This window comes from Phaseolus vulgaris, chromosome 1 (assembly GCF_000499845.2).
Source record: "Phaseolus vulgaris cultivar G19833 chromosome 1, P. vulgaris v2.0, whole genome shotgun sequence".
NCBI lineage: Eukaryota > Viridiplantae > Streptophyta > Magnoliopsida > Fabales > Fabaceae > Phaseolus > Phaseolus vulgaris.
In genome coordinates, this window is record NC_023759.2 from 8927962 (window position 1) to 9072140 (window position 144179).

The window sequence follows — 144179 nt, forward strand, 5'->3', positions numbered from 1 at the left end:
CAAAAGGAATAGAGAGACTTTATTTTGAAATCTTGGAGAAACTCCTGTGTTCTTGGATATTTTTTTGTGTTTGTTGGAGAGACTTTTTTTTGCCATTAACAACATTGTTTTAACTGACACTTGTAATTAACGGTGTAAAAAGTATTTATCGAATAAAGGTCTATAAACAGGATATTTGTGTATTATTCTCAAAATTTGTGATATTAATGGATATGACTAAGTACATTTTTCTATGTCTTTTGTTAATTAACTTCATTTTGAGGTTGTTCATGCATTTTAGGTTATCTATAGTTCCTTTACTTTAGAATTACTTGTTTAAAAATGTGAGTTTATTTTCATCAAGTATACTTTTTTTTATTCTATTCATTAGTGCAGAAAAGGTTAAAAACGACAACTATTTTAACCGTAAAACGACGACTACCTAGGTGTTGTTGATCAGTGCACAGTCTTATGTTCCAGAGCAAAGAAGGCGACTACTTAGGCTCGCCTTCTTATATTCAAACAAAGAAGGAGACTATGGTAAAAGTTGCTGGTTTAGACTCTCCTAAAAGATCTAAAACGCAACTATGGTAAAAAACTGTCGTTTTAGACCCTCCTAAAAGCTCTAAAATGACGGCTTTTTACCATAGCCGCCGTTTTAGATGGGAATTTTTGTTTAGTTCATCCAGTTTAATGCTAATCCCATCTAAATTAACCAGTACCTATACAATTAAAACCCATCCCAGCCCAGATACACTTATTCAGAGAATCAAATTATATACATTGGTAAAAATGTATTACAAACATCTAATTCCTACACTATTGATTAGCTATTCTAGGGTTTTGATAAATCACTAATTTATACTAAGAAAAATCATGAAAAATTTCAGAATTTTCTGATTAGTGTAAGTATGGGAACTAAAACCTTAAAATACCTAAAAAATGACTAAATAATACTAAGAATTTAAAAGGTAATAGTAAATGGTGGATTTTTGGAATTTTTGGTGGACACAATATTCCCCTTCAGTTATTGGTCACGGGTTTCGTCTCCTCATTTCGAGCAACTTTCATTGTTTATGCGTCTCCATCCGACTTTTCTGTCAAAATTTATGACCATTTCATGTTTTTTCATATTACTTATTGACAATTCCAAATCTATCACTTTTTTCTTCAATCTGAAGACTCCTCCATCAAATATTTTACTAAATGAAGTTTCCACACAAAAAAAAATTGGATCAAATATCACTTTCTACCTATTTTTAATGAATTTTACAATGATTAAAAAATATAAAAAAAACACCACCAACCTTGTACGTGAAGGCGATGGTGAAGAGCAACAACGACGAAAACCAATAGAGGCACAAGGAAACCCTAAACAATGAAACAAAATAAGGATGCAGGAACGAATAAATAAGAGAAACAAAAAAAGAAACAAATAAGCAATGAAGAATGCAAAATGAGTGTGAGTGAATGAGAGAAACTTGCAAAGACCTCGAAGATGAAAAAGAAGTAGAGAGAGCATGAAGGCACAGAAGGAAGACAAGCACAAAGAAGAAGAAATACGAAAGTGGCGCGCTTTGAGTTAAGGTAAAAAATAAGTATAAGATGGCGACTATAGCCACCGTCTTAGACCAAAGTGCTTCGTCTAAGACGGCAGATTTACCACATAACCACTGTCTTAGACTCTTTTCATTACAAAAATACTACCACGTTTTAAGGATAGCGGTTGGCAGTATAAACGTTGTGAATTGCTTGTCGTTTAAGGGACTTTTTGCATTAGTGATTTTATATACAAAAAAATATGTGTTCCCAATGAATGTGATATTCTAACGAAATTGACATCAACGTTAATAGTTTACGACATGTTAAACCAATAAAAAAACAAATATAAGAGAATTAAGTCAAATCTATGAAAAAAAATAATAAATAACAAGATTTCAAAAAGTCAAATTTATTCCTTAAAAAAACTGTCGAATATAAGAGTTAAAAAATTTCACCAAAGAAAACCATACTTGGTATTAATAGCCAAATTAGCTTTTAAAATCTAAAATTTCACTTATAGATTTGCATTTACTCCATCTACTTCTAATCTTTCAAGAGATCTCAAAGTTGGTATAAAAAGCTTGAACCATAATAATGAATTCCATACTTTCAATTGGACAAATTCAATAGCGACCATAATCATGTAAAACTTAGCAAAAATTACATTAGCAATAGTGTTAAAAATAGTAAAAATACTAGTAAACTCATCATTTGAGCCTATTACAAAATAGAACAAAGATGAACAAAAGGGAACATAGATGAACAAAAGAGTAAACTGAAGACAAAGGATATGAGAATGAATATCTCTTCTTTCTTATTATTCAAATCAAAACAAATGGTCTGAATATATACAAGTAGTAAACTCATTATAGGGTTTAACTAAAGAAGGAAAGAATCAATAATTAAATACTAGAATCATAACACACAAAGATAAAATAAAGGTTATTCCCCTCTATAAAGAGAAATATCTGATAATTAGAAAAGACACCCAATTATTCTTCTCTACAAAGAGAAACAACTGATAATTAGAAAAGACTCTCAATTAATATTGGGATCCTTCTGTAACTCTGGTATCCGTATCCTTTAATACCCCGCCACAAGCTGGAGAGCAAATATTGATGAGACCCAGCTTGGAACAAATATTCTTAAAAGATTGAGGACTTAAAGCTTTGGTATAAATATCAACCAGTTGCTCTGTGGTGGAAATGGGAAGCAAATGGATGAGACCCTTCTTTAATTTTTCCCTGACCACGTGACAATCTATTTCTATATGTTTTGTATGCTCGTGAAATACTGGATTTGCTGCAATGTATCTTGCCGAGTCATTGTCACGGTATAAAAGAGATGGTTGCTCAAAAGGAACTTTGAAATCTTGAAGAAAATAAGTTAGCCATTGAATTTCACATGTAACAGTGGCCATTGCCCTGTATTCAGCTTCACAAGAACTCTTTGATATTGTTCCTTGCTTCTTTGATTTCCAAGATATGAGAGAATTCCCAAGATACACACTAAAACCAGTCATTGATTGTCTTGAATCACTGCAGGTGCCCCAATCACTATCACAAAAGGCTTTGAGATGAACAAAAGTAGTGGAAGAGAAAAATAGACCAAGACTTGAAGCCCCTTTGATATATCTAAGAATTCTAATCGCTGCATTATAGTGAACAATTGTAGGCTTAGCAAGAAACTGAGAAAGTTGTTGCACAAAAAATGTTATGTCAGGTCGGGTATTAGTGAGATACATAAACCTTCCAATCAATCTTCTGTAGGCTTGAATATCTGTGAAAGGAATACTTCCAGTAGAAGAGAATTTCTCATGATTATCAATAGGAGTGGGTGCAGGGTTGCAGGCTAAAAGACCTGCATCGGTTAATAATTCCAATGCATATTTCCTTTTATTTACCATTATTCCTGTCTTACTTCTTGCTACTTCTAGACCAAGAAAGTATCTTAAATTCCCAAGGCTTGTTTGATTCAAAAATCTCTTCTTTATCATTTCCTGCCAATATTATATCATCCACGTATACTAATAATGTTGTAAAAGATCCTTCAGAAGAATTAATGAACAAGGAATGATCATTCATAGATTGAGTATATCCCATAGAAAACAAAAATGATGATAGTTTGGCAAACCATTCCCTGTTGGCTTGCTTAAGGCCATACAAAGCCTTTTTTAGTTTACAAACTTTTCCTGGTGGAATAGAAGTCAATCCAGGAGGAGCAACCATGTATACATCTTCTTTCAAATCTCCATGTAAAAAGGCATTGTTTATGTCTAATTGTTTCAATTCCCAATTATAAATAGAAGCTAAAGAAAGAAGCAACCTTATGGTGGTCATCTTTGCTACCGGAGAGAAAGTATCGAGGTAGTCAATGCCTTCTGTTTGTGTATATCCCTTTGCCACTAACCTTGCTTTATACCTTTCAATTGTTCCATCAGCCTTATATTTTATTTTGAATACCCATTTGCAACCTATGACAGCTTTGTTCTGAGGCAGAAGAGCAGTCTCCCAAGTTTGATTTGACTCTAAAGCAGATATCTCACATTGTATAGCTTTTCTCCAACAGTCATGTTTCACAGCTTCAGAATAAGTGTTTGGCTCAACATGTGAAAAAAGAGACATAACAAAAGATTTGTAAGAAGGTGATAAATTGCTATAAGACAAAACAGAATTCAAAGGATATTTAACGCTTGAAGATGTACTGGAAACATTAAGATTACAATGATAATCCTTTAAATACTCAGGTGATTTTTTTATTCTTGTGCTCATTCGGACAGATGGATCTGATTCAGAACTTTGTTCTATATCATGATTTTCATTGAGGTTTTGGTCTATATGGGAATAATCTTCTTCTAAAACCTCAATTTGTGACTCACAATTATTATCACTGCTATTTTCAACATTATCACAAGGTGTATTATCACAATGTTCAAGAATGGCTTGTGATGGCTGACTTAAGACAGATTGATCTTCAGCAAACAAAATTTGATCATTAACGCCAGGACTGTTAGTTTCATTGCTAGTATCTTGAACCCTTTGGTATGGAAAAACATATTCATAAAAGACAACATCCCTATACACCAAAATTTCTCTTGATTGAATATTCAACAAAGTATATCCTTTTGTCCCCTGTTGAAAACCAATAAAAACACATTTTGATGCTCTTGGATCAAATTCTATTTGTTGATAAGGTGCTAGCATAACATAAAGAATCAAACACCTTTAATCCATTAAAATTTGCATCAGTTTTGAAAAGCATTTCACGAGGAGAAGAATAGTTTAAAACAGGTGTGGGAAGCATGTTTAAAATATGCGCAACATGTATCACAGAATATGACCAATAAATTTTGGGTAAATGAGATTGTATCATAAGAGCTCTTGCTACATCTAATAAATGACCATGTTTCCTTTCAACTATACTATTTTGTTGTGGAGTATGGACACATGATGTTTGATGTATTATTCCTTTACTGACAAAAAAATTAGTCATGAAAAATTCAGTTCCATTATCACTTCTTATTATTTTTATTGTTGTCTCAAACTGTGTTTGAACAAAAATAACAAAATTTTCCAAAACCTTAACAACTTCAGATTTTTGTTTCAAAAGAAAAATCCATGTGTACCTCGAATAGTCATCAACTATGGTCAAGAAATATTTATGACCATGGATTGATGGTATTGAGTATGGTCCCCAAATATCTACATGAATCAAATCAAAACATTTTTTTGATTTAGATGTACTAATAGGAAAAGAAAGTCTTTTTTGCTTTGCAAAATGACAAACATCACAAACAAAAGATTTGTTATATTTAACAAAAGGAAATTTATTCTTGATAACATCAATACATTTATTTGAAATATGACCTAATCGAAAATGCCAAAGGGTTTCTAGATCACTAGCACTGACATTAACAGTATTGATGGCGTGTGTACATTCAAGGGGTTTAATTTGAAATTTCTGGTAAGATGGGATCCTGAGTATATAAAGTCTATCTTGCGTCTTAGCGATTCCAATCATCTTCATAGTTATCTTGTCCTGAATGTGACAACCATTATAGTCAAAGGTAAGAATACAAGATAGTTTATCAATCAATTTTGCTACGGAAAGAAGATTAAAATTGAAGCAAGGAATGTACATAACATTGTCTATGACATGATTTTGATTGAGAAAAACACTTCCAGAATAATTGGCAATGACTTGATTTCCATTTGGTAAATTGTCATAAATAGGATCAATTTGATGATACGAAGTGAAATAAGTTAAGAATGAACAAATGTGATCAGTAGCACCACTATCAATAATCCAAGAGCTAAAAGAAGAAATAAAATTATTACCTGTTGGATTGGAGGGATTGGAGGGAATAATAGAGACTTGATTAGAAGCATTGCCACTGGATTTGGTCTATTGTAAAAGAGTTAACAATGTTTGATACTGGTCAGGAGTAAAACTAATTTGTTGAGACTCCACTTCTGACTTTGAACCTTCATGATTCTGCTCATTATTATTGAAATTTGTATTCTGAAAAACTGCATTAGTAGTATGACTCTGATCATGATTCTGATTTTTAAACTTGAAATGAGGTGGAAAGCCATGCTTTTTATAGCATGTATCAATGGTATGCCCTGTCCTTCCACAATGACTACAAATTTTGGAAGTATATCCTCTTCAATTGCTTCCTCTTCCGTATCCAGCACCTCTGCCATAGGTTGTAGCATTGTTTTTATAACCTCCTTTCCTATTAGCAATCATTGCCTTGGATTGATCACCAAATATTTGCCTCTCTTGTTGTGTAACAAGAGAACAAACTTTATTCAAGGATGGCAAAGGTTCCATCAATAGAATTCGAGTTCTCACAGTCGAATAATTATCATTTAGCCCCCTTAGAAATTTAATAATCTGGTCTTATGTTTTATATTTAGAAACATTCACAAGAGTATTGCATTTAGAGGCACATGAAGAAGCGGATAGCGGGCAGAAAAGATCAAGTTCATCCCAAAGAATTTTTAACTGAGTGAAATAGTTTGTAACAGTCAACTCACCTTGTTTAAAAGAACAAATCACCTCCTGGATATCAGAAATATGAATCATGTCTCCTTGTGAGAATCTTTTCTTAAAATGATTCCATATGTCAAAGGCATTGTCCATACAGATGATGCTCTGAGCGATGGATTGAGAAACAGCCTTGAGAATCCACGAAACAACCAACATATTGGCTCTCTGCCATGTTGGAAACAATGATTTGGTACTGTTGGGAGCTTCTATAGTTCCGTCAATGAAACCTATTTTGTTCTTTGAAATTAGGCTCATTTGAAACGAACGAGACCAATGATGATAATTTGGTCCCTCAAGAATAATAGGGACAATAAGAAAGGAAGGATTATTTGATGAAGTAACATGGTAAGGTGAACTAAAATCTTGTGAGGGATCATCAACTTCACCCATGAATAAATGTAGCAAGCATAGCTCTGATACCATATTACAAAATAGAACAGAGATGAACAAAAGAGTAAACTGAAGACAAAGGATATGAAAATGAATATCTCTTCTTTCTTTTCTTATTATTCAAATCAAAACAAAATGGTTTGAATATATACAAGTAGTACACTCATTATAGGGTTTAACTAAAGAAGGAAATAATCAATAATTAAATACTAGAATCATAACACACAAAGATAAAATAAAGGTTATTCCCCTCTATAAAGAGAAACAACTGATCATTATAAAAGACTCCCAATTAATATTAGGATCTTTCTATAACTCTGGTATCCGTATCCTTTAATAGAGCCTCTAAAAGTACCAACACTAATAGAAAGACCTTGACAACCCCTAGAAAAGTAACAAACTAGCTCTAGAAAGGATTTCAATTTTATTAATTTTTTCTATTTTATATAACTAGCTTCCTTGGTTGTCTCGTAAATTTGAGTTTTTATTTTGTAATTAGATTTGTTCGAGTGTTTCCCAGCTATCATATAAAGTGTATTAAGTTACAATTTCTTAAGTATTGGAAACCAATGGGAATATACCTAAATCCAATAACGATTCAAACAACAATATTGCAATTAAAATTAAAGAAAAAGTAAAAACATTATAAAACATCTACAACGTCTTCATCTTGGGTAATCGTCATCCAAACATTTTCACTTGTGGCTTCAAGTTTTATTCATGACCAACATGTTTTCTTGATTACCAAAATAACCTTGAATCACCTTCCTTCTAGTTCTTGATTACCAAATGAACCTTGAAACAGACGACAATATTAACAAACTAATTTATTCATTTATTTCAATATAGTTTCTAACACTACAAAATACATTTACAGATCTCTAGATGTTATAGATTTCATCATATTTCATAAAATAATGGACTATATTTTTTCTACAAATTAAACATTAATTTTTTTCAGGTGTAAATCATTCTTGAATCACTTCCAACTGCAAAGGTCGTCTTGTGGAACTGAGTCCCTTAGCTGTAGAGGAAGTTGTTGAGTGAAATGGATTAGGAGGCACAGCAAACTGGTTTTCCTCTTCAGTTTGTAGCATGTGTATCACAGATTTTATGGATGGACGGTTCACTGGCTCCCACTGAATGCACCAAAGCCCAATAATTGCTAGTTTCTTTGCAATCTTAACATCACCTTCATCCTCAACATGGATATGTACATCTCCATCAACCAGGTTATGGATCCTATCCGGGTATAGAACATGGAAATTTTGTGGAGAAGACATGTCCACATTCTTTCTCCCACCAACCATTTCTAACAACAACATTCCATAACTGTAAATATCGGATTTGTAAGACACGTTCCAAAAGTTTCTGGAGAAGACTTCAGGTGCAATGTATCCCAAAGTTCCTCTAGCAGTTGTCATGGACACCAAACTGGGATTCTTTGAACACAATTTTGCTAAGCCAAAATCCGAGATTTTTGGAGTGAAGTTGTCATCAAGTAACACGTTGTGAGGATTTATGTCAAAGTGAATAATGGGACGATTACAACCTTGATGAAGATACTCAATCCCTTTAGCTATACCAAGAGCAACGTGTTGAAGCTTCTCCCATCCAAGGAAATGGTCCTTGTCTTCTGGTGGAAATATGAAGCTTTGTAAGGAACCGTTTGGAAAGAAATTGTAGACAAGAGCACGATGGAGTCCATCTGCACAGAAGCCAAGCAAACGCACCACGTTGATGTGATGGAATTTGCCCATAATTCCCACTTCATTGATGAACTCATTCCCCTCTCCCTCTGTACTGTAGAGGATCTTCACAGCCACCGAAATCTCACTCGAAAGTTTTCCTCTGAACACAGCCCCATGAGCTCCTTCCCCTAGCTTTTCCTTGAAGCCATTGGTAATTCTTTTCAGGTCAGCGTAGGTGAATCTTGCAGGCTTTTCTGCCCTGTAGTCCTCTAAAAACTTGTCCACTCTTTCTTGGTCTTCTTGCTTTTTCCTAAAATAGAGGATGCTCTTGAAGACAGCAATGACCAGCAGCCCCAAAAGGATCGAACCTAGAATAGCGGTTGGAGACTTCATTAAAAAAAGAAATATTTATGTACTTGTTTCAGTCTTTACACTTAAACATTACTTGTTTCAATTCATACGCTTATACTTTTTAATGCCATTCAATTGTTGACATCCTAAATTGTAGGAATAAGGAGTTGAATTATATTAATAAGCGAATGTGATGTTACCTGTAGAAGCAAAAGTAAAAGATTTAGGAACGTGAATTCTCTTCCGTTTGCATTCAAAACAATCGATGTCTCCTGTGGTGTTGTTGGTCTTCCATGTACATCTCTTGCCTTTTCTTTTGCACTCAGCACAATTTGGTTTGGACCATCTCAAATACAAGATACCCCGGTTGAAGGATACGATTGGCCCAGTGAGGTCGAACATCTTGGTACAGGATGTTAGATCCAATTGAGAACACTTTGAAAAGAATAAGAAATGTAAATCGTGTTGGGTATGAAGTCAAGACCAATTGGGTTGGGCTGACAAGACACCATGTACACAGTTGAAGCGCAGGTGAACATTGTTTCGTGACTTCAAGTGGGAGATTGTTAGGTATGAAGTCAGAACCAATTGGGTTGGGCTGAGTAGACACCATGTTTTAGTGAGTGGGCTTAATCGTTGTGTCCCTTTATTATCTCTATTTATCTCTATTTAAAGAGATCATTGTACTTGTAATTGGTGTGAAACAAGATATAATGAAAACCTAATAGTTGCCCGGGTGGATGTAGGTTGCAGTTGGCGACCGAACCACGTTAAATCATGTGTTATTTATTTGCTACAGTTGATTTGTGATTGTGTGTATTGCTTCCGCGTGCATTTTTCCCATCAGTGGATTCAAGAGCCTTGGTTCGATTACACACTAGAGATCCGATCAGCAGAAATTAATCAACGAGACGTGAAAATTGCGGCTGCAGTAGCGTCCCAAACTTAGGGTTTCGCAGAGGCGGCAACAACGTTCCAAAGTTAGGGTTTTGCAGAGGCGGCAACAACATCCCAAAGCTAGAGTTTCGCACGGGCGGCAACGACATCCCAAAGTTAGGGTTGCATGTGCGTTCTGCACGTGTGCTGGTCTGAGACGACATGGATTGCAGTGCGACGGCGGTGACCAGACGGTGGTTGTGCGGAGCGTGAACAGCGACGGTGCGTGTTCTGGCAGCTGCGGTCCAGTGTGGCGGAGCGCCGGTGCATTGGGGACTGCGACCAGGTCTATTGGTGACTGATTTTGGGTGATGCAATTATTGTGGTCTTAATTTAAAAAAAAAAGATTGCCAAAATCTGAAATTAGTTGTACCGAGTATCTCGTCTAGTCATTTGAGATGGTAGAAGAAGGGAAGTTCCGAATTGAAAATTCGATGGTACAAATTTCAGTTGGTGGAAAATGCAAATTGAGGATTTACGAGTTCAGTTACTGAGCACATCAATAAAACGAATTCGATCTTAGTCAGACTTATGTCATTGGGCATTAAGTTCGATGATGAAGTTCAAGCTTTACTACAGCTATTATCTTTGCCTGACAGTTGGTTCGGAATGGTTACAGTAGTTACCAGTTCAGCGGGATCCGATGGATTCACTTTTGAGAAGATTCGTGATCTCATTCTTGACGAGGATGTCCGAAGAAGGAGTTCTGGGGAATTATCTAGTGAATCGCTATATGTCATCAAAGGTAATAAAAATATCAGAGATAGTGGGAGCAAGAACAAAAGAAGGAGTTAGTCAAAGATTCGGGATTGCTCAAGTGTAACATGTTGGAACTGCAAGGAGGTGGGGCATTTCAGGAATCAATGCCGAAATGATAAATAAGTCAACATTGCAGAAGACTTCGCAGACGAGGAATTTTTAGTTTGTTGCGCGGATAACAGTGTGGATTCCTGGGTCATGGATTCTGAAGCATTGCATAATCTAGTTATTAGAGACTTTGGAAAGGTAAGACTAACGGACAACAGAACTCTTGATGTTACGGGCATGAGTGACATAGTGTTGAAGACTTCAGTTGATTTCTGGACTTTGAAGGATGTCAGAGTTGTTCTAAGCTTGACGAAAATTTTGATTTCTGTTAGACAATTGAGTGGACAGGGACAGGAAGTGATGTTCGGAAATTAGCAGTGGAAGGTCGTCAAGGGAAATCTTGTCATGGCCTGTGGAAGAAAGAGAGGTTCGTTGTATATGGTTGGATTACCGTGTCTGAGGGAGTGACCATCTCAGTTCAGAAGATAAACAAAGTCTAGTTCACAGAATCTCGTGGACAGAAGAGGGTTGTCTTTACAAGAGAGAAACCCAGAGCCACATGTCAGATTCAGGATGAACGAGCATGGAAAGGTTCAGGTAGACCAGTCAGAGGTACTTGTGGCAGTGGGAGCACGAGTTGTGCTTCAGCTAAGGTTCCTAGATGTAAGTGGGAGTCGGTAGGAACAGAGAACGGGTCAGTGACTGACGTGTTGAAACTCAAGGGAGTTTTAACGAAGTATTCAAAATGATTAAGAAGGTTGGTGGTAACTAGATGTGGAACATTGAGTTCCGTCGACTACAGAAGTACATGTACACAACACAGTTGAAGCGTGTGAACATTGTTCCGTGACTTCAAGTGGGAGATTGTTGGGTATGAAGTCAAGACCAATTGGGTTGGGCTGACAAGACACCATGTACACAGTTGAAGCGCAGGTGAACATTGTTCCGTGACTTCAAGAGGGAGATTGTTAGGTATGAAGCCAGGACCAATTGGGTTGGGCTGAGTAGACACCGTGTTTTAGTGAGTGGGCTTAATCATTGTGTTCCTTTATTATCTCTATTTAAAGAGATCATTGTAATTGGTGTGCAACATGATATAATGAAAACCTAATAGTTACCCGTGTGGATGTAGGTTGCAGTTGGCGACCGAACCACGAATCATGTGTTGTTTATTTTCTGCAGTTGATTTGTGATTGTGTGTATTGCTTCCGCGTACATTTTTCCCATCAAATCGGACAGGAGACCATGTCTCATGAATTTGAGCCATCCTCGTAGTAGTATGTGAGGATTGAATGATCAGCTGAAGTGCAGTTGAAGAAGCTCAAGTTATTGTGTGGTCCACCATATGGTGATTCGAATTGGTAAGTTCGAATAAAATTGATGGTTTGGTTAAACTTGTTGGAAAAGCAGTTTTCGGGGTCCGTTAAGCTAAATTCCTGAATTCGGTAGTCTATGTCACTGACTAGGAGTTTCATCGTAGGAAGCGCAAGCATGGTCTCGTTTTTTTCAGAGCAAGAAAGACAAATACGGGGATAACCGCATGGGTCGTCCATCTCCTTGATGAGTTGGAAGGGAAATCTGATAGGGGGTTGGTTCGGCCCACAAGACAATTCCTCATCGCACTCGTTATGAGCGCTGCCAGTTCTGATAAGAAGAAGCATGAATAGCGTCATCAATGCACAATCACGTTGGAGGAGCAACACTCTTGCCATTTTGTTTTCTTACGAGAAAACAGCTGTTAATCGAGCTCAGTGCCTCTTTTAGTTTATGCTAACACTTCTAATTTCTATTTGTTTTTTACTTTTGCAATCAGTTGCAGAAACCACAGAAAAGATAAAAAAAAAAAAGACTTATGATTTCTCATTAGTCAAAGTCTTGCTGATAAAAAATAAAAATAAAAATTAGTCAAAGTCTGCGTTTTAAAATAGTTCTTTAATGGAAAAATGAAGTCCCATAATTTGGTCCGTACTTGTCACAGTTTATCGATAAGAATTAGCATACATTTACTTTTATGAATGTCAAGGTAGATGCATATTAAGTGCCAAGAATTCACTCCCCCAAACAACAATAATGCAGTGAGAGTCACACTCGTATACGAGACCACCTTATCAAATTCTTCGAAATTCACTGCCACAAAAGTCCTATATCTTCCACGCGTAATAATGCAGAAAAGTCAAGCCAAAGACTAATGAGCACTGCAGTGTATGTGACAACAACAAAAGTTTGTTCCAAGAATCACATAAAGACTACTAACTACTCTCTCTTTACTTTCGATTTAAAAAAAAAACTAATGAACTTAAATATAAGCAAATTTCAACATCCTAAACCATACTTATCTTTAAACATAAGCGCATCTTCCAATAAATATATTTGGGATGATTTAGTAAAAGTATCTCTATTGGTTGAAAATGAAACTATTAAATAAACTTAACTACTTAGAACTGACATTAATGTGAAAAAAAAACTTTGTGGTCCATTCATAAAAAGTAGTTGTTAAAATTTCGAATTTAAAGCAAAAAAATAGTCAAGAAACTCGATACATCGAAAAGGAGTGGGTAAAGAGCTATGAGTTTGAGGAAAATCATAAAAGAATAGAAGAAAATGTTTTTCTTTGACAAAATTACTTAATGGACATGTATTTTTTTCTTGTAAGATAAGTGGAACATTAATAACATTATTTTATGTGCCACGTGTAATTAGTAGTGTAAAATATATTTATTGAATAAAGGTCTTGATATTTTTGAAATTTGTGACACCCATGGTTATAATGAAGTACATTTTGGTGTGTCTCTCTTTATCAACTTTCCTTTTAGTTTAGTTCAAGTTTTTTTTGTTAATTCCTTTGAATTTAATTCTTGCAAACGTATTATCTTGGCAGAATTCTTAACGCGTTAGCTACAACATTGCATTGATCGATATACACAACGTTTAGTATCCATCGTTTACGACTAACACTATTAGGGTATCTAATCTTATTCGTTCCCTAAGCATTTGTTCCCTAAGCATTCGTCTCTCAATGTCAATGTCGGTCTAATATAGTACTTTCGTCGTTGGTGTTTAATTAATCTTTCTTAAACTTTTTTTTTATATATAAAATAACATGTCTTCATTATGAATGTTATATTCCCACTTTGACATATCAACACTCACCAATCGTTTAGAGCATGTTAAACCAAGAAAAGAGTCATTACAAATATATTTATCTTCTTCACAATATATATATATATATATATATATATATATCTTCTTTATACAAAGTTGAGAAGAAAATAGTCATTACAAATATTTTTGGGGTTTAGGGTTTAGGGTTTAGGTCAAGGTCAACTATATTCACTGAAAAAGATTCAAAACAATTTGTAAGGCCAAATCTTGAGAAATAGATTTAGAAGTAACTCGTTGGACAACAACAAATGTAAGACTTGTTGCATTAGATGCAGATTTGAGATGAGAGAATCCTTCAAAAAGACCAAAATTTTTAAGAGGCAAGGAGTCTTTTTTTTTAGCAAATCATTTGATTCGTGGACATTCTCCAAAGACGTCATATCAACTAAAATATCATCCTGAGATCGTGAACCAACCCTTATATCAACAACCACAACAACTTAAACATTATCAACAATAATTAATTCTTTAGTAGATTTCTTAAACTTTTGACCAACAAGAGATCCAGCCTCCACTTGACCAACAACAACTTCAAACTAGGGTATCAAGATCAATAACAGCTCCTTCAACTTCCACCACCCCTGCCTTACGAACAAGTACCTCATATATTTATCCCTCTACTACATAATTTTGTTTCTCTGTGACCACTTCCTTGTGAAGGGCTTCATTAGTTTCTTTTTTCTAGACAGTCACAAGTCTATACTCTAGAACAAGTTTGGATAAAACAGCAGACAGTTTAATTGTGTTATTGAGGTTATCAGGATTCGTCTACATTTAGAAATATCATACCCTATCACTTTACACGAAGAGAAAAATGGAGGCAATTTCTCAAATTCAATATCTGCAAAAAGGCAAAACTAAGTCTTTTCACCAAAATTTGATTAGACAAAGTATATAGCATATCAATATCAACTAACACTCTAGCAAAAAACCTCTAAATGTATTCATTGTGCAGTCATCGAGGGAAATAGGAGTACTAATTCCTCTTGCTTTAGAGAAAATTGTTTTTGGTTGCCAATATTCCATAGAAAGACTGTGGATTTTGATTAAACATTGAGCTTTGGTGAGTTTCATGCAAGATGGCACAAAGTCTGGTTCAAACAAAGACTGTCAAGATACCCAAATTGAGATTCCAAGACCTCGTTGCTAAGACTCTTCTAATGTCTTCAAGGGAAGAAAAAACAAATTCCTAAAACACTTTTCTCAAAGGAATAACTTTCCAAGATTCTAAAGACTCTCAAGCAAGATCCAACTTCTAGTTGATGTTCATATGAGTATGAGGTTTGTCACCTTTAGATAGTACTATTCTTCCATGAAGGTGATTTTTACTGCCTTTAAGACCTACGAGATACATATCTTCATCAATCTAAACAAATATCAAATTTCCTTTGATACAAGAAGAAAACAACTGTAAAAGAGAGATATCACTAGCTTGTGAAAAAATCTTCTTTTGTGCTTGAGTCGTACAAGATGACTTAGTTTGTGAAGATCAACCTTGATCATTCAGACACCCCCAATAAATTTGAAAACTTAGAAGAATTTGTCCCAATCTCACAACACTAGAGAAACCCTAACCACTTAAAAGAGAAACTTTACCATAGGAGGACAAAACCCTAACCTAACCACCGAATACTTATGTTCAAGGATATAGTTTTGTCATCACAGTATTTTTTTTTTATCTCTAGTTTCATCTTTTTAATTGATAATTTTATCCTTAGATAATTTTAATCTTTAGTAGTGAAAAGAGGATTTTTTTTTTGTAATGGTCTGACTTTAAAATAACATAAATATACATTTCTCTTAATTTTTAAATCATTCTTTTAGAAATATGTTTTTTTTTTAATTTTATTATCTATTATAAAATTAATAAAGATAATATTCTATTTTGTGTACACAGACTCTCACTGTTTTATCCTTTGAATAACATTTTTTAAAACTAAAATAACTACTTATATAACACATTACCTACGAAATAAGAAACAATTGTTTACTAAATTATAAAAATTATTTTTAATTGGACAATTTTACCCTTTATTAATAAAAAATAATTTAGTTATTTAATAAAATAAAAAATTAAGTAAAAAATTTATTAAAATAACTAAAGAACTTCTCTATTAAAAAATAATGGCTATATAACTTTTTAATCCTATTTTTATCCTTTGACTAGCCATCTTTAAAGCTAAAATAACTATGTTTATAAATAACTACCTATAAAATCAGAAAAAAAAATTACCTATTAAAAGTTATTTATTTATTTAATAAAATAAATAATTGAATAAATTTTATTTATTTTAACAAAATTAAGTAGCTTCTTTTTTAAAAGTAACGGCTATATAATTTACAATACTATTTTTTCAAAATTATATATTTTAATTTATATTATTTTTAATTAAATATTCATAAAAAATATATATAAAAATTATAAAATTATCTATTTGAATATAATAAAGATGTGAATACACATGTGAGAAATATGTGTTTTCGTTAGTTTGAATAAAGAAAATATCAATAGCGAGAACTTATGTGTTTCTACTACTTTTTAAGTAAAAAAGTTATTTACTTATTTTTTTAGTAGAAATATATTATTTAATTATTATTTTATGAATTAAATAAAATATTTTTTTTATTAAAAGATAAATTTATCTAATTAAAAATGACGTTAAAGATAGTTATCAAAATATCTATTCTTCTTATGAAATATGTATTCTTTTTATTTAATGATATACATTATTTTTAGTAGAAATAAATTATTCAATTACGTGGTTTATTAAATAAAATATATATATATATATATATATATTATTTATTAAATAATAATTTTTTTAATTAAAACATAACATAAAAAATAATTATAAAAAATGTATTGGCTCTATATAATAATGATAATAATAATATAATAATAAAAATATAATAATAATAATTAATAATAAGTATAAGTAAATTTAAAAGTTTAAAGATTTTATTGTTATTATATTAATAAAAAAAGTTGACAAGTGATTCTTTTATTTCAAGGAAGGTGTGATTTTTCTTTCTTTCTTTTTTACATCATGATGACATTTGCGATATTAATTCACAGGATTGTTTTTAACAATCACTGGACCAAACCAAAATCTTGAACATTACGGTGCATATCAATCAGCATTAATTATGTTGGGACACTATTGTATGCCATACCTCATAGTTAGATATGTTGTTGGCACCATATTATTTATTGCTCTTATGACATACAAGTGGAGAAGAAGACATTCCTCACAATCCGAAAATATTGAAAGTTATTTAGAGCAAAATAGTTTGATGCCTATTCGATACATATATAAGGAAATTAAGAAGATGACCACAGGTTTCAATGAAAAATTGGGTGAAGGAGGTTATGGCTCTGTATTTAAAGGAAAGTTGCGCAGTGGACCTTCTGTTGCTATAAAAGTGTTACGAAAATCAAAAGGTAATGGACAAGACTTTATCAATGAAGTTGCAACAATTGGAACAATACATCATCAAAATGTAGTGCACTTAATTGGATATTGTGCTGAGGGCTCAAAACGTGCTCTTGTTTATGAGTTCATGCCTAATGGATCTCTTGACAAATTTATATTTTCCAGAGAAGAAAATCTGCATTTAACCTATGACACAATATATAATATAGCAATTGGAGTAGCACGTGGGATTTCGTATCTACACCATGGTTGTGAGATGCAGATTTTGCATTTTGACATCAAACCCCACAACATCTTGCTTGATGAAAAATTCATCCCAAAAGTCTCTGACTTCGGATTGGCAAAACTCTATCCAATAGACAAAAGTGTTGTGACTATGACACCAGCAAGAGGGACAATCGGATACATGGCTCCAGAATTGTTTTATACAAATATAGGAAGAATATCAGATAAGTTTGATGTTTATAGTTTTGGAATGTTTCTGATAGAAATAGCATGCAAGAGGAAAAACTTAAACCCTCATGCAGAGCGTTCAAGCCAACTTTACTTTCCCTTTTGGATTTACGATCAACTTGACAAAGAGAAAGATATAGAAATGGAAGATGTCACAGAGGATGAGAAGAAAATTGCAAAAAAAATGATGATAGTTTCACTTTGGTGCATACAATTAAAACCAAATGATCGTCCTTCTATGAATAAAGTAGTCGAAATGCTTGAAGGAGATATTGAGAACCTTAAAATACCTCCAAAGCCTTCTCTGTATCCACGTGAAACTTTGGAAAGAATATGCTCTGATCAAACAACCGTATGTCCGAGTTCATTAGTTCTTCAAGCTATTCCATGAAGATTGCCACTAATGATCCACTAAATGAAAGTATTTAATAATGCATATTAGTTGTTTATTTGCATCAAACTTAGTAACTTGAACATTGTTCATCTATAATATTTACATTGTATAAGTTATTTCCTATTGTTTTATACTTCAAAGTTTAAAATGATGGTTTACCAAATTTAAAAATTTGTTTTAAGATTTTCGATATGTTAATTATACTAAAGTAGTTGTAGCATCCTAAGTTTTTTTTTAATTGTTATTTAAAACTTAATCAAATATACAAGTGAATTTAGTTAAAATAATAAATTAAATAGATATATTTTCTGATAAGTGTATGTACTAAATTCTTCAATAATTGAGATTGTATTGTAAGCTAGATAATAGTAAAGGATTGAATGTGAAAGTAATTAATCAAATTATCAAAAAAGAATTCATCAAATCAATTATAATTTGTTATTTAAATTAGTTTTATTTTAATTTGTTTCTAAACACTTATTTTAAGAAAAGTTTTGATGAGTGTGAAATAAAATAAATATTTCTAATATTCCAAATAACATTAGTAAGCCATTAAATTATATTTTGGCGAGTTTTTTTAACTAAAATTTCTCCAATAAGTAAAACCATGTGTACAATTGTACCAACTTCCATCATAGGACGAAAATTCTCTGCCTAATCTCGTATTGGTGGAACACTTTATAATTAAGTTGTGTCACACATCATTTACTTTTTTTAGAATAATAATCTTAATACTTTTATACACTACAAAAATTTATGTTTAATAGTTTTTTTTATTAGCATTTTAAACCCGTTAAACTTATTATTCACAATCCTAAAAACTGTCAGCTAAATATTAGTGATAAATAATTTACTAAAATCATTATTAACAAAAAAATTACTAGTGCCAGTTTGAAAATCTCTTAATATCAAACATTATACTTACAATTTCATTAACATTATAATATTATTTACGATTTTCTAAGTCCTGATATGAAGCTGCATTTGACAATATGAGGATAACAAATGAATACGAATCTTCGTTTCACCTTTCATTTCACGAAAATCCTACAAGACAAGTGAATTCAAGGTTTCGTTTAACACAATAATTTAACGTTCTTGAACTTGGGGCCCAAAGAACGATTGCAGTTGCTCCTTTAGTCGGTCGATCGATACTCTTTTCCTCCTTCTAGAAATAGACAATCCACTTCCCTCTCACTGCTTTATCTCTCTTCCTTGCGGTCTTCGATCTCGAATGATACCTGCAAAAGACACTCTGACGCTCAAGTGAGTACAATGTTCGGTACTCGGTGTTTTAGCACACTATGATGACATAACTGGTTTAGGGAATTTGTGCCTATTTATATAATTATCATGGGCCCTTCCTTATTAGGCCATATTAGAGAGTTGGTTCATGTTTAGAAATGTATTTCCTATCTCTTGATTGTTGATTATCTCTGCTAATCCTGTTTAAGCGTAACCTTAATTTTGGTCTCGGTCGGTACCCCGACCGGATCCCAAGATATGGTCTCAGTCGTACAGACCCAACATCTCGATCATATGGAGCCTACCGGTACACTAACAAATTTTACATAGTAAATTGGATTTAGAGTTTTGTTAACATGTTTTGTAGAATGGAGGAAATAACTCTTGCATGATCGATTCTTAATATGATGAGATGATTTATGTTAAAGAAATGAAGTATTTAAGAAAGGCATGTAAGAATAATCGTCAGAAAGTCTATTTCATCAAAATGTTCGAAAGTAGTTGCACCAAAATTCAAATAAATTAAAAGGATATAAAATTATATAGGGTCTTAACAACTTGGGAAAGTCTACTTGTCATAAGAATCTTAAGTAGATAGATTGACAAGACTACAAACTTAGATTCTTGGCATAAAAATAAAAAGATTTTTTAACCCTTTGTTATTGTTCTTGGCATGACAAATTTAATGGAAGATATAAGTTATTAGATTCTTTTCTTCTACTCCATTAAAAACTCTCAAGGAGTAAATTATTGAACTATATGTTTTACAATTTACTTGGAAGATTTATCCTTTCATTATCTCTAACAAACTTATCCTAAAATATTTAATTCAATTGGAACCAAATGGTGGAATTTGAGTTCAAAATGAAAAGAATTGAATCATAACAATTTTCTCTGTAAATAATAACATTACAGTGCGATAAATACTTGCACTCTTCAAAATAAATGAAAAGCAAGCCCAATGAATGAATGATGCGTTGCATTAAGTCTTCTTTTTATATGTATATTGTTCAAATTATAATCTTCTTTGTCAAGTAAGGGTCCCTAGCCTCATTGTTTTGTTTTAATTGGTATTGTTTGACTTGAATAAGGTGTTCTCAATTTTACCTTATATCTGACATTATTTTAAGAAGTGAGAATCTAAATTATTAGTAGTTGGAGATTTGACCTTAAGAATTTAAATGAATGGTATTTAAACTACATTAATTGGTCTCATACATTGAAACTCATTTATCCTATAAAGATAATTAAAATTTATGCACGTGAATCAAATAGTAAATCTAATTATATATATGTATAACTTCACCATCCGTGTCATACAAATTACAACCTGATATTTATTCTCGTTATCTTTTTCATGTTTCTTATTTGTTCTTCTTAATGAAAATGATAGAAAAATCTATAAATACATATTCATGTTGTCCTCGTATGTTGGACAATTTTTTGTAACATCCACAAATCTTTAATCTCCACAACAAATTTCCTTTGTAGCAAAATATGAAAAGGACAAGTTCCTGCGTCAAAGTTGTCTTTAGAACAAATATGCTCAGCGCATGAGGGTTGTGTTGAGCAAATTTTCCCTTGTTGAATTCCTTTCTCCATACTTGCACTTGAGAAGTGGGGGTTGTGTTCAACAAATCTAAGGTGGTGGTAATGCAATATTTAGCAATTCGCTTACCGATTTGCAATTCACTTAGCAGTTTGAAATTCGTTCAGAAAATTGACCTTTATTACTTGAGTATGAATAACCCTTATTTGTTTTCTTACAAGATTTATCATGTAGTAATGCATCTACTCCATTAGTAATGCATAAATCAAACTATTGTAAGTCAATAGATTGATTATGATAGTTTGCTTTCTAGGTAACCATAATTAAAGAATTAACTTGATTTGGTATTAGGGAGTAATGAACTTGAATCACATTGTGTTTATAGATAACTTAGTACATAAATGTTACAAGGTTTATTCAATCTCAAAACTTTTATCAATCTAAGAACATCTCTTTTTCACACCAATTTTTAACCTCACAAAATTTATCTTCAGTTTAATTTACCATCATTTGTACAATTTTACATGATTATGTTTACACTTTATAACGAAAGACACATTTGTTGTGATTATAGTCCCTGAGGATACGACAATCCCTTTATCAGTTGTACTACAGTTGACTCAATCCACTTGTCGAGAAATAACTCATTAATACCTACCTTTTCAAATTTCACGGAAGACACTATGAAATATTGAGGAGGACACTATGAAATTACAATCAAGTTGGAGTGCAATAATTTAAAAATATTTTACCTCTCAAGTTGAAGGATCATACCCATTTTCATAAGGAAGTTATTAATGGGAAAGACATTTTTTATCTAGGGACTAGCATAAATTTAATATCCATATCCATGCTCTCAAAGATAGGAAAGGTAAAAGTAAACCTCAGACAAAATAGTTAAAATTTCGCCTAGATGGAGACGATGTTGGTTAAGGTTTGCATATTTATTTTTCGTGCAGATTTTGTTATTATGATGTAGAAGAAGATTTAGAGGTACCAATTATTTTGAAAAAAATCTTCTACGATAACTGTAAGACCCTTAATTGATGTTTAATAGGGTATAATAGAACACTATTAATATCTTTATAATTAAGTAGGGTTACACCTCACCGACTTTTTTTTCAAAAGTAATAATCTTAATGCTTTTATACAGTAAATTTTCTTATGTTTTTTATGGTTTTTGTTTTATTAGTTATTTAAAGCCATTAAACGTATCATTCATCGTCCTCAAAACTATTGGTAAAATATTAGTGATAAACAATTTACTAACAACCTTTTAGACCATCCTTATTAATACTAAATATTGCTAGTTATTTTTTAAAATCTGTTAACACCAAACAGTAGACAATGCTATTTTGTTAACACCATAACATTATCTGCAATTTTCTAATTCTCGTTAAGTTGTGATATTACCGACATTTTTAATCCCATTAATGCCATAAAGTTAGAATCCATAAGTAGTGTTTCATTTGTCCCCCATATTCAATCATGCTCACAACTCATTCATTCTTGCACCCATGCATAACCATTCTCATTCATGCTCGAGTCGCCTCTCCATAGTCAATCACATTCATCCCTTATTAACACACTCATCTCTCTAATTAATTTTCACCTTTTTAACTATATATAATTGTGTACATAAGTGACTCACCTCTTTTATTGAAAACATACTCGATGTACTGATTCACTGTCTATCATTTTTGTTCTAATAACTAATATTATTGATAATAAAAAATGCATAAGTTAGTATAAAGTCATGTAAAAAAAATACGAGATAGAGAAATTTAATTAGAATAATTTCTCTTTCAGAAAATGAAGATGAATTTTGAGAAAAGATAATTGTATAGATGCCATTGAAAAAAAGACCCGTGAATATTGTTAATATATTTAATTTTCTATTTTAAATTATTGGGCTTTGTTTGTTTGGTCCAACTTTCCTTTTCTGTTTCAGCTAGGTCTTAATCTTTTTCTTATATATACACTATGTATTTTACTCTCTAATATACCAGTGAATAAAATTTTCTTTTATATTTATTTTTCTCTACAATTAGGGTTCATCAAAACTTCTCTTTCTTCATTACGATTACGTGCGATAACGTACGCTACATTAAAGCATCACATCAGACAAGGGATATTCATCTTCACTTACTGTAATATGGTATCAGAGCTCTTCGAATGAAGAGTTCTGCTGCGCTTCTCTCTGATTTTTATTTCCTCTTTGCTGTTCTTGGTTTTTTTTTTTCTGTTCTCTTTCAAAATCTTGATTGGTTTTAAAAATCTTTTAGGCAATGTTTAATGAAAATCCTAGTCTTCATAGTCTTAATAGTAGTCACACTATTACATGCAATTTTTGTGGTAAATATGGTCATACTGAGGTTGTTTGTTTTCGCAAAGTGGGTTTTCCTTCTGGTAATGTTAAAACCTCAAAGTTTTCTTTTACTAGAAAAGTCTGCACTTTTTGTAATCGTCTTGGTCACACTGTTGACACCTGTTATAAAAAGCATGGGTTCCCTCCTGGCTACAAATTCTCCAATTGGACATCCCAAGCCAATAATATGATTACTACTGACACTTTTTCTGAGCTTTTTCCTAAAGAACAGGATGTAAAGGGAATTCAACTTACATCACAACAGTGCCAATTCCTTACCAACATTTTGCGTCAGCAAAACCTTGAGGATCCTGCCCCTCACACTCAAATTAATCAAGTCGGCACCATCTCTACGGATGAAATCCCCAATACTGAGCATTCTTCAATAGGTAAGTTTCTCTCTTCACTATCTTCTATAAAAGAATCTTGGATTATTGATTCTGGTACCACTGATCATGTTTGTCACAATTTGAACGTTTTTACTACTTATACTAAAATTAAACCTGTCTTAATTAGTCTTCCAAATGGCCAAACTGTTTATGCCACATATTCTGGTTTAGTACGTTTTTCTGATAAGTTTTATTTGTCTGATGTGTTATACGTGCCTCATTTTCAATTAAACTTAATATCTGTTTCTAAACTCACACACCAACTTAAATGCACTTTAACTTTCACTTCAACCCACTGCATTATACAAGACAATCTCACTCAAGAGAGGATTGGTACAGTTAAAGCCACCGCTGGCTTGTACCTTGTCACTACCTTGCCTGCTTCTAGTCATTCTAAACCGCATTGTTTTGCTCCTTTTATTAATTGTAATATCACAGACAAAACAGTATGACATTATAGACTAGGACACCCTTCACATGAAAGATTACATGTTTTAAGCAAACAATACTCTTTTATTACTGTTGATACTCATCATGTATGTGACACTTGTAGTCGTGCAAAACAGAGAAAACTTCCTTTCACTTTAAGTAATACTGTTACCTCTGCTATTTTTTATCTTGTACACTTTGATATTTGGGACCATGTTCCATAATTTCTATGCAAGGTTTTCGTTATTTCTTGACTATTGTTGATGATTACTCGCGTTATACTTGGGTTATTTTGCTGCATAACAAATCTGAAGTGCGTCAGCACATCATTAACTTCACTGTTTTCGTTCAAAATCATTTCAAAACTAATATCAAAACGATTCGTACTGACAATGGTGTTGAGTTTGCTATGTCAAATTTTTATGCTTCAAAGGGAATTATACATCAAAAATCTTGTGTTGAAACACCACAACAAAATGGCATTGTAGAACGTAAACATCAACACATACTAAATGTAACCCGGGCTTTACTTTTTCAAGCAAATCTTCCTCCTATTTTTTGGGAATTTGCTGTAAATCATGCTGTTTTCTTAATAAATGCTATTCCTACTCCATTACTTAATAACATCACTCCTCATGAAAAGTTGTTTGGAAAACCATATGACATTTCCTTTCTAAAAGTGTTTGGTTGTCTCTGTTATGCTAGTACCATTACTGCACATAGGAAAAAATTAGATGATAGATCTATCAAAGGTATTTTTCTTGGCTTCCCGCAAAATACAAAAGGTTATATTATCTTAAATTTAAAGTTTCATAGCATAGAGATATCAAGACATGTAATCTTCCATGAAAACCACTTTCCCTATAAATTGGACAGTGGCTTGCCTAAGGACCCTAACACTTTATCTCTCCCTATTTCTAATGCATATAATTCTGCTTTTGATTTTTTTTCTGATACTGCACCTCCTGTCGAGCCATGTGCCTCTACTCCTGCACCCAATACTGTTCCTCCACTAGCCTCATTATCCTATGATCTTCCAACAAATAGTGTCTCTGCTCCTGCATCCAACATTGCACCTCCATCAGAATTATCACCGCCTGCATCTCCAGGAAGCATCTCACCCCAATTTCCAAGAAGATCAACTTGTCCTCCCCGACAACCTGCCTATCTTGCAGATTTCCACACTGCAACCAACACTGTAAGTAGTAGATATCCTATTCATAATTACTTGTCTTACAATTCCTTATCTTCCAATTTTAGAAATGTTATTTCCTCTATCAATTCTCATCCTGAACCTCAGACATATAACGAAGCCTCCAAACATGCTTCTTGGCAATCTGCCATGCAAGATGAGCTTCAAGCTCTTGCTGCTAACAATACTTGGCAACTTACCCCTCTCCCTCCAGGAAAGAAAACTATTGGTTGTAAATGGGTATATAAAATCAAATACCATTCTGATGGCACTGTTGAGCGCCACAAAGCTAGAGTTGTTGCCAAAGGGTTTACCCAACTTGAAGGACTTGATTTCTTAGACACTTTTGCACCTGTTGCTAAACTCGCTACCCTCCGCCTTCTGCTTGCTATTGCCACTACCAAAAATTGGATTTTAAAACAACTTGATGTCAATAATGCATTTCTTCATGGTGATCTCCATGAAGAGGTATACATGACCCCCCCCACCTGGCCTTTCTTTTCCTTCTCCCCAGCATGTTTGCAAGCTTCAACGGTCTTTGTATGGCCTTCGTCAAGCTGGTCGCCAATGGTACGCCAAACTTTCTACTTTTCTTTTATCAAATAATTACTCTATTTCTGTTGCTGATCACTCTCTTTTTCTTAAATATAATAATGATAAACTCACTGTTATTCTTGTTTATGTTGATGACTTGCTCTTAACTGGTGATGACACGGAGGAAATCAATACAATTACTGCATCCCTTCACCATCACTTCAAGATAAAAAATTTAGGTAATCTCACCTCCTTTTTGGGACTGGAAATTGCTCGCAACAGTACTGGTCTTCATTTAAGTCAACGCAAGTATACTCTTGATCTCCTTCAAGAAACTGGCATGCTTGACTCTGCACCTGTGGCCACTCCTATGACTCACACCTCCCGTTTCTCTCCCTACGAAGGCTCACCTCTCGATGTTGATGTCACTTCTCAGTACAGAAGACTCCTTGGACGTCTAATTTACTTAACCAACATGCGACCAGACATCGCCTTCGCTGTCCACAATTTAAGCCAATTCATATCTGCACCCACAACTCATCATCAGCAAGCTGTCTCACGTCTTTTGCGTTACCTCAAGGGCACCCCTGGTGAAGGATTATATTTTTCTCACACTAGTTCACTTTACCTTTGTGGTTTTAGTGACTCTGACTGGGCAACATGTCCTACCACACGCAAATCTGTCACTGGATATTCCATCTACTTAGGAGACTCCCTAATATCATGGAAATCAAAGAAGCAGCCAACTATCTCCCGCAGCTCCTCTGAAGCCGAGTATAGAGCCCTTGCCACCACCACATGTGAGTTACAATGGTTGTCTTACCTCGTTCAGGATTTACATCTTCCTCTCTCCCAGCCTGCAACCCTGTATTGTGACAACAAATCTGCCATTCAAATAGCTTCCAATCAAGTTTTTCATGAACGAACCAAGCACATCGAAATTGATTGCCACCTAGTTCGTGAAAAACTTAACTCTGGTCTCCTCAAACTACTACCCATTACTTCTGCAATGCAAGTTGCTGACATATTCACCAAGCCCCTTGCTTCCGCACAATTCTCTACTCTCAAATCCAAGCTGGGCCTGACAAATATCTACTCCCCAGCTTGAGGGGGGTGTTAATATATTTAATTTTCTATTTTAAATTATTGGGCTTTGTTTGTTTGGCCCAACTTTCCTTTTCTGTTTCAGCTAGGTCTTAATCTTTTTCTTATATATACATCATGTATTTTACTCTCTAATATACAAGTGAATAAAAGTTTCTTTTATATTTATTTTTCTCTACAATTAGGGTTCATCAAAACTTCTCTTTCTTCATTACGATTACGTGCGATAACGTACGCTACATTAAAGCATCACATCAGACAAGGAATATTCATCTTCATTTACTGTAATAAATATCACGAATCAAAGGTGGAAAGAAATTAATACAATGTTATTGAAAATTTGCACTTAGTAATGCCAAAAGCAATTTTGTCCAGTATTGTAGAAAAGACTACTACTATAAAGGAGATTTGGGAGTCTATCATAAAATTGTACAAGGTTAAGTCACTCCACGTAAGAATGTTCTTGAAGAAAAAAATGTATACTCTTTAGAGTGAATCAAAGTCAATGATAAACCACATCAACAACCTTAATATGTTATTTGTCCAACTTTAAGTAGTAAATTTGAACATACTTGAAAATGAGTGTGGAAAGCTTCTACTTTAAAGTTTACTTGAGTTGAATGTTCAACTAATCATCAATATAGCAAAAATAAAAATATTAATGGACACTTAAACTTTGAGGATGTTATCGAAGCTATTCATGATGCAAAATTCAGTCACAAAAAGGTAACATAAAAAGGTTGAAAAGTTTGAAACAAGTCGAGGCTTTGATGATGAGAGGTAGATCAAAAAAATGTAGCTCTAGTAGAAGACAAATTCATGATAGATCAATATCTATAAGTAAGAAGCATCTTAAATATTGTCATTATGACAAGAGAGAGCATGCAAAGAAAGATTATTGACATAGAAAGATTGGAGGAAAGAACTTTGAAGGATCAACCTCACAAGATTCTGTAGCAAGTACTTTATAAGACAAACATATTTTGGCGAGAGTAACAATAATTAGCTCTAGTGGTGGAAAACAATGTTATGTGGATAATGGATTTAAGTGCAACTTGGCACATTACCCTGCACCAAAATTGGTTTTACACTTATGCACCTATTGTTGGAGTCGAAGATTGAGCCAAATTATATTTCATGAATCCAACCCTCATGATGATCCAAAATTGTATGCTTATAACTATCAACATAAATGAATCATAAGAAATGATCCAAGGATAATGTTTTAAATGTTTTTAAATTGTTTAAAACTTAGGTATTAAGACAATTTCAATTAATTGAAATTATGTTTTTTTTTATCAGCAAAAAGGATTAAATAACAGGAACCACTTAAGGGGTGGTTCAACCCTTATACATACCTAAAAAACATGAGACAATTTCTCTGGTCTCTCAAACCAACAAATAGAGAGACAAACAAATCTACCACTAAAAACCCGTACAGCCCGTTCACTTTCAAGACTAACCCGTACCAATTCAAAACTAACCCGTACAAATTCAAATCTAACCTGTACAAACTCAATACAATCTCTTTGCAACCACAACAAGGGGCAAAAAGAACAACAGAAGCTTAGAACAACAAACAATCCAACCGAAGGAGTAACTCTTATAAAAGCTCACTTTATTGAAAACATACAAGCCTTAGGATCAATGCACCACTCAGAGTAAGTAAAACTAGCAGAAACAGTTTTAGAAGTTACTCAAGACCAAGCCTTTAATTGTGCCAAAGTGAACACTTCCGAAGGATCGATCACCCCTCATTGAAATTATGTTTTAATATGTTAAAATTACTTACAATCTAAAAAAGTTCTATAGAGATATTTAATTTGTTAAAAATAGTTGTTTGACATATTCAAAACTCTTGGTTTTAAGGATATTATTATTTTATATGTTTAACAAATTTAAATCTTTTAAAATTTTAGGATATCGTTATCTATTTTGTCTTAATAGATTGAAAACTCAAATTAAAAACCAACAAATTGATTGGAATTTTTAATCCATTAAACTTTACAAATCAATTTTTGAAAAATGTTTTTTTTTTTTAAACATCTTTTGAAAAACTTTGAAGATAGAGAACTTAGGTTTTTAAGAGAGGGTTTTACTCTGAGCAAAAGTTTTTATTCTTGGAGCATTCTTATGGTATTCTTGGACTATTTCCTGGATTTTTGGAACTTAGTTGGTCCTACTTGTATTCATGTGTAGTTCTTCATTGATTCTTTTTCTTAAGTGTAGGTGAATTGAAATTAGATAGTATTTCTAATTTTTATAATAGCAACAGGGTGTTGTTTCACTACAAGAAAAAAAAATGATTTTAATAGGGGTTTATTTTTACATCACCAAGGGTTAAAACCTTCATTAAGTCATTTACCTAAGATTGTAGTTTCACAACCATCCCTGGGGAAGGTTTTCCCAGACTTTTTTTAAACCCCAGGAAAAGTCTTTCAAAACTTCTGTTAAATACCATGGGTTTCAGAATCTCTGTAAAATACCATGAGTTTTAGGACCTCCATAAAATCCCACAGGTTTTGAAACATTCGTAAAATACCATGTGTTTTAGAACCCCCGTAAAATAGCATGGATTTTATTACATCCATAAAATACCATGGGTTTCAAAACTCCCGTAAAATATCATGGGTTTTAAAACCCACGTAAAAAACCACAGGTTTTGAAACTAAGAACATTTGATCTTTTACTCATTTTATCGTTTAAGCATCCATGTGCTTGTTCAACCACAACTATAAGAAATGGATATAACAAATAAATTACAAACTTTCACTTTATATATATATATATATATATATATATATATATATATATATTATTGGTACTATTTACGATAAAAGTTACTAATAGAATTTTTGTATCCACATATCCAAACAATAAAAGAGTTCAAAAGTTAAAACCCTTTTTTCTTGTAGTTCTTGTTGGGTATAACACTCTTGTAGGGTTCAAGAGTTCTTTCTTTGGTATTCTTTGTGTTGTAAAGATTTTTTCCATAGTGGAATCTCAAATAGTATGATTAAAAAACTAGATGTAACTCTAATAAAAGAGTGAAAGTAGTATAAAAGTTCTTTTGTGATCCTTTTTCTCTCTCTATTTACGTTTTTGCATTTAGTTCTTGAATTGATTCTTATGTTTTAGAAAAAATTAACAAATTGATATTCTGATTAGATCTAATTTAACCGATTGAATTTTAAATTTTTTACTAGTGAACTAAAATTTTAATTTGTTATTTTGTTATTCGCAAATAATTTGATTTTTTAAGAACTCCATTCTAAACTATATTTTCAAGAAATTGTTTTTAAGTTCAATCCACCCCCTCTCTTGAACTCGACCTATCATTCTAACAATTTCAAAGCTAGATTATTTAAATTTATTAAAGTTTCAGTCCTTGTTTTATGAAAATGGTTGAGAATAAATTTCCTTATGCTGAGGGTGCCTCTATTAACAAGTCATCCAAGTTTGGAGTTGTTAATTATCAATTTCAGAAAGTTAGAATGAAGATCTTTATACAATCAATTGATCAGGGTATTTGGGATGCAATTGCTAATGGTTATTTTGTGCCTAAGCATGTCATAGATGATGAACTTGTTGAAAATCCATGGGTTGACTGGTTTGAAATGGAAAATAAAGAAATCTCAATATGAGTGCACTCCAAAGAATATTATAACCTCTACGTTGAATATGAATTAAGTTTTTAGGGTATCACAATCTTCTTCGGCTAAGGAAATGTGGGAGATTTTGGAAGTAACTCATAAAGGAACTTCAAATATAAAGAGAGCCGAAAAACATGCTCTGATACACAAGTATGAACTCTTCAGAATGCAATAGGGAGAGAGAATTACATATGTGTAGAAATGGTTTACATATGTTGTAAATCATCTCATTTGTTTAGGGAAGATCTTTGATAGAGAATAGTTGAATATCAAGGTATAGTTGAATATCAAGGTTCTGAAGTGCTTAGATAGAATATGGCAACCCAAGGTCACGACTATTTCAGAATTAAGAGATTTGACCACCCAAACAATAGCTTCCTATTTGTAAAAATGAGAAAGCATGAGATTGAAATGAACAAACTGAATGAGCAGAAAAGTGAAGTTAAGAAGACCAAAGGAATTACTCGAAAATCTTGTCTTCACAAAAGTGAGGAAGAATCCAATGAATGTAGTGATACAAAAACACTTAACATGTTGACTAGAAAGTTCAGTAAATTCCCAAAAAAGAAAGGCAAGAATAAGGTGCAGTGAACAAAAAGGTATAAATTTAGAAAATCCTATTGAATTTGGTTCATCTAACTACACCTGTTTTGGTTGTGGCAATACAATGTCCAAATGTTTCAATCAAAGAAAAAGGTTATGAAAGGAAACATGAAAAAGGAGGAAAGTCCAAAAGAGCATACATAGCTTGGTAAGACAATGATGAGTCATCATCCAACTCCACATTTAGATAAGAAGAAGAAGTTAACATATGCTTGATGGTTGGATATGAATCTAGAACTAGTAATGTAAGATTGAACTCTTCTTAAAATAATGAAAAATATAGTCAATTGTTAGATTCATTTAAGGAAACTAATGAGGAAGCAAATAGATTGGCTCTTTCAATGAATAGATTAAAAGGCCTAAACAACTATTTCAAAAACAAGGTCAACACTTTGGAAGAAAAGTTAAAGAATACCAAGTATGATTTTAAAAATTTAGAGATCATGTACAAAAAAATCTTCTTGTAAATGTGTTGAATCTAGTAAATCAGTGAAGAACTGTGAAAATTGTGAAGTTTAAAAAAAAGAAAGTTCATTATCTTATAAAAAAATTTATGTTTTTTTTTTATAGGAAAAGAAAATTTGGAAGCTCTAATAGGTTCTCAAAAAAAAATTTGATAAAGCTAGTTTAAGGTATAAACCTGAATTTCAAAATAAGACAAAATAATAGAAAAACATTTTTAAATTTAGTAAAACTCAATCCTCACCTTTTGTCACCTGTTAGGTTATTTGAGAGGTCATACCACTAGAAACTGCAACATAAGAAAAATTGAAATGGCTTAATTAGGTGGGTACCTAAAAGTACAATTAATAGTTCTAGACCTAAGTTAATAAGAGGACCAAAACCTGTTCCTTCAATCTATTTTGCAGGCTTCATTGACAACCAAAAACCATCTATGGTATCTTGATAGTGACTACTCAAAGCACATGTCTTGAGACACTTCAAAATTGATTGATTTGCAACTGAAACATGAGGGATATGTCACTTGTGGTGACAATAATGATAGAAGTATTCTTGGCAGAGGTGATATTGGTGATCATAATTGAATACTTATCAAATATGTGTTGTATGTAAAAGAACATAAGCACAAGCATTAGCCAACTTTGTGGAAAGGTTACCAAGTCATCTTTAAGCCACATTCGTGCCTAATTTTCGAAGTAGGTTCAAGAAAAGTCTTTCTAGTAGGTAAAAATTCATAATGTTTACAAGTTGGATATTACATACACTACATCTAAAATTTAATGTTTACTTCTGAAGCCCAGCTGTCCATACAACTAGGTTGGTACAACATCTTATAAAGAATGTTATATCCTTTAAAGGGAAGAATATGTGTGAGGCACAAATATAACAAATGAAGGCTTTCCCAAATTTTATGTATAAGGGTAGGATGAGGTATGGATGAGCATTAGTTTATTTGTATGGTAGAAAGGATATAGGACAAAAAAGATTGCCTCAATGTGACTTTCTTCTACTTGTCCTTTTGGTTGAAAAAGAAATGTTCCCCTCTTCTAAGGCATTTCAAGCATCATATTATTTACATTTGTTCTCCTTTTTATCTTTTCCTTTTCATTCCTTTTTAGCGACCAATGTTGTTTGAATAATTTGAAAGAATGCATTACTATATTTTTTATATTCTTGTTTTTCTATTTCAGACAATGATGGAACCTACCAAAGGCAAATCCTTTCATTTTTGGAAGAAGGAAATAAAGGATTTCAAGTGACACATGCGTATGAATGCTTCAAAAGAAAAGGTTGACTGGTTCTTAAAATATTATACCACGAAAAAGCATGACACCCATTTGCCATTATTATCCTTTTTATTTATTTTTTGTTTTTAGTCCTTATTTGCTATTTTTGGAACATCACAAATTTGATGATTTTGCCAAGAGAACAAATGAATCAATTTCTTTCTGTTTTATTTATTTATTTATTTTTACTTTAAATAAGTTTTATTTATACGAATGAAATTTACTATTAACAACAACTAATAAACTATTTTAACCAAATGTGTTTAGCATTTAACTGATCTATCAAACTGTTGAACAAGCTCTATAGATATTCAGATTGTCTACTATAACTGCAGTTTCACAAAACACTGTTAGAATGTTCATATCACAAATAAAACGTTTAATTTATTTTTATTATCATCAAAACTCATAATTCACATACGATCAACTGATCATCAAACTATCTAGTAGGGTATAGACCGTCCAACTTCTCAACATTGTATATGTCGTAAGACTTTACCCTTTTTAATGAGTTAAAATTGTGATATATTGATCACTCAAACTTTGTGTTTGTAAAAGTCAAAAGTGGCTCATAAAAAAAATACTTATTTAAGCTAAAATTGACTTGTTGAAAGTATACTTGAGCAGGGTCAGACAGAAGTAGTTAGGAGCCAAAAGTGGATTGTGAGAATACTTAGGTTAATCCATCAATGAATTTTTTAAAGAATAGTTGAGCATACTTTGCAACAATAGTCTGCCTAGTAGAACTTGACTGGTTGATCAAGAATTGAATGTAGTTTTTTGAGGTAGATAAACTAGTATAAAACACTTTTCTCCTTTGTCTCTCTGTATATTGCATGTTATCTGAATAACTAACCTAAGGAGGGTGAAATGTTTAAACTAAGGTTACAAAACTTAAAAGTTTTCATCTGTTGGAAAACTAAACTTATCATCTGACTGTGAAACATCACACTATACTTACGAAAAACAAAGAAATTTTAAAGACACAATTCAATTCTCCCTTGTATTTTTATTGTTTTAAAAAAAATATTGAAATATTGCTTTCAAAACTAGAGTAATCTATCACTTGATACTTTACCCATAGAAGTTGTGAGCAGTAGCTCACAATTGACATGTACTCGACCTCTTTTTATCCATATAATATAGTTTGTGTGGTAGAAACCTTCTAATATGAAACTTACATTTTTCTTATACCACAAGCACAAATTATTTGATCCTAAATGATCCATTTTACATCCTTTAAGTAAGACTTTTTTAGATATTATTGGAATATTGCACATAGATAAATGTTATGCATAATAGCACATTCCAAAAAAGGTTTTGATTTTGTAAAGTCATTTAAAAACATTTAGGATCTCTGTTTTGAATATTTCTCAAAAAATAGCTCTAATGTCAATTGTTATAAAAGGATAAATGACTTGTTTTAACTCAAGATGGGGTGAATTGAGTTTCAAATCTTTTTCATTGGTTCAATTTTTAATTAAGTTCTTGTTCATTGTTCCACTACTGTGCTCCACTTTCCTTCCACCGTTGTCGCTGTTGTCGTCGTTGTCCTTCACCGCTGCCATCACCTTGAGGTTGGTGTTCTTTTTATTTTTTTATTTAATATTTTTTTAGTCTATATGTGGCTTATAGATGGCGGTTCTACCTCAATAGAATAAACTATGTGTTGATAGACAACAATTCGAAATCGCTGTCTAATTGCTAAAAGAACTACTGTCTTTGACCTTTTATGTGCTAGTGTATGTCTTTGTTAATTAACTTCATTTTGAGTTTGTTCATGTTTTTTAGGTTATCTATAGTTCCTCTACTTTAGAATTACTTGTTTAAAAATGTGAATTTATTTTCATCAAGTATACTTTTCTTTATTCTATAAACAAAAATGCATTCACAATGAATGTGATATTCTAACGAAATTGACATCAACATTAATAGTTTACGAGATGTTAAACCAATAAAAAAACAAATATAAGATAATTAGGTCAAATTTATGAAATTTTTTTATAAATAACTATATTTCAAAAAGTCGAATCTATTTGTTAAAAAAGCTGTCGAATATAAGAGAATAATTTCACCAATGAAAACCATACTTGGTATTAATAGCCAAATTAGCTTTTAAAATCTAAAATTTCACTTATAGACTGCATTTACTCCATCTACTTCTAGGGACCTCAAAGTTGGTATAAAAAGCTTGAACCACAACACTAAGTGACATTCCAACCATAATGAATTACATATTTTTTTTATATATAAAAGCTTTCATGTTAGACATCATTATGCCACTTGACATCTCAGTTAGGTTAACATCTCAAGTAACAACAATCATATGCCATTACATGAAAAAAATATTTTTTAAAAAAAGGAAAAAGAAAGAAAATATAAAAAAAATATGGGGGAACTAGACCAAAACCCATATGTTAACAAAAATGATACATAGGTAGACTATACCTATTCATAAAGAATTCTAAGAACAAACTAGATGGAAGCCTATTATACAAATGAAATTATTCTCTATGAATAAATCCTAAATTAGCCAACTTATCAGCATACGCATTCCCTTCACGAAAAATATGAGTAATCCTAAACCTGATTTTTCCACAATAATTAAGACAAGTATTCCATTGAATACGAAGCATCCACAGGACATTAGTTCTAGCAGTAAACACAACACAAACCAATGTAGAATCACATTCAAGCCATACATTAGTAAGCTCCATCTTTTGAGCTTCCTCCGTAGCATGTATAACTCCATAAAACTTAGCAACCATAACAGTCTGAACTTCAAGAAACCATAGAAAGCACCAATAAACTCCCCCATACTCCCATGGAAAATTCCTTCACAAGTAGCAAGACCAGGATATCCCCTAGCAACCCCATCAATGTTAATTTTAACCTAGCCTAGTGAAGGGAACTCCCATCTAACAAGAAAAGGACGAAGAATTTTACTAGTACGAGTATGTATATCCCATGGGCTGTTTCATGGATCAAGAAGTGTTTCCTAATAAGAAAGTGTTTGTTATTCTAGGCCAAAGGAAGACTTTTGCTCAGGCTTTGGGAAATACATGTGACATTCCTTTTTCCCAGTTACCAACTCCTTGTATTATGGGAGACATGGTTGTTGTCCGGGTTGATGAGGAAGATTACTTGGCAGGTCTTGAGGATTGCAAGACCCATCTACATGGTTGGATTATTCTATCTAAGGGGGATAAACCTCTCACACACCTTGATTTAACTAAAAAGTTGCAACTTGTGTGGAAGATTATTAGACTGTGGAAAGCAATGTTTCTTGGGAAGGGTTTTTATGAGTTTGAGTTCCCTTTTTTATAAGACATGCAGTGGGCTCTCGAGATAGGATTGCTAGGGGATTGTTGGCCTGAAAAAAAAAAAAAACTTTGTTCCATCTACTATGAAGAGTACTAAAACCCAGACCTGAGTTAGAATCTACCATTTGACTTTGGAATATTGGAGACCAAGGGCGATATTTTCCATCACCAGAGGCATTAGAATTCCTTTGTCTTTGGATGATCATACCATGAGAAAGAATAGGTGTTTGTTTGCTAGAGTGTTTATGGATATTGATCTGTTGTCCCCTTTTCCCGATCAGCTCTTGCTTGAACGTTCAAACTTTGCTTTTGTAGCAGAAGTGGAGTATGAATGGCTCCCTCCATTTTGCTCTTACTGTAAGATGATCGGGCATGAGCTTGCTCTCAGTGCCACGTGATTCATGATCAGGGTCATGTTCTTGGACCACAACATAAACCTTCTCAGAAGACAACTCCTGATGAACAGGAATAGAGGAAGTTCGCGGTTCCTAAACAACATAAAGAGTATCGGAACAAAGATTCGCAGTCGAAGCTCATGGATGGCCCTATTGGTAATTTGACAACTGATGCTCCTGGCGAGGCTAATGCGGGGTCACTCTTGGGTCACCTTTCTTATGATAAAACAAATGGAGGGGATGATGATTTTGTAGATATGCCTCCTCTCGAGGATGTCTCGGATCATGATAGGTCCTCACCCAGGCACAGGTTGTTCACTCCCACTTCTGATACAGTTAAAGTTTCAGAACCGGGGATGGTAAGAAATTCACCGGTTGTTATGCAAGTCAAGGGCTTAGAGTCACAACTTGTAGTAGATTCAGTTATGACTCCTATTGATGGTCATCATGTGGAGGTCTCTGCTACTATGGTTGTACCATCTCCGTCGCGTCATACCTTTCCTCAGAAGCCTAAATCACTTGGGAATGCTAAAGCACCAGTTACAACTTATATTGATGGTCATCATGTGCAAATCTCTACTATTATGGTTGTACCATCTCTGTCGCGTCATACCTCTCCTCGGAAGGCTAAATCACTTGGGGATGCTAAAGCACTACTCTCAGATAACGATATGTTGGTCTTGCAAAATCACTTGTCCTCTCTTGATGGTTTGGAAACTACAGATGCAGGAGGTGATCCTCATACTGGTACGCCAATTATTTCGACTGTCGTTATTGAATTTAATTTTGAACATATAACTGTTGAAAATCAGGTAGTCTCCAAATTTTGGGCAAATCCTAATGAGATGGAGGAGCATGCCAGCGATACTAGGGAGGAAATTGTTTACACTAAAAGAAAACTAGGGAGACCACCTAAGGAGACTAGTAAATAAAAAAAAAAAAACTACTAAGGCAATTCTCTCTAAAACGTCGCAATAGAGGTCTCTTCATTTCTCTGGAATGTTATAGGACTGAGAAACCACAAAACTGTGGAGATGTTGATTAGCTTACTTAAACTACATAAACCCCTTTTTGTTTTTCTTGCTGAACCTATGATGCCATACACTGATGCTTTCGATGTCCTTTTCAAATCTGTTAATATGCATTTGGTGACTACGTCTCCTATTATTAATAAAGTTTTTAAGCTTTGGTGTTTGTCGGTTCCAAATCTTGTCCAAAATTTCTTGGTCAATGTTCAATTTATTTTTGTAACTTGCCTTTTGTATGATAAATGCTTTAACTTTGCAGGTGTTTATGGTGCCAACACATACTTAGTTAGATGGTTTTTTTAGAGGGATTTTAGTTTCTTCATAGGGCTTTGGTGTATTCTGAGAGATTTTAATGTTGTGCTCTCGGCGGATGACTGCAAAGGGGGGTGGCTCCTAATCAGATTTCTCGTAATGAATTCCTTGATTGGATTAATACTAATGATCTTTCTTGTAGACCTTTTACTAGACCTTGTTATACTTGGTGTAATGGAAGGAGAGGTTTGCATAGATGTTATAGAAGACTGGATAGGGCTTTATGTAATGGAGTGTGTCTGGATGAATGTGATTCTTGTACTTATTAGGTTCTTGTTAAAAATTGTTTTGACCATTCCCATGTTCTTGCTAGTCTTGCTAGTAATTGTTTAAGGAAGGTTAGCAATTTTTGTTTCTTTTCTATGTGACTTCAGGACACTTCATGTAAGATTATTCATGATTCTTAGGCTAATAAAGTTGTTGGTTGTCATATGTTTATTTTGCAACATAAGTTAAAAAGGTTGAAAATTGAGCTCCGAAACTGGAATAAAAATTCTTTTGGTAATGTTCAAAATGCAGTTCTTCTTAAGCAGGGTCTCTTCCTTGGTATTCAACAAACCTTAGAGTCTGCTAGTTTGTCTGATATTAATGGGTTTCTCTGTCAAGAAAAGATTGCTAAGGAGGAACTTGATCATGCTTTTCATTGTCAATATTTTTTTTGGAAAGAAAGGGCAAGATGCTTTGGTTTAAAGATGGGGATAGAAATACTGCTTTTTTCCATGTTGTGGTCAAGAGGAGAAATAATTCTAGTGGGATTCATCGTCTACAAATTGATAATGAGGTTATTGAGGAACCTAAACTCACTGAGGATCATATTTTGGACTTTTATACAAATCTTTATGCTGAGTCTATTTCTAATGTTCAAGATACAAGAAATATGGAAGATTTTATTGGTACTTATATTCCTGGACTAGTTTCCTCTTAGGAGAATATGATGTTGATTAAATGTCCTGATTTTTTGGAAATAAAAAAATGCTCTTTTTAATCTTAATGGTAATAGTGCTCCTGGTCCTGATGGTTTTGGTGGTGTTTTCTATCATTCTTGCTGGGAAATTATTGGGATAGGTGTTTGCAATGTTGTTCAACAGTTTTTTAAACAAAATTGGGTTCTCCCTGTAATGAACAAAAATGTGGTATCTCTTATTCCTAAGATTCAGGGTGTTGAATCCATTAAAGATTACAGGTCAATTGTTGTTGCTAATTTCAAATTTAAGATTATTTCCAAGATACTGGCGGATAGGCTTGCACTTGTGGCTGCTAGAGTCATTTCTCCTAATCAATATGGGTTTGTGCAGGGTAGACATATTCAGGATTGTATTGGTATTGCTTCTGAAGTTATTAACATGTTTTCTAAAAAGGTAAGAGGAGGTAATGTGCCATACAAAGTTGATATTCATAAAGCCTTTACCACTATGAGTTGGAAGTTCTTATTATTAGTTTTGACACGCTTTGGTTTTCACCCATCGTTTGTCAGTTGGATTAGTACAAATGACAGTTTGTTGGGTTTTTTTCCTTATAGTAAAGGTGTTAGACAAGGTGTTTCTTTGTCTCCTTTACTTTTTTGTCTTGCAGAAGAAGTTCTCAGTAGAGGTATCTCTAAGTTTATGAATGATAAGAAGATTCTACATATGACTAGTTCGTAAGGTTATCTCACTCTCTCTCATATTTTATATGTTGATGACATATTTGTTTTCTGTAGGGCGAATAATAAGTCTCTTAGAAATTTGAGTATTTTTCTTAAAATATATGGTGATTTTTTAGGTCAATAATATATGTTAATTCTAAGAGTAGTTTTTTCACCATGGATAATTATGCAAGATTTTGTCACCAAAATTCAACGTATTCTTTCTTGTAGTCGTGGTTGTTTTCATTTCAATTATTTAGGAGTGTCTATCTTTGTTGGTGCTCCAAAGTGTCGATTTCTTCAACCTTTGGCTGATAAAGTCAAATTGAATCTAACATCTTGGAAAGGTAAATCTCTTAGCATGATGGGTCAGATTCAGTTGGTCAATACAGTGATTACTAGATTTCTATCTTATAGCTTTAATATGTATAAATGACCTGTTTCACTTCTTAAGCAAGTTGAGCAGTGGTGTTGAAATTTTATTTAGACTGGTAATATTCTGAAAAAAGGCATAGCTAGTGTTAATTGAGTGACGATTTGTTCACCTCTTGAGAATGGAGGTTTGAAGATTATTAACCTTCATCATGAAAATAATGTGTATCTTCTTAAGTTTGCTTCGAACTTTGCTTATAACAACATGCCTTGGTCTTTTCTCCTAAAAGTCAGGGTTCTTAAATACGAGTTTAGAATGGTTTATAGATCCTCATCTTCTTGACCTAGAATTAAGCAGTTTTACTATACTATACTTGATAATACTTCTTGGACTATTGGTACAGGTACTTTTATTAATTTCTGGAATATGATAAATGGTGTTCTACTACTTCTTTAGCAAATATTGCAGGATTATTTGATGGTGCTAGCATTCCGAATATACAATCTACTTTGAAATGGACAAATTCAATAGCGATCCTAATCATGCAAAACTTAACAAAAATTACATTAGAAATAGTGTTAAAAATAGTAAAAATACCAGTAAGTTGAACCTCTATAAGTACCACCTAGAAAAACCTCAACAATCCTTAAAGAAGTAACAAACTAGCTCTAGAAAGGATTTCAATTTTATTATGCTTTTCTATTTTATATAACTAGCTTCCTTGGTTGTCTAATAAATTTGAATTTTTATTTTGTAATTAGATTTGTTCCATCTACTAGAATTGTTTCCAAGCTATCATATAAATTATATTAAGTTACAATTTCTTAAGTATTGAACAACATGGGAATGATAACCAAATCCAATAAGGATTCAAACAACAATATTGCAATTAAAATTAAAGAGAAAATAAAAATATTATAAGATGTCTGCAACATCTTTATCTTGGGTCATCATCATCAAAACATTTTCACTTGTGGCTTCAAGTTTTCTTCATGACCAACAAGTTTTCTTGATTACCAAATGAACCTTGAATCAGACAAAAATACTTAACAAACTAATTTATTCATTTATTTCATTATTGTTTATAACACTACAAAATACGTTTATAGACTAGATGTTATAGATTTCGTCATCATATTTCATAAAATAATGGACCATAATTTTTCTAAAAGTTAAACATTAATTTTTTCTGGTGTAAATCATTCTTGAATCACTTCCAACTGCAAAGGTCGTCTAGTAGAACTGAGTCCCTTAACTGTAGTGGAAGTTGTTGATTGAAATGGATTAGGAGGCACAACAAACTGGTTTTCCTCTTGAGTTTGTAGCATGTGTATCACAGATTTTATGGATGGACGGTTCACTGGCTCCCACTGAATGCACCAAAGCCCAATAATTACTAGTTTCTTTGCAATCTTAACATCACCTTCATCCTCAACATGGATATGTACATCTCCATCAACCAGGTTATGGATCCAATCCGGGTATAGAACATGGAAATTTTGTGGAGAAGACAAGTCCACATTCTTTCTCCCACCAACCATTTCTAACAACAGCATTCCATAACTGTAAATATCAGACTTGTAAGACACGTTCCCAAAGTTTCTGGAGAAGACTTCAGGTGCAATGTATCCCAAAGTTCCTCTAGCAGCTGTCATGGACACCAAACTGCGATTCTTGGAACACAATTTGACTAAGCCAAAATCCGAGATTTTTGGAGTGAAGTTGTGATCAAGTAACACGTTGTGAGGATTTATGTCAAAGTGAATAATGGGACGATTGCAACCTTGATGAAGATACTCAATCCCTTTAGCTATACCAAGAGCAACGTGTTGAAGCTTCTCCCATCCAAGGAAATGGTCCTTGTCTTCTGGTGGAAATATGAAGCTTTGTAAGGAACCGTTTGGAAAGAAATTGTAGACAAGAGCACGATGGAGTCCATCTGCACAGAAGCCAAGCAAACGCACCACGTTGATGTGATGGATTTTGCCCATAATTCCAACTTCATTGATGAACTCATTCCCCTCTCCCTCTGTACTGTAGAGGATCTTCACGGCCACCGGAATCTCACTCGAAAGTTTTCCTCTGAACACATCCCCATGAGCTCCTTCCCCTAGCTTTTCCTTGAAGCCATTGGTGATTCTTTTCAGGTCAGCATAGGTGAATCTTGCTGGCTTTTCTGCCCTGTAGTCCTCTAAAAACTTGTCCACTCTTTCTTGGTCTTCTTGCTTTTTCCTAAAATAGAGGATGCTCTTGAAGACAGCAATGACCACCAGCCCCAAAAGGATCGAACCTAGAATAGCGGTTGGAGACTTCATTAAAAAAAGAAATATTTATGTACTTGTTTCAGTCTTTACACTTAAACATTACTTGTTTCAATTCATACGCTTATACTTTTTAATGCCATTCAATTGTTGACATCCTAAATTGTAGGAATAAGGAGTTGAACTATATTAAAAGCGAATGTGTAAGAGTCTCTGATGTTACCTGTAGAAGCAAAAATAAAAGATTTAGGAACGTGAATTCTCTTCGGTTTGCATTCAAAACAATCGATGTCTCCTGTGGTGTTGTTGGTCTTCCATGTACATCTCTTGCCTTTTCTTTTGCACTCAGCACAATTTGCTTTGGACCATCTCAAATTCAAGATACCCCGGTTGAAGGATACGATTGGCGCAGTGAGGTCGAACATCTTGGTACAGGATGTTAGATCAAATTGGAGGACACTTTGAAAAGAATCAGAAATGTAAATCGGACAGGAGACCATGTTTTGTGAATTTGGGCCATCCTCGTAGTGGTTTCTGAGGTGTGGATGCTCAGCTGAAGTGCAGTTGAAGAAGCTCAAGTTATATATTGTGGTCCATCATATGATTCAAATTGGTAAGTTCGAATAAAATTGATGGTTTGGTTAAACTTGTTGGAAAAGCAGTTCTCGGGGTCCGTTAAGCCAAAGTACTGAAGTCGGTAGTCTATGTAAGTGACTAGGAGTTTCATAGTAGGAAGCACAAGCATGGTCTCATATTTTTCAGTGCAAGAAAGACAAATACGGGGATAATCGCATGGGTCGTCCATCTCCTTGATGAGTTGGAAGGGAAATCTGATAGGGGGTTGCTTCGGCCCACAAGATAATTCCTCATCGCACTCGTTATGAGCGGTGCTGCCAGTTCTGATAAGAAGAAGCATGAATAGCGTCATCAATGCACAATCACGTTAGAGGAGCAACACTCTTGCCATTTTGTTTTCTTACGGGAAAACATCGAGCTCAGTGCCTCTTTTAGTTTATGCTAACACTTCTAATTTGTATTTGTTTTTTACTTTTGCAATCAGTTGCAGAAACAACATAGAAAAGATAAAAAAAGACTTATGATTTCTCATTAGTAAAAGTCTAATGAAGTCCCTTAATTTGGTCCGTGTCACAATTTGTCGATAACTATTAGCATACATTTAATTCTATGAATGTCAAGGTAGGTGCATATTAAGTGCCAAGAATTGCCTCCCCCAAACAACAATCATGCAGTGAGACTCATTCTCGTATACAATACCACCTTCTCAAATTCTTCGAAATTCACTGCCACAAAAGTCCTATATCTTCAATGCGTAATAATGCAGAAAAATCAAGCCAAAGACTAATGAGCAGTGCATGTGACAACAACAAAAGTTTCTTCCAAGAAACACATAAAGACTACTAACTACTCTCTCTTTACTTTCAATTTAAAAAAGAAAAACTAATGAACTTAAATATAAGCAAATTTCAACATCCTAAACCATACTTATCTTTAAACATAAGCGCATCTCCCAATAAATATAATTGGGATGATTTAATAAAAGTATCTATTGATTGAAAATGAAACTATTAAATAAACTTAACTACTTAGAAGTGACATTAATGAAAAGAAAAAAAAAACTTTGTGGTCATTCATAAAAAGTAGTTGTTAAAATTTGGAATTTTTAAAGAAAAAAAAAATAGTCAAGAAACTCGATATGTAGTCACAAACAGAAAATAACCTGCAATATATCTTCGTCTAATAAGCTCGCGTTTAAAAATATGATATGTAGTTGTTAGCATTACAAAGTGTAACTTAAAGACTTGTAAATACTTTTACTTTGTTTTACCAAGAATTTTCTCTCGAAAAATGTTTAATATCTTGAAGAGTATGTTTAAGCTACTTTTTGTCAAACTCCTCCTTATGTTAGAGATAAAAGATTAAAGATATTTAGATACGATATTTTTATACTACTTTTCAATGTGTATTATGAATGCTTAGACTTTGTATCAACTTTATTTGTTCAAATAAAAACTTATTAGACGAAGTGTAAAACCAAAACGCTTGTGTTTTTGGGTCAAACTAAGTATGCATAGTTGCATATATTCAATAAAATAAAAAGGATAACCAATTGTGTATGTGAATAATTAATATATATTAATAAACTACAAATAAAATAAAAAATTAAAAGATATGTAGTATCAAATATTTATTCTAATTATTACACTTTTTATTATTTACTGAGTGACTTTTTCATTTGTTATGTAGTTGAAATCAAAGAAAAAAATATTCAACATGAAATAACTAGTATTTTATTACATAATTTATAACACATAACTAATTTTTTATTAAACAATAAATATTGTAAATAAAATAGATATAACCCTAGTTGAAATTGAGAAATAAAAAATTCTAAAAATAAACAAAATTTAAATCTAATTAATCAACTAGCTTAAATAAAATGACTTGTCTAAATAAAATAAATAAAAACATATCTAATTTTTAAAAATAAATACAAATGATAAATTTTGTAATAAAAAAATTAATGGCTTTTTAAAAGGTTTAAAATTATAATTATATAAAATATACTTTTAAATATATAAATTTATTTATATAATAAAACTTGTTTATTTATTTATTTTATAATTGACAATTTGATGGATTTACTACAAGCAGTCATGAATTAGAACCACTTAGACTCTAGTAAAAACTTGTACGTTGTTGAAAAAAAAATTAGATCTCAAATTTGGTTTTTTTACTGTTCTAATTACTTTGACAACTCCTCTTTTCATTGTGTGAGATTACGACGTTGTGATAGAAGTTGATTACATGTTTAAATGTCTTTTTTACTCTTCAACAAATTTACGTACTTCATAGATGTAAGTAATTTCTATAAGGGACAAAACATATGATGAACTAGTGAATCAAAATTTTCAAATAATTTTTTTTTATATATTCTATTTTTTTAAATTATAATTTCTTGTTTTATTTTAATAAAAATATTTGTTTAACAACCGACTCTACGACAGTCGTGATGTGATATTTTTTTAAAAAATTGTAAAATTAAAAATTATTCTTATGATATGTTTTTAAACATTTATTTTGATAAAAAAAATTATTTTACATGATTATTTTGAACTAATAGAAAAATATTTAGTAGAATATTCACATTATAATGTCACAATTTTTAATACTAACGTACATATATAATAAAATATATCATACTTAAATTTTAAAAAAAAAACTAAAAAATATAATTAAAATTTTGATATTATTAATTGTTAAATAATTGATGTTTTAGATATTAAAGTCTTTTTATTCAATTTAAACGAGACAAATGTTTGGTAGAAAGAAAATTTTAATTTAAAAAAAATTAAAATTAAAAAAAATCTCATAATTGCTATATTTAAGTAACATTTTCAAGAACTAACCGTTTTGAATTTTTATGTTATCATTAAGAAAATCATTAATATCGAGGATACGAAATTTTTTTCTCAAAATAAAATAAAAATTTAAATAATAAAAGACATATGTTATTATCAATAATATATTTTATCAATTCAATTATTTATTTATAAAATTTATAATTTAAGAGATTCATAATTTTCAAGTATAAAAAAATTCGCATACCTAATCTCTATAAAATAATTCGAAAATTTAAAACATTGAACATGAAAGTTATAAACTTGCAAAATAGTTTTATTGTTTATATAGTAAAACTTAATAGTATTTTTTATTGATCATTTACATCCTTACATCATTTTGCAGGGTTTACATTCTCTATCAGCACCACCACCACAAATCTTTCTTGGCTAAATATAAGTTATATATAGTCAATTCTACTCCAAGCAAATTTAACCAGTCATATTTTAGGGTGTCCTTTATTTCAACAGTCTCATTAGGAAGGTGTGTGTAAAGTGCCCTCAATAGAGGAGACAAAGGTACAATTATATAATTTCAATGTTAATGTAGTTAGTTAGAGTAAGTGGTGACTTGTGTACGATTAAGTGGTGACCCCTGCTACCAACATTCTGCACAGTTAATTAATTTTAGAAATTGAGGTTTGTGTTGTTATTGTGTAGGATGGTGCAGTGCATGAGGTATGTGTAAAGTAACCCTAATGGAGGACAGAAAGGTCAAGTTCTCTAATATGATTATTAATATAGTTAGAGATAGTAATATTAAGTGGTGATATGTGTAGGAATAAGTGGTGACCTACTACCAAGTTTATGTACAATTAAATAATTCTATAAATTGTAAGTTTGTGTTGTTCTTGTGTGAGGTGGTTGAGGTGTGTGTAAAGTGACCTCAATGGAAGACACCAATGTACAATTATCTAATCTCAGTGTTAATTAGTCAGAGTAAGTGGTGACCTATGTACGAATAAGTGGTGATCCGATACCAACTTTCTGCAGAACAAAGTAATTTTATAAATTTTGAGCTTTGTATTGTTCTTGGGTGGGGCGGTGCAGTGCATGAGATGCGTGTAAAGTCACCCCAATGGAGAACACGATGGTCATTGTCACTGTTAATGTTGTGATGTAGTTAGTCACAACCACATTAAATGGTGACCTATGTAGGAATAAGTGGTGACCTATTACCAAGTTTTTGTACAATAAAAATAATTTTAGAAATTTTAAACTTTGTTTTGTTCTTGGGTAGTCTATGAGGTCAAGTTCTTTAATCTCACCGTCAATGTAGTTAATCACAATAAGTGGTGACCTATGTAGGAATAAATGGTGACCTACTACCATTTTGTACAAAATGATGCAATTTTGAGCTTTCTTTTGTTCTTGGGTGGGTGATGCATGAAGTGTGTGTAACGCGACTTCAGTGGAGTATACCAAGGCCAAGTTTTGTAATCTCAGTGTCAATGTATTTAGTGACAGACACACTAAGTGGTGACCTAGGTAGGAATAAATGGTGACCTACTACCAAGTTTTTGTATAATGAAGTAATTTTATAAAATTTGAGTTTTTTGTGTTGTTCTTTGGTGGGGTGGTGCATGAGGTGTTTGTACAATGACCTTAGTGGAGGACACTGAGGAAAAGTTCTCCAATCTCAGTATAAGCATAGTCAGTCACAATAAGTGGATGTAGGAATAGGTGGTGACTTGCTATCAACTTTTTGCACACTAAACAAATTTCTGACATTTTGAGCTTATTGTTGTTCTTCGGTGGGGCAGTGTATGAGGTATGTGTGAAGTGACACCAGTGGAGGACACCAAGGTGAATTTCTCTAATGTCATTGTTATCTGTGTACAATTATCGCAGTGGACTAGTTGAACTTGTAGTTGTGTACAATATTTATAATTTATGATTTAGGCTGGACAATTTTATTATACTGGGTCTGTGTTACCAATGTTACATTCTTCAAAATGTTTAAAGTAATTGATTTCATTTTCATGTGATAAATAAATTTCACGTGTGATAAACAAACTCAGTTCACCTTATTCATCTTCCTTCGTGGTCCTTATGCAAAAACTTAAACCAAGTCACTATTTCCTAAACAATTCTTCTAAATGACCAACGCATTAACATCAACCATACTCCAAGTCCAATTGTCCATTACTTCAACAAATAAAATTCTCCATACTAAATTTAATCACAATATGCATTTAAGCATACAAAAAATCATTTTGAATAAAATTATAACAAGGATGTCAATAAAGTCCAATTAAAAAATATGTTTGCGATAAATATTTTTTTTTTCAAAATAAATAATATTATTATAATTACAATTAATATTGTAATTACTATTAATATTATTATTAATAATATTAAAAATATTATTATTGGTATTATTATTTAAATTATTATTAATATTTATTGTTATTATTATTATTAGTTTTAAATAATGATATTAATAAAAATAATACTATTATTAATAATAAAAAAAAACAAAACCGGAATAAAATACAAAACCGGAGAAAAAATAAACCTGTGAAAGTCAAAATATAAAAAAAAATTGAAAAAAAAATCATAATATCACAATTAGAAATAATATATTGAGAACTTACACCAGTTTACAATTTCATTTTTCTGTATAAAATTTTAGTATTTATATAAAATCATCAATCGTTGTATATTGTATATTGGAGCAGATTATAAATATATCATTTTCCTATCACAGTAGATGCACATATTATTAAAATATTAATATTTTTGCAGTTGTATACGGTGGCGTTGGTTTTCAAAATATGGGGACCCCCTTTATTTACTGTGTGTATGTGAAATCTGCCTTTAAAGGCCAGCTTGGATTGTGTTGGCAGTAGAAGTTTAAACAGAAAAGAGTTTGGGCGTAACCATGTGGAAAAAGAGAGCTTTGATAATCTTGTTGTTTCTGCTCCACCTAATTCATGGAGAAGATGCTTGCCCCCCCTCTTCCTGTGGCAAAATCAACAACATATCTTATCCATTCCGATTGAAAGGAGACCCAAAAGGGTGCGGTCTCACCAGCTATGAGCTATCTTGTGAAAACAATATAGCTCTCTTCTCTTTCTACTCGGGAGCATTTCATGTGCAGGCCATTAACTACCATAATTTCACAATCCGACTGATGGATCCTGGACTTCAACAATCAAATTGCTCTTCTCTTTCTCGCTATTTCTTCTCTCCATCCAATTTCACTCATTCTTACCAGTCGGATCTCTCGCATAATCCTCCCAAGGATGGTTCTTCTTACCAACTAATTACTTCGTCTGACTGGTATTATCGTACCGAGCCGCTTGTTTATGAGCATATAGTGTTTTTGAATTGTAGCCATCCAGTGACTGGGAACCTTAAGTATGTGGATACCCGTGGATGCCTGAATTGGGAGTGGAAAGGCTACATATACGCTGTGGCTGGTGACCTAATTGCAGAGGACTTTGAAGTTGGTTGTGAAGTGAAGCTGGTTGCTCCCACATCTTGGAGGGGTTTGGACACAAATACATATTCCTATGACATGATGCACACAGCCCTACTCTATGGATTTGACCTTTCATGGATTCCTCTCGTCTGTGATGATCGTTGTGCAGATACTGACTGCTATTTCAGTTCTTCCAGCCAGACCCTTGAATGCTACAAAGAAGGTAGGTCAGTTCCGGCTCTGTTTAATGTTTCTTTTTACAAGTAAAACTAAACACAATTGTTCGGTTAAATTTGAGTTTGTTTAATTTTTTTTTTATATATTTACGAGCTAAACACTCTATCTCTATCTGTACATTTTTTTATTATATTATCTTATAAATTTTTATAAACACATGCATATTATTTTGTATTTTATGTGAGATTTTTATTATATCAAAATAAAATAATAAAATATATTATATATATTATATTGAATTTACATTGTAATAAAAAAATAATTATAAGAAATCAAATATTTTTAATATTTATAATTTAATTAAATGTAAAATGTAATAGTTTTTTTTAAATTAGTTTTTTTTCCACTGTATTTTATATTTATTTTTGTAAATTTGTATTGTAATTTAAACATATTATTAAAGATAACATAGAAAAAATTGTATATACAAAATAATAAAATATTATTATAAAGTATAGATAAATATTTCTATATATTTTTAAAAATAAAATCATACTAAATCAGTAGTTGGGTTTCAATCCACCTATTTCCTTAAAAAATTTCAAAACCATCTGAAACCGTTTAATTTAGTTTTTTTCTTTACATAGTAAGTAAATAATGTAAATATTATTGATTAATTTCTGTACATCTTTGATATTCATACTCTGTTCCTTTTTTGGGTGAATAGGGAGACCGTGGATTGGCGGCAGTATTTTCTTGGTAAGAATTCCATCTCTTTGGATTGCCTGCGTTTGAATTGTACTTAATATCAAAAACCAATTTTGATTCTACATAATTATCATATTACCTATTATACCTTTTATCATAATTTTCATGTTTAAATACAGTTTTAATCTCTTAACTTAAATTTGAATTTCTTTTATATTGGTTTTCTAAATTAAATAATGCATAATGCAACAAATAAGTAAAACACCAAATTGTTCCCCAGATTTTACATTACTTTTTATTTTGACACTTTACACAAAATGAGAAAAGAATATTTTACTTTTAATTGTGTCATACTATTTATTAACTCAAAGTTTTTTTTGTTTTTTTTTACAGAGATTAGTCTAGCTATCGTGCAAGGTGAGTTCCTCTATTTCTATATACATATTTTTAAGTAAAAAGGGAAAACATAGTTTAATTTATTTCTATCACACGGTTTTATTCCTCTTTATATATGTTATAAGTAATAAGTATGATGGAACAAGTTTCTTTATAAATATATTTATTTGAATAAAAATATAAAAACATTAAATAAATTATTTAAAAGTTAAAACTAATTTATATTTAAACTACTTTTTAGACATTCTTTAATATAACCATTTTAATTTTTAATTTCCAAATTATAAACAATTTGGTTTAATTTTTAAATTTTTATTTTTCTTTAATAAAAATACTTATAGAAAACTGTCCAAATATAACTAATATTATTTATAAAACTACTTTTGCCAAAACAGTTCTATAATAATTTCACATTACTATTAATTTTTTATTATGATCTATCACTTTGATTCATAACACTTCCAAATAAGATACTTTTAATGATAACAATTTGTGTACAGGTGCTAGGAGAGTAATTTTTTTCATTTTTATTGACTTATTTATATGTTAACTTAACAACTTCCTTTATTAATACTAAGAAAACTAATATCCACATTTTTATTTTATTGAAATAATATAATTTCGTAAACAAGATATTAAAAAAATATTAAAATATTAACATTATAAAATTTAAATTTATATAATTTCATAAAAACAATATTAAAATAATATATATTAGAGGATAACCTTAGTGTATTGTTTTTAAATAAAACTCATGTTAGAGAATATAACATAAAAAAAAAACATTGGGAGACTAGACCAAATTCATGTAAAGAAAAATAAAAAATAAAGAACTCTTAAAATTAACCTAAGCACTTATATTGAGAGTTTAAACCAAAAATAAAAAAGTAAATAAGACAAGACAATCAAAAGAACATTCTCTAATGTGTAGCTCCCATAAAGATAGTAAAGACGAATGATTGAATCCCAAAAATCTAATCAAATTGACTATCCTTTGCATTCAGCGATGGTAATAAAATTCTATGATATTGGTGCACATCCTTACCATTACTTTTTGTTGGGTTGACCTGTTTTGGATGTCTTCTTATTGGCTTTCACTCTAGCTTAGAAGGACATTTCGATCTCTTGAAAGTTTGAACTGGTTTATTCAATTTCTTCACTTTATGATTCCATCCATCTTTTTAGCCCAAAACTTAGAAACCAAATTGGCTTCTTCTAAGAAAATGTCAGTCGAGGTAAATTCAACTATATTCACTACTAAGATGGTCGAACGTGACTCTTGAGTCTCTTGTTAATCACCTGAAAGAGATTCAAAACAATTTTTTAAGGCCAAATCTTGAGAAATAGATTTAGATGTAACTCGTTTTCCAACAACAAATTTAGAACTTTGTTGCATTAGTTGCAGATTTGAGATTTGAGATGAGAGAATCCTTAAAAAGACCTAAACTTTCATAAGGCAAGGAGTCTTCTTTTTGTAGCAAATCATTTGGTTCATGGACATTCTCCAAAGAGGGCATATCAACAAAAATATCATTATGATATTGTGAACCAACCCTTATATCAATAACTGCAACAACATAAACATTATCATCAACAAATAATTCTTCTGCAAATTTCTTAAACTTTTGACCAATAAGAGATACAATCTCCACTTGTCCAACAACAACTTCAACTAAGGGTATCAAAATCAATAGCAACTCCCTCAACTTCCACCACCCCTGCCTTACGAACAAGTACATCATATATTTATATCTCTATCGCAGAATTCTATTTCTCTATGACACCAACCACTTCCTTGTGAGTGACATCATTAGTTTCTTTGGTTTGGATAGTCACAAATTTATACTCTAAAACAAGTTTGGATAAAATAGTTGACAGTTTGATTGTGTTATTGAGGTTATCAGAATGTCGTCTACATTTAGAAATATCAAACCCTATCCTTTTACATGAAGAGAAAAATGTAGGTAACTTCTCAAATTGAATATTTGCAATAAAAACAAAATCAGGTCTTTCCACCAAAATTTGATTAGGCAAAGCATATAGCATATCATTATCAACCAACACTCTAACAAAAATACCTCTAAATTTATTCATGGTGCAATCATAAAGGGAAAGAGGAGTACTAATCCCTTTTTCTATAGAGAAAATTATTTTTGGTTGACAATATTCCATACGAAGACTGTGGATCCTAACTCATCATTGAACTTTTGTGAGCTTCATGCAAATTGACACAAAGTATGGTTCAAGCAAAGACTATCAAGATATCCAGATTGAGAACCAAAAACCTCACTCCTAGGACTCATCTAATGTCTTCAAGGGAAGAAAAAACAAATTCATAAAATCTTTAAGACCCGTTTGTGTTTAACAAATTCATGAGTAAGAGATTTTTCAGCTTTGGATAATACTATTCTTCCATGAATGTGACTTTTACAATCTTTAAGACCTACGAGATACACATCTTCATCAATTTGAATAGATATCAAATCTCCGTTGATGCAGGAAAAAGACAACTATGAAAGAAGGATATCACCAACATTATTCAAGGATTGTGCAAAAGTCTTCTTTTATGCTTGAGTCGTATAAGATGACTTGTCTTGTGAATAGCAACCTTGATCCTTGAGACACCCCAAAAAATGTGAAAACTAGAAGAATTTGTCACAATCCCACAACACTAGAGGGAAAAGCAATCCTAGCCGCTTAGAAGAAGAGCATCACCATAGAAAGGACAAAACCCTAACCTAACCGCCAACCATCGAACACTCATCTTCAAGGATATAGTTTCATCAACAATAATTTTTTTTTTTTATCTTTAATGTCATCTTTTTAATTGATAATTTTATTCTTTGATAATTTTTATTTTTTAGTAAAAGAGGGATTTTTTTAATGGTCTAACTTTCCCACTTAAAAAAACATAATATACATTTTCTTTTAACTTTTAAATCATTATTTTTAAAATATATTTCTTTAAAATTGTTTTATCAACATTGATAAAGATAATTCTTATATGGTGTACACAAATTCTCACCGTTTTATCCTTTGAATAACCGTTTTTTAAAACTAAAATAACTACTTATATAAAACATTACCTACAAAATAAGAAAAATTGTCTACAAAATTATAAATATTATTCATATATTTTTTTAATTGGAAAATTTAACCTTTTAATAAATAAAAAATATTTTATTTATTTATTTAATAAAATAAATAAATATTTATTTATTTATTTATTTTAAAATAACTAAATAACTTCTCTATTAAAAAATAATAATGGTTATATAATTTTTTAATCCTGTTTTTATCTTTTGAGTAGCCATTTTTTAAAGCTAAAATAACTACGTATATAAATAAAGTACCTATAAAATCAGGAAAACATTATAACAGTTATTTATATTTATTTTTAATTGGAAAAATTTACTTTTTAATAAATAAAAAATAATTTATTTCTTTATTTAATAAAATAAAAAGTTGAATAACTTTTCTTTATTTAAAAGAAAACTAAATAACTTCTTTTTTTAAAAAATAACAGCTATATAATTTTATAATACTATTTTTTAAAAATTACATATGTTAATTTATATTATTTTTTAATTAATTATTTATAAAAATAAAAATAAAGTATAAAGTATAAAGTATAAAAATAATAAAACTATAAAATTATATATTTTAATATAAGAAAAATGTGAATACACATGTGAGAAATATGTGTTTTCGTTAGTTTGAATAAAGAAAATATCAATATATGACAGCGGGAATTTATGTGTTTCTACTACTTTTTAAGTAAAAGAGTTATTTACTTATTTTTTAGTAGAAATATATTATTTATTTAATTAAATAAATAAATAAATTATTTTTAATTTATTAAAAGATAAAATTATCTAATTAAAAATGACGTTAAAGATAATTATCAAAATATCTATTCTTCTTATGAAATATGCATTTTTTTTATATAATCATGATATATATATATATATATATATATATATATATTAGTAAAAATAAATTATTCAATTACTTGTTTTATTAAATAAAATATATATTTTATTTATTAGATACTATTTTTTTTAATTAAAACACAACATAAAAAATGCATTGGCACTATATAATACTATAAATGATAATAATAATAATAATAGTAAGTGTAAATAAATTTAAAAGTTTAAAGACTTTATTGTTATTATATTAATAAAAAAAAGTTGACAAGTGATTTTTTATTTTAAGGAAGTGTGATATTTTTGCTTTCTTTATTACAACATGATGACATTTGAGATATTAATTCACAGGATTGTTTCTAACAATAACTGGACCAAACCCAAATCTTGAAGGTTATACTATATATGGATCAGCATTAGTTACGTTCGGACACTATGTTATACCATACTTCATACTCATTAGATATGTTGCTGGCACGATATTGTTTATTACTCTTTTGTTATACAAGTGGAGAAGAAGACATTCGTCAGAATACGAAAATATTGAAAGTTTTTTAGAGAAAAATAGTTTGATGCCTATTCGATACACATACAAGGAAATTAAGAAGATGACCAGAGGTTTCAATGAAAAATTGGGTGAAGGAGGTTATGGCACTGTATTTAAAGGAAAGTTGCGTAGTGGACCTTCTGTTGCTATAAAAGTGTTACGAAAATCAAAAGGTAATGGACAAGACTTTATCAATGAAGTTGCAACAATTGGAACAATACATCATCAAAATGTAGTGCAATTAATTGGATATTGTGTTGAGGGTTCAAAACGTGCACTTGTTTATGAGTTCATGCCTAATGGATCTCTTGACAAATTTATATTTTTCAGAGAAGAAAATTTGCATTTAACCTATGACACAATATATAATATAGCAATTGGAGTAGCACGTGGAATTTCATATCTACACTATGGTTGTGAGATGCAAATTTTGCATTTTGACATCAAACCCCACAACATCCTGCTTGATGAAAAATTCACCCCAAAAGTCTCTGACTTTGGATTGGCAAAACTATATCCAATAGACAAGAGTGTTGTGATTATGACAGCAGCAAGAGGGACAATTGGATACATGGCTCCAGAATTGTTTTATACAAATATTGGAAGAATATCAGATAAGTCAGATGTGTATAGTTTTGGAATGCTTTTGATGGAGATAGCAAGCAAGAGAAAAAACTTAAATCCCCATGCAGAGCGTTCAAGCCAACTTTACTTTCCCTTTTGGATTTATGATCAACTTGACAAAGAGAAAGATATAGAAATGGAAGATGTCATAGAGAAAGAGAAGAAAATTGCAAAAAAAATGATGATAGTTTCACTCTGGTGCATACAATTAAAACCAAATGATCGTCCTTCCATTAATAAGGTAATCGAAATGCTTGAAGGAGACATTGAGAACCTTAAGATACCTCCAAAGCCTTCTCTGTATCCACATGAAACATTGGAAAAAATTTGCTCTGGCCAAACAACATTGTCTGAGTTTATTAGTTCTTCAAGCAATTCCATGAAAATTGCCACTAATGCTCCCCTAGATGAAAGTATTTGATAATGTATATTAGTTGTTTATTTGCATCCAACTTATTGACTCGAACATTGTTCATGTATAATATTTACATTCTCTGAGTTATTTCCTATATAATGTTGTATACTTAAAAGTTTAAAATAATGGTTTACCAAATTTAAACATTTGTTAAAAAGTTTCAGTTATGTTCATTATACTAAAGTAGATGTAGCATCCTAAGTTTCTTTTAACTGTTATTTAAAACATGATCAAATATAATAACAAGTGAATTTAGTTAAAATAATAAATTAAATAGGTATATTTTCTAGTAAGTGCATGTACTAAATTCTACAATAATTGAGATTGTGTGGTAAGCTAGATAATAGTAAAGGATTGTATGTGAAAGTAATCAAAGAATTCATCAAATCAATTATAATTTGTTACTTTAATTTGTTTTGTTTTAATTTGTTTCTAAACACGTATTTTAAGAAAAGTTTTGATGAGTATGAAATAAAATAGTCTTTCTAATATCCCAAATGACCTTAAGCCCTTAACTTATATTTTGGCGAGTTTTTTTAACTAAAATTTCTCCGATAAATAATACCATGTGTATAGTGTTACCAACTTTCATCATATGACAAAAATTCATTGTCTAATCTCGTAATGGTGGAACACTATTAGTAACTTTATAATTAAGTTGTGTCACGCATCATTGACTTTTTTTTAAGCAATAATCTTAATACTTTTATACATTAAAAAAAAATATGTTTAATGTTTTTCTTTGTTTTATTAGCATTTTAAACCCGTTAAACTTATTATTCACAATCCTAAAAGTTGTCGACAAAACATTAGTGATAAACAATTTACTACAATCATTATTAACACAAAATTACTTGTGCAGTTATAAAATCTCTTAATATCAAACATTATACATGCAATTTCATTAACGTTATAATATATTATTTATCATTTTCTAAGTCCTGAGGCTGCATTTGGTAATATCAAGATAACAAACGAATATGAATCTTCTTTCCACCTTTCATTTCACAAAAATCCTAAAAGATAAGTTAACCTAATGTTTCTTCTAATGCCATAATCTAACAAATTAACATAAGCAAATTGGATTCAGAGTTTTGTTAACACGTTGAAGAACTTCAATATAAGACGAATTGGGTTGGTAGAAATAATTGAAATAATTCTCGAATGACATACATGCTTCTAATATGACAAAATGATTTATATTTAAAAAATGAAGTGTTCTCGAATGAGTTTGGGGACCTAGAGAACGATTGCTCCTATTCTTATTCTTGGTCGACCTAGTACTCTTGAGACTCCTCAATACGTTCGCGCTTCCTGATGTGCTCCCTTCCTCTCGGTCGTCCTGCTCCACAGGCGGGGATGGTACCTGTAGAAGGCACTCCAACGCTCAAGTCAGTTAGGGTGTCAGTATTCGGTTGTCAGAGTATTGTAGATAATGACGTACCTTTTGTTGGGTATGAAGCCAAGACCAATTGGGTTGGGCCAAGTAGACACAATGTTTTAGTGAGTGGGCTTAATCATTGTGTCCCTTTATTATCTCTATTTAAAGAGATCATTGTACTTGTAATTGGGGTGCAACAGGATATAATGAAAACCTAATAGTTGCCCGTGTGGATGTGATGGAGATCAAGCTCAAGAGGACATGGAGGCCAATCAACAAGATCAAGAAGAGGTGGAGGCACAAATGGAGGACGCCCATGGAGGTCAAAGTCCACCTCAAAGGATTACAAGAAGCATGTTCAAAGCTTTGGGAGCTAGAGGACATTTATTTTCTCTTTTTGTAATTTCTTTAGTTGAAGGTGCTTAGAGGGAAACATTAGAAACCTCTTTTGTTTTAGCATCTTTTAGGCTTTAGTTAGGAGCTTTAGGAGGGGGGTGTATTAGTAGATAGGTGTAGGTGTAGTTTTTGGGAGGTGTCATAGTAGAAAAAGGTCACACCTCCCATGTGACTTGTTTTTGGTGGGAATTTCAAATGAGTTTATTTGAAATTTCCCACCTATTTTTTCAGCACCTTAGGCTATAAATAGAGGTGCTTCCTTTGTAAAATTCAGATTTGAATTTATCTAAAGAAACTATACTCAAAATTGGAGTGAGCATTGGAGAGCTTTTGAGCCTTCTTCTCTAGTCTTATCTTGAAGGATCATGGTTTCCTCAAGTGGCGGCTTGCACACTCATCTAGGAGCATCCATACTTCTAGTGGCGTGATCATCCAACCATTCTTCCATCTTCATGAGCATTTCTTCTCTCCTTCCTTTCTTCTTTGTTAATTCTTTGTTCTAGCTTGTTTTCTTGATGTTTGGTTCGGCTATTCTAGTTTTCCAGCACCTATGTTCTGTTCTTTGCCTTTTAATTTCATTTTGTTCGGTTGAAATGTGTTCTTATGCAATTCTGTTCGGTACTTCTTAGTTTTACCTCCTTTTCTTGGTTCAATTTGACAATATGTGGAACATCCAAATGAGTTTGGGATTTGGTACTAGTTTTTGGTGAGTTCTTGTCTTAGAACAATGATCCAACTCTAAGAAAAGTGCCTCTATAATGTCCAACTCAAGGTGATTCCTAAGAATGTCAAGAATCATTCTCCATATGGCTAGTGGAATCACATCAGGATGTAGGTTGCAGTTGGCGACCGAACCACGTTAAATCATGTGTTGTTTATTTTCTGCAGTTGATTTGTGATTATGTGTGTTGTTTCCGCGTGCTTTTTTCCCATCAAGTGGTATCAAGAGCCTTGTTCGTTTACACACTAGAGATCCGATCAACAAAAAGTAATCGACGAGATGTGAAAATTGCAGCTGCAGTAGCGTCCCAAAGTTAGGGTTTCGCAGAGGTGGCAACAGTGTCCCAAAGTTAGGGTTTTGCAGGGGCTGCAGCAGTGTCCTAAGGCTTAGGGTTTCCCAGATCTGCTTCACAACAGCGGTGACCAACGACAGTGGTGGTGCGGAGCGCCAGTGCAGTGGAGACTGCGACCAGGTTTGTTGGTGAGTGATTTTGGGTGGTGCAATTTTTCTGATCTTGATTTTAAAAAAAAAAAGATTGCCAAGATCTGAAATTAGTTGTACCGAGTATCTCGACTAGTCATTTGAGATGGCAGAAGACAGGAAGTTCCGAATTAAAAATTCGATGGTACAAATTTCAGTTGGTAGAAAATGCAAATTGAGGATTTGCAAGTTCAGTTACTGAGCACATCAATATGATCTTAGCCAGACTTATGTCAGTGGGCATTAAGTTCGATGATGAAGTTCAAGCTTTACTATTGCTATTGTCTTTGCCTGACAATTGGTCCGGAACGGGTACAACAGTTACCAGTTTAGCGGGATTCGATGGATTCACTTTTGAGAAGATTCGTGATCTCATTCTTGGCGAGGATGTTCGAAGAAGGAGTTCTGGGGAATTATCTAGTGAATCGCTATATGTCATAAGAGGTAAGAGAAATATCAGAGATAGTGGGAGTAAGAACAAAAGAAGGAGTCAGTCAAATACTCGGGATTGCTCAAGTGTAACATGTTGGAACTGCAAGGAGGTGGGGAATTTCAGGAATCAATGCCCTAATGATAAATAAGTCAACATTGCAGAAGACTTCGCGGACGAGGACTTTTTAGTCTGTTGCGTGGATAGCAGTGTGGATTCCTGGGTCATGGATTCTGAAGCATTGCAGAATCTAGTTATTGGAGACTTTGGAAAGGTAAGACTAGTGGACAACAGAACTCTTGATGTTACGGGCATGAGTGACATAGTGTTGAAGACACCAGTTGGTTTTTGGACTTTGAAGGATGTCAGAGTTGTTCCAAGCTTGAGGAAAAGTTTGATTTCTATTAAGTAGTTGGACGAACAGGGACATGAAGTGAAGTTCGGAAATCAGCAGTGGAAGGTCGTCAAGGGAAATCTTGTCATGGTCTGCGAAAGAAAGAGAGGTTCGTTGTATATAGTCAGATTACCGTGTCTGAGGGAGTGACCATCCCAGTTCAGAAGATAAACAAAGTCCGGTTCACAAAATATCGTGGGAAGAAGAGGGTTGTCTTTACAAGAGAGAAACCCAGAGCCACAGATTCAGGATGAACGAGCATGGAAAGGTTCAGGTAGACCAATAAGAGGTACTTGTGGCAGTGGGAGCACGGTTCCTGCTTCAGCTAAGGTTCCTAGACGACAGTGGGTTAGGAGAACCAATATTCTAGCGGTTGAAACTTCTCCAGAAAATTTCATGTTGAATATGGAGAGTGTTAGTTCTCAGGTTGTTCCAGGATCTGGCAGTTCCTGTAAGTGGGAGTCAGTAGGAACGGGAATATGGAGAGTGTTTGTTCTCGGGTTGTTCCAGGATTCGGCAGTTCCTGTAAGTAGGAGTCGGTAGGAACAAAGAACGGGTATATGGAGAGTGTTTGTTCTCAGGTTGTTTCAGGATCCAGCAGTTCCTGTAAGTGGGAGTCGGTAGGAACAAAGAACGAGTCAGTGAATGACGTGTTAAAACTCAGGGGAGTTTTAACGAAGTCTTCAAAATGATTAAGAAGGCTGGTGGCAACTAGTGGTGGAACATTGAGTTTCGTCGACAGATTACAGAAGTACATGTACACAGTTGAAGCGCAGGTGAACATTGTTCCGTGACTTCAAGTGGGAGATTGTTGGGTATGAAGTTAAGACCAATTGGGTTGGGCTGACAAGACACCATGTACACAGTTGAAGCGCAGGTGAACATTGTTCCGTGACTTCAAGTGGGAGATTGTTGGGTATGAAGCCAGGACCAATTGGGTTGGGCTGAGTAGACACCATGTTTTAGTGAGTGGGCTTAATCATTGTGTCCCTTTATTATCTCTATTTAAAGAGATCATTGTACTTGTAATTGGGGTGCAACAGGATATAATGAAAACCTAATTGTTGCCCGTGTGGATGTAGGTTGCAGTTGGCGACCGAACCACGTTAAATCATGTGTTGTTTATTTTCTGCAGTTGATTTGTGATTATGTGTGTTGTTTCCGCATGCGTTTTTCCCATCACCTTTCTCTTGAAATGCGTGCTATTTATATTACCTTAATGGACCTTCACTGCTGGGTCGGGTTAAGGGAGTTGGTTTGCGTAATTCAAATGCAAAAGGTGTTTATAGGGAGTGGTCATCCACCGAACCCCCCTTCTTTTTCATGTACAGTTGTCTTTTTTCGGACCTTCATGTGTCCCTTCCTTTTGATGTGTTCACAGCCGGTAATGGAAGAGGCCCAAGCACAAGCCCACATGCAAGCCCACCAAAGGGTAGATTTGGGCCAACCCTAGAGTTATGGCCGAGAAGATCCAAGAAGACGTTCTTTTACATGTTCAAATGCCATAAACTCTAGTGTAGAGTAGACTTTAATTTCTTGTCAAAATTAGATTAGGAATTTTATTTGTAATTTTTCCTTAGATGAAATTTGGCACCTAAAAACCAACCATGGTTAAATTAGGATTTCTAAAACACCTAATTTTAACCAAGGCCGGTTATGTTTAACCAAGACACATTTTCCACATTTTCCATATTTAACATGTGCTAAACGTTTTCCATCACATGTTAAATATGCTTCATGTGCTCCATGTGCTAAGTGTAAAATATGCGCCAATTTCAATTTCTTTTGCATTTGAATTTCCCTCCAATTCTCTTGTTCAAATCCAGCCCTTACTTACTATATAATGAAGAGCTTGGGTCATGTAAATTCAAGATTAATATACTTAGTGAATTGCTGCCAAATTGTGCCAATTTCACTTCTTGCCCAAAACATCCTAGGTTAGGTTTTTAATCTTCACAAATTTCCCCTTTCCAAGTAGAGTTGGCCTCACCACTCTCAATCCCTACCTCTGATGCACCTTCAAGGTCACCACCACTCTTAGGAGGACCTTGCTTCATCTTCAATCCATGATGCTTTCGCCATTCACCAACAAAATCCGAAAACTATGAAGGCACATCTCCATCAACCGGTGTCTTTCGGGCACTTAATGTGGCTCCGACTCAGTTGCACCCTAATACGTGGGCGTCCATGCAGGCTTTTCGCATGTTGTGCCGGACGTTTGGGGTACGTCCTTTTCCTTCATGTTTTTTGCATTTCTATGCCTCCCATCCTGCCGAATTGGTCAGTTAGCATTCTTTGGTCAATCAGGTTGGCAGCGTGTTGTTCAAAGCCTTCACGACCTCTTATAAGAACTTTAAAGAAAAGTTCTTCAAGGTGTACGTGAAGCCGGCGGGCACGCGTTACTTTTTTGATGAAGTCGGACAAACAAGGTTTTCGTTGTCCTGGACGAGGAAACCCACAAAGATCAAGGATTGGCCGAGGCCGGTCAACCCAAGTGAGTATGAGTGGGAAGTTTTTGCGTTGTTCCACAATCTCGCCAAGAAGCTCCCCGCTCGACCGCTTATGTCTTTTACACGGTGACCGATCGCGCGGTGGCCTTCGAGGATATGTGGTCTTAACGCTTCGGTCGTTTATTGCTTTTTTTTTTGCTAACATTTTTTCTTTTTCTTATTTCAGAAATTGCCAAGAGGGAAATTTCGCAGGCAATCGGCATATTGAGCTCCTTTAGGAACAAGCTGAACGAGAAGAGGGGGGCAGCCGGTGCCAGGGCCCCTACAACTAATACTGCCCGTGCGGGCCTCTCGAAGAGCTCGAAGAAACGAGCTAGAGAGGGAGGGAATATTGCCCGCACCGTTAGGGCTCTGGGGCAGATGTCGATCCCTCCTCCGAGCCGAACGGTGACTCATGTTGAGTTGCCGCCAACCGATGACTTCAACCGCCCTATCCCGATCGTTGTTGTCGTGCCCGTTGCAGTCGTCGAAAAGTCGTCTCTGGCCTTGCTAGGGGGTGACATGTGCTTCACCCGAGCGATGAATTTTAACTTGCCCCCCGACCTCAAGGAGCTAATCGGGTCGGTCCCGGATGATGATGTTCTCAACGGTGGTGTCGAGATAATCTATCGCGGGTTGATCTTGACCCGCCGAGGCGCCGAGGCTCGAAGGCAACGTATTGAAGATTTGTCGCGCCTCGAGCATGATCTTCAGGAGGCATCCAATAATCTTCAACAAGTTGTTGATGCGAACACAACCTATGAGAAAAAGTTGCAGAGTTGGAGCTCGGTGCGGCTCGGCTGGTCGAGGTGGAGAAGGCTGACGCCGACAAAGCGGCGGAGATCGCACTGCTCTGAAAGGCGTTACAGACGGTCGAGCATAAGGGGCGTTTCTGGAGGAGGAGGCCGCTTCAGAGCGTCGGGGGAAGGAGGCGGCCGAGGCTGAAGATTTGAAGACCATGAAGGACACCATGGTCTTAATAAATTAGAGTTTTGACCTGACCGTTCGTCGGGCCGAGGTGCTGTACGGGGGGCCTCCACCTTCTGGTCAATTTGACCAAGATATGGAGGTCATCGATGGCCTTTTGGTACTTGCGAACGACGTCCAGAATGCTCAGAGCGCCGACGAGCCCGTCCCGATCGAGGATATTGAAGACTAGGGCTTAGGCTTTAGGTTTTTAAGCTTGTTCGTTTTGTTCCCTTGGGATTGCGGTGTGGCCTCCACCTTTATTTAATTTTATTTGCACGTCTTTTCTTTTGGTCGGTGTAAATGTGAGTTAAGACGATTAACATTAATGAACCTGGTTGGCGTGTGTTAATAACGAATTGAATCAGGACGGCGGTCGACCTCTGAAGTATAACTAAATTGTGAACTTTTGTTTTGCGCAAGTTAAATTATTCGTTTGGGGTAGGCCGATATGCCTTTACTGGTATCGGAGGGTATGTCGATGAAGGCTACGTCCTGGCCGAGCCATGGATGAAGTGTTGGGAGGGTATACCGCGCTAGGTTTTACCCTGACAGACACTTGTGTTTGGGTTTTGCCGGTTAAGGCTTCGTCCTGGTCGAACCATGTATAGGGTGTTGGGAGGGTATGTCGTGTGAGGCTTCGTCCTGGCCAACACCCACGTTTGGGTCTCAAGAGGGTATGTCGGTTAAGGCTTCATCCTGGTCGAGTTGTGTGTATGATTTGTAGTGTGCGCATTGCTTGAAGAAAACACCTCGTTAAAACCTCTCTGACCGATGGTGGTGCCGGGCGAGGAAAGAGTGCGTAAATTTTATTCATGTTTAGCTAAAGTAAAATTTGAGGTGCGTGGCATTCCACGTGCTCGATACAATTTTGCCTAATAGCCATTCTAGGTGGCATGCTCCTCCTTCTCCTACCTCTCGTATTCGAAACGGTCCTTCCCAGTTTGACGAGAATTTGTTGTCCGTCTTCCTGGCATTGCTTCACATTCTCCAGACAAGATCACCTTTGTGGAAGCTTCTTGGTCGAACCTTCGTGTTGTATCTTCTCGCCGCCTGAAGCTTGCACGCTGTTTCGTGGATTTTGCTCTTGTCGCGAAGCTCGTTAAGGAGGTTGAGTCTGACCACTAGACTTTCCTTGTTGAGGGACAAGTCAAATAGTTGTCGTCTGATGGACGGTTCACCCACTTCCACCGGTATCATCGCCTCCGTGGCGTATGTGAGGCTATATGGGGTTTCTTGTGTGGTGGTTTGTGGGGTGCACCAGTATGCCCATAGGACTTCTATTAGCTCTTCTGTCCATCTTCCTTTTGTAGTTCTGAGCCTCTTTTTTAATTGGTTGAGAAGGACCTTGTTGGCCGCTTCTGCTTGACCATTCATTTGTGGTTGCTCGACCGAGCTTGTGACGGATTTGATGTCGAGGTCGTCGTAGAAGGTTTGGAGGCCTTGGTCAATAAACTGTCGGCCATTGTAGGACACAATTGTGTTTGACACTCCGAACTAGCACACTATATTCTTCCCTACGAAATTTTTGACGTTCTTGGCGGATATGGTGACTAGGGGCTCGGCCTCTATCCACTTTGTGAAGTAAGTCACAACAACTAGCAGGTGTTTCGTTTGGCCTTTGCCGGGCGAGAATGGGCCAATGATGTTCATTCCCCATATGGCAAACAATCAGGGCGATGTCATGCTATGTAGTTCATCTGGTTTCAGGTGCTGGAGCGGGCCGAACTCTTGATAATTCTGGCACCTCTTGACATGTTCTGTGCAATCTCCATGAACGGTCAAGTTCGAGCCCCGGAATGGCTGCCGAACGCTCCATCGTGAATCTCTTGCAATAAGTACTGGGATTGCTCTTTGATGAGGCATTTTAGGAGTGGGGTCGAGTATCCCCTTCGATACAAATCTTGGTCGACCATGGTGTATCGGGCGCATTGCCGCCTGATATTCTTTTTTTCGCTCGGTTGACATGTTCCATGTTCTAGGTACTGGATGATTGGGCTCATCCAGGTACTGGCCTCGGTGACTGCCAGGCATTCGGCGTCACCTACGCTTGGTTGTTGTAGGCGTATTTGGACGACTGAGCGATGATGGCTCTGCTTTTTAGACGAGGCGAGACAGGAGAGTGTGTCTGCTTGTTCGTTGTCCTGTCGTGGTATATGCTCGATGATGACTTTGTCAAACTTGGCAATAGAGTTGTTGACCGTGTGGTAATAGCGCTGGAGGAGGGGTTTTTTTACCTCGAATTCGCCCTTTATCTAACTGACAACCAGCTGCGAGTCGCTCTTGCATACAACTTCACGTACTCCTAGGTCGTGTGCGAGGTTGAGATCGGGCAATATGGCTTCGTACTCGGCCTGGTTATTTGTTGCCTTGAAAGCGAACTGGAGCGCTTGTTCAATCAGGAGGTCCCCTGGACCCTCCAGGACGACCCCCGCACCGCAAACAGTTTTATTGGACGAACCGTCTACAAAGAGTACCCACCCGGTCGGTGTGTCGGGTTGTGGTGTTAGCTCTGCTGAGAAGTCTGCGAAACATTGAGATTTTGTGGCACCTCTTGGCTCATACCGAATGTCGAATTCCGGTAGCTCGACCGGTCATCCTATCATTCGTCCTACAAGGTCGGGTTTAGACAGTATTTTATATATAGGATAGTTGGTTCTTACAATAATGGCGTGATTTTGCAAGTATGGCCGCATCCTCCTGGCGGTCAATACCAGTGCTAGGGCGACTTTTTCGATCATCTAGTACCTTGTTTCGGTTGTGCGGAGCGTGCGGCTGACAAAGTACACTGGGTGTTCTTCATTGTTGATTTCTTGGACCAAGGCGGAGCTGACTGCCTCCTCTGAGACAACCAAGTATACTACGATCGACAGATCGAGTCTTGGCTTCTGAATGACGGCCGGTTATGACAAGAATTCTTTCAGTTGGCAGAAGATGCCTTCGCATGTCTTGTTCCAGTTAAACTTTGACATTTTTCGAAGCATTTGTGCCATTGGTCTTATTCGTTCAGCTAAACAAGGAACGAATCTTGATAAGGCTGTCAGACGACCGAGCAGTTGTTGAACTTCTTTTAGGTTCTTTGGGCTTCTCATCTCAGTTATGGCCTTGCACTTGTCGGGGTTGACCTCGATTCCTCTGTGTGTCAACATGAAACCGAGGAACTTGCCGCCTTCGACGTCGAACGCGCATTTTTCGGGGTTGAGGCGCATGCTGACCCTCCTTAAGGCGTCAAAGACTTCTGGCAAATCTTTGACGTGCTAACCGCACGAGTCAGATTTCACCACAATGTCGTCCACGTAGACTTCGACGCTTTTGCCTATCATTTTCTTGAAAATCTTGTCCATCAACCTCTGGTAGGTAGCTTCTGCATTTTTTAGGCCGAACGACATTACCTCATAGAAGTAGTTTGCACCGTTGGTTGTAAAGGTTGTTTTCTCCTTGTCCTTATGGTGCATGCTTATCTGGTTCTAGCCAGAATAATCATTCAAGAACCTCAATATTTTGTGCTCGGTCGTCCCGTCAACAAGTCGGTCGATGTTAGGCAAATGGTATGAGTCTTTGGGGCACGCCTTATTTAGATCTTTATAGTCGACGCACATTCGCCATTTGTCGTTTGACTTCGTGACCATCACTACGTTGGCCAACCAAGTTGAGTATCGGGCTTCGCGGATGAACCTAGCTTTGAGGAGCTTTTCAGCCTCGGCCACCAAGTTCACCTGATGGACAGCGCGCATGTGTTTTTTCCGTGCACTATTCGAATTTCCACCTCCGACAAACCCGCTGGCGATGGTGTTAATGACCTCGCGGCCTCTTCTGCGGTCGTCTTTGGGAGGATCATCCCTCCTCCCTCGTCGTTCTCAGCGACGGTCGTCTTCCCTCAGTCTCGGAGGAGTGCAGTCTCTTTTCCTTGAAGTTTCTTCCCTACAAGGGGAATGTCTGGTTGTGTGACTGCCTCGCACGAAGCGGCGTAGGTGCCCTGCTTGGATCAGCTCTTCTATTTTTTCCTTCAGCGCTTGGCATTCCTCGGTTGAATGACCGGTGTTCTTGTGATACCGACATTTCTTGCTACGGTCGGCGAAATCATGGCTAAAAGCCCTTCTCGGTGGCGGCATCAGCTCCGCACTAAGGGCTTCTTGTAATATTCTTCCTCTGTCGACATTGACGGTTGTGTACCGTGAGGGGTCTCCCTTGTCGTTCCTTCTTGTCTCTCTTCTCGTTGCTTGTTTCGGTTTGAGCCTGGTTCCTGAACTCACGTAGCGCTTCCAACTGCATGAACTTGGCCGCTCGGCGCCTAAGCTCGTCCAAGCTTGCCGCAGGTTGCATACACAAACTGTCCGCAAAGGGTCCCGGCCGAAGGGCGGTCAGCATGTGGTGCATTACCACCTCAGGGCTGAGGTTTCGAATGCTCATAGCAGTTTTTCCAAACCGATCGATGAACGTTCTCAGAGAGGTCAGATGGTGGGGGCGGCTTGTTGGAAACTGAATGTCGAACTTGGCCATCAGTGTTTCGAAACAATCCACTGAATTTGGGGGGAACTTGGTAAACCAGCTTAAGGCTTTTCCCTTCAGCGAGGTTGGGAAAACTCGGCACAAGGCTGCATCGTTAGTTGTGTACAGACTCGTGTGAGTGGTGTACGCATCCATGTGCTCGTCAGGGTCAATCGTCCCATCATACTGGTTCTTGTTGAATCCCTTCCACTTGTCTGACAAGGGGGTGTCCATGACAAAATCGGTGAAGGGATGACGCCGGTCAGGGTCAGTGGTGCCTGTTGTGTTCACCGTTTTGTTGGGGTGGGATTCGCCATCCATTCCTACGGTGAGGTTGTTGTTCTTCGGCTCCCTCTCGGCCTGGGGCCAGCAGTTGTGGCGAAGGACCTACCAACCTGGTTGGTCGGGACAAGAGATGGTCCTCCATCCACTAATTTCTTCATCTCTCCGTTCTCCTCTCGGAGGTTCCTGATTTCCCATTCGTTCTTCTTGGTAGCCTCCTCATGGGCATTCTTCATCTCCGCCAGCTCCCTCTGGAGCGCCAACATCATTGCCGCTTGGTCTGCTTCAGACATTCTCTCGCTTGCCATACTGCGGGTCGATACCATCTGTTGTTGTTTCTTCACATTGCTCTCTCGGCCCCACGGTGGGCGCCAATTGTTCTCGAACGGGTTTGGGGACCTAGAGAACGATTGCTCCTATTCCTATGCTCGGTCGGCCTGGTACTCTCGAGACTCCCCAATACGTTCGCGCTTCCTAATGTGCTCCCTTCCTCTCGATCGTCCTCCTCCACAAGCGGGGATGGTACCTGGAGAAGGCACTCCAACACTCAAGTCAGTTAGGGTGTCGGTATTCGCTTGTCAGAGTACTGTAGATAATGACGTACCTTTCTCTTGAAATGCATGCTATTTTTATATTACCTTAATGGGCCTTCACTGTTGGGCCGGGTTAAGGGAGTTGGTTTGCGTTTAGGGTTGTGTTAAGCTACTCTTAACCATGGATTAGCTTTGCTAACCTGGTCAACCTTTGACTCAAACGTTATGGGTCGGTCGGCCACGCGTAGTGACGTGGCCGTCTATTTATTATCTTGGCGGCGACGTAGGTCGATTGCTGGCCGACTCAATGAGTCGTCTGGTCGTGCCAATACATGAAGTATTTAAGAAAGGTATGTAAGAATAATAGTTGAGTAATGTATATTTCATCTAAAATATTTGACAATAGTTGCACCAAAACTCAAATCAATTAAAGGGAAATAAAATCATTTAGGGTCTTAACAAACCCTTTGGACAAAACTACTTATCATAAGACTAATAAGAATCTTAGCACAAAGATTAACAAAACTACAAACTTATGTTTCTTTCTTATGATATTCATTTACTCAAATAAGAACAAAAAGATTGTTTTAGCATTTAGTATTGTTCATGGCATGACAAATTTAATGTAAGAGATATAAACTTGATTATATTCTTTTCTTCTACTCCATTAGAAACCCTTTAGGTATAAATTATTGAACTATGCTTTACAATTTACATGAAAGATTTACCCTTTCATTATCTCTAACAAACTAATCCCAAAAATTATAATTCAATTGGAACGAAATTTGAAATTAGAGTTCAAAATGAAAAGAATGCAATCATAATAATTTTCTTTGTAAATAAGAACATTACAATGCGATAAATACTTGCACTCTTCAAAATAAATGAAAAACAAGCCTAAATGAAACGTTGTATTGCGTCTTCTTTTTATATTTGTTGTTCAATATAATATTCTTTGTCAAGTAAGGGTTCTTTAATCTCATTGTTTTGTTTTGATTGATATTGTTTGACCTGAATACGGTGTTCTTGATTTGACCTTATATATGACATGATTTTAAGAAGTGAAAATTTAAATTATTTGTAGTTGGAGGTTTGGCCTTGAGAATTTAAAAAAATGGTATTTAAACTAGATTAATTGGTCTCATATATGAGTGAATCAAATAGTTAGTCTATATATATATATATATATATACATATATATGTACGTACGTATGTATATATATGTATATATATATATATATAACTTCACCATTTGTGTCATACAAATTACTGCTTAATATTTATAACCGCTATCTTTTTCATGTTTCTTATTTGTTCTTCTTAATGAAAATGAAAGAAAACTCTTTATATACATATCCCCATTGTCTTGGTATGTTGGACAACTTTTTGTAACATCCACAAATCTTTAATCTCCTAAACAAATTTCCTTTGCAGCAAAATAATGAAAAAGAATAAGTTCCCTAAGCCTTTTAATCTACTTAGCACAAGTCAAAATGGCTAAGTCATTTTTAGCCTTGCACCAAAATTGTCTCTAGAGAAAATATACTCAACACATGAGGGTTGTGTTGAGCAATTTTTTTCTTGTTGAATGTCTTTCTCCATACTTGCACTTGGGAGAAAATCTTCTCATCACGTGAGGTTGTGTTCAACAAATTTAAGGTGGTGGCAATGTAATTTTTAGCAATTCGCTCAGCAGTTTGAAATTCGTTCAACGAATTGACCCTTATTAATTGAGTATGAATAACCATTATTTGTCTTCTTTGTAAGATTTATCATGTAGTAATGCATAAATCAAACTATTGTAAGTCAAGGGATCAATTATAATAGTTTGCTTTCTAGGTAACCATGATTACGGAATTAACTTGGTTTGGTCTTAGGGAGTAGTGAACTTGAATCACATTGTGTTTATAAATAAATAAGTACATAAAGGTTACAACGTTTATTCAATCTAAGAACATCTCATTTTTACACCAAGTTTTAATCTCACAAACTTTATCTTTAGTTTAACTCACTATCATTTGTACAATTTTAGATGATTATTTTCACAATTTATAATGAAAGACACATCTGTTGTAATTATAGTTCTTGAGGATACGACAATCCATTTATCAGTTATACTACACTCGATCCACTAACTGAGAAATAACCCATCAATGCCTAACTTTTCAAAACTCATGAAAGAGTTGTTGAAAAAGGAGACAATTAATTATGAAAGTATAAAATTAGAAACAAGTTGGAGTGCAATAATTTAAAAATATTTTACCTCACAAGTTGAAGGATCATGTCCAATTAATGAGGAGGAAACTACGAAATTAGAAAAAAGTTGGAGTGCAATAATTTAAAAATATTTTACCTCCCAAGTTGAAGGATCATACCCATCATCATAAGGAAGTTATCAATGGGAAAGACATTATTGATCTATGGGCTAGCATTAATTTAATGTCCTTATCCATACTCTCAGGTAAAAGTAAAATCCAAGCAAACAACCTTTCAATTGACAGACAAAACAGTTAAAATTTCCCCAAGATAGTGGTGACCATGTTGGTTAAGGTACAGATTTTGTTATTATGATGTAGAAGAAGACTTAGAGGTACCCATTATTTTTTAGAAGATCCTTTATGACAACTACAAGAGCCTTAATTGATGTTTAATAGTGCACTCAGTTAAGGGTACATGATGAAGAGATTACTTTATTGGTCTTCAAAGCTAAGGAAAACCCAAAATAAAAGACGTGTTCCACATTAAGGTACTTAATAAGACTTCTTTTCATGCGTCAAGCTAATGATGTAAAAGACGAATTGGCTAGGAGGCAATCCAATGGTAAGTTTTTTCTCTTTTTCTTTTATTTGTCATGTTTTTCTTCTTTCATTTATCCCTTTTATTAAAAAAATTCTTAAAATTTAAAATTAAAAAAATTGTATCTTTGATTATACTCTTCGGATTGCTTATCCAGTAAGCTTCGAGATCATGGTCCCCCTTAGGGAGGACAATGGGATAGGAAGGATAGGGGTAATACTTACCCACTACCCATCCCATCTAAATTATTTTGCCTCATTACTCACCCCGCTACTCGTCGGTATTCACGAAAAATTATTCGCTATTTTTTTTTATGCATGTGTGTATTCATTGATACCCATGTATTTTTAAAAATATTTAAATAAAAATATTTAAAAAATTAAAATATAAAGTTGTATAAAAATAATTTTAAATTATAATTCAAATGTTTTGAAACAAATTGTAAACAAATCCCATAAGAAGAATATTATTGTAAATAAATTTGGTCTTTCTAAAAAGTAAATTTAAATAAATTGCACCATAAAATATGTTTTGAAAAAAATAATCTTTTTAAAGACAACTTCAATTTCCTTATTCTAAATAAAAGAGTAAATATATGAAATTAAATTTTAAATAATTATATGCACAAGACTATGTATGTGAGACATCTAAGGAAGAGAAGTCGAAGACTCGAGACAAGGATTAAAGCTTGGTTAAGGGCCAAATTTCTTTTTCCTTTTTTATCTTTTATTTCCCTTTATTTATGTGCTTTATTTTCTTCATTTTTCTTTATTTGATTTCCTTGTACTTTTGCTACTGATGATTTCCTTTCTGGTTGCTTACTGTCGCAATTTATATTCATTGAAGAATATTATGGCACCATAATATAAGTAAGTAGTGACGTTTTTAACTAACGTAATTTTAATTTTGAATAAATAAAATTTAACCACAATTTTTTTATAATCTGTTTTATACAATTATAAAATTTAACCACCAGTTTTTTCATAATAAAATAAAATAATGTATAAAGTTATAATCATCCATTAATTTCATTGAAAATTAAAACATACATAATAATGTTCAAAAGTTTATATATAATTGAAAATTAAAACACATAAAAAGTTCAAAAATCCCTAATCAAGCTTAAAATTACAACACATAATTGTTCAAAAGTTCATACATCCCTAATCAAGTTTAAAATTAAAACACACATCCTTAATCAGTTTTGTTTCCAGCACTTGATCCTATTACTTGATTAGGTGATGGAGCACCACTTCAAAAATCTGATGCCTGAAATAAATAATTTTAAGTTAATGAATTTGTATGTTTATAATTATAAAATAAAAGACACCAATAAATATTTAAATACCTCATTGGTGGATACATGAACCAAATTAGTTGCCATTGCAAGCAAGGCTGGGACAAGCTCCATATGATAGCCCTTTAACTCGACCCGGATACTCCTTACCAAATATTGATAGAATATATGACCTTAAACGAGAGGGGGAGGGGGGGGTGAATTGTTTAAGAGAGGTTTTTGAAATCTTTTTAAAGTTTAACAAAATTCTTTGTATGAATCTAGAACAGAAATCAAGTTAGCCAAGAACAAAAGCAATAAAACAGCAAAGCAACAGAAAAACAATCAGTTGTTTCTGCGAAACAATTGGTTGTTTATACCAGTAAAACTTAAAACATAATTTAAATGAGTTTAAGGGTAGAGAAAGATACACCAACAATTTATACTAGTTCACTCTTAAACCAAGAGCTACATCCAGTCCCCAGAAAACCACTGGGTAATCCATTAAGTAATCAAACCAGATTACAACACACAATCCACCAAAGCAGTGACCTTGAACCCTTCAAGAAACACACTCACTTTGACGAATCACACACCAAGAGTATTGATCTTGACCACCTCAAGAACACACAACACTCCTTGGCAACACAACACCAGGAATACAGAAGGTTGAGAAGAGATTACACTTGTTTAAAGAACAATCTGAAATCAATACAAATGCAATCCTATTCCACTCTCTTAGAAAACCCAAAGCTTTGATGTGAATGTTCAAATCTTGAATCAACTCTTTCACAACTGAAAAACTCAAATATGTTTCTCTTACTTGTTTGAAAACATAAACAAACTATTTATATTTTCCAAAGATTGGTCAAAGCATTTAATGAAGGGGCGTATTCAGTTGAAAATCTTTTAAAGCACATTCAACCACCAAAACAAAATTTTTTTAGGATTTTCAAAAAAACAATCGGTTGAAACCACGAAACAACCGATTGTTTGGTTTGGCAGTTAAGTCAACCAAACTTAAACAGTTTTCAACCTTTTCAAAAACTCCTAAGAGTAAAACAACTGGTTGATTCGACAAAACAACAGGTTGTTTTTCACTTAGTTGGAAAAACACTTTATTTCAAAAAGGATTTAAAACACATTTGCTTTAGGTTCAACAAAGGAGTGGATTACAAATAAAACTACCCAGATCCCTCCCAAAACACAGCAGCAACACAGCCTTGCATCAAACACATAGGATTTGGATTCTTCAAAGCACAATTTGAATTCTTCAAAGCACTTGATCACTCTTGATCAACAATCTCCCCCTATTTGATGAAGACAAATCCCTGGTTGCTTGTGTTGGTCTTTGTTTGAATCTGAAGCAGCACATGCAAAGCAAAACTTATGCAAACCAAAACATCTTTAACAGCAGGTTAGAATAGCACATTAACTAGTTTTCTGCATAAACTTTGAGCAGAAAAAACCAGCCAAAAACCAAGTTTAAAACACCAGCAGTAGCAGCAGAATTTAAACAACATTCAAACATATCAGAGTTTGGCAACACAAAACCAAATATTCTCCACCTATTTGTCTTCACAAATAGACTTTAGGAAGAGATAAGACAAAATAGTTCAGAATAAGGAAATACAAAGATAGAAAACAAGAAAGCCTTAACAGACAAGCTTAACAATCGGTCGTTTCGACAGATCAACCGATTGTTTTTCTTCAGTGTTCCTTTCCATACTACAGCTAAAAAATTTGATTATGAACAGCTTTAATCTATTCATCAAGCGTTTGAAACCGTGTATCCATGCTTTGGAATCTATTATCAAAGTTCTGAAAGTTTGAAACACATAGATCATGAAGATTCCTTTGATTTTCTGCAAAGCCATCTAGCCTATTCACCATGTAGCTCTCAAAGGAAGTCATTGAAGGAGTCCCATCTCCTTGATGTCTAGCACTTGTCCCAGCACCAAAATCAATTGCAGGTTGTTCTGCATCTGGAAGCTCCATATCAGCACCTTCAACATCCTCTTGATCTTCTTCACCATGTTCAACATGAAGACCACTTGAGGAACCACCTTGTCCATCTTCCTTACTTACCCATTTTCCATTGATCTTGGTAAAATCCATCTTGCTTAATGACCCATTGTTCACTTCAAATGTTGACTTCACTAACTCAGATGTTTCACCCTCAAGATTCACTTCAAAATAGTGTAAGAATTTAGAAATCAAGATAGCATAAGGGTGATGATAATTACTTAACCTCATAGACTTTTGCATATGCTCCTTGATGATATTAATCCAATTAATCTTGACTTTGTTCATAATGCAGTAGATGCAGACAAGATCTTCCTCAGTTAGAACAGAATGGTTGTTTCCACTTGGTGTTAGAATCCAAGTGACAAAGAGAGCCAACAACCTTTCATCTAATTTCAACCCTCCAACCGAACAAGTCCTTACTTGTGCATGTGGATTCTTCAAACAACTTTTGTAATATTGAATCTTGTTGAAGTCTTCACCACACCAATGTTCCCTTTGTTGATTCTCAACCCCACATACTTTAGGCCAGCCACAACAGCTCACACCTCATGAGTGATCTCCATATCCACACCCTTGACATGAGAAACAAGATTGTTACCTTCAAATTTCAAGTTGGTGTAGAAAACCCGAATGAGATCCGGATAAATGTTTCCTTTCATCTCCAAGAACCTCTTCAACAACTGTTCTTTGATAAGCCTCCTCACATTGTCCAGCTTTTGTCTTTTCAACCAATCAAAGGAGACAACTTTTGGGTTGTTTATCATTTTTCTACTTTTTTCAAAGCGATACTTCTCAATCAATTCATTATCTCCTGAAAACCAGCCCTCAAGACGTCCTCTTGATCTCACAGCCCTGGTTTTAATCCTCTTTTATGTAGGAGGAGTGGAATCCATGAAAACAGAATGAGAAAAAGGCACACACACAAGGAGAGAAAGAGATGTTGCAAGAGATGAGCCAATGGGTTGTTTTTGTGAAGGAAAACAGTTACAAAGGGTTTTATAGCAAAACAGAATCCCTCTTTGAACCTTTGGTTGAAGTGGGTTTCGGTCTTCAAGGAAGAAATCTGGTCCAGCTTTTGCACAGAAAAAGACGTCAGCTTAGAGCAGAAAAACACATGGTCAACACATGTGACTTTGACTAGACATAAAGGCACTTGAATTTCCAAGATATGGAATATATTCCTTTATGACAAGATGTAACTTCCTTCTTAACCAAATCAAGCTTTCATGACTACTTTATTGACTTAAAGACTCATTAAGATTTGAATCTGCAAAAGATAAAATGCATAAAGAAATTAAATCTATTTATGCAGTGTTGACAGAGAGGAAACAATCGGTTGTTTCGAGGAAACAATCGGTTGTTTTTCTGCAGCAATAACAGAGTTTGTATTTTAAACAGAAACTGAGAAGAGTTTAAAACATATGCAATTTCTCTTATGTAGATGAAGGATTTGATATGAATTTATAATTGAAAAGCAGAGATAGGGAAGGTCTTATCCTTTTGTTATGAAGTTCCTTCAATGAGTCATTGTTTGTGATCAAGAATGCTTCTTTTGCCTTTCCAGATATCTTGGACTGGTACATACCCTTAATTCAATTCCAGTCATACTTCTTTTCTTCCAAGGACTTGATCAGATAACTCAGGACTTCATGTTTCTCTTAGTATCCCTGTATCATAATGAATTCAAGCAACAAGATTTGGTCCCCTTACAAATGTGGGTCCTTTTGATTTATCTTTATCATTTGAAACCTCACAAACTTTGGGAATCCATTGTAAAATACCTTTAGGAACAGAATATTTCCTGATTTTACAAAATCTAACTGAGTGGCCTCTTTTCATGCAATAAAAGCATGTAACAACCGGTTGTTTTGATCTTTCAATCGGTTGTTTCCAAAAACACATTTTTGGGATGCTAAGACAGTTTTGAAGTTGGACTTACCTTTTGAAAGTTTATCCACAATTTTTACAAGGTAGTGGACTTTACTCTCAAGAGTTTTACAATTTTAACAAACTTTAGAGTTACACAAATGAGAAGAGTTTTTGCAATGCATTTCAGATTTTCAAAATCATTTTTTGACTTTTCCAATTCTTTTTCAAGTGTCTTGACTCTATTTTCAAGCCAGTTATTCAACCCTTTCAATCGGTTGTTTGAGAGAGCCAATCGGTTAGCTTCTTCATGAATTTCTTTAAAAGCTTGAAGTAGTTGGCTATAATTTTCAGCACTTAAGGAAGCACAAGACCTTACACTGCTTAAGCTGCTTGAATCATCATCTCCTTCTGCCATTAAACAAAGATTGGCTTTTTTATCTTCACTTGATGAGGAGACTTTGTTTTTATCCCAAGCAATATCTGCTCTTTTTGATTTCCCTCTCTTTTCCTTATTGCTTGACTTCTTTTCATTGCCTTCTTTATTTGGGCAATCAGCTTTTATATGCCCTTGTTCACCACAACCAAAGCAAGTATAATTGTTAGAATTGAAATCACTAGTTTTCTTGTTTCCATACCTTTCTTTGTTGGATTCTTTGTTGCGATTTCTCTTCAAGAATTTGCTGAACTTTTTGGACAGTAAGCTTAGGTTTTCTTCCTCACTTGAATCTTGCTTCTTCTTGTGCTTGGCAGCTTTCAAGGCAATGTTTCTTACATCTTTGTCCTCACTTTCTTGAACATTGAGTCTATTCATCTCCAACTCATATTCTCTAAGCTTACCAAACAAGGAAGTCGTAGTCAAGGATGTTAAGTCCTTTGATTCAGAGATTGTCGTTACCTTAGGTTGCCAAGATCTATCAAGACACTTGAGAATCTTGATGTTTAGTTCCTCTTTATCAAAGGTTTTTCTAAGGCTCATTAGATGGTTGATGATGTGAGTGAATCTCTTTTGTACTTCAGCAATTGATTCTCCCTTGAGCATTCTAAACATCTCATACTCTTGTATTAGAGTATGTTTCCTAGCTCTCTTCACATCATTTGTTCCTTCATGGGTGACTTCTGAGTATCCCACATTTCCTTAACCGATGCACATTGTGAAATCCTGAAAAATTCATCCGAATTCAAAGCAAAGGTTATGATATTTTTGGCAATGCAATCAAACTTGGCCTTTTTATTTTCAGCATCAGTCCATTGGGACCAAGGTTTTTCAATAGAAGATCCATCCTTTTCAAATTTAAGAATAAAATGACCATTTTCAATTGCATCCCAAATTCCTTTATCAAGAGATTCAACAAAGATTTTCATTCTAACTTTCCAAAATTGATAATTCAAACCACAGAACAGAGGTGGCATGTTAATTGAGGCACCCTCCCCAAAAGGTAGTTTTTCAGCCATAGAAAAAAGATTTCAGGATCAAACTTGAATATTTTTCAAGTACCAAGCTCTTGATGCCAATTTTTAGAATATATGGCCTTAAATGAGAGGGGGTGAATTGTTTAAGAGAGGTTTTTGAAATCTTTTTAAATTTTAACAAAATTCTTTGTATGAATCCAGAACAGAAATCAGGTTAGCCAAGAACAAAAGCAATAAAACAGCAAAGCAACAGAAAACCAATCAGTTGTTTCTGCGAAACAATCGGTTGTTTATACCAGTAAAACTTAAAACATAATTTAAATGAGTTTAAGGGTAAGAGAAAGATACACCAACAGTTTATACTGATTCACTCTTAAACCAAGAGCTACATCCAGTCCCCAGAAAACCACTGGGTAATCTACTAAGTAATCAAACCAGATTATAACACACAATCCACCAAAGCAATGACCTTGAACCCTTCAAGAAACACACTCACTTTGGCAAATCACACACCATAAGTATTGATCTTGACCACCTCAAGAGTACACAACACTCCTTGGCAACACAACACCAGAAATACAGAAGGTTGAGAAGAGATTACACTTGTTTACAAAACAATCTGAAATCAATACAAATGTAATCCTATTACAGTCACTTGAGTCTTGATCAATCTTTTGTGCTGCGATTTTTAAAACAATGCTTTTCACCTGATTTTCTTCATTCTCTTGGTCATTCGATCGATTCATCTCAAGCTCATGCTCCTTGAGCTTTCCAAACAAGGATGGAGTGATCAATGTAGTTAGATCCTTTGATTAAAAAATGGTAGTGACCTTTGACTGCTAAGATCTGTCCAAGCATTTTAGGATCTGGATGTTCAAAGACTTTGCCAATACCATTGAGATGATTTACTATGTGAGTAAATCTTTTCCGCACATTAGAGATGATTTCCCCTTTCAGCATCCTAAACAACTCATACTCTTGGATCAAGGCATGCTTCCTTTCCCTCTTTACGTTTGTTGTACCTTCATGAGTCACCTCAAGGATGTCTCACATCTCCTTTGCTAATCCACACTGAGAAACCCTGAAAAATTCATGTGACTTCAAAGTATAGGTTATGATGTTTTTGGAAATACAATCATATTGAGCCTTTTTTTTCTTCACTCTCAGTTCATTGGGACCAAGATTTTTCAATAAAAACATCATTTTTTTCAAGCTTAGGAATAAAAGAACCATTGGTGATAGCACCCCATATTCACCTATCAATTGACTCAACAAAAATTTTCACTCTTACCTTCCATAATTGATAGTTTAACCCACAAAACAAAGGTGGTCTGTTTATAGAAGCACCCTTCGAAAAGGGTAGTTTTTCAGCCATTTTTCAAAAAGATTTAGGATTGAAACTTGAGTAACTTTCAAGAACTCGACTTCTGATGTCAATTGTTAGAATGTATGGCCTAAATAAGAGGAGGTGAATTGTTTTCACAAGATTTTCGCAAAGATTGGAAATAGAGTGAAAATATCTGTAAAATCAACCAATTGATTTATCTGTTCAACTAGATTATTAACAAATTAACAGTTCTTTAAGAAATATCAACCAATTGTTTTATCAAAAGTACTGATTGTTTAATGCAGCATAATAGAACAAATTATATAGTAGTTTATCAGAGAATAGAAGAGAGATTTATACTAGTTCACTCTTAACCAAGAGTTACATCCAATCCTCAGCTAACCACTGAGAATTCACTATGAAATCCAAACCAAATTACAAAACCACACCAAAAATGTTGATCTTGAATTCCTAAAGAACACACAACACTCTTACCCAAAACCATAATTTCCATAACCACTTTCAAAAATTATTTTACACACAATTACAGATTCAAAGAAAGAAATAGAATACACCTGGGCTTTTCAAAAGCAGTAGAAATTGAATAGAAAACCCAGATTCCTACTTCACATACAAGCAATGATCCAAGACTCTAAGAATGAGTAAAAGCTCTTTGATCTTTTCTTGAAAACATTTTTATCAAAACTCCTTATTTTCCAAATGATAAAAAACCAACCTTTATATAGACTTTAAAAAGAGGTTAAAACTGTTAGATCATTAATTGAAACAGTTTAAAAGCATTTAAAAACAGTTTGAAAAACAGTTTGAAAAACTATAACAAAATTCTGTTAAAAACACTTTATTGATTTTCAAAACAAACTATTTGATTTCTTTTTCTGGTAAAGACAACACATAAAACAGTCAGTTCAATTATCGAAATAACCGACTATTTTGGATTTACAGAAAAGACAAAAGGAAACAAATCATTTTTAAATCCTTTTAAAAAACACTAAGTGCAATTCAATCGGTTGTCATGATAAATCATCCGGTTGAAAAACTTTTGTAGTCACCATACTTTGAACAAAAAGCTTTTTCAACTGATTTAAATCATGAAACAACTAACTTAAGGTAACACAGATTTTAGAAAACAAAACTTTCAAAAGAAATTTAGAATCAAATGAACTTGGATCATAACTAGATGTGAATTAATAATTCAAAATCTACTAAACAACACACACAACAACAAATCCTTCAAGTCTTTAAAGCAGATTTGGAAACATCAAAACACCTTGTTCAACAATTATGAATAGAGATGTCACTTAGCCCAAGTGCAATTAAGTTAAATAAGGGCATAAGGATGAAAGGAAGGGGGAAAAAAGAAACCCTAGTAAGTAGTTGATAAGTGTCTAATTTTAGTAATATTTCATATTAAAATATAGGCACTTATGAGGATTTATTGTTAATTTACATATAAAATAACCTAATTTATGAATTTATACATTTTTACATGTTTTATGAGCTTTATTTGAATGAGAGCATTTTATTCCCAAATTTGGTGTTAATATTTATATATGATATTTTTAATGAATCCCGATAATATTTATATATGATATTTTTTTCTTATTTGATATTGGTATTGTCATTTTATGCTTAAAGCTTGAATTTTCATTCATGAATTTATACCTTTTTACATGTTTTATGAGCTTTATTTGAATGAGAACACTTTATTCCCAAATTTGGTGTTAATATTTATATATGATATTTTTAATGAATCCCAATAATATTTATATATGATATTTTTTTTCTTATTTGATATTGGTATTGTCATTTTATGCTTAAAGCTTGAATTTTCATTCATGAATTTATGAATTTATACCTTTTTACATGTTTTATGAGCTTTATTTGAATGAGAACACTTTATTCCCAAATTTGGTGTTAATATTTATATATGATATTTTTAATGAATCCCGATAATATTTATATATGATATTTTTTTCTAATTTGATATTGGTATTGTCATTTTATGCTTAAAGCTTGAATTTTCATTCATGAACCTGATTATTTTTTTTTGTAAAAAGCTTGAATTTTTATTCATGAACTTGATGGTTGGATCATGTGCTTAGTGCTTGAATTTTTATTCATGAACTTCATTCTTGTATTTTGTGCTTAAAACTTGAGTTTTTATTCATGAACTTGATTCTTGAATTTAACTTAAAAGTACTTCTAAGAATCTGACCTAAATGAGAATAGTTGATATGTTTTGATACTAGACATAGAATATATCAATTGCTATATAACATTTTTTCTCAATGATGAGAATGTTTTCTAAATACTTAAGTCATCATTATTTAGGAGATAATCTTAATAATTTCATAATTGAGACATCAATATGAATAACTCTTATATGTTGCATCATCAATTAATTCAAAATATTGGATGTTTCTATTTATCCATGATTCAAAAGAGTGAGAAAGATTAACTTCAATCCTGATTTTATCAATTGAGTTCTTCTAAGTATTTACTATGTTTTTGTTTAATTTTCACACGAATTTATTTTTATAATGTCAATATCTTTTCAATTAAACTTTTACACATATCTTGATATTATATCTTGATATTTAGTGAACGTTATCAAAATAGGTAAGTTCTACACCACAAAGAAAAGAAAGCCTATATAGCAAAACCATCATCAATCAGGTAATTTATTTTTTCTACACAGGTTAAAAAATCTTCTCCTAGAATTATATTAATCTTTGCTAAATAATCTTTGGGAAATATTTTTTTTTTCTTACAGTGGAATGAGACGAATACTTGACAAAATACTCTACCTCTAGTTTAAGAATTTCCTTTATTTCATTATTGTTTCTAACACTACAAAATACCTTTATAGACTAGATGTTATTGATTTCGTCATATTTCATAAAATAATATACTATAATTTTCTAGAAGTTAAACATTATTTTTTTTTGCCTGTAAATCATTCCTGAATTACTTCCAACTGCAAAGGTCGTCTTGTGGAACTGAGTCCCTTAGCTGTAGTGGAAGTTGTTGAGTGAAATGGATTAGGAGGCACAACAAACTGGTTTTCCTCTTCAGTTTCTAGTATGTGAATCACAGATTTTATGGATGGACGGTTCACTGGCTCCCACTGAATGCACCAAAGCCCAATAATTGCTAGTTTCTTTGCAATCTTAACATCACCTTCATCCTCAACATGGATATGTACATCTCCATCAACCAGGTTATGGATCCAATCCGGGTATAGAACTTGGAAGTTTTGTGGAGAAGACATGTCCACATTCTTTCTCCCACCAACCATTTCTAACAACAGCATTCCATTCCATAACTGTAAATATCAGACTTGTAAGACACGTTCCCAAAGTTTCTGGAGAAGACTTCAGGTGCAATGTATCCCAAAGTTCCTCTAGCAGCTGTCATGGACACCAAACTGGGATTCTTGGAACACAATTTGGCTAAGCCAAAATCAGAGATTTTTGGAGTGAAGTTGTGATCAAGTAACACGTTGTGAGGATTTATGTCAAAGTGAATAATGGGCTGATTGCAACCTTGATGAAGATACTCAATCCCTTTAGCTATACCAAGAGCAACGTGTTGAAGCTTCTCCCATCCGAGGAAATGGTCCTTGTCTTCTGGTGGAAATATGAAGCTTTGTAAGGAACCGTTTGGAAAGAAATTGTAGGCAAGTGCACGATGGGGTCCATCTGCACAGAAGCCAAGCAAACGCACGACGTTGATGTGATGGATTTTGCCCATAATTCCCACTTCATTGATGAACTCATTCCCCTCTCCCTCTGAATTGTTGAGGATCTTCACAGCCACCGGAATTTCTCTCGAAAGTTTTCCTCTGAACACAGCCCCATGAGCTCCTTCTCCTAGCTTTTCTTTGAAGCCATTGGTGATTCTTTTCAGGTCAGCGTAGGTGAATCTTGCAGGCTTTTCTGCCCTGTAGTCCTCTAAAAACTTGTCCACTCTTGCTTGGTCTTCTTGCTTTTTCCTAAAATAGAGGATGCTCATAAAGACAGCAATGACCACCATCCCCAAAAGGATCGAACCTAGAATAGCAGTTGGAGACTTCATTAAAAAAAGAAAGATTTATGTACTTGTTTCAGTCTTTACACTGAAACATTACTTGTTTCAATTCATACGCTTATACTTTATAAGGCCATACAATTGTTGACATCCTAAACTGTTGGAATAAGGAATTGAACTATATTAAAAAGCGAATGTGTAAGAGTCTCTGATGTTACCTGTAGAAGCAAAAATAAAAGATTTAGGAACGTGAATTCTCTTCGGTTTGCATTTAAAACAATCGATGTCTCCTGTAGAGTTGTTGGTCTTCCATGTACATCTCTTGCCTTTTCTTTTGCACTCAGCACAATTTGGTTTGGACCATCTCAAAATCAAGTTATAACAGCAATAGCGTCATCAGTGCAGAATCATGTTGGAGGAGCAACACACTTGCCATTTTGATTTCTTACGGGAAACAGCTGTTAACCGAGCTTCCTCTTTTAGTTTATGCTAACACTTCTAATCTGTATTTGTTTTTTACATTTGCAATCAGTTGCAGAAACCACAGAAAAGATAAAAAAGAAGACCTGCGATTTCTCATTAGTCAAAGTCTTGCTGATAAAAAATAAATAAAAAAATTAGTCAAAGTCTGCGTTTTAAAATAGTTCTTTTAATGGAAAAGTGAAGTCCCTTAATTTGGTCCGTACGTGTCACATTTAATTCTATGAATGTCAAGGTAGGTGCATATTAAGTGCCAAGAATTGACTCCGCCAAACAACAATAATGCAGTGAGAGTCACTCTCGTATACAAGACCACCTTTTCAAATTCTTGGAAATTCACTGCCACAAAAGTCCTATATCTTCAATGCGTAATAATGCAGAAAAGTCAAGCCAAAGACTAATGAGCAGTGCATGTGACAACAACAAAAAGACTACTACTAAGTACTCTCTCTTTACTTTCAATTTAAAAAAAAAAAAAAACTAATGAACTTAAATATAAGCAAATTTCAACATCGTAAACCATACTTATCTTTAAACATAAGCGCATCTTCCAATAAATATATTTGGGATGTTTTAGTAAAAGTATCTCTATGGTTGAAAATGAAACTATTAAATAAACTTAACTTAGAAGTGACATTAATGTGAAAAAAAAAACTTTGTGGTTCATTCATAAAAAAATTAGTTGTTAAAATTTCGAATTTAAAGAAAAAAAATAGTCAAGAAACTCGATACATCGAAAAGGAATGGGTAAAGAGTTATGAGTCTGAGGAAAATCATAAAAGAATAGAAGAAAATGTTTTTCTTTCACAAAATTACTCAATGGACATGTATTTTTTGCTTGTAAGATAAGTGGGACATTAACAACATTATTCTAGGTGTGTAATTAGTAGTGTAAAACATATTTGTTGAATAAAGGTCTTTAAATAGGATATTTTTTAAATTTGTGACACTTATCGTTATATTTTGGTAACTTTCATTTTAGTTTCTTGAAGTTTTTTTTTCCAATTTCTTAGAGTTTCATTCTTGCAAACATACTCTCCTGTGAATACTTAACGCGTTAGCTACAACATTGTACGAGTTGATACGCACAACGTTTAGTATCCATCGTCTACTACTAGGACTATTGGGACATCTAATCTCATTCGTTCCCCTAACTTTCGTCTCTCTCAATGTTAATGTCGGTCTAGCAAAGTGTTTTCGTCATTGATGTTTAATTTTGTACCTTTATTTTCATCAAATACTTCTAATCTGTCTAAACTTTTTTATTTATTTTATTTTATATAAAATAACATGTCTTCACTATGAATGTTATATTCTCACTAAGTTCCCACATCAACACTCACCAATCGTTGAGAGCATGTTAAACCAAGAAAAGAAAAAAGAAAGCAAATATAAGGAGACTATATAGGTTAAAGTCATGAAACAAATCACTAAATAATATTCTAGAAAGTAAAATCTATTTCATAAAAATATGAATACATAAAGAATTTCATCAAAGAAAATCAGATTTGATATTAACAACCAAATTAACTAAAGTATCAACATATTTATTTTCTTCCTGAAAATATGAGAAATTTTAAAATCCAAAAAATTACTTATGAACTGACATTTATTTGATCTACTTCTAATTGTCTAAGGGACCTTAACATTGGTATAAAAAGCTTGAACCACATATGAGTGAAATTCCAACAATAATGAATTACATCCTTTCAAATGGGTAAGTTCAATAGCGATCATTAGCAAAAACTACATTAACAACATTGTTAAAAATATTAAAAGTGTAATATCCAAAAATTTATAATATTTTTAAATACAGTAATATAACTGTTCTAGCCAACTTAAGGTCGGTCGGAATCTGGATGAGCTCCTTGTGGTCTCCCTGCAAATGCCTTCTGGAAACGAGAGGGGACTATTCCTGCGATGACACTCTGACGCTCAAGTCAGTAAAAGCATAAATATAATGAGTATAATATGAAATAGGAGTTGAGAGTACTCCCTGTGTTGTTTATTATATGTTTAGATGATGTCCCTTTCTGTAGAGCATAATCAGGTATATATAGACTGAATTGTAACCTCTCCACCTTTAGTCATGACTATGTCTTAGTTGAGTCATGAAGGATGATTAAGTCTAATTATCGAGATCTTTTGGCCTGTGATCTCTCATAATGATAGATACACAGGTGGGGAAACGACGACCCATAAATGATCAAACATCGGGCCAAATCCATGATCCAACAATAACGTTTAACAATAAGGTCTTTGTAAGATCGTCTAATAATAATAATGAGACTATCTAATGAGGAATCTAATAATTTGTTAGACGCTTAGCCTGTACAAATCATTATTTGAATAAAAAAATATTTTATTTGATTTTATTATTTTTAAAACATAAAATCATATAGTTTTAAATCAAGAGATCATCTAATCTCCTGAGATTGAGAACTCTAAAAAAAAATAAAAGAATAACATTCTCACAGATATCACAATAAAAACTCACTCACTACAATGATTAAACACTTAATATATATATATATATATATATATATATATATATATATATCCATTTTATTTGGCTTGTTTTACCCTCTTCTACTATTTCAAATTCTTTAAATAAGTGTTGTACTTATTCTATACTTTTCGAAACTATTAATTTTTATTTTCTATGATATTTCCAAAACTTTCATCTTCTTAGCACTAGATACTCAGATTCATCACGGTAAAACATGATTTGAAAAACATATATGAAATATTTAAATTCTTTAAATTTAGATGTTTAAAATCAATAAGAGATACTCACAATATATTAGAAAGACGTTACAAAACTTAATTTGACAAATTTACTAAAGAAAAAACATAATTCATAACCGCACCAAAAATATGGGCTAACAGAGTATGTTTGAACTGCAATTATTTCAATAATATTTGCAATCTATCCCAGTAAGTTAAAATTGGTTCAAAACAATTTTTTTGGAAAATATACTAGAAAAACCTTTTGCTTCCTAAAAATATTCATTGTTACTATTTTCCTATTTAAATCACTTAAAGTTATATACATTCATATTATACAAAGAACATATTAGACGCTTTAAAACGGTCTAATGCTCTTTAATTATCTAGTAGGTTACCTAGAATCTCAACAAAATATATACATATATAATAATTATAAAGAGGATTTATCTTATCAAATAAGAGATAAGTATAATAAGAGTAAAAATTTGTGATGATAAATACTGTAGATAAAACAAAATTGACTAAGACTTAAGTTTATACATCAATTATCTTCTTATATCTTACCAAGTCATCTTAACATTTGTCATGACACCTCATCTATTCCAAAACTAAAGAGTTCACAAAAGAAAAATGTAAATACCAATAATTTTTTTATTACAAACATATCTTTCCAGTTAGTACTATTCTATTTTCTTATAATGATTACTTTATTGTAACTATAAAATTGTGTATTATTGGTTGCACTTCCTTATAAATAATATAAGTTTTACACACGAAAATATGTAAGAATATTTGAGTGTGACCAACTCAACATCGGTTAATGTACAACTTAAAGAATAACTATCTCGCGTTAAAAGGAGTAAAGGAAAAAATAAAGAAATTCACACATAAACCTATAAATCTTATGAAGACGGATATTAATGAAAGTCGTATATTTGCCATAAGTCTAGACGTGTGAGATGGACTTTTGGTTACATTCTAAAAATGAACTTGTAATATAAATTGTCTTCTTCGTTGTGGAAAAAATAATACATAAAGGTAAACTCGAAAACTAAAAAATAGACATCATAATATTAACTAAATTTTTGTACCCGAACACAAATATTGCGTTCTTCATGAAAAAAAGTATCTTGAGATGGAAGGAAGTAGTTTCTCTTCCCAACGAGTTTGTCGCATGATGAGAAATTTATTTGTAAAAATGATCTTAGGATCAAATTAATTAGAATCTAGAAAATTATTATAAGCATATAAGTAAGTATGATAATTAAATAAATATTTCTTATAAATTTAATTTTTATTTATAAGTATTTTAACTTAAATTGTGGTATTCGAAAGATATAAGTTACAGATAGTATTACTCCTAACATTATGGTTTTTTTTAATTTAGAAAACTTTTTATATTTATATATGTTGATTTAATATGCTTATGTGGGCCGCAGCTCCATTTCAAAATTTAAAGTATACACATATTTTAAATTTTATAGTTTAAATGAAGTGAACAAAATTATTAAGTGTCCATTGATTTTTAATTTATATATGCGTACATGCCTACATATATACCCACTTAATTTTTAGAAAAAAAAAATACCCTAACAATTTATGTTTTAAGAAAGTTGTAATTATAACTCATTTAAATACACGTCTGCTAAAATAAAATAAGTATAAATTATTACAATTAATATTTATATATTTTAATCTTCTTGTCACATCATTTCTTTTTTTTTTTCACTTTTTTTTTTTATAATTGTGTTTGGTACGTAAGACTAATAAGTTAACTAGTAGCTTCTTTGACTAGTTTATAAACTACTTTGACCAACACAAAAGTATTTGGTAAGATATATAAAAGTTGTAATTATAACCCATTTAAATACACGTCTGCTAAAATAAAATAAGTATAAATTATTACAATCAATATTTATATTCTTGTCATATCATTTATTTCTTTTCACTTTTTTTTTTATAATTGTGTTTGGTAAGACTGGTTGCTTCTTTGACTAGTTTATAAACTAACTTTGACCAACACAAAAGTATTTGGTAAGATATATACATATATTTTACTTTGTGAGATTATAACTTATTACTTATAAATTACTTCAAGTATTTTGTATCTTTTTAGCTTATTTAATTTTTTTTCATTATTCTATTTTATATTTTGATATATTTTTATTATCATCTTTATATTTTTTTTTATCTATTTTTACTTTTTTTTTTAATTTTACGAGGACAAAGTTTTTACTTCTCCATCTTCAATCACACTTTCAGTATCTCTTCATGCTCCATCAATTTTAATGATGTACTCCAAATTTTTAAGTGTCTGAAAGACTTGAATAGAACAAGTTTAGGATAGATAAATGCATTGTTAAATTATTTATATAAGAGATGTATTTGATGAAACTCGTTAAACGCAACTTCAAGAGGACATATATATTGTTTAAAAAAATTTCAAAACATATTTTTGTAAAACTATCCTTTTTAAGTTAGGTGCACATAAATAACGTACAATATAAATAGATAAGATATTAGAGAGATTTGCACACAATATTATATACTAGTTGATTTGAAATACTTAAATTACGATAAGGGTTTTGACTCACTAAAAGGGAATAATGTCCTAATATAAATTATAAATTGAGTACTTTTTTCTAGGTTGCTATGAATACAAACAATGTTCTTCCTCACAAAACAAAAGGTTAATGATTCCTTCAAAATTGGAGAGCATTAAGTGTTTTTCAAAGTACCATCGTTGTCAACCTTTCTTCTTCGTATATATATCTTCTTTATAAAGAGCTGAGAAGAAAAGAGTCATTACAAATATTTTTTGGAGTTGTTATGAGAATTTGCATCCTTAGTTTTCTTAGTCTTATGTTTGACAATGTTCAGCACGTAGACGCATTGAATGCTTTCCATGAAACGTTTAAAACATGTGTCTTCTTTACGCAAATTCTCTTACACACGATATGACTTATCTAGCTTAGGCAGATTGTGTTACGTATATGACCTGAGATAACTTGCTGACTTCATAGGACTTTCATTTCATCTTTTCAGAAAGTTGTTTGCGTGGAGTAGCTTTACACATGTTTTTTAAGAGATTTTGATTTTAACACTTTAAAACAAGATATATTTGAGAGAAATGAAGAAACAAACATTACTTGTACACAAAGAATAAGCTTTATAAGTCTTCAATATGTACTATGAATGCTTAGGCTTTCATATCAACTTTATTTGTTCAAATAAAAACTTATAAGACGAAGTAATAGAGGACCACATTAGCTAAAGCCACTTTTTCTTTCAACTAAGAGTAAATGATCATTTTGAAAGAATACAAAAAGTAATATCTACCTTAGTCTTGTATAAATTTGTAAATAATAGAATAGTATTTTTCTAGCTTTGTATTTCTAAGCCAATTATAGAATAGGAATATCCTTCTCTCCAAACAAGACTAGTCACCTCCAATCAATCCTTGCCATGTGTCAACGCAAGAGTTTAGAGTTCCTTATGTTTAGGATTGTAACATGGCAAACTAGGAATTGAGAGTATTGATAAGTGCCTAATTTCAGTAATATTTCATATTAAAATATAGGCACTTATGAGGATTTATTGTTAATTTATATATAAAATCATCCCTAATTTATGAATTTATACCTTTTTATATTTTTTATGATCTTTATTTGAATAAGAGTATTTTATTGCCGAATTTGGTGTTAATTGCAGATTTTTAAGGAAGATTGAAGATTTGGATTTAAGATGAATGATTTGAGCTAAAAAGATAAAGATAGAAGGTCCCAGAATGGAAAAAGATGCAAAGAAAGATTGGGCTTTTTTTTATGTTTTATCATTTAGCCCATTAGCGCGACATAGGAAGCAACCTAACCCTATAAAACTAGGATAAATAGAGGGCTAGAAGCTCAACTGTAGTGTGCCAAATTGAGAGTAAAACACCATAGAGTGAATTGTAACCCAATTGGGAGAATGGAAGGTGCTAGAAGTATGCGTGGCTAATTCTACCCTTTGGGATTGAGAGTAATATGCTCAATCTCTTATGTATTGAGGTGATATCTTATATATTAATATTCAGTTCTTGATTGATTATTGGTATTGTTGTTTTACTTTTAACTTTCCGTGACAAATTGAGAATCTTAAATTTGACCGAGAGGTATTTTTAGGGTTTGGACCTAAACATCAATACTTAACATATTTGAGTGCTAGGGATAAACTTGAAATGTTAATTGCCATTAACGTCTGAGTGTGATTCTAAGTTGTTTTTATAAATATGTGAGGGATCGATATTTAGGAAACATTCTTAAGGATTTTATATGCGAGAGATCGATATAAATGAATTTTCTACGGGCATCAATTTCAATAAAAGAACTCAATATTAACATGCTAATCAAAATACATGAGAGTGGGAGAGATGAAACTTAATCCCTATTTTTCCAATTGAAGCAACTAACTCTTTGTTTGTTTTCTTATTGATCAGTGCCAACACAATCACTTCTAAACTCTTTTTATTCTTATTCTTATGTTGTTATATTTAGCGAATATTGTATTCGATAATTCACTGTTCCTTGTGGGATCGATATCCGTCCTTAGGGACAATTATTACTTTTGACAAACGCGGTACACTTGCCGTAAAAAGTCATCAAGTATTTTGAGAACTCAATAGTCTTTTTAGGAGTCTCCTTAGGCTATAAATAAGAGACTCCTCTCTTATAATTTTCAAACTTGATTGATATATGAAATTGTGTTTATGAAATTCTTAGTGCATTCTATCTAAGTCTCTATCTATGATGTTTCTTGCATTATTAAAAACTCAAGGAAGTTGGTCTAACCTCTTCCTTGACCCTTGCACCTTCTAAACTCACACCCAAACCCATAAACCTCCATAGTCATTCGATGTTTCTTCTACAAATCTACAAGTCTTTCGCCGCTTTCCATCAATTACATCCAATACACAAGAAGAATTGTATCATGAAGTGTACAATGAAAGTGTTTGTGTGTTCAATCAGATGAAGTAAGAATAATTGCATCTTTTCAACGAGACAAAAGACATAAAAAAAATGTTTATGTATGTCGAAAACTGATACTAGTAAACTATTATGCTTTATACTATGTTGTTTAAGTACAAAATAAAAAACTCATTTAAAGAATTCGTTGAGTAGGTATCAAATATTTATTGTAATATTTTTTTATTGAGTTACTTCTTTATTTGCTATGTAGTTCAAATTAAAGAAAAAAAATCAACAATGAAATAACTAATATTTTATTACATAATTTATTACACATAACTAAGATTTTAATACACAGAATAAAAGTTGTAAAAAAAATAGACGTAACCCTTAAAATTGAGAAATAAAAAATTCTAAAACAAATAAAATTTAAATGTAATTAATCAACTAGCTTAAATAAAATGACTTGACTAAATAAAGAAAACATATCTAATTTTAAAATAATAAAAATGATAAATTTTTTGATAAAAATATTAAAGACTTTTTAAAATTTTAAAATTATAATTATATAAAATATACTTTTACTGTAAATATATAAATTTTCTTTTACTGGTTTATACACTGTTCGTGTGTTCGTGAAATCTGTCTTTAAATGTCAGCTTGGATTGTGTTGGCAGTAGAAGTTTAAACAGAAAAGAGTTTGGGAGTAACCATGTGGAGAGAGAGAGCTTTGATAATCTTGGTGTTTCTGCTCCACCTAATTCATGGAGAAGATGCTTGCCCCCCCTCTTCCTGTGGGAAAATCAGCAACATATCTTATCCATTCCGATTGAAAGGAGACGCAAAAGGGTGCGGTCTCACCGGCTATGAGCTATCTTGTAAAAACAATATAGCGCTCTTCTCTTTGTACTCGGGAACATTTCATGTGCAGGCCTTCAACTACAATAATTTCACAATCCGAGTGGTGGATCCTGGACTTCAACAAACAAACTGCTCTTCTCTTCCTCGCTATTTCTTCTCTCCATCCAATTTCACTCCTTCTTACCAACCAATTCCTCCGTATCTCCATTATTATAGTCCCAAGAATACTTCTTCTTACCAAACAATTCCTTCGGTTTACCGGTATTATTATACCGAGCCGCTTGTTTATGAGCATATAGTGTTTTTGAATTGTAGCCATGGAGTGACTGAGATCCCTAAGTATGTGGATACTGGTGGATGCGTGACTTGGGAGTCGACCGGCTACATATACACTGTGGCTGGTGACCTAATTGCAGAGGACATTGAAGTTGGTTGTGATGTGAAGCTGGTTGCTCCCACATCTTGGTGGGGTTTGGACACAAATACATATTCATATGCCATGATGCATACTGCGCTAGTCTATGGATTTGAGCTTTCATGGATTCCTCTCGTCTGTCATGATCGTTGTGCAGATACTGACTGCTATTTCAGTTCTTCTAGCCAGACCCTTGAATGCTACAAAGAAGGTAAGGCAGTTCAGACTCTGTTTTTAATGTTTCTTTTTACAAGTAAAACTAAACCCAATTGTTCGGTTAAATTTGAGTTTGTTTATTTTTTATTTTTTATATTTACGAGCTAAACACTCTATCTGTACATTTTTTTATTATAAATTTTTATAAACACGTGTATATTATTTTGTATATTATGTGAGTTTTTTATTATATCAAAATAAAATAATAAAATATATTATATATATTATATTGAATTTACATTATAAAAAAATTAATTATAAGGAATCAAATATTTTAAATATTTATAATTTAATTAAATGTAAAATGTGAATAGTTATTTTTTTATAATTAGTTCTTTTCCCTGTATTTTATATTTATTTTGTAAATTTGTATTGTAATTTAAACATATCATTAAAGATAACATAGAAAAAATTGTATAATAATAAAATATTATTAAATATTATTATAAAGTATAGATAAATATATCTATATATTTAAAAAAATCAAACCTTATTAAATCATTTTATAAAAATAGTTGGCTTTCAATTCACCTATTTCCATAAAATGCTTCAAAGCCGTCTGAAACCGTTTAATTTAGTTTGTTTTTCTTATAGTAAATAAATAAAGTAAAAATTATTAAACAATTTCTGTAATAATAACAATAGTAATGATATAATCTTTAATAATCAATAAAGGATTCTCTTGTACTTAACTTTTTTTTATATATTTTATTATAATTTTTCTTTGATGTTTTGGAGGCTGCTCTTTATTATGAATTATCATAATAACTAAATTTTTAATTCTCTAAGTTTTGAATTTACGTTTATGTAATTGATTTTGGTATTCCCCTGATATAATAACGTTTTGATAACTATTTCTTCGTTATTCTGATTAAGGTTAAGTGTTTTGCATAGTTATTGTAAACTTGTTTTTAGCAAGATTTAAAGATTTACTAAATTCTTTTTCAGATGTCAATGCTTATTGTATTTATTGCTATAGTCATAGTGATTTCATTCTTTTGATTCAAAACTTCACACTTTAAAACAATAATCTTTGTCCACTCTATAATTTGCAAATCTTTCTAATTAATTTTTTTTATGTTAAGAGAAATTGATATTTTTTCTTTCATTAATCACTGACTAAAGGTAATTTGTATTTATCTCCATTATCTTCTTTAATAAATACCTATATTTATTCAATTAACTCCCCATATAAATAAGAGATATTTATCCATTATCACTAAAACCGTCTTTTACCTATTCAAAAAACTATATTTTAACATCTTAGATTTCAGTTCCGTATTATCGATAAAACATCACTTCATTAATTAAATATTTTTTAAGAAAAGTTAATTTATGATATGCATGAACTCATGTATAACATTTTTTGGTTTCAAAAAGAAATAAAAGCATTTAGATAGATTATGAACATAACCTTTGTGAAATTATGTAAATAGTCTTGCTTGTTGCGTTGTGCTTCTCTGATATTGATACTCTGTTCTTTTTGTATGAATAGCTTGGTGGCTGCACTATGTTTCAGGTCAGAATTCTACCTCTTTGGATTACCTATGTTTGAATTGGTACGTAATACCAAAAACTAATTTTGATTCTACATAATTATCATGTTACCTATTACACATTTTTTCATGCTTAAATATAGTTTTAATCTTTTAATTTAAATTTGAAATTTTTATATTGTTCTTTCAAATTAAAATTGTTTTCCCTTCCATTTTAAAATGATTTTTTTTCCTATTCTCGGTTTAAGCATTCAAATACTAATTGTAATTGAGAACAAAAGATAACGACTTATATATATATATAGAGAACCCTTGTGATAGGTTAATACTGCATCAGGTTTGCAGTTTTAGCTATAGACCATTCTCAAATCTATATTGGATAAGTATAACTTCAACACTAGAATCTTTTTACATTCCTAATCTAGTAATTGTATGTCACATCCTTAATCTAGTAATTGTATGTGATGTGGTGCTTAGGCCTACTCTATTTCTATTCATATCCTTGATAGAGTTGTAAGTATTGTTGCTCAAAGCTATGTCGAGCCTCCACTGCAATAGAGAAGTAATTCACTTTTTTTTTTTTTTTTTTTGCATATCCATGCTCATGTACACACACCTTTCCAACCTTTGGTTACCAATCATGACATAGAGTTATTCTCAGATATTATAACATGAAAAAAAAAAAACACTCATCATCCTCAAAGATCCTCAAAGAGGTGACTTTAACTACACTAAAAGTTTTACCAATTTTTCTAAGGATAATCATTACAATTATGCAAAACAACAAACATATATTCCAAACAAGAACCATCACAGATATTCAACAATTCAACTACTTCTTCCTTCGTATTCCAGTAGGTTTTTTTTTTTTTACATTTTTTACAACTTGGAACTAAACAACATTTGAGATAAAAAAACATAACCATTTTCCCTTTTCAGTTCCTTCACTCTGCATCGACAACAAATATAGCCAGTAACAAGGTCACTCTGCACTTTCAAGCCCTTCCCTACATTTTTGTTACAACTTATAGCGACAAACTCTACAATATTTTCACACCCCTCTACCACTTCATTTTATTCACTAGTCACAAGTTTTTTTATATATAACACCCAATCCGAATAGGAGAAATTAGTTGTAGGCACGTTATGGGTCAGCCATACCCACACATTCAGTTGTGTCATACAAAATATTTCATGTATACTTTCCCTTCCTTAAAGATAATCTTGTTTCAATGGTTCCAAATTGTCCACACAATAACTATCCATACTTCCTTCCATATTATTTTTATCTATCATTTAAATTCACATAGTTTAAAGTTTGGAAATGTTCCATTATGTCCCAGTTGTGTACAAATTAGATCCTAACCAATTTATCACACATAACCTAGACAATATAAGATTTATTACAGTGTAGTAGAATATGATTAAGTTACTCATTTTCCATTTTACAACCACAACTAGAAATATCACCAATTTGTAACTTGCCTAAAACTCTAGTTACTAAGTAATTTAACCCAGAAAAATAAACATGTCCAATATATAAAGATGACAGAGATGATAAATCAATAGTGGAGGTTGTCACAACTAGATTCTTTAACTCATCCAATATATAAAGTCCCCTTATCTACAACTTTCCTATTCAGCCTTCCAGATTGAGGATCTTACACATAACAATTAGTAGAAGAAAAGGGAAACAAGTTAAAGGTACAGTTGATTCCATAAGGGAGGTTGAATGGAGCCTAAACTGAAATCTCAAACCTAAAAAACAAAGCAAATGCAAAATCTAACAAGTAATAAATAAACAGAGAGAAATGCACACAAAATTTATATTGGTTCACCCAATAATAAGGGTTATGTCCAGACCGTTTGAGTAGGCTAGTCAAGAGCCTTTTAATATCACAAGTATTATACGTCTCTTCAGGTTATACAAATATTGTCCACCTCTTAAGGTACACCAGTATTCTTATAGTTTTACAGGTCACCAGTCCCAATCTCTCCCTTAGATCAAGACCTTTCAATATAATTAGAAAACACTTTCATTTTAAGAGAAAAATAAAAAGTCATAGGGTATACTTCATAGTTTGAAGAATTTACAATGGTTAAGTTCACAACCCAATTCTCACAAATCACTCTACAATAGCTTATATGAATGTGTATGCACAAATCTAAAGCACAACTTTAAAATCATTTATGTACTTTTTGAATGTTCATCATCTTCAAGGTCTTTATATAACTTTTTGAATATGATCGTTGAGACATTAAGGTTCTTCACTCTTCATAATAGCTATTAGACGCTCGATTTTTAGAAATAATTACTCTTGATTGATCTTTGCATGTTTTGAGCATGTGAGGCATTTCAAATTGTGTCTTTTTGTTCTTCCTAATCGAAAAAAATGCACGCGGAAGCAACACACATAATCAAAAATCAACTGCAGAAAATAAACAACACAGGATTTAACGTTGTTCGGTCGCCAACTGCAACCTACATCCACACGGACAACTATTAGGTTTTCATTTCTGTCCTATTGCACACCAATTACAAGTACAATGATCTCTTTAAATAGAAATTATAAAGGGGACACAATGATTAAGTCCATTCACTAAACATGGTGTCTAATCGGCCCAACCCAATTGGTCCTGACTTCATACCCAACAATCTCCCACTTGAAGCCACATAACAATGTTCACCTGCATTTCAACTGTGTACATGTACTTCTGTAATCTGTCGACGAAACTCAATGTTCCACCACTAGTTGCCACCAGCCTTCTTAATCATTTTGAAGACTTCGTTAAAACTCCCCTGAGTTTCAACACGTCAGTCATGATTGAAACTGTCACTGACCCGTTCTCTGTTCCTACCGGCTCCCACTTGCAAGAACTGACGGATCCTGGAACAACCTGAGAACAAACACTTTCCATATTCAACAAGAAATTTTCTGGAAAAGTTTCAACAGCTAGAATACTGGTTCTCCTAACCCACTACCGTCTAAGAACCTCAGCTGAAGCAGGACTCGTGCTCCCACTGCCATAAGTACCTCTAACTGGTCTACCTGAACCTTTCCATGCTCGTTCATCCTGAATCTGACTTGTGGCTCTAGGTTTCTCTCTTGTAAAGACAACCCTCTTCTGCCCACGAGATTCTGTGAACCGGACTTTGTTTATCTTCTGAACTGGGACGGTCACTCCCTCAGACGGTAATCCGACCATATACAGTGAACCTCCCTTTCTTCCGCAGGCCATGACAAGATTTCCCTTGACGACCTTCCACTGCTGATTTCCGAACTTCACATAATGTTCCTGTTCGTCCAACTACCTAACAAAAATCAAACTTTAAGTCAAGCTTGGAACAACTCTGACATCCTTCAAAGTCCAAAAACTGACTGACGTCTTCAACACTATGTCACCCATGCCCGTAACATCAATAGTTTTGTTGTCTGCTAGTCTTACCTTTCCAAAGTCTCCAATAACTAGATTATGCAATGCTTCAGAACTCATGACCCAGGAATTCACACTGCTATCCGCGCAACAGACTAAAAGGTCCTCGTCCGCGAAGTCTTCTGCAATGTTGACTTATTTATCATTTGGGCATTGATTCCTGAAATGCCCCACCTCCTTGCAGATCCAACATGTTACACTTGAGCAATTCCGAGTCTTTCACTAACTCCTTCTTTTGTTCTTGCTTCCACTATCCCTAATATTTTTCTTACCTCTAATGACATATAGTGATTCACTACATAATTCCCCATAACTCCTTCTTCGAACATCCTTACCAAGAATGAGATCACGAATCTTCTCAAAAGTGAATCCATCGGATCCTGCTGAAGTGGTAACTGTTGTAACCGTTCCAGACCAACTGTTAGGCAAAGACAATAGCAGTAGTAAAGCTTGAACTTCATCATTGAACTTAATGCCCACTGACATAAGTCTGGCTAAGATCAAATTCATTTTATTAATGTGCTCAGCAACTGAACTGTCTTAAATTCGTGTCGCAACGAAAAGCAGCCACACCCTGCACCTAGCACCGCACCGTCACTACTGCACTAGCAGATTAAAGCACGCGCCACTCTGCGTCTTCCGTTACTGTTATCACACTGCACCTCTATGTCGTCTCGCTCACCGCAAGAACCTGCACGTGTTAGCCGCGAAACACGATCCGTCGTCGCACTGCCTGGACATGACCCTACTACGAGCAACCCACACCGCTACACGTCGCACCGCCTACTGTGTGCACCTACCGCGAGTCGGAGGTCTGGGCTGTCGCGAATCTTGGGCCACTGTGAAACCCTAACTTTGGGACGCCGCTGCAACCCCTACGAAACCCTAGCTTTGTGACACTGCTGCCGCCTCTATGAAACCCTAACTCTGGGATGCTATTGCAACCCCTGTGAAACCCTAGCTTTAAGACGTTGTTGTCGCCTCTGCGAAACCCTAGCTTTGGGACGCTATTGCAGCCCCTACGAAACCCTAGCGTTGGGACGTTGATGTCGCTTTGCGAAACCTTAGCTTTGGGACGCTGTTGCTGCCTCTGCGAAACCCTAGCTTTGGGACGCTACTGCAACCTCAATTTTCATGTCTTGTCATCGATTAATTCTGCTGATTAGATCTCTAGTGTCTAAACGAACCAAGCTCTGATGCCACTTTATGGGAAAAGACGCACGCGGAAGCAACACACATAATCACGAATCAACTGCAGAAAATAAACAACACAGGATTTAACGTGGTTCGGTCGCCAACTACAACCTACATCCACACGGGCAACTATTAGGTTTTCATTTCTATCCTGTTGCACACCAATTAAGTACAATGATCTCTTTAAATATAAATTATAAAGGGGACACAATGATTAAACCCACTCACTAAACATGGTGTCTAGTCAGCTCAACCCAATTGGTCCTGGCTTCATACCCAACACTTCCAATATGAATGCTAAGGCTTTAATACTCTTTATTGAGATATCCTCTTGAATCTTCCACGTTGTTCTTCTCCTTGAATGCACTAGACGCTTGAAATGAAAACTTCTTCTCTAGTGCAATCTGCGCTTTCTTGAGTCATTGTAAACATTTCAAAATTCTTCTTTAACTATATTCAATCTAAACATTGAAGCTTGAATCATTTCTTCACTTGAATATTCTTTTCTTTGTATTGTTCATCATCTTCCACGTATTAGACTCTAAATATGGAAATATTGGCTTTGATGAGATTGATGAGTCTTTAACATATATTTGTTCTTCAAATACTTTCTTTATATGTATGAACTTTGTCCCTTGAGATTTGAACCTCCATTGACTTGATTCTTTCCTATTATGCATTATTCATCTTCTTCTTCATGGTACACACTCAAATAGGAAAGTTTTTATATGAGCCTAGATGTCTGCCCAACCTGGCGACCTGGCAACCCTACTAGTAGTGCTAAATGAGTTATAGACTTTAGTTCCATGAAATAAAAAAATATAAAAATTCATAAAAGGTGGGAGAGAAGAGAAGTTGTAGGGATATCGTGTGCGGAAGCGTAATAATTTCAACCAAAGATTATGAGAAATTAAAGTAACAAAGAAAATGAGAATGATACCAGAAATTTTTAGGTGGCAAACCCCTTTAAATAGAGGTAAAAAACCACCGGCGAGAGAGCCAAAACTTCCACTATAATGGTACTGGGAGTACAATGAATTCCTCCCAGACTAATAGATAAATAGCCCTAAAACAAATCCTCTCTATATGGGTTAAACACTTACACCTAAGAGCAGAAATAGAGAGTATAGGAGAAGAGAGAGGAAGCAAGTGTGTGTTGTTGTTTGTTGTGTGTTACATTGCTTGAAGGAAGCCACTATATATAGTGGTTCTAGGAGACAACAATAATAAATACAATTAATGGTAATTAACCTCCCTTTTGATGACAATTAATTGTAGTAAGAAACCTCCATTTGATGACAATTAATTGTGGCAAGTAACCTCCAAATTATATCAAGAAAATGGAAAAGTGAGTCATAACCCACAAATCTCCACCTTGACTTGCCTTTGACCGGAACAATCTCTCGCCAAGAAGCCTTGATTAAGTATGGATAATACCAGCTAAGTTCAGGCAATGATCGAACTTAGCCGATGGAAGTGGCTTGGTCAACATGTCTGCAGGATTTTCGGCTGTATGAATTTTTTCAACAATTATATCTCCTGTATCAACAATGTCTCGGATAAAATGGTGTTTAATTTCAATGTGCTTGGTCCTTGAGTGATACTTACTGTTCCTGGTTAAGTGGACAACACTCTTGACTATCACAAAATATAACAAGAACATCTTGTTGAGGACCAAGTTCACTTACCAAGCCTCGAAGCCATATAGCCTCTTTCATACCTTCTGTAGCAGCAATATATTCTGCTTCAGTGGTGGACAAAGCCGCAATGGCTTGAAGTGAAGAATACCAGCTAATAGTAGACCCACATAGGGTAAAAATGTAGGCTGAAAGTGAACTTCTCCGATCTAAATCACCATCATAGTCAGCATCAACATAGCCAACTGCTCCTCCGGTATCGGCTCTATGTTGATCAAATACCAAACCAAGATCTGGAGAACCTTTCAGATAACGATGTATCCATTTAATGGCTTCCCAGTGTGCCTTGCCTGGATTATGCATGAACTTGCTAACAATGCTAACAACATAAGCTAAATCAGGTCTAGTACATACCATAGCATACATGAGACTTCCAATTGCATTTGAATACGGGACATGTGACATGCGATTTTTGTCCTCGTCTAATTTTGGACACTGATATGATGACAACTTGAAGTGGGAGGCAATTGGAGTATTAACAGCTTTGCAATCTCGCATTCCAAATTTGTCAAGCATCTTAAGAACATACTTCTTTTGTGATAGAAAAAGTTTTCCAGCTTGACGAACTATGTTGATCTCAATTCCTAAAATTTTCTTGGTAGGACCTAAGTCCTTCATATCAAATTCACTACTAAGCTGAGCCTTTAACTTGTTAACTAAAGATTTATCTCTTGCGACAATCAACATGTCATCAACATATAACAACAAGTATATAAATGACCCATCAGATGTCTTTTGAAAATAAACACAATTATCATAGCTACTTCTTAGCACGAGGTTCTAATTTTCCCTCGTTTACATGAGAATAAGCAGGGCAACCAAATATTTTAAGATTAGAATAATCAACAGAGTTACCTGACCAAACTTCTTCTGGAATGTTGCAATCAATTGATTTGTTAGGAGAGCGGTTTATCAGATAACATGTCGTTGAAGCCGCTTCAACCCAAAAACATTTGCTCAAACCAGAATGGGAGAACATGCAACGAACTCTCTCCAGGATAGTTCTATTCATTCTTTCTGCAACCCCGTTCTGTTGTGGAGTCCCTGGATGGTGAGGTGTCTGGAAATGCCTTCTTTCTTGCAGAAGTCATTGAATTCATTCGAACAGAACTCAAGGCCATTGTTTGTCCTTAGCCTCTTTATCTTCTTGCCAATCTGATTCTCAATCAATAATTTCCACTCTTTAAAAGTGGAAAATGTTTCATTCTTATGTTTAAGGAAATACACTCATAGTTTTCGTGAGAAATCATCAATAATTGTCATCATATAACGACATTTACCTCTGGAGGGAACTTTTGACGGACCCCAAAGATCCGAATGAATATAATCCAAAGTACCTTTGGTTTTGTGTATGGCTTTAGAAAAACTAACCTTTTTCTGCTTACCAAAAATGCAATGTTCACAGAAATCAACCTTTCCAGTACAGTGGTTACCAAGGTGACCCTTCTTCTTGAGGATTAGAATTCCCTTCTCACTCATGTGGCCTAATCTCATATGCCACAACTTGGTGTTATCTTTGTTGGGTGAGGCAACAGCTGCAGAACCTGTAACGGTTGAATCCTGCAGCACATACAAACTATCACATCGAATTGCCTTTAGTAACACAAGAGCTCATTTAGACACTTTTAAAACTCCACCTTCAGCTGAGTATCAGCACCCATGAGATTCAAGGGTGCCTAAGGAAATGAGATTGCGTTTCAACTTAGGGACATATCTGACACCTGTTAAAGTTCTAACAATTCCATCATGTGTCTTGATTTTGATTGTTCCTTCACCAGCAACTTTGCATTGAGCATCATTTCCCATCAAAACAAGACCATTATAAAGTGGTTCATATGTGGTAAACCAATCTCTATTGTGAGACATGTGAAAAGTACAACCAGAATCAAGAATCCATTCATTTTTAGACTTTTGTTCAGTGTTGGAAGCTACAAAACAATCCCCATCAGATTCAGTTTCAACAATACTAGCTTCGGCAAATTTTTCTGGTTGTTTACCATTTCCCTTATCTTCTCTATCTTGCTTATTTTTCAATTTATAACATTCAGAGATCTCGTGTCCCTTTTTCTTGCAATAACGACAATATTTGGAGTTCTTGCCTCTAGATTTTGACCTAGATTTATGTTTAGTGTTCCTACCTTTCTCTTGGTTTCTCCTTCTAACTACTAATCCTTCACCAGAACTTTCAGAATGAATTTGAGTATCAAAATTTTCTTTGGCTAGTAAATTAGTCTTGACATCATCAAAGCTTAAGGTAAGATAATTACCGTATAACATAATTTCTTTGAATTGTCGATGCGAGGGTGTTAGAGAAACAATAAGTAGAACAACTTTATCCTCATCATCAATTTTAACATCCAAATTTTCCAAATCAATTATGATGGAATTAAATTCATCAAGGTGAGATTGGATGGGAGTACCTTCAAACATTCAGAGTGTAAAGAGTCGCTCCTTTAACCAGAGTTTGTTTGCAAGACTTTTGGTCATGTATAGAGACTCCAATTTAATCCATATGCCTGTTGTAGTTTTCTCATTGATGACCTCACGCAACACCTCACGGGACAAGCATAACTGGATTGCAGACAATGCCTTTTCATCCATCTCATCCCACTGCTCCTCCGTCATAGTGGTTGGTCTCATCATTTTACCTGTCAAAACTTTCTTTAAACCATTCTGGGTGAGAACAGCTAGCATCTGGACTCGCCAGATAGCAAAACTGATTTTACCACCAAATTTCTCAATATCCAATTTTGACATTATTGAACAACAGATCCTGGTTGAAGTATAATGGTACTGGGAGTACAATATGAATTTCTCTAAGACTAATAGATAAATAGCCCTAAAACAAATCCTCTCTATATGGGTTAAAAACACTTACACCTAAGAGCAGAAATAGTATAGGAGAAGAGAGAGGAAGCAAGTGTGTGTTACATTGCTTGAAGGAAGCCACTATATATAGTGGTTTTAGGAGACAACAATAATAAATACAATTAATGGTAATTAACCTCCCTTTGATGACAATTAATTATAGTAAGAAACTTTCATTTGATGACAATTAATTATGGCAAATAACCTCCCAAAATCATGTTTTATTTCTTTTCTAGTTTAAAATGTTGAAAACCGTCTTTAAAATTTAAATTTAGACAATTAAAAATCGCAGTAAATTGGAAATCCAAAATTACCTTCCGCGTCTATGAAGGATAAAATAACATTTTGTAAATTACGTAAACAAAGATTTCACAATAAGATATAACAATGGAAAGTTATAACAATGGAAAAAACGAGTAAAACACCAAATCGTTCCCTAGATTTTAAATTACTTTTTATTTTGACCTTTTATGTAAAAGAATATTTTATTTTAATTTTGTCAAACTATTTATTAACTCAAAAGATTTTTTTTATTTTTTATTTTTTGCAGAGACTATTGGTGATATCATATACGGTGAGTTCCTCTATTTCTATATATATTTTTTAAGTAAAAAGGGAAAGAATAGTTTACTTTGTCTCTATCCCACGGTTTTATTCCTCTATTTCTATAAATAATAAGTATGATGTAACAAGTTTTTTTATAAATATATTTATTTGCATAAAAAATAAATAAATTCTTTTAAATTTAAAACTAATTTATATGTAAACTATTTTTTAGACATTCTTTTATATAACCTTTTTAAATTTTAATTTCTAATTTATAAATAATTTTATTTCATTTTTATTTTTTTTATTTTCTTTTATAAAAATATTTGTAAAACAATTTTCCAAATATAACTAATATTATTTGTACATACTATTTTTGGAAAAATAGTTCTATAATAATTTCACTTTATTATTAATTTTTTATTGATGAAATCTATCACTTTGATTCTTGGACTCTTCCAATATACTTTTAATAATAACAATTTGTGTACAGGTGCTAAAAGAGTAACTTTTTTCCATTCTATATGTTAACAACTTTTTTTGGGAAAACTCATCCACATTTTTATTACATTAAAAAAATATAATTTTAAAAATAAATAATTTTCTAAACAAGATATTGAAAAAGAATAAAATTATAAAATTTAAAATGTATATAATTTTGTTAAAATAATACTAAAATAACATATGGTGGCTATCTATACACTATATAAAGGGCACAGAGTTTTTAACCACCCTTAGTGTTTTCTTTGTTTTATTTGAATAAAAAAAATTGGATACATAGGCGCGCATGTACTAAAAAAGTTTTTAACCACCGCTTTTTAAGTAAAAAAGTTATTTACATATTTTTTTTAATAGAGATAAATTATTTAATTAAATAAAGAAGTATTTTTTTTATAAAATTCATGTTATTTATTTATTAAAAGGTAAAATTATATAATTATAAATAACGTCAAAGATAGTTATCAAATGTTTTTTTTTATAATGATATATTATTTTTAATAGAAATAAGTTATTTAATTACTCATTTTATAAAATAAAAAATTATGTTTTATTTATTAAAGTATATAATATTTTAATTAAAATATAACATAAAAATAATTATTTATATTCGCACTATACAATAGTATAGATAATAATAATAATAAATATAAATAAATTTAAAAGTTTAAAGATTTATTATTATTTTATTAATAAAAAAAGTTTACAAGTGATTTTTTTATTTATTTTAAGGAAGGTGTGAATTTCTTTTTTCTTTCTTCATTACAGTATGATGACATTTGTCATATTAATTCACAGGATTAATTTTAGTAATATATGGGCCAAACCAAAATCTTAAACGTTACGGTGCATATGGCTCAGTAACGATTACATTGGGACACTATGTTATACCATACTTCATAGTTAGATATGTTGTAGGCACGATATTGCTTATTGTTCTTTTGATATACAAGTGGAGAAGAAGACATTCTTCAGAATATGAAAATATTGAAAGTTATTTAGAGCAAAATAGCTTGATGCCTATTCGATACACATACAAGGAAATTAAGAAGATGGCCAAAGGTTTTGGTGAAAAATTGGATGAAGGAGGTTATGGCTCTGTATTTAAAGGAAAGTTGCGTAGTGGATCTTGTGTCGCTATAAAAGTGTTACAAAACTCAAAAGGTAATGGACAAGACTTTATCAATGAAGTTGCAACAATTGGAACAATACATCATCAAAATGTAGTGCACTTAATTGGATATTGTGCTGAGAGCTCAAAAAGAGCCATTGTTTATGAGTTCATGCCCAATGGATCTCTAGATAAATTTATATTTTCGAGAGAAGAAAATCCACATTTAACCTATGACACAATATATAATATAGCAATTGGAGTAGCACGTGGGATTTCATATCTACACCATGGGTGTGAGATGCAGATTTTGCATTTTGACATTAAACCCCACAACATCCTGCTTGATGAAAAATTCACCCCAAAAGTCTCTGACTTCGGATTGGCAAAACTATATCCAACAAACAAAAGTGTTGTGACTATGACAGCAGCAAGAGGGACAATTGGATACATGGCTCCAGAATTGTTTTATACAAATATAGGAAGAATATCATATAAGTCTGATGTTTATAGTTTTGGAATGCTTCTGATGGAGATAGCAAGCAAGAGGAAAAACTTAAACCCCCATGCCGAGCATTCAAGCCAACTTTACTTTCCCTTTTGGATTTATGATCAACTTGACAAAGAGAGAGATATAGAAATCCAAGATGTCATAGAGGATGAGAAGAAAATTACAAAAAAGATGATGATAGTTTCACTTTGGTGCATACAATTAAAACCAAATGATCGTCCTTCCATTAATAAGGTAGTCGAAATGCTTGAAGGAGACATTGAGAACCTTGAAATACCTCCAAAGCCTTCTCTGTATCCATATGAAACATTGAAAAGAATCTTCTCTGACCAAACAACATTGCCTGACTTCATTAGTTCTTCAAGTTATTCCATGGAGATTGCCACTAATGCTCCACTAGATGCAAGTATTTGATATTGCATATTAGTTATTTATTTGCATGGAACTTATTAAACATTGTTCATCTATAATATTTACAATATTTACATTGCCTGAGTTATTTCCTATTGAAAGTTTAAAAATAATTGTTACCAAATTTAAAAATGTGTTCAAAGTTTTCCCATATGTTCATTATACTATGGTATTTGTAGCAACCTAGTTCTTTTAATTGTAATTTAAAACTTGATCAAATATAATAATAACTGAGAAACTAAATTTGGTTAAAAATAACAAATTAAATAGGTATATTTTTTGGTAAGTGTCTCTTCAAAATTCTACAATAGAGATTGTGTAGTAAGCTAGATAACAGAAAAGGATATATGAAAGTAATCAAACAATCAAGAAATCGTCAAATCAAACATAATTGGTTACTTTAATTAATTTTATTTCAATTTGATTCTAAACACGTATTTTAAGAAAAGTTTTGATGAGTGTGAAATTTTTTTTTTATCAGCAAAGAATTAATTTAATTAAAACTGGGACACTTAAGGGGTGTCCCAACCCGTATACAAAAAGTACTTATAGCTACTTACACGTGTGAACCTGTAGAAACCTTATAGATATAGCTACAAGTGACTTCTACCATCCAAAACCATTTGCTGCATAAAATCCTTTAAGCTTCGGCAGTATGGGAAAGCACAATCCCACTCTTCCATTCATTCCTATTACTAAATCACCCATAAGCATGGCCTATCCAAGATAGCAAAATATCGGGAACCCCAATCTGCACACAGTTTCATTCCTTCGTAACCAGAAACCTTCCACAGAAAATCTATTTTCCATCCACAGAGAATGCATCTGTTATCTTTCCCTGTTATGGTATATATCAGTGGATGAGTGTGGCGCACCTACTAACCTTTCACCATTCCATTCCTTATCTGCACTATACCAATCCAAACCTACACCTGGGAACTCCTCTATTCCATCTTGCACCGAACTCAGCCATTGCAGCGCCCTCATCCAAACTGGCCAAGTCCATTTCACCTTAGCACCTATAAGCAGCAGCTCCAATCTTCACAGTACCTGCCAACAACCAATGCACCCATTTGCTGCATATCCTCACGCCTTTCTCAGCCCTTTTGGTTAATGGTCCACGCCTTATAGCAGTTTACAGCAGGCATATACTCAATGTTCTGTTGGACCGTGCCTTCCTGCTTCCCTCTTATGTAGTTAGACCCCTGTCCATCGCTAGCAAGTAAAACTCTCCTCTGCCCCGAGCTAGCCTTGTCATCCTAACCGCCTTACACCAGCTGTTCTTCACCCTCATTACTGCAATTCCTTGCCACTCCAGTACTGGTCCAAGATATTCTTCTACACCATAGCCGCCCTTCCAGTTCTGCTACATATTACTACCTGCACTTTGGAGCTCCCCTAGTTACGTCCCAATTCACTCAGGGCCAACCTAACCCCCTTGACCCCTCTGCTGGACATGAAAATCTATTTAACACTCTTTATACAACTACCCGGGTTAATTGTCCAATCTGAGAAAGAGTAATTAAAAGACTTGGTTCTATGTTTTAGCCAAGACCAGGATTTTAGCTGCGCCATCTGAATCATCTCCTCTACATCCACAACTCCTTGTTTGAACAGAATGGAATTTCTCTGGTCCCAAATACCTCTTATAATCGCTGCCCAAATACCTTTCCACACCAAGATTTGTTTTCCACTGGCCTGAGTACAAAGAAAACTCTCAAAATGGGATTGAATCTCATTATTTTGTACTAACACAATTCCCAGCCACTTTTGGCAAAGGGACCAAACATGCTGCGCAAACACACATTCAATGAATAGATGCTGTGATGATTCCTCCATATTCCGACACAGAACACAAACTGTGGATTCCATCTGCACACCTCTTCTCACCAGGGCCTCCCGTGTTGGAATTCTGTCTATGAGCACTCTCCACGCTGTTACTAGCACATTAGGGAATGCTGTGGCTTTCCAGAGGAGATAAAAAATCACGTGTTGTGTCCCTCTTAAATGCTTGCCTAGGCAAATGTAGGCTAAGCTCACCGTGTACCTCTCTAGCTCATCCTTCCCCCACACTTGGGTGTCGTTTACATATCTCTTCACATCAGAACCTGAAATTCTTTCACTAAGATTTCTCTCCATCTCAGATTCCCACTCAAATCTCTCCCTCCTCCATTGTATCCTCCAATGCCATTCAGATCCCTCCCACTCTCCAGCTTCCTTAATTTTTTCCTCCTGATTCGCCGCTAAGGAATACAATCTTGGAAAACCAGTTTTAAGACTTGTATTACCATTCCACACATCCTCCCAAAAACTAATCTTATCCCCCTTTCCTAATTTCCATCGTAGCTCTTCTTTGAACCAACCTTCTCCTTCTCCCTCCCTACAGATCTTCTTTAAATCTCTCCACCACCATGATTGATATTTCACTGGAATCCGTGTCTCCTCTAGTTGCAAACCATATTTTGATAGAAATACCTCCTTCCACTTCCCTGGCTCTTGTGAGATGAGCCGCCATCTCCATTTTGCTACAAGGGCAAAATTCAGCTTTCTAATATCCTTAATTCCCAGTCCTCCATCTTCTTTCTGCTTGCACACCTCTCCCCAACTTACCCATGAAATCGGCCTGTTTTCTTTTCCCCACCCCTAGAGAAATTTTCTCCGAATACTAATTATGCTTTTGTAGACCGATTCTGGTGTTTTAAACACGGACAGATAAAAGAGAGGTATTGCAGTGAGCACAGACTTAATTACACAGGTCCTTCCTGCCAAGGACAGATACCTCCCCTTCCACACACTTAATCTGGCCTTCAATTTTTCCAAAACAGGTTTCCAGAACGTTTCTTTCCTTGGATTTCCTCCTACTTCTATTCCCAAGTACTTAAACGGGTATCCCATCTGACCACAATTTAAGAGTTTTGAATAGCATCTAAGATTCGAATTGTCAACATTTATACCTACTAGACTTGATTTGTGGAAGTTAATTTTCAGCCCAGATGCTATCTCAAAACCCCTTAAAATTGCTTTCATACTCACTACATTGCTCCATGAGTCTTCGCAGAAAAAAAGGGTGTCATCCGCATACTGCAGGAAGCTCACAACTACCTCCTTACTTCCAATCTTTATTCCCGCCAAAAGGTTGGCTTTTATCGCCTGCCTGACTAGTCCAGCAAGACCTTCAGCCACAACTGTGAAGAGGAACGGTGCTAAGGGATCTCCCTGTCTCAAACCTCTTGTCGGTCTGAATTCTTCAGTTGGACTCCCGTTGACTAGGACAGACACTGTGGCTGACTCCATACATCCTCTGATCCATTGAATCCAGGTATTATGAAAACCCATCCTATCAAGCATATCATACATGAAAACCCATCCTATCAAGCATATCATACATGAAAACCCATCCTATCAAGCATATCTTACCGAATCATACGCTTTTTCAAAATCAACTTTCAAGCACAACCCGCTTCTCCCCTTCCTTCTAAGATCCTCAATCACCTCGTTTACCAATATCACACTATCCGTGAGACCCCTATCCTTAATAAAAGCAGACTGGCTCTCATCTATTATTGCCGGTAACACTTTCTTTAACCTTCCTGCTAATACCTTAGCAATGACTTTATAAATCGCACCCACTAAGGATATGGGTCTGAACTGATCGAGCTTGCAAGGATCCTTAACTTTTGGAACAAGTGCTATGAACGAAGCGTTGCACCCTTTGGGAATACACCCTGTTTTATAAAATTCCGCTATTGCAGCTACAAAATCAGCCTTTAAGTACTTTCAGCTTTTCTTGATGAACTTAAAATTGAATCCATCCGGGCCTGGACTTTTTGAGCCTTCACATTGCCACACCGCCTCCTTAATTTCTTCCTCAGAGAAGATCTCTATCATTCGCAAGTTGTCTCCAGAAGACTTTTAGCTTCTCTTCGAACAGTACTAGGCTCCTCACACCATAGGCCTGCTACCTCTACCCCTTTCACTTCATTCCTTAGTCTCCTCCACCTAAGAGTTGAGTGGAAAAACCTAGAGCAAGAGTCACCAAATCTGAACCAGTTTGTCCTAGCCTTTTGACGGATAAGAGACTCTAGCTTATTATCCGTCTCCCAAAGCCTTCTAATCAGATTTGTTCTAGCTTGCTTCTGACTTTCCCCCATTTGGCCGTTACAATTTTGACCATCAAAGGTCTCAATTTCCTGCATTATAGAGCTCTTGATCAAGTTCAAATTCCCAAAAACGTCCCTATTCCAAACTTTCAGATCCACCTTCAGGAGTTTAAGCTTTTCCTTAAGCCCTTTAACTGCACCTCCTTCGGTTGAATATGACTTCCACTTTTCCTCCACCATTCCAGCAAAGCCTTTTTCCGAGAGCCATGCATCTAACGACCTAAAGGGCTTGGGACCCCAATCCTTGTCCAGGCATTTAATCATCAAAGCACAATGGTCTGAGACCTCCCTTCTTTGAACATACTGCTTGCAGGTAGGCCAACACTGTAGCCACTCCTCTGTTACAAGAGCTCTATCTATCCTGCTCTTTGCTGTTCCATTTGCTTTGAACCAAGTAAACTTTTTCCCAACAATGGGCAAATCCATCAGCAGATTTGTCTCTATAAACCCATTAAACTCCTTCATCTCTTTTATAAATTCTCCCCTATCTACCCCTTGTCTTTCAGCTCGTCTTCTTATAGCATTGAAATCCCCACAGAAGCACCACATCCCAATCTGTGAATTTTCTTTACACTTGGACAATTCCTCCCAGAGAATTTTCTTCTCTTTTAGAGTGCATGCTGCATAGACATTAACCACACAACACCTTCGAGATGATTTCCCATGCAGACCCACAACAGCTATGTACCCTTTCCCCATTGAATGACTTTCATACTTAAACACATCTTTATGCCACAAAGAGAGAAGACTTCCTCTGCCACTCTCCCCTCCATTATGGATCCAACCAATGTTGTTATCCCCCCAAATAGAGAAACACCTAGCATCTGTTATTTCTGTAGTCTTTGTTTCCTGTAAGCACATGAATTCCACTCCCTCCGTCAAAATACACCTTCTCAAATAACGCACTTTTGTTCCTCCCCCCATACCTCTAATATTCAGGTTAAAAATCAGCATCTAAATCTCTTTGTCTACCCTACTCTGCATTATTCTTCACTTCCTGATCTCTATCTTCCATTATGATAAATTCTTGAACCACCTCATCTTCCTCTCCTCTGTAGGCTAACCCAAACCGTTTTCCAACTGCCCAAAGGTTATCTGACTCCTCCCTGCTTTCTGGACTATGTACTCTAGCATTACATAACAATATGTCCCCGTCAGAAATTGATGCTGAGAACATACCTTCTCTGTTCACCAAGTCATTCTTCTTTTGGAATATTTTCTCGCTCAACCGAATAGAACGCCTGGGGAAGGTATTTGCGTCCCCCAGCTCACGAAGTGCTTTCTGTTTCCGTGGTTGGGTTTTGCTTGCAGTACCTACTTCTGCTACCTCTTCTTCAGACAGGCCATGCGCGTTCACCCCTTCCTGATTTTTTCTCTCAACAGTAAGTCGTCCCTCCTGATTGGAATTTGGTTCAATATGGCGGCTCTCGCTTCCACTTCCCGCTTCCATTCGACACAGTGCTTCAGGATTTCCCTCATGACGTTGTTCATCATCTCCCTCTGACTCATTCGCCCTTCCAGATGTTTGTTCGGTTTCCTTCTGTGTAAGGTTCAATCCTTCCTCACTCCCTATTTCCGTATGGGCCTTCCCCTCACCCTTCTGGCCCAGATGCATATTGGGCTTTATAGGCGGGTTTGTGCTTTCTAATTCCACCACTAACTTAGCCAGCTCAGCATGCCCAAAAAGGTGACTTTGCAAAAAACATGCTATCCTGTGCAGACTGAAATACTAAAGCTGCTTCCTCCTTTCCCTTAGTTTCCTCTTCAGTGTATACCTTGGTTACTTTATTCTGCCCCTTATTCCCATTCATATCAGATACTCGAGATTGGGAGACTTTTGTCGTATTCGCGTTTAGGTCTTCGTCCTCCTCCTCCTTCTCCTCCGGTTGCCGAACCCTCCGTCCACTTGAGCCCTCCTCCTCACCGTTGAACACCGGGGTATCAGACTCCTCCACATAGGTCTTTGAAGATGAGACGCTATCCGAAGTATCTAGATAGTTCCGATGACACATACACTGCCCTTCAAGTCTAAAGGGTTGTTCTTCTTCGACATAAACGGACACCTCCAGGCCATTAATCAGCATAGTCTTAACCATTCTGGCGTTATGGTTTTTGCGTAGGCGAACTTTGAGTCTTGCATACTCCAAGTTTTCCCACATGACCGTTGTTGCATCTATAGACACTAGAGATGCTTCCTCTCCAACTATTTTTGAGAAGCAAGCCTTGGTCCACAGCGGTAGAGGCAGACCATAACAACGTACCCATACTACTCTGTGCTCTGCAATAGACTCCTCCGTCCATGGCTCGATTTTTTGGAACACACTCTCAAACCACCCCTTATTGAGGTCTATTACCTCCTTCATGTTCACCCCTTCTCGTGGAGTCAGGAGAGCAAGATTATCTCCCAGGGATCTAACACAAACTAAGCTCATACCCCCTTTAATAAATTCGTCGTCAAGTTCTTCAGAGCTTAGTTCTTCCCTTAACTGCCCTACCATACTGTACTCCATCCATGGTAAGACGTTCTTCTCAGTGGTAAAGGTTGACCCCTCCCATCTTCTTTGAGCATCGCCTTTGATAGCATCTGCATATGACTTGCTCCCTGCCTTCACTCTCCATACCTCCGTTTTTCTCTTCTGACCGCTGATAGCTAATGGCTCCTCCTGCGGTTTCCTGTAACTCTTTCCCTGCTCTTTATGGTACGCTCTGTTTTCACTCCCCTGACCTTTAGCTTCCAGTTCGCTCCTCCTATATTTCGGAACGTTTACATGCAGCTTTTTGTTGCCTATGTAGATCTGATCAAGATCCTTCTCCAGCCTCCCCACATCCCTGACTTCAAAAAATCGAACAAACTCGAACCTTCTTCCCCATTTGTTAAGTCTTCTTGAGATAAACACTTCTTTAACCCTAGCCCACCTTCTAAAAATCTTGATCATATCCAGCTCCCCATACCCGTTTGGGAAATTTGCAAAGAAGAACGTCGTCAAACCATTTGAGTTTCCGTAAGCGTGTCGATTACTACCAGATCCTCCGTGTTCTCCTTGCCTCTGCGTCATGTTCTCTTTGATGAGTGTGAAATAAAATAGTCGTTCTAATATTCCAAATGATATTAAACCATTAACTTATATTTTGGCGAGTTTTTTAACTAAAATTTCTCCAATAAGTAAAGCCATGTGTACAATGTTACCAACTTCCATCGTACGACGAATATTCACTGCCTAAACTCATATTAGTGGAACACTATTAGTATCTTTATAATTAAGTTGTTACACAACATCTCATTGACTTTTTTTAAAGTAATAATCTTAATAATTTTATACATTACAAAAATTTATGTTTAGTGTTTTTTTATTAGCATTTTAAACCCGTTAAACATATTATTCACAATCGTAAGAACTGTCGGCAAAACATTAGTGATAAACAATTTACTACCAGGTTTTTAGAAAATCCTTATTAATACCAAATATCCCTAGTATTATCTGCCAACCAGTAGACAATGCAATTTTGTCACCATAACATTATATGTAGTTTTCTCGTTAATGTGTGATATAACCGACATTTTTTAATCATGTTAATGCCATAAAATTGGAATCTGTCATTAGTGATTCATTTTTATCCCCAATTTCAATTGTGTTCATTGTTGCACCCCATCCATAACCATTTTCATTCATGTTCAAGCCCCCTCAACATAGTCAATCTCATTTCGCAGCACACTTATCTCTCTTATCAATTTTCACATTTTTAATCATACTTGTACCCATTAGTGACTCATCTTTTTTTTCTTGAAAACATACTTGGTATACTAGTTCACGATCTATCACTATTGCTCTAGTAGAAAATATAATTGATAATAAAAAGTGCATAAGTTAGTATAAAGTCATGTCAGCAAAATATGAGATAGACTGGTGAATGACAAATGCTATTTCAAATTTGCACATAGTAATGATAAATGCAATTTTATCTAGCATTGTAGAGAAGACTATTACTTTGAAGAAGATTTGGGAGACATTCATCAAATTGTACGAGGTTAAGTCACCTCATATAAGAATGTTCATGAAGAGAAAAATCTATACTTTTCAATAGAGTGAATTTCTAAACCTTGAAGATCAAGTCACATCTTTATTTGATGTTTCCAAAACCTACATTGTACATTGGATGACATGAATTGTGTGTGTTTAGGAAGATTTTGATGTATTTTGGTTGTTTCTTCTTAACCATGCATTATGATCCAAGTTTGCTCCAAGATTTTTTTTAAACAATTTGTTTTAAAAGCTTCGTAGTTTTTCAACTCGTTGTCTGAGATATTAATTTGTTAAAAATCATCTTTTTGGACTATAATATGTATTTTTAATTGATTGATTTATCACATCAAAAGATTAAAATCACTTAAGGTTTTCAACTGTTTTGCTTTTGTTCTCATCTAGTCTATTGTATTTTGTGAAGATAAACTATGTCTTAAAAAAATCAATCTATTTCAAGTTGTTGATTTCTACTGTTAAGTGAAATCAACTTGTTATTTTGTGTTATCAACTTGTTGAATTTTAACTTTTTATGTTTATTATATCATAATATTTTTCAACCGTTAAAACTTTTGATTTTTCATAAAATTCTTATAAAATAGTTTATTTTTGAATTCAAAAAGTTGAAGTTTTTTAATCAAAAAGAATAGAGAGACTTTGTTTTGAAATCTTGGAGAAACTCTTGTGTTTTTGGATCATTTTTGTGTTTGTGAAGGAGGTGCATATGAGATTTTACAATAGTAATGTTCTTTGTTGTCTCTCATGTGTTTTCAATCCCTTTAAAAAAAAATTTGTAGTGTGTTGGGCAGATTTAGATAGAGTTTTTTTTTTTTTTTTTGCAGTGGTTTGTATTTTGTTTATGTGTAAAAGTTCTTGTCGGGTTTAAAAAGTTGTTTCTTGATAGTAGATTTTGTAATCTTGTGCTTTGATCCTGCCTGTTGACCGGAGCGCGGGAGAATGCCTCGTCAAAGGATCGTGCGCGCCGCTTCTCACCTCCGTTCCTCCTCTGGATCTATCTCAAGAACCTGCAAAGAAACGATACGGCGCCGCTGCGGCCGATCGCACTCTGACGCTCAAGTCAGTGACGGAATCACCAAATACTAAGAATGAGAACCGTGCAAATCCTCTCTCACTCGCAAGCGTAAAGTGTATGAACTGAACGTGCGTACCTCAAAAAGTCTGTTAAGAACTCTTATATACCTGGTGGTTTTCTCTCTCCTGGCAGTTACAGACTTGGACACGTGGCTCGCATCCGTCTGTACACGTGCCATCATCTGGAGGCTCACTGACTTGGCGCCGCTTCTACTCTTATTTTGGCTAAGTTACTTATGCATGGTACTGCCCAGTGCATAGCTAACTTAGGAGTGCGATCTCTACTGAAACTGGCGAGTTAGGGCCTTCATACACCCTCCCTGTGGTCTCGCCGGCCGCCTTCATAATCTGTTTCTCCTTCACCTTCGGCGATGTGCTTGTTCTGGCGATCTCCGACTTCTTGGTCGCCTGAGTCTGCATCTGGCGACTCCATCTGCAACCAGGCGATCGCCCATTCTGATAAACTGGAAATCGGAACACGCCAACTTAACAATCGGCGACCACACGTGCCTCCCGACTTCCTTCCTATCTGCCAACCTGGCGCCTTGTCAACACGCCTACACTGTAGCAGGATGCCACGTCATCACACCCGTCCACCAGGGCGGTACATGCTTTTTAGTGAAAACTGGTGTGGCTGAGGATTGGATGTACCTTTTGTGGTGAGAGTGAACCTGTATAAAACATTTGTGTGTTTCTCTATATCCTTTTCTTTACATTTTTATTTTTGTTGTATCTGTAGTTCTCAGTTTTTCAATTGGCTTAAAAAGTACAAAACTAATTGATCTTTCGTTTTTTATTGTTAAGCACTTTTATAATTCATTGAACACAAAAATCAATCAATTGATATTATAGAGAGAGAGAGAGAGATACTCAACAATTTATACTGGTTCACCGACCAACATGGACTATGTTCAGTCCCTTTGAAAAACCCACTTAATTCTAAATATTTACATGATTTAGAGGAAACTTCTACTTTCTCTTTCTTTTATTCTAAATATTTACAGGATCCTGGGTTCCAACTCTTTTCAAAGTTGCTTGCTAGTTGTGTTATCCTTGGTATTTTCTGAGAAGTTCTTGTTGTATCTTGAGGGAGTTGTGCGATACACTACGGATAACTCCTTACAGACAGTGATCTATTGCTGATAAAAAAAAAAAACAGACAGTGATCAACCACACCTTAAGAAATCAACATTGTTCATGTTTTAAAATTTTAGTTTACAACAATCATAAGGACTTATGGCTAACAATACAGACTACAACAACAACTCTACTTCAAAGACATCAAACGTTATTTCCACAACGCAAACCATTTTTGCGAATCCATTTTTGGACGTCTCGAAAATTGAAGTCTTCACCGATCAGAATTTTCAACGTTGGGAAGAACGCGTGTTCATTCTGTTGGACATGTACGAATTCACTTTTGCACTTACAACTTCTAAACCGACTCAATCATGCCTATGAAACAAATTGATGTTTGGGCCCATGCAAGTAACGTATGTCGTCACACCTTACTCGGTGTGTTATCTAACGATTTGTTCAATGTCTATTGCTTTTACAAGGAAGCAAAAGATATTTGGGATTCGCTTATCCTCAAATACACTGTTGAATACGTCGTTAAACAAAGGTTCGTGATTGGAAACTACTATTGTTGGGATTTGATCAAAGACAAGGCCATAAAAACTTAGATAAATGAATACCACAAGCTGTTTGAAGATATCAAAGCAGAGAGAATAGCCTTGCCTGATGAATTTGTGTTCGAACTGCTGATCGAAAGCTTTCGCAATCTTGGAATGATTATAAAAACAATTGTAGCACAAGCACACAAAAATGTCACTACTACATCATCATAAAAGACACCAACAGAAAGAAGTGTGTTGCTACAAGGGTCAAAGCTTTGTCTGCCAAAACAAACATTGTAGAAGACAAACCAGCTCCATAAAGGTACGAGAAAAAACCTTATCACAAAAAGAAATATAATAATAAATTTTCTCGTCCCAATGAAACTAACTCCACCTTCAATAAAAAGAGAAATTGCTTTGTTTGTGGAAAGCCAAGTCATCATGCACCTCAATGCAGACATAGGGCCAAAAACGAAAATCCTTCTAAGGCAAATATATTCGAAGGGGAAGATACCATTGTTGCAGTCATTTCACAAGTAAATCTTGTGACCAATGTGAGTAAATGGGTGGTAGAATCTGGAGCTACCAGATACATCTGTGCAAATATAAACGTGTTTACCTCCTACACAAGTGTGGGGATGGAGAAAAACAAGTTTATCTCGGTGATTCCAGGACAACTACTGATGGAAAAACGCTATTCTTCTAGTAGTGATCTTTGTAATTTCTTCTTTGGATGGATGATGAAGGAGTTTTGGGGAGAGGAAGCATTAAAGAAACTCAAGAGGAGTTTCCATGGATTAAAGTGGAGTTAGGAATTTTTGAGAGTGAGAGGTGAGGCCAATTCACTAGGAAAAAGTCTAAGCTAAATCTTGAAGGAGACTAGCCTAGGGAGAACTTAAGAACAAGTAGAATGGTCAAAATTAGGCAACATTTCATTACTAATTCCAAGTTGAAAATACATGTACAAGAGACTCCTATTTATAGAGTCTATCAAAACCTCTCAAATGAGAGTGTGACAACACCACCTTATTGGTGCAAATCCTCTCCATCGAGGAGAAGACATGTGAAGCCTCATGCCTTCCTTGCTTACATTTCTATTTGCACCTCTCTTTTACTATTTTACACTTTACTTTTATACATCATTCTCTACTTTGGCCCAAAATACAAGACCCAAAACTTCCTAACTACTTTATACAATGTTTACAAGGCTAAGAAGAAGAAAAATACTCTACAAAATTTTCATTAAAGCTCGATCTCCGTCTATCTTATTGGCCGAAAGTTTCGAGGGTGGACGGTTGCCATCATCCCTTCCCTCTTGAAAAGGATCTGTCCTCATATCTGAATGATGCTCATTGACAACAACCTCTATTTATTTGATTAAGTATTTTCCTCCAGGGTCAAATATTAACCTACAATAAACATCTAAGAAAAATGAGATAAGAAAGTTAAGACAACGATATTCAAATAAAAGAGTAAGAAAATAAGGCTCTTTATTTTTATAAAAGTTTTGTTGAAAAGAAATAGGGTCCTTTTCAAAAATATTTTTTGTTTCCTTTGTGTTTTTCATTGCTCAAGATAAGCAACAACATCAGAAAGTGTTGTTTTTGTGATTTTTTAGAAAAATAGTAAGCATCATGATTTAAAGGAAAAGGAGAGTTCAAAGTATTCCAATCTCTCTTTAAGGATTATTTTTCAACTATGCTTGTAAGAGGTGTTGTAAGATACTCCTCGTCCTTTCTAGATTCCTCTTCTTCTTTTTGTCCAGGCACAAATTTTTATTCAAGCATATTCTCCCAAGGGTTTTCTATAGAAGAAGAGTTTATGTCAATGTCTTGTTCAACTCCAGAAAAAGGATTTTCCTTTAATTCTTTTTTGTCTTTCTCTTTTTTCCTGTATCTTCCTTTCTTTAAGAGCTTGTAATTTTTCTCTAAATTCTTTTTCTCTTCTAACATTTATTTTCTCCATTTATAAAATTTCTTCCTTTTTCTTCAAACTCTTTCATTTCTTCTCTAAGCTTATTCTTTTTCACATATGAAGGCGAAACACATTTTCTTTTCATACACATCTTCAATTCATCCCAATTCAGTACTTTTGATTTTCTGCCAATTCTAACATCTGTTTCCCTTTGTGTCCTCCAAGACCTAGCATATTCTTGAAAACTTAGGGTAGCCAAGGAAAATCTACTAAATTCATCCAATTGGTGTTTTTCAAAAAAATTATCAACCTTTGTCTCCCATTTTAAATATGCTTCAACATTTTTATTTCCATCAAAATAGGGAATGTATACTTTAGTCTATGTAGGAAGAGCTAAACCAGTTTGCATACAATGAAGTATGGTCTTTAGTTCCAAGAACATCTGAGATGAACATCATAGGAACCAAAGGGTGTACAGATATAAGATGGATGAACAAGGGGCTATCACCAGAAACAAGGCAAGGTTGGTTGCTAAGGACTATAACTAAGAAGATGGACTATATTTTGATGAGACTTATGCACTAGTGGCACGACTATAAGCTGTCAGACTTCTCTTAGCATTTTCAAGCATAAAAGGATTTAGGTTATTCCAAATGGATGTAAAGAGTGCATTCTTAAATGGATATATCAATGAAGAAGTGTTTGTTTCTCAGCCTCCAGGATTTGAAGACTACAAACATCCAGAACACGTGTATAAGCTAAAGAAGGCACTCTATTGACTTAAGCAAGCACCCAAACAATGGTATGAGAGGCTAAGTGAATTTATGCTTTCTCAAGGTTATAACCGTGGCACCTATGATAGAACCTTGTTCATAAAGAAGAAAAGAGAAGACATTATACTTGTGCAAGTCTGTGTGGATGACATCATCTTTGGATCCACAAATAAAAAGATATGTGAAACATTTTTATATGCAATGAAAAGTGAATTTGAGATGTCAATGTTGGGAGAAATGAATTACTTCCTTGGATTGCAAGTTAAACAACTCAAGGATGGAATCTTCATAAATCAAGCAAAGTACTACAAGGAATTGCTTAGGAAGTTTGAGATGGACAAATGCAAAGCAATCAGCACTCCAATCTCAACAAGTTGTCAACTGGATCAGGATCATGCAGGAAAATCAGTGGATCAATCAAAATATAGAGGTTTAATTGGTTCTTTACTGTTTTCTGGTTATTGACCAACAAGTTTATGACATTCGTGTGTGGAAATCCTAACTGATTTGATACATTTATTGTGCAACATATTTGATTTGTTAGCAAAAACATGTTTTCAATATATTCATGCATCATTCAAAACTGCACCCTTCTGTACTACATAAAATCAAATTTGTACTGCATCTGGTTTCTTGATTTTGTTTTCAAACCTGTGAGTTATGAAATACAATTTGTTGCTCTACATAAATCTGGTTTAAAACAATTGTATCTCACACTTTCCTTCTTTGCTACAAGTTATTCAGGTTCACATTCTTTACTTTATTAGGTTTTATATTTCATCATATGAACTTTGCACTAACATTCTTTCTAGCTGGAACTATATCTCTTGAGGAACAAGTGTAGATAAAACAGATTAGCAATGACATCTTCTTCACACAGAAAGAAGAAGAAATCAAGAGAGAAACAACAACAACCAAGGTATTCTGGAAAACTGGTTTGCTGGAATTCTGAAGCTATGACAAAGTTCATACATGAGACAAGCAGAAAGAAAATCAATGTACCCAAGGTGTTGGAATTTTCATGGCTGAGTAGTGAAAATCTGATAGAAGCAAAAACCTTTCTCAAGCATCAAAAGCTGAAACACTTCCTGGAAATGACTGGAAATGTCTATCCAGACCTAGTGAAGGTGTTCTATAGCAACCTTGTTCAAGATGACAAGAATCTTGTTTCCTATGTGAAAGGAGTGAAGCTAAAAATCACAAGAGAGGTCTGGAGCAGCATTGGTGGAATTAAGTACTCAGGGTTGAAAGTGAGCAAAGGGAATATTGATGGGATTCAAAAGTTCAACATGATGCAGTTTTATAGAAGCTGTGTGAGGAATCCCACTGAACCAGTGGTCAGATTTCATGAAGGTAATTTGACTTTAATTCCAAGACTCTTAGCTCACATAATTGCATGTCAACTCACTCCTAGAGGTAGCAATCATGGTGTTCTTCATGAGGAAGACTTGATATTGCTTTACTGCATAATGAATCAACTCAAGGTAAACTGCGTGAGTACTATGGTGGAACATATGCTCAAATCAACAAGGCTCCCATATTATCGCTTTCCATATGCAATATTTGTATCCAAACTAATTGACTATTTTGAAGTGGATACTACAAATGAAAGAAATGATACTATCAAAGCATCAAGTGAGATAGACAAATCTACTCTCATGAAAATGGATTTTCATAAGGAGGAAGACAATTGGGTTTTTAGAAGGAATGTTGCTCACGGAGTTGAGCATGAAGCCTCCAATCATGGAGATGCAGAGGAAGATAATGTTGGAGTGCCTATGGAAGATGAAACTGTGCAGGCTGCAGAAGCATCATGCTATATGATGCATCATTCATCATCACACAGGGTGGAATCACCAACTCAACCATCTATGCATCACATGGAGGAATCACCAGTCCGTTCATGAATGAATGAAGATGTTGCTGCCACAAACTACAATGCACTGGTTGCAAACCAAGCACCTGAGTATAGAGGTGAACCTTTATCAATGTTTGAAAGACATGTTCTGGACAGGCTTGATACTCTCACAGATGATCAAAAGACCTATTTTGAAATTACTCAAGCTAGGTTTCAACACCTAGATTATCAAATTGAAGGAGTCCAGGAGCAGCTAGTTGAAATTTACTACAAGCACAAGTGATCCTTTTCAAATCTTTCACTTTTATGTCTTGTTGAACAATTTGCTTTTTAATTTTCTGCACTGGTTGTGTTTTGATTTCTGAATTGTAATAGCACTTCATGGGTTTTTATTTTGAACTGTCATGTATGGCTATGGTGTGTTTTTTTTTTTATTCTATGCTTCCATTCTGTCTGATGAATCCAAAGGGGGAGAAGAATAGCTCAATACAGGTTGTTTTTAGTTGAAGAATAGCTCATGTAAGTTGCTGATCTTGTTCAGGTATTAAATTGCAGGGAGGTATAACACTTCTCATATCTGTTATGCTATGTTTTACCTTTAAAAGTTTTCTGTGTATATTCTGGAATCTAGTGCAGTACAGGTATTGACCATGACCATCCTTCAAAGCTATGCAAAGCAATATGGATTTGTCTCCATCAAACAGGGGGAGATTGTTGAAGATGGATGAAGTTTCTTCTCTGTCAAGTCTTAGTGTGTGTTTGACGAAGAAAATAGCTAGTTTGCTTTGAAGGTTGTAATGTGTAATTAGGTTATCTTGTATATAGGTTAGAGTGAGTTTAAGGTTGCCTTTTGCTTCATGACCTACCCTATATGCCTAATCAAGGTGGTAAGATCAAGCACTAGAAGTCATTCAATGTTTTCCAAAAATCTCTTTAAAGTTTCCTAAAAAAATCAAGTTACTGCACAAAAATAAATCTGTTTATTTGTAAAAAAATAGATTTATTTTTGAAGTGTAGAAATGTTTTTCAAAATTCTGTTAAAGCACCAAAGTTTGTTTAAGCAATTATTTCAGTTAAGATGAGCTAGCAGTCCTTCAGAAAAACAATTTGTTTGTTTGGGATTTAACCTGTTCTTTTTATAACAGCTTTTCAACTGTTTTTTGAAAAGTTGTTAGAAACTGATTTCTATATAAAGAAAGGAATTTCTCACATGAAAGTTTGTTGTGCAATCACGGTTTAAAAAGAGATCAAACGTTTTTTTTTTTTTGTGAGAAGAAGGATTTGAATGAGTTTTTGAAAGGTTTTCAAAAAGAACTTCAAGAGTGCTTGTTCTTAGTGTGCCTTGATCTTGGTGAAGGTGCTAGTGCAATTGTGCTGCAATTTGGGCTATTGGTTTTTAGTTTTTGCATCTTCTTTCAGGCGTTATCCTTCCTTAATTCATTCTTGTATAAAGGTGTTTGTGTAAGTCACTTCTTGATATATGGTTTCTTGAAGTGCAAGTAGTACTGAAATAGAGCTTTTCAGCTTTGGTTACCTAATTCTTGTAGGGTTCAAGAACTGCAAGGTGTTGTATTTGTTTGGAACTGTTTTTAGTGAATTTCACCTTGGAGTGAGGTGAAACTGGATGTAGCTCGTTATGAGTGAACCAATATAGATTGTGCTTGCATCATTCTTCTCATCCCTACACTCTTTTCTGATTAATTGGATAATTTGTCCGAAAATAAATTTGTTCGTTTAAAATTGAATCTGTTATTTCTGGGCTTGCTCATATTGTTCTAGAAAATTCTTTTAATTACAAATAAAGCTTTCTGAATCTGAGTGTTGATTGATTTAAGGACAAACAGTTTCTTTATAATATCTTTGTTAAAGATTCACTTTCTTTAAAAGAATTGTATAAAAAAGAACTTGTGCTTGATCTATTGGTGTAAATCTTGTTTTTATAGCTACTGTAAAAATAACTCATTTGTTATGAAGATTTCTCTGTTTGATCACAATACTAATCAGAACAAGTTCAGGTTTTGTTAAAGTGTATTGAAAAATAAATTTATTCTTTTCAAGATCATTTTGTTCCTTTTCTTATGAAATACTGTAAATCAGTTTGTGTTTGCAAAAATTTTATAACTTCAATTCACCCCTCCCCTCTTGACTACAAGATACTAAAAGATCCATTTTACATCCTTTAAGTAAGAGTCTTTTAGATATTATTAGAATCTTGCACGTAGACAAATGTTATGCATAATAGCACATTCCAAAAAGGTTTTGATTTTGTAAAGCCATTTCAAAAAATTAGGATCTTTGTTTTGAATATTTCTCATAAAATAGCTCTGAGGCCAATTGTTATAAAAAGATGGATGACTTGTTTTAACTCAAGAGAGAGTGAATTGAGTTTCAAATATTTTTAAAAAATAATCCCCTTTCTTTAAGTTCTTTAATGTAATTATTTTCAAACTAAAAATATGAATGCAATTATAATGGAAGCAAAATTAGAAGAAATTGGATTGTAGCACAAATATAATATGAAAAGGAAAGAAAGATTGCATAAAGAATTTTATATTGGTTCGTATCAACAAGATTGTGCATCCAGTCTAAACAATTGAACCTAATATTGTTGATTCCACTAGTTTAAAAAAGTTATTACAAACAAATCAAACAGTTACAAGAGGATATCAACAACAGTCCTTGATCCAAGAAGATATTAGCTTTATATCAGATTTTATAACCCAATAGAATATATAGTTTATTAATTCTTGATCACCAAGAACCAGAACAATGGAACAATTCAGTTAAAAAAACAAAAGAAAACAGAAAAAGTTATTACCACGCTTTCCATGGTAGAAGCACACAATGATGAACACTTGTACACCCTTGATTTTGAAATCTTAAGAGCTAAAAATGTAAAAGAAATTTTAAAAAAGGTGAGATTATCTCACTTTAAATTGTAAATGTGTTATATGAAATATTTATCATGTACTCTATTTATAGTTTCAAAATCATAGTTTAAAAACTAATACTAAGGTTTTTAATCAATTATATTAGCTTTTAATCCTCTATTCGATTTAAAAAAAGTTAGAACTTTTTTCTGTTTTAATTGGTTAAAATACTTGTTCATTGTTAAAATAGATGGAGAAGGAGAGGGTAAAGCTATGAGTTTAATGAAAATCATAAAATAAAATAAAAAAGAGGTTATTTTTTTAGAATATTGCTTAATGAACATGTATATTTGCTTGTAAGATAAGTGTTATTAACAACATTGTTTTAAGTGACCCGTGTAATTAATCGTGTAAAAAATATTTATCGATATTTGTGTATTATTCTAAAAAAATTTATATTAATGGATATATGACTAATGAAGTACATTTATCTATGTCTTTGTTAAATAACTTCATTTTGAGGTTGTTCATGTCTTTTAGTTATCTATAGTTCCTTTACTTTAGATTTACTTGGTTAAAAATTTGAGTTTATTTTCATCAAGTATACTTTTCTTTATTCTATTTTATATAAAAAAAAATGCATTCACAATGAATATGATACTCTAACAAAATGTTACGACATGTTAAACTAAAAAAAAAAATATAAGAGAATTAGGTTAAATTTATGAAAAAAAATATAAATAACAAAAATTTCAAAAAGTCAAATCTATCTATTCATTAAGAAAGTTGTCCCTTAGTAACATAATACATATATAATATGAAAGCTTTTAGAAAAAAAAAAAAACAATCGAATATAAGAGTAAAGAATTTCACCATAAGAAAATCATACTTGGTATTAATAGCCAAATTAGCTTTAAAATCTAAAATTTCACTTATAGACTTCCATTTACTCTATATACTTCTAATCTTTCAAGAGACCTCAAAGTTGGTATAAAAAGCTTGAGCCACAGTAGTGAGTGATATTCCAACCTTAATGAATTACATACTTTCAAATGTACAAATTCAATAGCAATCATAATCATGTAAAACTTAGCAAAAATTACATTAGCAATAGTGTTAAAAATAGTAAAACTACCAGTAAACCCATAAGTTAAACCTCTAAAATTACCAACACTAATAGAAAAACCTCGACAACCCCTAGAGAAGTAACAAACTAGCTATAGAAAGGATTTCAATTTTATTAATTTTTTCTATTTTATATAACTAGCTTCTTGGTTGTCTCATAAATTTGAGTTTTTATTTTGTAATTAGATTTGTTCCATCATTCTTGAATCACTTCCAACTGCAAAGGTCGTCTTGTGGAACTGAGTCCCTTAGCTGTAGTGGAAGTTGTTGAGTGAAATGGATTAGGAGGCACACCAAGCTGGTTTTCCTCTTCAGTTTGTAGCATGTGTATCACAGATTTTATGGATGGACGGTTCACTGGCTCCCACTGAATGCACCAAAGCCCAATAATTGCTAGTTTCTTTGCAATCTTAACATCACCTTCATCCTCAACATGGATATGTACATCTCCATCAACCAGGTTATGGATCCAATCCGGGTATAGAACATGTAAATTTTGTGGAGAAGACATGTCCACATTCTTTCTCCCACCAACCATTTCTAACAACAGCATTCCATAACTGTAAATATCGGACTTGTAAGACACGTTCCCAAAGTTTCTGGAGAAGACTTCAGGTGCAATGTATCCCAAAGTTCCTCTAGCAGCTGTCATGGACACCAAACTGGGATTCTTGGAACACAATTTGGCTAAGCCAAAATCAGAGATTTTTGGAGTGAAGTTGTCATCAAGTAACACGTTGTGAGGATTTATGTCAAAGTGAATAATGGGCTGATTGCAACCTTGATGAAGATACTGAATCCCTTTAGCTATACCAAGAGCAACGTGTTGAAGCTTCTCCCATCCAAGGAAATGGTCCTTGTCTTCTGGTAGAAATATGAAGCTTTGTAAGGAACCATTTGGAAAGAAATTGTAGACAAGAGCACGATGGAGTCCATCTGCACAGAAGCCAAGCAAACGCACCACGTTGATGTGATGGATTTTGCCCATAATTCCCACTTCATTGATGAACTCATTCCCATCTCCCTCCGTACTGTTGAGGATCTTCACAGCCACCGGAATCTCACTCGAAAGTTTTCCTCTGAACACAGCCCCATGAGCTCCTTCTCCTAGCTTTTCTTTGAAGCCATTGGTGATTCTTTTAAGGTCAGCGTAGGTGAATCTTGCAGGCTTTTCTGCCCTGTAGTCCTCTAAAAACTTGTCCACTCTTGCTTGGTCTTCTTGCTTTTTCCTAAAATAAAGGATGCTCTTGAAGACAGCAATGACCAGCAGCCCCAAAAGGATCGAACCTAGAATAGCGGTTGGAGACTTCATTAAAAAAAGAAAGATTTATGTACTTGTTTCAGTCTTTACACTTAAACATTGCTTGTTTCAGTTTTTATGCCATTCAATTGTTGACATCCTAAATTGTAGGAATAAGAAGTTGAACTATATTAAAAAGCGAATGTGTAAGAGTCTCTGATATTACCTGTAGAAGCAAAAATAAAAGATTTAGGAACGTGAATTCTCTTCGGTTTGCATTCAAAACAATCGATGTCTCCTGTGGTGTTGTTGGTCTTCCATGTACATCTCTTGCCTTTTCTTTTGCACTCAGCACAATTTGGTTTGGACCATCTCAAAACCAATTCATTCCAGTGGATGGATGCGAATGGCGCAGTGAGGTCGAACATCTTGGTACAGGATGTTAGATCCAATTGGAGGACACTTTCAAAAGAATTAGAAACGTAAATCGGACAGGAGACCATGTCTTGTGAATCTGAGCCATCCTCGTAGTAGTTTCTGAGGTGTGAATGCTCAGCTGAAGTGCAGTTGAAGAAGCTCAAGTTATTGTGTGGTCCATCATGTAGTGATTCAAATTGGTAAGTTCGAATAAAATTGATGGTTTGGTTAAACTTGTTGGAAAAGCAGTTTTCGGGGTCCGTTAAGCCAATTTCCTGATATCGGTAGTTTATGTAAGTGACTAGGAGTTTCATAGTAGGAAGCGCAAGCATGGTCTTATTATTTTCAGTGCAAGAAAGACAAATACGGGGATAACCGCATGGCTCGCCCATCTCCTTGATGAGTTGGAAGGGAAATCTGATAGGGGGTTGGTTCGGCCCACAAGACAATTCCTCATCGCACTCGTTATGAGCGCTGCTGCCAGTTGTGATAAGAAGAAGCATTAGCAGTAGCAACAGCAATAGCGTCATCAGTGCAGAATCATGTTGGAAGAGCAACACACTTGCCATTTTGATTTCTTACGGGAAACAGCTGTTAGCCGAGCTTCCTCTTTTAGTTTATGCTAACACTTCTAATCTGTATTTGTTTTTTACATTTGCAATCAGTTGCAGAAACCACAGAAAAGATAAAAAAGAAGACCTACGATTTCTCATTAGTCAAAGTCTTTCTCATAAAAAATAAAAATAAAAATTAGTCAAAGTCTGTGTTTTAAAATAGTTCTTTTAATGGAAAAGTGAAGTCCCTTAATTTGGTTCGTACGTCTCACATTTAGTTGTATGAATGTCAAGGAAGGTGCATATTAAGTGCCAAGAATTGACTCCCCCAAACAACAATAATGCACTGAGAGTCACTCTTGTATGCAAGACCACCTTATCAAATTCTTGGAAATTCACTGCCACAAAAGTCCTATATCTTCAATGCGTAATAATGCAGAAAAGTCAAGCCAAAGACTAATGAGCAGTGCATGTGACAACAACAAAAGTTTGTTCCAATAAACACATAAAGACTACTAAGTACTCTCTCTTTACTTTCAATTAAAAAAAAAAAACTAATGAACTTAAATATAAGCAAATTTCAACATCGTAAACCATACTTATCTTTAAACATAAGCGCATCTTCCAATAAATATAATTGGGATGATTTAGTCAAAGTATCGTTGAAAATGAAACTATTAAATAAACTTCACTACTTAAAAGTGACATTAATGTGAAAAAAAAACTTTGTGGTCCATTCATAAAAAGTAGTTGTTAAAATTTCGAATTTAAAGAAAAAAAATAGTCAAGAAACTCGATACATCGAAAAGGAGTGGGTAAAGAGCTATGAGTATGAGGAAAATCATAAAAGAATAGAAGAAAATGTTTTTCTTTTGACAAAATTACTTAATGGACTTGTATTTTTTGCTTGTAAGATAAGTGGGACATTAATAACATTATTTTATGTGCCACGTGTAATTAGTAGCGTAAAACATATTTGTTGAATAAAGGTCTTTGAATAGGATATTTTTGAAATTTGTGACACCCATGTTTATAATGAAGTACATTTTGGTGTCTCTCTTTATCAACTTTCCTTTTAGTTTAGTTTAAGTTTTTCTCTGTTAATTCCTTTGAATTTAATTTTTGCAAACGTATTCTCTTCGCAGAATACTTAACGCATAGCTACAACATTCCACTGGTTCATATACACAACGTTTAGTATTCATCGTTTACGGATAAAATTATTAAGGTATCTAATCTCATTCGTTTCCTAAGCATTCGTCTATCTGTGTCAATGTCGGTATAGTAAAGTACTTTCGTCGTTGTTGTTTAATTTTTCTTAAAAAAAATTTTATTTTATATAAAATAATATGTCTTTATTATGAATGTTATATTCCCACTTTGACATATCAACACTCGTCAATCGTTTAGAGCATATTAAACCAAGAAAAGAGTAATTACAAATATATTTATCTTCTTCACAATATATATATATATATATATATATATATATTCTTTATACAAGTTGAGAAGAAAAGAGCATCATTACAAATATTTTTGGAAGTTGTTCTAAGAATTTGAATCCTTAATTTTCTTAGTCTTACGCACTGAATGCTTTTCATGAAACGTTAAAAACATGTGTCTTCTTTACGCAAATTCTCTTACGCACTATATGACTTATCAAGTGTAGGCAGATTGTGTTACGTATATGACCTAAGATAACTTGCTATTCACAGGACTTTCATTTCATCTTTTCAGAAATTTTTTTTGCGTGAAGTAGCTTTATGCATGTTTCTTAAGAGATTTTGAGCAAGATACACTTGAGAGAAATGAAGAAACAAACATTATTTGCACACAAAATAAGCCTTTATAAGTCTTCAATATGTACTATGAGTGCTTAGGCTTCATATAACCTTTATTTGTTCAAATAAAAACTTATAAGACGAAATAATGGAGGACCACCCTAGCTAAAGCCACTTTTTCTTTCAACTAAGAGCAAAGGATCATTTTGGAAGAATACAAGAAGTAATATATGTCTTAGTCTTGTATAAATTTGTAAATAATATAATAATATTTTCTGGCTTTGTATTTCTAAGCCAATTATAGAATAAGAATATCTTTCTCTCCAAAAAAGACTAGGCATCTTCAATCACTCCTTGTCATGTGTCAACACAAGAGTGGAGAGTTCCTTATGTTTAGGATTGTAACATGACAAGCTAGGAATGAAAAGTATTTTGAGAACTCAGTAGTCTCTTTAGGAGTCTCCTTAGGTTATAAATAAGAGACTCCTCTCTTGTAATTTTCAGAATTGATTGATATATGAAATTTTGTTTCTAGAATTCTCAGTGCATTCTATCAAAGTCTCTCTCTATAATGTTTCTTGCATTATTAGAAACTCAAGGAAGTTGGTCCAACCTCTTCCTTGGTCCTTTCACCTTGTAAACTCACACCTAAACCCATAAACTTGCATAGTTATTCGATGTTTCTTCCACAAATCTACAAGTCTTTCGTTGCCTTCTATCAATTACATCCAATACTCAAGAAGAATTGCATCACAAAGTGTACAATCAAAGTGTTTGTGTTGTTTGATCAGATGAAGCAAGCATAGCTGCATCTCTTCGATGAGACAAAACACATAACAAAAAATGTTTGTGAATGAAAGAACTTATACTGATAAACTATGTTTTATACTTTGTTGTTTAAGTACAAAATGAAAAACTCATTTAAAGGGTTGGTTGAACTTTGAGGTATCAAATATTTATTATAATCATTATGCTATTTTTTTTTATCGAGTTATTTCTTTATTTGGTATAGTTCACAATTCAACAATGAAATAACTAATATTTTATTACATAATTTATTACACATAACTAATATTTTATTACACAGAATAAAAGTTGTAAAAAAATAGATGTAACCCTTAAAATTGAGAAATAAAAAATTCTAAAAACAAAGAAAACTTAAATCTAATTAATCAACTAGCTTTAAAAAAATGACTTGACTAAATAAAGAAAATATATCAAATTTTAAAATAATAAAAATGATAAATTTTTGAATAAAAATATTAATGACTTTTTAAAAGTTTAAAATTATAATTATATAAAATATACTTTTACTGTAAATATATAAATTTTCTTTTACTGGTTTATACACTGTTCGTATGTCTGTGAAATTTGCCAATAAATATCCGCTTTAATTCTTTTGGCAGTAAAAGTTTAAACAGAAAAAAGTTTGGGCGTGAGCATGTGGAGAGAGAGAGCTTTGATAGTCTTGCTGTTTCTGCTCCACCTAATTCATGGAGAAAATGCTTGCCCCCCTTCTTCCTGTGGAAAAATCAGTAACATATCTCATCCATTCCGATTGAAAGAAGACCCAAAAGGGTGTGGTCTCAGCAGCTATGAGCTATCTTGTGAAAACAATATAGCGCTCTTCTCTTTGTACTCGGGAACATTTCATGTGCAGGCCATCAACTACAATAATTTCACAATCCGAGTGGTGGATCCTGGACTTCAACAAACAAACTGCTCTTCTCTTCCTCGCTATTTCTTCTCTCCATCCAATTTCACTCATTCTGATTACCAGCCGTATCTCCTCCCGTATAATCCCCCCAAGGATGATAAATAAAGTAAAAATTATTAAACAATTTCTGTAATTATCTATTATAATAATAAAAATAGTAATGATATAATATTTAATAATCAATAAAGGATTCTCTTGTATTCAACTTTTTTATATATTTTATTATAATTTTTCCTTGATGTTTTGGAGGCTGTTCTTTATTATTAATTATCATAATTACTAAATTTTTAATTCTCTAAGTTTTGAATTTACGTTTATGTAATTGATTTTGGTATCCCCTGATATAATAACGTTTTGATAACTATTTCTTCGTGATTAAGGTTAAGTGTTTTGCATAGTTATTGTAAACTTGCGATCTTTAGCAAGATTTAAAGATTTACTAAATTCTTTTTCACATGCCAATGCTTATTGTATTTATTGCTATAGTCATAGTGATCTCATTCTTTTGATTCAAAACTTCACAATTTAAAACAATAATATTTGTCCACTCTATAATTTGTAAATCTTTCTAATTATTTTTTTTATGTTAAAAGAAATTGATATTTTTTCTTTCATTAATCACTGACTAAAGGTAAATTGTATTTATCTCCATTATCTTCTTTAATAAATACCAATATTTATTCAAGTAACTCCATATATAAATAAGAGATATTTACTGATTATCACTAAAACCGTCTTTTATATATTAAAAAAAACTATATTTTAACATCTTAGATTTCAGTTCCATATTATCGATAAAACATCACTTCATTAATTAAATATTTTTAATAAAAGTTAATTTATCATATGCATGAACTCATGTATATATAACATTTTTTGGTTTCAAAAAGAAATAAAAGCATTTAGATAGATTATGAACATAACTTTTGTGAAATTATGTAATATGTAAATAGTCTTGCTTGTTGCGTTGTGCTTGATACTCTGTTTCTTTTTGTATGAATAGCTGGGTGGCTGTACTATCCTTAGGGGTGGCAATGCGGGCTGGCCCGCCCCGCATAGGTCCGACCCGCACTTGGCTCGCAAAAAGCGGGTCGGGTTGGCCCGCCCCGCATAAAATTTGCGGGCTGATTTTTCTAACCCGCCCCGCATAAGGGTTGGCCCGCGGGCCTGCAGGTCAGCCCGCATAAGAAATATTAATTAAAAAAATAATTTTTTAAATACAAATTTTGAATTTTTTTTATTTAGATATATTAGGTAAATGGTTTCATAATATTAATTTCATGAAACATGCGTAATAACATGTTATTAAAAATTTCGGAATGTAAAATATGAGACTACATGAAGAAAATATAGGGGTGTAGAAAAAAAATTATACATTTTAAAGTTATGCGGGTTATGCGGGCCAACCCGCCCCGCACTTGGCCCGCGCGGGCTGCGGGTTATGCGGGGCGGGCCTAAGCGGGCCAGCGGGTTGAAATAAGCAACCCGCCCCGCGTTTTTTGCAGCGGGCCGCGGGCCGGCCCGCACGGCCCGCCCCACTTTGTCACCCCTAACTATCCTATTGGTAAGAATTCTACTTCTTTGGATTACCTATGTTTGAATTGGTAAGTAATACCAAAAACTAATTTTGATTCTACATAATTATCATGTTACCTATTATTCATTTTTTCATGTTTAAATATAGTTTTAATCTCTTAATTTAAATTTGATTTTCTTTTTATTGTTCTTTCAAATTAAAATTGTTTCCCCTTCCATTTTAAAATGATTTTTGTTTTCGAACGGGTTTGGGACCTAGAGAACGATTGTTCCTGCCTCCACCTTCGGTCAGTCGCAGATGCTCCAAACTTTGCTACGCGTTCCTCCTCTCGATCGTCTGACTCCACAGGTGGGGATGGTACCTGCAGAAGGCACTCTAACGCTCAAGTCAATTGGGGTGTTAGCACTCGGGTGTCAGAGTACTGTAGATAATGACGTACCTTTCTCCTTGAAATAAGTGCTATTTATAGTACCTTAATGGGCCTTCCTGGTGGACCGGATTAGGAAATAGGTTCCTGTTTAGGGTTGCATTAAACAACCCTTAACTATGGATTAACCCTGTTGACTTAGTCAACCTTTGGCTTATTGCCAAAGGTCGGTCGGCCACGTTGCGTCATGTGACCTTCTCCCCATGGTTAGGTGGTTAGTTGGTCCGAGTGCTGACCGACTCATTGAGTCATCTGGTCGTATCGGTACACTTGCTCCCCAGGCTCGAGAGCTGGTACAGCCGAAGAGTCTGAGAGTTGGGGTTCAGTCGGTGGCGTAATGATGGGTGAAGTGACTGGAAGCGGCGCCTGAACAGATGATGTGACATGCATTTATGAGGGGTTTTTTTGGGCGCCAAACGATGTGGGTCGTTGGATCAGGAAGATTCAACGATTGAGATCGTTTGGGTTTCCAAGACACCTTTGGGCTATAAATATGGGTTGGGAACAGTGGCTTCTCACGCGTTTTGATATTCATTGAGCTCCGATACCCGAACGGATTCGAGCGATCTTTGCTGCATTCCTTGTTCGTATTAAGGTTAGTCATGTCTACCCGCTCGCGTCCTACTTCTTCTTCTTCTCTTGCTCGGTCTCCTCTTCCTAAACCCCCCTCCTGTACGTCTTCTTCGTCTTCTTCTTCTTCCACTTCCTCCTCCAACAACGTTATCTCGGTCGGGGCGATTCAAACTGTTGCCCCACAATTGGAGGAAGTGAGGGGTGACGATGTTCGTAACGCATCGTATTAGTCGAGCTCGTCTGAGCGACTACGCCCTCATGGGGGCCCTTCTTGGGTCGATCCCAAGGTATGTGAGATTGCGTTCGTGTTTCATACTAACGCCTCAATGGCTGAGTTTATGGATAAGGTTCCAGTTTTGAAGGCTTCGGCCGAGGACTCTTTATTGTCGTTCGACCCTTGTTCGTTGGACGACCGTGTGTACAGGGGACGGTCATCTACCGAACCCCCTTTCTTCTTTATGTACAATTGTTTGTTTTCAGATTTGCACGTGTCCCTTCCTTTTGACGCGTTCACGGTGAACGTCCTTTGGGCGCTTAACGTGACGTCAAGTCAGCTACACCCTAATACGTGGGCATCCATGCAGGCTTTCCACGTGGTATGCCAGACGTTTGGAGTGTGTCCTCTTTCTTCTTTCTTTCTACATTTCTATGCTTCTCACCCTTCTGAGCTGGTCGGCTGGCATTCTTTGGTCAGTCGGGCAGGTAGTGTGTTGTTCAAGGCTCTCTCGACCCAAGCTTGTTGAGGGATGATCGCCAGAAGGACATTATATGAGGTATTGGTGTCGATAACCAAATACCTTATCCTTAGGGTTTTGCTGGCTTTGTCAAGGTCGAAGGTGGTGTACAGCTCGATGTACCCCTTCGTTCCAACTCGATCTCCAAAGAAACTGACCACGTGGTCGTTATAAGGCATCATTTCCTCCATTGAAATCCTCATGGATTTGAAGGTCTTCCAGTAGAGAATGTCGACCGAGCTTCCCTGATCTACCAGGGTCTTCATGATGGTGAAGTTATCGATGTCGACCGATATCACCATTGGATCATCTTGGGAGGGGTCTACCCCTTTGAAGTCATCGTCTGTAAACGTTATGGGTGGCATCCTTGGCCGAATGGCCACGAAGTTCACTTGATGGACAACACACAGGTGCTTCTTCCGCGCACTATTAGAGCTCCCTCCTGCGGCAAACCCACCGGCGATGGTGTTTATAAACTTCCAGCCTCTTCTACGGTCGTCTTTGGGAGGATCGTCCCTCCTCCCTAGGCGTTCTCGGCAACGATCGTCCTCCCTGGATCCTGAAGGGGTGCAGTCTCTCTTTCTTGGTGCTTCCTCCCTACAAGGGGAACGCCTGGTGGTGCGACCGCCTTACACAAAGCGATGCAAGTGCCCTGCTTGAATTAACTCTTATATTTTGTCTTTCAAGGCCTGGCACTCCTCGGTCAAATGACCGGTATTCTTATGATACCGACACTTCTTGCTACGGTTGACATTATCAGGGTTCAGAGCCCTTCTAGGTGGCGGGATTAGCTTCGCGCTAAGGGCTTCCTGCAATATCTTCCCTTGGTCAGTGTTTAGGGGTGTGTATCGTGAGAACCGAGGCCCACGATTGTCTCGCTTGGGATCGCCTCGTCCGACCTGGACCTTCCTTGCCGTTCCTTTTCGTCCTTCTTCTCGTCACTCGCCTCTGCCCGAGCCTGGTTCCTGAACTCGCGCAGCTCTTCCAACTGCATGAACATGGAGGCTCGTCGCCTAAGTTCGTCCAAGCTTGTCGCGGGTTGCATGCACAAGCTATCTACGAAAGGACCCGGTCGGAGGGTCGTCAACATATGATGCATTGCCACCTCAGGAATGAGGTTTCAGATGCTCATAGCGACCTTTCCGAACCGGTCGATGAACTTTCTGATGGACTCTCCCTTCTCCTGGCGGATGCTGACCAGGTCAATGGATGTTAGATGATGGGGTCAGCTCGTCGTGAAATGGACGTTGAACTTGGCCACCAGTGTTTCAAAGCAATCTACTGATTTTGGAGGGAGCTTTGTGAACCAGCTTAAAGTTCCTCCCTTCAAAGAGGTTGGGAAGACTCGGCATAGGAATGCGTCATCGATCGTATACAGACTCATATGAGTGGTACACGTATCCATGTGCTCATCGAGATCAGTCGTGCCATCATACCGATCGCCATTGAATCCCTTCCACTTGTCTGGTAGGGGAGTCTCAACAACAAAGTCAGTGAAAGGGTGACGACGGTTGGTCGCAGCAATTCCGGTTGTGTTCATTATCTTGTTGGGATGGGATTCACCATCCATCTCTAAGGTGAGGTTCTTGTTCTTCGGTTCCCTCTCGGTCTGAGGGCCGACAGCTGTGGCAAAGGACCTGCCAACTTGGTTGGTAGGGACAAGGGACGGTCCTCCTTTTACCAACTTCTTCATTTCTTGGTTCTCCTTTTGGAGGTTCTTGATCTCTTCTTCGTTCTTCTTGGTTGCCTCTTCATGGGCCTTCTTCATCTCTGTGAGTTCCTTCTGGAGAGCCAACATCATTGCTTCCTGGTCTGCTTCGGACATCCTCTCGCTAGTCATACTGCAGGTTGATACCATCTACTGCTGCTTCTTCGCACTATTCTCTTAGCCCCACGGTGGGCGCCAGTTGTTCTCGAACGGGTTTGGGACATAGAGAATGATTGCTTCTGCCTCCACCTTCGGTCGGTCGCTGATGCTCCAAACTTTGCTACGCCTTCCTCATCTCGATCGTCTGACTCCACAGGTGGGGATGGTACCTGCAGAAGGCACTCCAACATTCAAGTCAGTTGGGGTGTTAGCACTCGGGTTTCAGAGTACTGTAGATAATGACGTACCTTTTTCCTTGAAATGCGTGCTATTTATATTACCTTAATGGGTCATCCTTGGTGGGTCAGATTAGGAAATAGGTTTTTTGTTTAGGGTTGCATTAAACAACCCTTAACTATGGATTAACCCTGCTGACTTAGTTAACATTTGGCTTATTGTCAAAGGTCGGTTGGCCACGTTGCGTCATGTGACCTTCTCACCATGGTTAGGTGGTTAGTTGGTCTGAGTGTTGGCCGACTCAATAAGTCGTCCGGTCGTATCTGTTTAAGCATTCAAATACTAATTAAGAACAAAAGATAAGGACCCATGAAAATGAATATTAGAGTTTATATATATATATATATATTTCATTAGCAAAAAATAATAAATAGATAAGAATATAGCATTTAAGGGATGCTTTAAATAGTATAAAAAAAGTATTGGCATAATTTTTTTACTTTACAAAATAAGCAAACCTAAAAGGTTTGTGATAGGAAAAATGACAGTCAACATCTCTTAATTCAAGTTCTCATAGTCCTCTCAATGAACCCATAACCGTTATGGTAGGTTAATACCGCATCAGGTTTGTAGTTTTAGCTATAGACCATTCTCAGAATCTATACTACATGAGTATAACTCCAGCACTATAATCTTTTTACATCCCTAATCTAGTAATTGTATACCATGTGGTGCTTAGGCCTACTCCATTTCTTCTCATACCCTTGATAGAGTTGTAATTATTGTTGCTCAAAGCTATATCGAGCCTCCACTGCAACAGAGAAGTAATTTACTTTTTTCTGCACATTCCCTGCACATGTACACACACCTTTCCAATCTTTGGTTACTAATCATGACATAGAGTTATTCTCAGATATTATTACATGAAAAAAAACATTCATCATCCTCAAAGAGGTGACTCTAACTACACTAAAACTTTTACCAATTTGCCTTAGGATATTCATTACAATTATGCAAAACAACAAACATATATTCAAAACAAGAACCATCACATATTTTCAACAATTCAACTACTTCTACCTTCATATTCCAGTAGTTTTTTTTTTTTACATTTTTTACAACTTGGAACTAAACAACTTTTGAAAGATAAATGACATAGCCATTTTCCCTTTTGTGTCCCTTCACTCTGCATCAACAACAAACATAGTCAGAAACGAGGCCACCCTACACTTTCTAGCCCTTCCATGCATTTTGGTTACAACTTATAGCGACAAATTCTACAATATTTTCACACCCCTCTACCACTTCAGTTTATTCACTAGTCATAGGTTTTTTATACATAACACCCAATTTGAATAAGAGAAATTAGTTGTAGGCACCTTATGGGTCAGTCACACCCACACATTCAGTTGTGCCATACAAAATATTTCATGTATATCTACCTTCCCTTCCTTAAATATAATCTTGTTTTGATGGTTCCAAATTGTCCACACAATAGTTATCCATACTCCATTCCATATTATATTTTATCTATCATTTCAATTCATATAGTTTAAAGTTTTGGAAATGTTCCATTATGTCACAATTGTGTACGGATTGGATCCCAACCAATTTATCACACATAACCCAGACAACATGAGATTTATTACAATGTAGTAGAATATGATTAAGTGACCCATCTTCCATTTGACAAAAAAACACATACAAGATTAGGGAATCGTATCCCCCTATGTTCCAACAACACTTTTGTTTGTATTCTACCCCTAAGCATCCCCCAAGCCACATGTTGTGCAGTTGGGCTTACATTTGTTCTTCATAAAACTATATAACCAGTATGTTCTTGTAGTACATAGTTTTTCTGGATCTAAGAGTAAGCTGATCTTACTGTGAAAACTCCTTGGTCACCACACCTCCAATTCCATGTGTCATGTTCTTCTCTTTTGATGTTTATCCCCCCTATGATGTTCAATAACTCTACTTCTAGTTCCGTTTCCCACCCAAATCTACTCCGTCTCCATTTGAGATTCCACACCCATACCTGGTCAATCCAACTACCTAGTTAACATCTTGTTTTCTCCTTATCATCTGAGATCACACATAATCTAAGAATTTTTTTTGAGTGGTACAATTGTACACCATGTGTCCTCTCAAAATTTTCCTATATTTACAATCCTAATTTTCCATTCTATATTTTTTTTAAACCAACTACTTTGCATATTTTCACCACACACTTTTCTCAAGTCTCTCCACCACACTGACTCCACTCTAGTTTCTTCTCCAATATCTAAACCCCTTTACAACCCATATTTCAACTTAATTACTTTTAACCACAACCCCTGACTTTCCATTCCCAATCTCCCTTTCCATTTTGCTAAGAGTGCTTCATTAAAACTCACAATGTCCTTAATTCCAAGTCCACCTAGGGCCTTTTCCTTACACAGATCATCCCATTTAATCCCATTTAATCCAAGTTTATTTGTTTCTCTCAGATCCCCAGCCCCACAAGAACTTCCTCTGTAGTTTTTTTTTATTTCATTACTGACCGACTTTGGCACCTTAAACATAGATAAGAAAAACAGGGGCACCAAAGAAAAAACAAAATTAATCAAACAGACTCTTCCAGCAAAGGACATAATCCTACCCTTCCAAGTAGTGAGCTTATTCCTAATACCTACTATTACTTTTTCCCAAAATTTTGTCTTTCTAGGATTCATGTCCACAATCATGCCTAAGTATTTAAAGGGGATAAACATTTGTTCACAATTTAAGATAGATGAAAAGTTTTTCAGTACATCAGTCCCAATGCCATAACACCTATGCTACTTTTATGAAAGTGTACTTCAACCTTGAAGCTAGCTCAAACCCTATCAAAATACTCTTTATAGATACGATATTTTGTACATTCTCCTTATAGAAAAAGAAAGTATCATCATCAAGCTGAAGTAATTCAACCTCGACTACCCCCCTCTTCCACCTTAATACCCTGATATAAGTTTTTCTCCATTGCCTTTCTAACAATACCTGTTAACCCTTAAACTATAATAATAAAAAAGGAGCGAGGCCATAGGGTCCCCTTGTCGTCTTAGGTCTCTACCAAGTTTTAGTTCTTTTTTCGGACTTCCATTTACTAATATAGATATAGTACCAAATTCTATACATGTTCTTATCCATCCAATCCACTTACTATAGAACCCTAATCTTCCTATCATATAGTACAAGAACTCCCAATTATAGTCATATATCTTTTCAAAGTCTGCTTTAACTATAATCCCTGTTTTTCTTAAACTCTTTTCATCTCTTCTATAGTCTCATTAGCAATGACTATGTTGTCCAACATCCTTCAACCTTGTATAAAAGCTACTTGTGTGCTATCTATTATTTTAGGTACAACTTTTTTCAACTTATTTGCTAACACCTTAGAGATGATCTTATATATGCTTCCCACAAGATAGATATGTCTAAAGTCATTCAACTCCATTGGGTCTTCTTTCTTAGGTACCAAGGTCACAAAAGATGCATTACAACCCCTAGGAATATACCCATATGTATATAAATATTTAATATCCTTAATACATCTTTTTTTAATTATATCCCAATTATTCTTAATGAAGCTAAAATTGAAACCATCTGGCCCAAACTTTTTATACTTCTACAGTGACTCACAACCTCTTTGACTTCAACCTCTTCTATTTCCCTAGTCAAATCCTCATTGTCATGTTCTGTTAAGGATAAGAAATCCACATTTCCTAGCTTTACACTCAAATTAGGCCACATAACCTATCTTGGAAGAACTCTTTTACCACTCCTTTATTTGTTCCTGGTTCCTCACACCAGTTTCCTAACACATGGATGCCTTTTAACTCATTCCTTTTATCTACCTTATTCTAGAATGAAAATCCTTTGAGTTCATATCACCTTAATCAAGCCATTTAACTCTCGCTTTTTGTTTAAGTATCACGTTCTCCCTTTCACAAAGTTGTCTATACTCACTTAATAGGCCTATCCTCTCTAATCCACTTTCTTCATCTAGTTCATTTATTTCATCCAGATTATATAAATCTTCAATCCTTTTTATTAGTTTATTTTTCTTAGTAGCCGTGAGACTAAAAACCTCTATGTTCCATTTTTTTATATCCAGTTTCCGTTTCTAGAATCTTTCCTTTAGAGCTACAATACAATTTTCTGAAACATCATATTCACTCCACTTAGCTTTAACTTGGGATTTAAAACTTGAGTCATTTTGAATGGCTTAGGTCCACAATTCTTTATAGAGTACTTTAATAGTATTGGACAGTGATATGAAACAAGACTATGTAGAACATATTGAGAACACCCTAGCCACTAGTCTAGTCACTAGTCAAGCCACTCAAAGGATACCAATGCCTTCTCTAACCTTACTTTTAGCTTTTGCATTGGACCTATACCATGTATACTTCCTATCAACCAGTGGCACGTCTAGGAATTCCATATTATGTAGAAACTCATTAAACTTTCTAACCTCTCTATTTCTTCCACCTCCTTTGTTTAGGCCTTTCCTATCTGGATAAATATTGCAAAAGATTTTCTTAATATGTTCAAAGTATATTTGCTCTATTTTTTAAGGATTTTTGCAGAAGAATTTTAATTCCAGGATTTTTAGAGAATATTCGTGCAGAAATTTGCATTCAATTCCTTTTCTGAGATATTTGTTGATCTAATTCTCTAATTCTTCACTTCAAATTTTGTTTCCTATTTTAATCCAAAAGAAGCAACTGGTTAAAAATAAAAAAAATAATAATTAAGGCCCAAATAAACTTAATTAGAAGAATATTAATTAAAACAATAGATTTATTTATTATTACATTCCAATAATTTATGATTAAAGTTAATAAGTGTGAATAAAACTACGTTCATCAGATACCATCATCGCTAAGATCATTTGGTGAGATCTTCTTAACGATTTTGTTTGACACAATTCCTCGATATCTTCTGATGCAGTTCATTAGATCATCTTATCTATTCCAGTAGAATCGTCTAATGTGTATTTTCTTCTTTGAATCCTTCATTTGGACCACATTCCTTCTTTAGATCATCTTGCTCATCTTCTCTAATATTTTTTCTAATCTTAGACACACATGGGTGAATTTTGTTATGTCATAACACACCTTATAGTGTTTGTTATCTCAAAACATATAGACTCTCATATGAGATCATCTATTGGGTGATAAATCGTCTAGTAACTTAAACATGAGTAACTAGAGTCACATAATTAATAACATAGACAAGATTCAAAGCGAGTTTAGGAATATAGTAAACATGTAAAAGGGACAAAGTAAATATGAAGACAAATTCAACTTATTAATGGCGTTAAGGAACCATCAACAATCATAACAAATGTAGGTGAGACCAAATTTGAGTACACAAAAGACTTAGGATCATATAAAGAATGAGACATGCTTGGTAAATTAGAGGAAGACAAATATTTTAAGGATCATAGCTTGTGACAAAATTGTAAGAAACTTTTAAAAACGTTTTACCGTATAAAATACACTAATAGAATGCATATAGTCCTCATTTTCACATATCTTATTTAATTACACAATAAAATAATTACGCATGATAGAACACAACATATGTTAAGACAAAAAAGAGGTGGTGTAAAAAGGGCACACACAAGATTGGATTGCAAATAGGATCTTGAACTCCACTAAAATTGCATCTACAATAGCTCCTAATATGAAAGGGGTATTGAAAAATATCACATTGCTTGTCGAACCAGGTAAACCTACTAATAGGTGATTACCAAATGAGTTATAAGCTCTATACCATATTAGATTTTAACTTAAAACCAATCGTCATTTAGTGGATTTGTCCAATACATATGTAGACCACACTTCCAAACTTGATGGAGGCGATCTATAGATATCTGAGCTGAAACAAAAGGGAATGAATTATTTGTGATATTAGTCTTTATAGAAAGTCTAAAAATACAAAACATAATAAATATATAAATATGATAATAATATAAAATTTATCAAACCCTTAATTAATATATATATATATATAATATTATCTCAACAAGTAAAGAAAATTAGGGTAAATAGGCGTATCAGATAGGTAGGCCCGTGATGTTTCTGAATCGTGACTCAAAATTTACATATCATGGGAGAATGAGAAAAAAGTGGGAGAGAAGTAAAGCAAAAGAAAAATGGAAAACAACTCAAATTTTTAAAATCCCAAACCAGAAGATCATGTCGAAACAAGAAACCCAAAAATTCATCATCAACCAATTAACTCTTCATCTTTATTTCCTATTTTAAGATATTGTGTTGAGAAGTGTGATAATTTTAACCAAAGATTATGAGAAATTAAAATAATAAGAAAAGAGAAGATGATACCAAAAATTTTAGGTGAAAAATCCTTTAAATATAGGTACAAAACTACCGGTAAGAGAGCTAAAAATTTTCACTATAATTGTACTCGGGGTGCGTACAATGAATTCCTCGATAAATAGCTCCAAAATAAATTCTCTATATATGGGTTAAAAACTTACACCCCAAGAGAAGAAATGGACCGCATATGGAAGGAGGGAAGAAGTTGTATGTTGTTGTTTCTATATATAGTGGTTCTAGGAGACAACAATAATAAAAACAATTAATTGAGAATAGTAAGTAACCTCCATTTGATAACAATTAATTTAATTGTTAATTGTGAATATGAGTAACCTCTCTATTTCAATTAATTCTGAACGGTAAGTAACATTCTAATTATGCCAATAAAACGACAAAGATGAGTGATATCCCACCCCTATAAATTCAAAATTCGAAATTCATGTTTTTTTTTTCTAGTTTAAAATGTCGAAAACTGCCTTTAAAATTTAGATTTAGACAGTTAAAAATCGCAGTAAATTTTGGAAAGCCAAAATTACCTTCCGCGTCTATGAAGAAGGATAAAATAACATTTTGTAAATTATGTAAACAAAGATTTCACAATAAGAAAGAACATAATGGAAAAAACGAGTAAAACACCAAAACGTTCCCTAGATTTTA

At 34.2% G+C, this 144179-nt stretch overlaps 7 protein-coding genes and 2 pseudogenes across 9 annotated transcripts; 2 read left to right on the top strand and 7 right to left on the bottom strand.

The window, feature by feature from the left end:
- Positions 1-7780: 7780 nt before the first annotated feature.
- Positions 7781-9050, bottom strand: LOC137815482 (rust resistance kinase Lr10-like). The gene has a single exon (XM_068618599.1). The coding sequence runs from the start codon at positions 9048-9050 to the stop codon at positions 7935-7937; it is 1116 nt and encodes a 371-aa protein (XP_068474700.1). The 3' UTR covers positions 7781-7934.
- A 2951-nt stretch (positions 9051-12001) lies between these two features.
- Positions 12002-12463, bottom strand: LOC137815483 (putative RING-H2 finger protein ATL21A). Its single transcript, XM_068618600.1, has one exon. The coding sequence runs from the start codon at positions 12461-12463 to the stop codon at positions 12002-12004; it is 462 nt and encodes a 153-aa protein (XP_068474701.1).
- Positions 12464-16963: 4500 nt separating this feature from the next.
- On the top strand, positions 16964-18377 carry LOC137813494 (rust resistance kinase Lr10-like). The gene has a single exon (XM_068615785.1). The coding sequence runs from the start codon at positions 17061-17063 to the stop codon at positions 18189-18191; it is 1131 nt and encodes a 376-aa protein (XP_068471886.1). The 5' UTR covers positions 16964-17060; the 3' UTR covers positions 18192-18377.
- A 22732-nt stretch (positions 18378-41109) lies between these two features.
- LOC137813496 (rust resistance kinase Lr10-like) lies at positions 41110-43311 on the bottom strand (annotated as a pseudogene).
- Positions 43312-48583: 5272 nt separating this feature from the next.
- LOC137813497 (rust resistance kinase Lr10-like) lies at positions 48584-106771 on the top strand. 3 transcript variants are annotated; one of them, XM_068615789.1, is made up of 4 exons: positions 48584-49393; positions 94426-94449; positions 104171-104194; positions 105463-106771. In XM_068615789.1, exons 1-4 carry the CDS (start codon positions 48628-48630, stop codon positions 106698-106700), a joined length of 2052 nt encoding a protein of 683 aa, XP_068471890.1. In that variant the 5' UTR covers positions 48584-48627; the 3' UTR covers positions 106701-106771. The 3 variants fall into 3 exon arrangements, with proteins under 3 accessions (XP_068471890.1, XP_068471888.1, XP_068471889.1); XM_068615787.1 differs by lacking the exons at positions 94426-94449; positions 104171-104194; positions 105463-106771 and adding exons at positions 50075-50106; positions 50449-50472; positions 54732-56053 and having other exon boundaries at positions 48584-49397; XM_068615788.1 differs by lacking the exon at positions 48584-49393 and adding an exon at positions 92107-92925.
- Positions 81953-83829, bottom strand: LOC137813498 (rust resistance kinase Lr10-like; annotated as a pseudogene).
- Positions 106772-108161: 1390 nt separating the features above from the next.
- On the bottom strand, positions 108162-111781 carry LOC137815484 (uncharacterized). Its single transcript, XM_068618601.1, has 4 exons — positions 110632-111781; positions 110125-110422; positions 109449-110034; positions 108162-109340 (listed from the first exon to the last, which is right to left on the bottom strand). The coding sequence occupies exons 1-4, from the start codon at positions 111779-111781 to the stop codon at positions 108162-108164; spliced, it is 3213 nt and encodes a 1070-aa protein (XP_068474702.1).
- Positions 111782-112527: 746 nt separating this feature from the next.
- On the bottom strand, positions 112528-113913 carry LOC137815485 (uncharacterized). Its single transcript, XM_068618602.1, has one exon. The coding sequence runs from the start codon at positions 113911-113913 to the stop codon at positions 112528-112530; it is 1386 nt and encodes a 461-aa protein (XP_068474703.1).
- An 11925-nt stretch (positions 113914-125838) lies between these two features.
- LOC137813499 (rust resistance kinase Lr10-like) lies at positions 125839-128490 on the bottom strand. Its single transcript, XM_068615790.1, has 2 exons — positions 127594-128490; positions 125839-127414 (listed from the first exon to the last, which is right to left on the bottom strand). Exons 1-2 carry the CDS (start codon positions 128351-128353, stop codon positions 126324-126326), a joined length of 1851 nt encoding a protein of 616 aa, XP_068471891.1. The 5' UTR covers positions 128354-128490; the 3' UTR covers positions 125839-126323.
- Positions 128491-144179: the final 15689 nt, after the last annotated feature.

Excerpts from the sequence above, each read along its gene's own strand:
- LOC137813497 (XM_068615787.1), top strand. The coding sequence starts at position 48,628 with ATGTGGAAAAAGAGAGCTTTGATAATCTTGTTGTTTCTGCTCCACCTA. Across the intron at positions 49,398-50,074 it reads GAATGCTACAAAGAAGGTAG|GGAGACCGTGGATTGGCGGC; the intron begins GTCAGTTCCGGC and ends TTGGGTGAATAG. Across the intron at positions 50,107-50,448 it reads TTGGCGGCAGTATTTTCTTG|AGATTAGTCTAGCTATCGTG; the intron begins GTAAGAATTCCA and ends TTTTTTTTACAG.
- LOC137813494 (XM_068615785.1), top strand. The coding sequence starts at position 17,061 with ATGTTGGGACACTATTGTATGCCATACCTCATAGTTAGATATGTTGTT.
- LOC137815482 (XM_068618599.1), bottom strand. The coding sequence starts at position 9,050 with ATGAAGTCTCCAACCGCTATTCTAGGTTCGATCCTTTTGGGGCTGCTG.
- LOC137815485 (XM_068618602.1), bottom strand. The coding sequence starts at position 113,913 with ATGACGCAGAGGCAAGGAGAACACGGAGGATCTGGTAGTAATCGACAC.
- LOC137813499 (XM_068615790.1), bottom strand. The coding sequence starts at position 128,353 with ATGGCAAGTGTGTTGCTCTTCCAACATGATTCTGCACTGATGACGCTA. Across the intron at positions 127,415-127,593 it reads TTTTATTTTTGCTTCTACAG|GTTCGATCCTTTTGGGGCTG; the intron begins GTAATATCAGAG and ends CCGCTATTCTAG.
- LOC137815484 (XM_068618601.1), bottom strand. The coding sequence starts at position 111,781 with ATGGGGGGAGGAACAAAAGTGCGTTATTTGAGAAGGTGTATTTTGACG. Across the intron at positions 110,035-110,124 it reads AAAGTTGATTTTGAAAAAGC|GATGGGTTTTCATAATACCT; the intron begins GTATGATTCGGT and ends TATGCTTGATAG. Across the intron at positions 109,341-109,448 it reads CCTTGGCAGGAAGGACCTGT|GGGTGGGGAAAAGAAAACAG; the intron begins GTAATTAAGTCT and ends AAATTTCTCTAG.
- LOC137815483 (XM_068618600.1), bottom strand. The coding sequence starts at position 12,463 with ATGGCAAGAGTGTTGCTCCTCCAACGTGATTGTGCATTGATGACGCTA.